Source organism: Amphiura filiformis, chromosome 11 (assembly GCF_039555335.1).
Source record: "Amphiura filiformis chromosome 11, Afil_fr2py, whole genome shotgun sequence".
NCBI classification, from domain to species: domain Eukaryota; kingdom Metazoa; phylum Echinodermata; class Ophiuroidea; order Amphilepidida; family Amphiuridae; genus Amphiura; species Amphiura filiformis.
In genome coordinates, this window is record NC_092638.1 from 58,754,616 (window position 1) to 58,868,760 (window position 114,145).

The 114,145-nt window shown below is 38.1% G+C and overlaps 5 protein-coding genes and 1 non-coding gene across 6 annotated transcripts; 3 read left to right on the forward strand and 3 right to left on the reverse strand.

Annotated features, from left to right (window-relative positions):
• Positions 1–1,800: 1,800 nt before the first annotated feature.
• LOC140165078 (alkaline phosphatase-like) lies at positions 1,801–13,215 on the reverse strand. Its single transcript, XM_072188501.1, is given in 10 exon segments — positions 1,801–2,158; positions 2,160–2,238; positions 3,131–3,268; positions 4,472–4,663; positions 5,253–5,393; positions 6,053–6,254; positions 7,160–7,335; positions 7,815–7,989; positions 9,047–9,270; positions 12,932–13,215. Coding segments are annotated over 10 exon segments (1,659 nt in total). The 5' UTR covers positions 13,074–13,215; the 3' UTR covers positions 1,801–1,968.
• An 8,582-nt stretch (positions 13,216–21,797) lies between these two features.
• On the reverse strand, positions 21,798–83,068 carry LOC140165081 (von Willebrand factor A domain-containing protein 3A-like). The gene is made up of 33 exons (XM_072188504.1): positions 82,972–83,068; positions 82,416–82,556; positions 81,483–81,648; positions 80,219–80,343; positions 79,064–79,150; positions 78,494–78,548; positions 76,837–76,938; positions 75,664–75,770; positions 74,972–75,097; positions 72,866–72,974; positions 71,813–71,878; positions 71,423–71,554; positions 70,421–70,559; positions 69,128–69,231; positions 67,415–67,590; positions 65,770–65,889; positions 64,226–64,300; positions 58,371–58,465; positions 56,197–56,513; positions 54,474–54,518; positions 53,059–53,178; positions 51,881–52,010; positions 50,651–50,767; positions 49,519–49,634; positions 47,328–47,446; positions 43,775–43,808; positions 29,802–29,948; positions 29,119–29,225; positions 28,657–28,801; positions 27,633–27,784; positions 24,957–25,083; positions 22,672–22,807; positions 21,798–21,920 (listed from the first exon to the last, which is right to left on the reverse strand). The coding sequence occupies exons 1-33, from the start codon at positions 83,064–83,066 to the stop codon at positions 21,847–21,849; spliced, it is 3,906 nt and encodes a 1,301-aa protein (XP_072044605.1). The 5' UTR covers positions 83,067–83,068; the 3' UTR covers positions 21,798–21,846.
• On the forward strand, positions 31,682–35,960 carry LOC140165079 (E3 ubiquitin-protein ligase TRIM33-like). Its single transcript, XM_072188502.1, has 2 exons — positions 31,682–31,821; positions 33,141–35,960. The coding sequence occupies exons 1-2, from the start codon at positions 31,813–31,815 to the stop codon at positions 34,296–34,298; spliced, it is 1,167 nt and encodes a 388-aa protein (XP_072044603.1). The 5' UTR covers positions 31,682–31,812; the 3' UTR covers positions 34,299–35,960.
• On the forward strand, positions 36,521–41,881 carry LOC140165080 (tripartite motif-containing protein 2-like). The gene is made up of 2 exons (XM_072188503.1): positions 36,521–37,444; positions 39,207–41,881. Exons 1-2 carry the CDS (start codon positions 37,172–37,174, stop codon positions 40,809–40,811), a joined length of 1,878 nt encoding a protein of 625 aa, XP_072044604.1. The 5' UTR covers positions 36,521–37,171; the 3' UTR covers positions 40,812–41,881.
• Positions 83,069–87,917: 4,849 nt separating the features above from the next.
• On the reverse strand, positions 87,918–87,989 carry Trnav-aac (transfer RNA valine (anticodon AAC)). Its single transcript has one exon. It is a non-coding gene; the product is annotated as a tRNA-Val (tRNA).
• A 4,183-nt stretch (positions 87,990–92,172) lies between these two features.
• LOC140164073 (actin-6-like) lies at positions 92,173–99,381 on the forward strand. The gene is made up of 4 exons (XM_072187329.1): positions 92,173–92,457; positions 95,501–95,665; positions 96,853–97,105; positions 98,754–99,381. Exons 1-4 carry the CDS (start codon positions 92,320–92,322, stop codon positions 99,272–99,274), a joined length of 1,077 nt encoding a protein of 358 aa, XP_072043430.1. The 5' UTR covers positions 92,173–92,319; the 3' UTR covers positions 99,275–99,381.
• The last annotated feature ends 14,764 nt before the right edge of the window (positions 99,382–114,145 follow it).

A 114,145-nucleotide genomic window follows, 5' to 3' on the forward strand; every position in this document is an offset into this window, starting at 1 on the left:
AGCATGTTTGCTATTCTATAACTATCATAATTCAAATAAATACACAAATCAAGAATTAATTTTGATAAAAAAAATTCTTTGGTTGGTGTTAAGTATATGGTAGTGGCGGGACCATTATTTTTTCGGGGGTAGTTTGGGGAAAGTGAATTTCAGGGTGGGGGGAATTCCAAGGATTTCTCCGAGTGGGGAGAAAGCTCAATGCCCCCACCCAGGTCTCTGGTATGCTTTTAAGAAATATTTTATTTGAGAAAAATGTTGAAATTAAAATTCCCAATACAAAATCATAGGGTTGTAACTAGTTACCAAAATAATAATGGCAGAGTCAGTTGGTTTAATTTTTAACTCGAGTTAGTCAAGTCAAGTCACTCTCGAGAGTCACTGTAAAATTAAAGCCTTAATGTACTATCTTATTTCAGAATATACCTTTATTTTTTTCAAAACTGATTTTTTGGCATATTTATATATTCGCAAATCTTAATCTTCATGAAGCCAGTTTGGTTACGCTCCTCCACACATGTGGAGGAGCACAACCAAACTGGCTGCGTAGGAGACTAACTCTGAGGCCGCACTCGGCGTCCTAATCCAATAAGTGCGAGATATTTCAGGTGGTGGTCGCCGTGCATTCTCTAAAATCAGTAAATTTTCATTGTCAACCGTGTAATTGAATGGGATTATTTTGAAATTTTAAAACGCTTGAAATATCACAAACAAATAGGCCTTTGTTAATAAATAATATAAATACAAGCTAAAACCGTTGGGGTTCGATAATGAACCCCACAAAACTAACCGAGTATATGGAAAATGCCATACGGCCGAGCGGTTTTGCCGGCTCTCTCCGACCATCATGCCACCCGCGGCCTGAGATATTTCGAGTGATAGAGGTGAAGTTTATGATGTTGTTTCTTTGCAAATTTTCAATGTTTTTCGCGTGCAAATGTATTGGGAACTTTCATAATGATTACATATAATCTATTTGGAAGAAAAAAAGAAAAATCTAAAAATTTAAAAAGATCGTACATTAAAGCTCATCACTGAACGTCACTGGAGTAACTCGCCTTATTTACGAGTCATGACTCGTTAAAAATCGTATCTTGTTTTGCTTTGCATGTTTACATAACAGTACTGTATAATATTATAATGGCATTACATTGGGATATTCCATTGGGCTATTCCATTTCAATTCCATACCCCTATGGAAGACATGACCTTAATCTTCCACACAGGGATAACTTGCATGAATGGGTGACGCCATTTAAAATCTACACCCCCTGTGTGGGAGGTTATAGTCATGTCTTCCATAGGGGTGCATGGATTTTAACGGAATAGCTCGTGGACATCTTACAACGATTTTAAGGACAAATAACCCAACAAATACATAAAATATCTTTTATATATAACGTTTTTTAAAACATTAATCTCATATCCCTGCATTAACATATCATTTAAATAATTTTCATTGTCGAGTTATTCACAGATTAGAAAAAGTTTTCAAGCACTAAACATTTTTTCTAGTAAGGCGACGAAAAAGAAAAGCCTGTTCTACGGGCCTGACCGATCCAGGTTTTGAACAAATTAGGAAAAAACTTTTCCTGTACAAATGAATGCCGACCCAAATTTCGGAAATTTCAGGAACAATTTTTTGTTTTTTGTATTTTCTCAAATTGCAAATTATTTACAGATTTTGGTTATTTTTTTTTCATTTTCAAAAAAAACAAAAAACAAAAAAAAACACCCAAAAAACAGGCCGACCGACCGACCCTACTTTCGTCGCCTAAACGTTTCAAATAAATCTTTTATCAACACTCTAGTAATATACTTTGTTAATAATTTAAAAAAGTGTTTTTTGGCAACTTTTAAAAATATTTTTGAAAAGGTTTTGTAACTTTCATTTCTAAAAGTGTTCTGTCAAAATGTTACAAAAACGTTTTGTATTTGCTAAGGTGATATAATGAGTTGATTAAATTATGCTCAAACAATAAATAATTTGCATATAACACCAACAACAGCAAGTACAAACATTCTAACATTCAAGTTATTCTTATTGGCGCTATTCCCTCGATCGCAGTCTCTGTACTCGTCCAAACATGCCGCATATCGTACAGCATGAGCTATATAGCTCTGTTCGTGTACGCTGTGGAAGAGGTGGGCCATGGGTCCAGGCAAATATCCCTACGTCCTGTCCGCCGTGATTCTCATATTCTGTAGGAACTAGGGCAGGTGCGAGGAAACCAGGTTTGCCTGTTGAAAAAGGAAAGATAATTATTAAAAATCATATTATTAAAGTGTGGCACAGCGACAACGCCTGGAAAATATTTATTTTGTACAGGCAGGGAAACTAAATCAATACCCGGGATCAATACACGTATATCGGCTACGCACGATTTGATATTCAGACGATAAATCTTTGGATACCGAGGTAGAAAATGACGAATATCTCCCGTAATTTTTGGTTTCTGAAGAAGCCAATTGTAAGGCTTGCACTTGAATATAGGTGTTCAAAGAACATGATAGTCGTTAGCGAGTGTATTGACAAACAACTGTGCGTTTTGAAATCAAAACCTGACAAAAATTCAGATTTTATATGTCCAGAACAAAAAAAAACAAGACAGCTGCACTCATTCGAAAACACTCGGGTCACGGAACGTATATAGTGCAGTGTAGACCACTGGTGGTGGCAGTCTAAATGAGATGACGTACCAGGCTCCGACATCTACAGAGGTCTGTCACCAGGCTATTGTCAAGCCTTAGTCGGATGTAATTTCGTTATGTGCCATTCATTTTATTTTGTAAAAATAGTTCTGTAACTGTATTTTAGTTTGTATTTGTATGTGATACTTAATGTACCGAATCAAATCAAATCAAATCAAATCAAAACAGAGAAACTCACAAACTTGAATTGCCGGATTAGCCAACACCGTCTGTCAATTTTAGCCTTCTTTGAAGATAATAAGATGAGCTCTCATGTCATTCATTTTATTTACGAAGCTTCATGATTCATTTTGGGGTGCTGACGTTATTATTTGAATTTATGACCCGATGAGCGCCTATTTGTTCTGAGTAAGTCCCAAAATTATAACCCCACATATTAGTTGGGACAACCCTTCCACAACAATGACAAAAAACGTCTTACTTGATTCTTGTTCCGTGACATTCCGTCTAAATCCCGTTTCATTAATGCTCCTTAGCTCTTCTAGCGCACCAGGTCCGTTTGCGTAGCCTAGTGTCGTGAATGGGATTCCATCAACATCTAACTCTTTGTCGTTGAGACCTGAAAGAGTGAATATATATACAGTATTATGCTTTAGCCTTTTACACACTAAAAATCACCTTCATCTTGGGCTAAAATAATCTATTAAAATCGAAACAAAATATGCTCGTCACCCTCTAAACCAAAATGTGGCCACTTAAATTCACATGCCTTCCTCACGGTGAGTTTGGGGGCCTCCAAAGTCTGACCTGGCCCAGGGCCCCCAAAAAGGTAAATCTGGCCCTGGATGAAATGGAGGTCGAAATGGGGTGACGAAGACGAGGGTTAAGCTGAATTTATACTCGATTACCGAGCGATTGCGATAAAACGCTTTTGAAAAGCGATGGACAATCGCCGAATTTTGCGATGCAATATAGCGATTGCAGACGACAATTAAAATATTCTAAATGCCTCAAAATACATTTTTAAAACATCACATGCTGTCAATAATTATTGCTTTGAATTAATTCATTATCAAAAGTTAATATTCGAGAGAGGTAAATTAATTAGCAAAATAATAGATCCAGTTGGTTGAAAATGATTGGTTGACGCATTCACGTGTCGAGCGATATCGCTGGGAAGTTGAGATTTCTTCAACTTGCCAAAAGCGACGTCGTTTTTGCTTCGGCGATTTGAATCGATTGATTGGCTTGACGCTCTGGAAATGTAAATAAACACTGAGCATACGTCAAAATCGCTTTTCTGCCAAAGCGATCGAGTATCAATTCAGCTTTAGTCTGGAACTGGCAGAGAGCATCACCATAGTTCAATGCCACATTGTAATGCATCGTTTATTTATGATTCTAAAATTATTTATTAGGCTATGTTTTGGTACTCTCGATGCAGAAATTACACAATGGTTTGCAGAAATATTCTGATTTTGAAGGTAATTGGGAGAGAGCCGCCCAGGATGTAGAAGGTTGTAAACCATGAAGTGTTCCATATGAAGACCTGAGCGTAAGAAGACCGTAAGTCCACTTGGCCCCTCAACATGTATACACTAAAGTTACGTATAGTTTCGTAGGGTTTTATAATGTTTAATACATGTTCCATGGTGAAAACATCATGAAAGGTTGTGAAAGATTTGTTTTGGCCCCTGAACATGGATAAAACATTACCAAACTATACGGAACTATACGCAACTTGAGTGTATATTTGTTGAGTGGCCAAGTGGACTTACGGTCTTCTTACGCTCAGTCAGGTCTTCATATGTAGGCTACATACCAAATATCGGATTTCCTCTGCTCGGGTATCCGGTAATCGTCATTGAATGCCCATGATCGGCCGTCACTATTACCAACGTCTCCTCCACGTCAATCAAACTGATCGCTTTTGTTACAGCCTTATCTAATGCAAGAGTGTCAGTTAAGGCTCTGTGTGCGATACCATCATGATGCCCATGATCTATTCTTCCTCCTGTTGACAAAATATGGCAAAGAATTATGGATCAATCAATCAATCAATCAATCAATCAATCAATCAATCAATCAATCAATCAATCAATCAATCCGTCGGTCGCAACACATAGTGGCGTACGTGAAGGACAAAATACGTCTCCGAGCAAAACGTTTTTGAAGGATATGCTACTACTAACGGAGTCGATACTCCTCCACTGTTATCTCTCAGTGGTCCGATTCCATTTAAAATTTAAGTTTAAGGTTCAAACTATTAAACTGTATCTTTAATAGTTAACAAGGAATAACTATTATAGCATATTAGCTAGCTCTAAACCTATACGCCACTATGTGAAACGGACAATTTGGAAAATGGCTATACGCCACTATGTGTTGCGACCGACGAATCAATCAATCAAACAATAAGTCAATCACATCACATCAATTAGGAGAGTTAAAATAAAGAATAGCAATAGGTAGTCATGCAGTGTTATGAAATAGTCCCGGGAAATAGTGACTGTAAGAGTACTGTAATTTCTGGCATGTAAGCTTTGGCTTTAATAGATATAGATAAATTGGACGATAATCAGTATCAGTGTCATGTGACTTACCCTCAACAACCAGAATAAATCCTTGTTCGTTTTTGCTTAATATTTGGATCGCCTTTTCAGTCATTTCTGCCAGTGACGGTTCTCCTGTCTCATCAGTGACCCGATCCTCGTCATACTGCATGTGACTTGGTTCAAATAGTCCTGTAAACATTGATAAATGTAAAGGTGAAATCATGATGAGGCTATGATGATCATGGGCTTGAATCCCGGGCTCGAATGCAAGGTCCTTTTATCAATTAAAATTTTAAAATTTGTAAAATCACTCAAAAGACATCAGAATACCATGTCTGATGTCTCTCTATTTAGTAAATGAGAACGTTCAAGTAGTGACTTTAAGATTATATCGCCGACATTATATCGTTATGAATACGGCAGACGGCCGAATCCGGATTCGGCTTTTGGTCAATTCATTTTACGCATGCATTACTTTTGAATTAGAGAACAAGGGGTCAATGCTATACCTATAGAGGGCAGCATATCGATTTTTTAACGGTTACCGTCAGTGACCGTACTGCGATGCACCGTCAGCTAACCCTGTATGCCGCCCTCTTTTGATTACTTATTACGCTGTTATCATCTGATCTCCGTTAAATAATTGATATGCTGCCCTCTATTATGTACAGCATCGGTCCCTTGTTCTCTAATTCAAAAGTAATGCATGCGTAAAATGAATTTACCAAAAGCCGTATCCGGATTCGGCCGTCTGCCGTATTCATAACAAATTATTATCTTCATGGGATTATGAGTTGAGATTTTACTGGGTTTGAAAAGACCCTTTCTCCTTTGAGACTAATTTTTACCTAACAAATAGTCCGTTTCCGCTGGATCTACATCATCAAATTCACCCTTATTCCATACATATTTGCTATCATACTCGCTGTGTAATTCCATCCATTCATCAATCAGATTCCGACCATCCTCACGCTTCCCAGTCTTATTCACATACTCGGGATCTTGGGTTGTGTTGCTCAGAAAATTCCGCCTTCCCCCTCCGAGGATAACCTGCAATGTGGAAATTTAATTATCATAGTGATATACGCAATTATACTCCCAATATAACACGTGAAGCGTCATACGCAATTCGCTGAGGGCGGGCAGCGATTATGCCATGATATATAAACAGTTGATTATGTCGCCCACTATAGTTATTATAATACAAAAGGGTCGCTTTATAGTTATTGAGGATTCATTAGTGTGCGGTGACTATCTCTCTTAAATTGGCCGATTAAATTTAATTTTAACGAGTTATGATAGGAATCAATCTAAATAGATTTAAAAATAGATTGAAAGGTTTTTTGTTTTCACTCTAACTCTCTTTGGAGACTGACTTCACTATCTGATCAAGTTTTACTCCGAATGTGATACTGCCAAATGAAATATGTTTGGAATGAGATTTCAAACTGTTTTAGAGTGAACATTTTCATTCTTTTTTCAACTGGAAAGGACTTGTCCCTTGAAAAAAATTGAAAAAACAATGCAAATCAATCCTTTCTACTGAAAATTCAATCGAAAAAGATTTGCTCCTAACTTTAATCGCTACTAAAAAGGGTGCTACCCTTAGGACTAGCGCATCTGCAACGTGGTCAATCCAAAAGAGTAAAACTTCACACTACTCGGTAAAAATGAATTTAGTTTTTTACTTTTCTGAGAAGGCCAATGGTATAATTAATCCTTTTCCACTTTATTGAAAATTTTAAAAAGTTGAATTCATGCCATTCTCAATCCCTCTCCCGGTGCCTACTATCACAACCGACAAGACTAATCACTGTATGCACTCTTTTTAAACTGCACTGGCTCGTAATTTACTCTATATCATTTTAGGGAGTTTTATAACTAATTCTACGAAGGGCGGGTTGTATCAATTTTTTTTAATTTATTATTATCTTGAGACGGTTTTCTTGTCCTACCTCTATATCTCGACCTTTCGTCAATAATTGGTCAGCAATATCTTTGCATCCTTTCATAGTCTCATTCTTTGGGATGTTACTGTCATCTTCCCAATAACGTGATGCAGAGTTGGCGTACAATGACGCTGGCGTCGCGTGAGTCACCCGAGCGGTACTGATGAATCCGGTTGATTTCCCTGATAAATGTTTGGAATAAAATTAGCATATATTAATTTTAAAAAAATGAATTTTTTTTTAATTTGTACATGGATGTGTTACGTGAACGCGTGATGCCACGCGATGTCGTTGCAACCAATCGAATCAGCTTTGCACTCTTAAATCACATCATATTGACGTCACACCTTCGCTAACGCGTCCACGCGCAAAAAAATAACACTCTGAAAATGTTTCATGGAACCTAATTTTTAAATGGTGTAGCGAGCATGAAATTGTGCATTAGTTAACGTTTCTTAATAAGCCTTGATACAAACATGATAAATGTGTGCTAACCTCCTCTTTCGACCCTTAAAAAATGTCATCCCTGATCCCTCCCCTCGTTTTGACTAAATTACCCTCCATCCCAGGGGCTGATAATTATTGCAAGCCCCGTAAGTCTATATGGAACTAGAATAATGGAAATAATTGGAAATATAAAAAACCGTCAATGCACACCTACCTATATCTCGTGCAGGTACGAAGAATGACGCAACATTAGAATTGTCGTTTCTAGGGCAAACCTCGTATTCTATCGTTTCATCGACACCAATCACTTCATACTTTGTCTTCACACCACTGAACATTGCTGTAGCCGTACCCGCAGAATCGGCAACCTGGCGATCTGTATTATACGTCTTTAATGAGAAAGCATTAGCGTAGCGTAGATTATGTAATTAAGACAGGGACGTTAATAAAAATAATTTACTGTGTGGGCAATTCGTCCGTGTGTTACGATCGAGCCGTAATGACTCGAGGCCAAAATCACATTTTACCCAAGTTCACTCCAATGCAGCACAATAATATACTGTTTGATTAAGTTAACAAAAGCTAAGTCTTTAATTGAAAGCAAAATACGATAGGTACATGACAACAAATGCACATACAATATAATCACACAATCACAATTTTAACTAATCGGTACTTAGTCAGCAGTCTGATCATAGAGTTCTATTGCAATGTTCTGGATAGCTGATGTATATCTCCTTGTTTGCTTATCCTGCAAAAATCAATATTCAGCGAAGTTCATTGTACACTTGCTTTTATACATCCTTTGCATATAAAATCCTCGCACAGAAATGGTGCTGCTTTCTCCAAACACTCAACTCCTTGCGCAGTTCTCCAAACACTTAAGTCCTTGCGCAGATGACAATCTCCAAAAAAATGGTACTTCTTTCACCAATCACTCTCTCTCTCTCTCTCTCTCTCTCTCTCTCTCCCTCCAGGAAACAAGCTTCTTTCTGCACTGCTCCACTTTATTGACAGAATAAAGTCTAACTCATCAATAAGTTATACAAAAGATACACCAGATCAAGGGAAAGTAATTTACGTTGTGGGCAGCTCTAATGCGAACAGTCAAATTAAGTGTCTCTCATGGCTTTTGGGTCGAAAGTTGCCTAGAAAAACCCAAACCCTGTATAGAATGAACAATTTAGGGGGTCGTCTTTTATGATAAAAATCAATCTTTAAGCGCTGTACTACGTACAATTCATATTTTTAGGATGGTCATTTGTGTTAAGTGCTCCTATAGGACCTCAGCCTTATACCTGCATATGTCATAATTAAGTTTAAAAAAATAAGCGCATTGATTTATATTGCGCTACGCACAGGCACAACGCCTAGCCCTAGACGTTGATCCACAAGCCTCAGCACACTTTACAAGTGTCCCCCCGTACCCTGGTTCATATAGCTTACCTTCGACAATGCCACGTGTGGGAATTCCTCCCACGCAATCTTAGCCTCTTCCCCAGTCTCTCCTCGTAATTGTCCCTTTAGTATCCGTGCTGCTGTTATAGTAGTGATATCCATGCCATCACCCACAAATAAGATCACATTCTTGGCAACATTGGTGTTGAGTGTAGCAACTTTTAAAGCTTCCTCTATCTCTGCCTTTCCTTGGTCATTCCAAAAACTTGCAGCTGTAAAAAATGTATTTATTATTCGTGTAAAACTGCACATAGTTAAATCAAGCGCGAGGAAGCGACAGCGACTAGGACGGAAACCTCCGACCAGGCTTGTGATTTAGGTCCACCTCGAACGCTTTCTTGATCTCTGCATTTCATTTGTAAAAATATGTAGATTTATGTTATACATGTAAATTCATATAATAGGCGTATGGATCCTAAGAGTGCACATTTTGAGCTCTTCGCGCGCTTATAAAGTTATTCCATTTTTGCCCCATTAATTCACTCTTTTTAGCTTCAATATAGCAATTTTTGCGTGCTTTGTCGCAATTTAGCATCGGGGCTACAAGAACATTGTGAATATTTGGCAATTTACACACAGTATATTGTACTCATCTACGCATGGCAGCTACACATGGCAGCTATTGCCCACTTCTGGCACTAGCAGTCGTCATGGCAGGAAGGTGAAAAAAGTATTCCAAACTTTTGTCCATGACCCCAGCAAACACAACGTTTCCGACATTATTGGCAAAATGTTAGAAAAGGTGGCCAGAAACTTTTAAATGTGGGGTTATACCAGGGACCATAATAGAACAGTCTCTTGTTATAAAAAGGATATATAAGGGTATAAAACGTTTTCATAATCGTTATGAATGCGGCAGAGTGACGAATCGAGAATTTTGAGCAAATTGAGTTATTGTATGCTTGTGATTATGTTTCAGGTTATCTTTTATTTCCACCAAAAATTAATGGTAAATCATACTCCCCGACGTAGTTATTGAAATTTTGATTTGGACGAATCGTGCCTAAGTGCGATAAATGAATTCGGCAAAAAGACGAATCGTATATTTAGCTGTACAAATCAGGTTGATCTATAGTATTGTAGGCTAATATAGCCCGGGCCTATAGCTGAAAATCCTGAATTTTCTATATTAAATGTCATTATACTGATATATTTGATACCAACGTATAGTTGTAAGGGGTGGTGCAATAATTATGTGTACCCCTGGGGTGAATGCTCAAAATGGTCTGCCAAAAACGCTTGCCCCCCCCCCCTCTTTGGCCATGCCAAAAATCTTTACCCCCCCCTTTCGACGTGCCAAAAACCTTTGCCCCCCTTTGACGTGCCAAAAATCTTTGCGCCCCCCTTACACATGCAAGATTTTGGGAACCCGAATTTAAAACCTTAAATTGTGTTATCATATAATGCGAGCGCAGCGAGCAGGAAATTTTGCATATTTGAATGTGTTCCTAACGTTTTCCTATGCCTTTTAGGGCGTAATGTAGAAACGGTACCCAAAATATCTGTGCCAAAATTGCTTGCCCCCCCCTTTCGACCTGCCAAAATCGCTTGACCCCCCCTTTGACCTGCCAAAAATGCTTGCCCCCCTTCTGGCCTGCCAAACAATCTTTGCCCCCCCCTATAATTCACCCCGGGGTACACATAATTATTGCACCACCCCTAAGTATCTTCTACCCAGTAATACCAAAATAAGTACAAACATTCCCCACATGATATCACAATGGCTTAATAATGTGAGTGCGCCCCCGTGAAATTGGAAAACCATACGTTATTGTTATTTCTGTTTTAAAATCCTCGAGTTTTTGCTAAATATTACAGGGATGACTGTTTGTAATTTATAATACAAGTTAAGTCTAAATAGCCTTAGGACAACCAGTAATTTCTACACAAAAGCCCCAAATCAAGGATGCGTGCTATGGTTTACACGTAGTTGAAAGCGTATTCGACCACGAACTGCGCAGTGGTAAGACATTTTGGCTACAGCATGAAGCCGAATAACTGTTAAAACGCGTTTTGAGGGATCGATCGATTGTTTCAGAACATGCAAGTATTGCAAATAATTCGTGTGCATTCACTTCTATAATATACATTTCAAATGAGTGCTCACGAATGTTCTAAATTTTTATTAGGACCAATGGAATGACACAAAGTTTTCAAACGCCGTTTACTATAAGAACCGCCATTTTGTGTATTCGGCACTCTGCCGTGTTCATTATAAATTATCATTCAAAAACATTTGTCTAACATAATGTTATTTATCTGTTGACAAAATATTTGGCAAAAAATGTTTGCAAAACATTTTGAAAATATTGTTTTAGTGTGCATGGAGTGTTTTTATACAAAACGTTTTAAAAGCGTTTTCATGATCTTTATATAACTCGACATTTAATGTTATAAGAACATTTTCCCCAAAACCAAAACATAAAAAATATAACCCATTTAAAACGTTTTAAATACATTTTATTTGCCTGGACTGTATCTGAATGCGATTGCTGAAATTCTTATACATATAGCATATACCATGTATGTAAAACACACATGGAGCAGTTAATCTCTCCTGACCCTTTTACATATTTCACCTTATCATCTCACAGCTCTAATCGTAAGTTCATGTTAACAGCTTAAGCAAGCCTGATTGTATTGCCATGAAAGTTCAACTTCGTTAAAGGGAAAACAGTCGGACTTCAACTGAGAAGATGACAATCATGCTTTCCTGCAACAATTTTACTAGAGTTAGTAATTTTTATTTTAACCAACTAAACCAAATTGCATGGAGGACGCAGTCCTATGATTGAGCGCATATCCGGAAAAAAACCTGACTTTCTTTCTGAAATTACTTACAATTGGTTTATAACTCGCGGAAATACTTTTCAGAAATATCGACAAAATATACAGACAGCTTGAGACAGACAGAGATTGAGTCTCCTAATGGAGTTTGCATCGAATTCATTATGCTTTGACATAAAAACGCACACTAAAAGTATTGATTAGTTACTGCATTATAAAAGTGGGGGAAATGTTTTTGTTTAATTGGGATTGATCAGCATCTATGAATGCCATTTAATGCAGGTTACATTAAGTATTGCAAATAATGTAACCAAAACACAAAAAACATCTAAAATGCAAAGACCAAATGTCTTTACACTGCATAGACTCAGTAGACTGCTGACCCTGGACATGAGAGGTAAATCTTATTATTAGTCAGCACAGTCTCAGCACCCAGGTCTCAGCATGTAAAAGGCTACGGAAGTGGGCTGGTATAAAAGTGACCCAAAGTTTAGTAGGCCCCAAAGTGCAAGTAAATGGGTAACCGGATAGTCCTATGACCCCCGGCTATGACCATGAAAACAATAGGCTCTCAGCCTGAAAACAAGTAGGTAGATGCGTATAAAGCGAGTGGCTTTCATGCCAGAGCAAGGGGTTCAGGGGCTAGGGGCAACGAGCAAAAGCGAAAATGAAAGCAGAGGATAAGGAGATGTTAAAGGGCCCCGCATTGCTCCTTGTCCATGGGGCCTATGAGGTTCTTGCTACGCCCCCCTGCAAGTAGGGTCCATTTAATGATATGACAGTGAATAATTATATACTTGAGAGGTGAAGGGGAGAAGGAGGAGGAGGAATAATGACATAATAAAAATGTGGTCCAATACATAGTAAGTATTGGTATTGTTTTACATTGAAAGAATTTTACAACTAGAGAAATCAGATTAAGTATAGAGAGTAGGCCTGGCTCTGTGTTTTTGAACTTATTGTCGCATAAACCACCTTCCCTTGTCGATGTCATCAACGGAATTACCTTCAAATGTTAATTAATTAATTGATTGCTTAATTAATAATGTTATAATTTAGTAGGCCTAAGTAGTCTATAATACGTACGTTGTGAGGCAGAAAGATATGGTCCCACTGTGAGCATAATAAGCACTGTCAAAGTGGAATACGTGATGGATGGCATATGTGATGCTGCAGGCATCCTCCCCATACATCTTCTTCCCGTAACCATTCGGAGTACATCCAACATCTTGCTAGAAATAGAGAGCAAATACGTTGCCAGAAATCTGTGAATGAAAATGACGGTAAAATACTGCTGTAGCTGTAGGCTTATTTGTATGTGTAGATGTAATTTAGTTTAAACTACTACAGGAAACCTGGTAGGAAGTTAAGATTTTATACACAGATTAACACATGCAACTATTGAACACAATGGCCTCATCCCAGTGGTATAGTTCAATAACCTTAATTAAACAATCATTGCGCAATATTTGGCATCAAGTTGCAGAGTATGAGATGTTGTACCCAAATTTTCAAAGGTAGTTATTCCATGAATGTACAATGTATTGGGTTAAAGAACTGTGTCCTTATCGATGAGAATATTGGGTCCACTATAATATAATAGCTATTATAATAGAACTATTGAGTTCATCGACCATACAGGGTTAAAACAATGACAATTAATTCATCGGCTTAGTGTGAAATTGTGGGTCCCAAATTATACGGTACGTGTAATTATATACTTTTTTTTATAGTTCGAAACTTCAAGTTGAGTAAAATTGGTCTATTCCAGTTGAAATCCATACACCCCCTATAGAAGACATGACCCTAATCTTTCACATAGCAGAAGAATTGCCCAAACAAACGACTGTCAAATAAAACAGCCAGTCTATAAAGAAAATGGTTCTTAAACTTAGCGAAGATAATTTATATAAACTAACTTACCTACAAGTTGTCTTTTGATGCTTGATGTTGAAAAAAGAAATCACTGTATTTTTTTTCTATCGCGTGACACGCCGTTTTCTCCTATCTTTGGCGAAATGCGATCTTTAGGCCACTCAGGTGGGATATATTTACTTCTTAAAACTAAAATCGGTATGACATTTGATAAATTCATACACCCCGTCGCTAAGCGACGAGCGATTGGTTTTGGACCAATGAGTTAGCGTGCGCTTTTCAAACGTAAGTAAAACGCTCTACCTCATTGATTAAAAACTAATCGCTCGTCGCTGAGCGATGGAGTATACATTCAGCTTATCCAATGGGAATGTTGTGCACGGATGATAAAGATACTGGTATTCCGACTCGTTATATCGTTATTCAATCTCGTTATATAGTTTCAATTTCACCCTCCCTCCTAACTCCTTTCGGCTTCCCGCGTTAAAACGAAGTATCAAGTATCTGGTATCAGGCGGGTAGGAGACGAGCATGCCCTAGCGGTGTTTGCAATCTTATATTAAGACAAATAAAGCTGACACACAAGAGGACTGGTAGCCTATAGGTTCTATTAAAGGAGGCTTGATATAAGGGGACGTTTTGCGTTTGATATATTACTGCATGGCCTTAACTCAAGAACCGTAAGACTTTTAGTTAAATGGCTAGAACTCGAAACATTTGTGTCCTGCCTTCACACTCGCCTTAAGTCATATAGCCTTTAACTTTGCTTAAATGTTCTAGATATAAGCGCGATATCTTCTGTGCTATTTACGGAATGGCTGCCTCCTGCTAGATTTTTAAATTGAATTTGTAGGCCTAGAGGAATCCAAAAACCTGAAAATAGATGCCTATTGATCATGTTGATCGTGATTTAATAGGCCTACTAGGTTTTATGTGATTACACGTAGGCCTACTCTTGGAAGCATCTCAAGTCCTGCGACCCTCAGACTGAACAGTTCTTCAAATGCTTTAATAATTATAATGACCAAAGGCAGCAATTGCACATACGACTATCTTGCAGTAGCTTGCAGTCACATGACGACCTGCCTCCCAAGAAACAAGGCTAGTATCTGTATTGTATCTTGTTTGGAGACACTTCGTTTTACCTGGAATGGAAACTGTAACCACCTTTTGTTGACCCTTGTCAAAAACCCTCTCTATACGGGTGTCGACTGCAGACGACAAGTTTCAAATTTTCTTTAAAAATTTAAAAATTGTATGTTTATGGCCATTATTTAGAATGCATGAAAAATGCATTAAAATAAGTACAAACAAGCCCGGTATTAGATCAGTAGTTTTTGAGATATCTCTCGATATTTTCAGGAAATTATCTCAAAATTTAAACTTTTTATGTTGAAGCCTATAGCCAGCACGTAAAGCATTAACTGTTTACGTTTCGGCACGTACGGAGAAGGGGACAAATAACTCGCATTTATTTTCATCGGACCACCATGTGCAGCAAATGAGTTTTACAAGCAATGCCATTGACCCCAAAATGCCCTATTCATTGGTTTTGTTTTGGTTTTAAATGTTTTTTTATTTCTGTTTAGTTTGGTTTTCCTTTGAAACATGTTGAAAATGTGTACATCGGAAAACCTCACGAAATCTTAATTTGTCAAAGTGATTCTAAAAAGACAATCGAAAATGCTCAGAATTTTAATAGGTTTCATCATTCAACAGTACCGAGTTTTGAGAAGCCTCAAAATATCGCTTCCTCGTCATCAGCCGATGTTGTTCATGTTGCACTGCGTCATCATCCCTATATCTTCGTGTCAAAAATTGCCGTGATAGTACCATGAATCCTCTCATTTTTCAAAAGCTACGCATGGCGATTTTGTTCGAGATAGGCCGAGCGACTCAGGCTAAGCGGACCATTTACATGATATGAGATACCATAGCCCTGCCATACAGCCTGCCGCTTAGTTTCTATTCTACGATTTGCGCATGATATCAGTACCACATGGTGTTACCATTATAGAAAATTCGATTTGTTTTCAGGTAAAACGCAGGTGTTGTTTCCAGTGCATTAACTCGAAAAGCAATACACTAATTAGTGTTTGCTGTGGATATCTTTAACTGCATTTTATAAGTAAAGATTTTGAAATCCAAAGTAAAAATTGTGATATTTTCAACTGTTTGAGAAATGAATTATACAAAGGAACCCGTGTAAAACCCAGGTGCTGTATCTATAATACAATGTACATTTATCGACTTTCTTTATCTGCGTCAATAATAGAATATCGATTCAATCGAATTGAATACATGTCTCCATTTTGAGTTTGTACTACACCTCTGAGCGACAAAGCGATCGATTTGTGAAATACCAATCGCCCGTCGTGTCGCTCACCAACGGAGTATTAAGTTTATATTTATAACACTGGCTGTTGAGTGTTGACATTGTGCGTTGTTAGCTCCGATATTTTCTTGGAAACGGCTAGAGACCACTGGCAACCTACCTGATCAAAAAGCGATGATATAAAATCGAGCAAAAATACGCATCAAATAGACGGGGCAACGTAAAAGTAGCCCCCCCCCCCTACTGCAGAAAGAAACTAAAATATTTCACCGGAGGGTCCTGGAAGCTATCCAGATCAAAAAGCAGGGACCTTCATTGAACTGAGACACCGTGACATGATTGGAACTGTGTGGGACAACCTGATCAAAACAAGCGGCAGGAAATTTCTGACTTCGGTGACTTCATCAAGTGTGATGTCACCTGATCAGATTTGTCTCTAATTAGTTATATGCACTTTCTCGTCATCAGCCGATATTGTTAGCTCTGATGGTTTCTTGGAAACGGCTAGAGACCAACCTGATCAGGTGACATCACACTTAATGACGTCACCGAAGTCAGAAATTTCCTGCCCCTGGTGCCGCTGGGTTTGATCAGGTTGTCCGACACAGGATCTAATTCCAATCCTGTGTCTCGGTTCAATGAAGGTCCCTGCTTCTTGATCTGTATAGTTCCAGGACCCTCCGGTAATCTCCAGTACTTTTACGTTGTCCCAGTCTATGCCTATTTGGTGCGTGTTTTTGCTCGCTTTTACATTTTTTATCAGGTAGGTTGGTCTCTAGCCGTTTCCAAGAAAATATCGGAGCTAACAACATCGGCTAATGACGAGGAAGTTCCTCGAAAGCGCTCCCGGTAAGCGAAATAAACAAGTAGGCCTAGTGTTGAAGTTTAAATAATTTTCATGTTCACGTATGAATCTGCAATTCTATAATACTAGGATTGTTTGTACTCGTTTAATGCATCTTTCATGCCCCGGGCTTTCTTGCTAATTCCAAATATGGACATAAAAATGAACCGTTTTGAAATGTTTCAATTTTTAAAGAACATTTGAACCTTGTCTGCATTCGATTTCAGTGTGAAGCGGGCGGGCTAACATGTTTAATATGTATCATACGAATGGATACCAATCAAAACTTTGTATATTATTTCCGTTTTTAGCTCCTGTTTTGTTAGCTAATTGTTTGTCATATTTGTTTGATTGATTTTTGAAGTAGACAATATGGATATTCGTTATAAATTCGACTGAGTGGCGAATGCGCAAAATCACTGTTCTGAGTAAACGGCGTTTGAAAATGTTGGTGCCATATACCATCGGTCCTTGTAAAAATTGAAAACATCGGTGTAGGCCTAAATTATTATGTGCAGCATTTATTTAGGCCTGCACTACTGCTGGATTTGTCATCAAACCGAAGTTTTTCAGAAATGAAAGTATTATAAAAAATGTCAAACTTATCAAAGTAATTGTGATTGTTTTACACAAGTAAATGAGAAACATGCAGTTGTGGACTTCACATGGTTTGTACTGCTAGCCAAAGGGAAATTCAAATAAAGTGACCTAAAGTACCCTGGTCAAATTAAGAAAAATTACATTCTATGAAAATGGTGAGTGATTTGTTATCAAATCATAAACAAAACCTATTTCAGGTCTATGAGTTGAAATTACCTTTGTGCTAGTTTTTAGACAATTTTGAGGCTTTTATTAGATACGACTTTGCTCAATAATAATGCAAATTCAGTTCAGGGTGGTTCATCATCATCATCATGGCATCCGTCTGTCTCGGGAGACAATGGAGTTTTGTGCCCTAAGTCACTCTGATGTTTGGCTGCATCGCCTGCTGTGGCTATGCAGTCCAATTCTTGAACGACAAATACTCTTGTATTTGCTGCAAGTGAAAACAACTTCTTGCGATGGCGGAGCTGACACTGAGCCCTGCCGTCTTCGCTCTCTTCTCACTTCCCACTGCTGGACCTTCTTCTGGTTTCCAACACATGCTCCAGTCTTGACAGCATCTTTCCAGCTATTGCGATCTGCAGCCATGCTTTCCCAGTTTGATGGGTTGATGTCACAATTTTTCATGTCTCGCTTGCAGACGTCCTTGAAGCGCAGGGCTGGTCTTCCAACAGGTCTGGAGCCGATTTCTAGCTGGCCATACAGCAGGTCTTTTGGGATTCTACCATCATCCATTCGGCTGACATGTCCAAGCCATCTCAAGCGTCTTTGTGACATGAGTGCAAACATGCTTAAGATGCCAGCTTTTTCCAAGACGGCTTTGTTGGTGGTGGTTGCAAAACATCAAATTCGACGGGTTGTATCTCAAATTTGTTAGCATCACCATTCACTTTGTTGTCTTTTAATAAGACTCCCTAGATCATGGTTTTTAAAGAATGTAAACAACCAGTCACTTCGTAGCTGAGAAAATTGCATTTGAATATACAGTAAGGTATGGGAATGTATTGGTGTAGACACATAATAATTATAACTCGACAAGCAAATTTATTCTTAAGAAATTTATTAATAATAATATTAATATTTAATAATTTCATCGAAACATGTCATACATACATATTTTTTTCAGTAATCTATTCAACAAAAATACAAAAACATCCTACAGAAATATACATATCAAGGTGTGTCTCAATAATACAAAAAGGCAAAAATGGACAAAAGGCATTCATGATTATAACAAAGGTGTCTTGATATTGGCCTATTCCAGTTGAAATCCATACCCCTATGGAAGACATGACTTTACTCTTCCACACAGGGAGTGTGAATTTCAAAGGGTTACCTGAATGGGTGACTCCATTTGAAATCTACACCCCTGTGTGGGAGATTAAGGTCATGTCTTCCATAGGGGGTTTATGGATCTATGCCGTTATGAGGCAATTCAACGTATTATGATCCATGAGCATTATTGTAGGTCAAATTAATGCTCACATTGCTACCTCCCTCCCTCCCCATAGTTAAAGCCATAATTTCTCTGTGTTACAAAACTTAAAATCTGTGTTACAAATTGTATGATTTCCATGATTTTCTGTTTTCCACAATAAAGCACTGAAAAGCAAAAACAAACATGTTTTAAAAGTGTACTTTGTCAGACATGTCCATTTTTACTGTGGTCTCCCTCAACATCGCCATTAAAATTGAGCATCATCAATGGTTGATTACTGCTAAATAATCACTTTTCTTTTTTAAATTTACAAATCAACACAAAAGTTAGACATTTTACAAATTTTTTCACTATTTTGTGGCCTTTTCAAATTTCCGTGACCAAACCCCGAATTCCATGAATTTTTCTGTTTTTCCGCATCACAGAGAAATCATGGCATTACCCATAGCTGCTGCCTTGAGGATGTTATAGGATGAGCTATTGCATAGAGACATTCAATTTCTTACATTTTAATTCAGAAAAGTGCTGTTTATTTCTGTAATCAGCAGCAATGGAGTAGCACCATAGGGGCATGTCCCCCCTCCCAACAGAGTCAAAAATTTGACAAATTCTATAGAAAAAAATACCAAAAAATGGCTGGTGCCCCCTCAATCAGACCCAGTGCCCCTCAATACGTACTGGTGCAACCTAATAGGCTGACTCATGCTATGGCAAACGGGGGGCAAACTGGGGGGCAAGAAAAATATTAGGGGGGCAAATGCCCCTTGCCCTCAGAGTGCCGCCACTGGCCACTGTCCAGTAGATTGCTATATGTTAAGTATAAACCTTGCTTCTTCTGTAATCAGTAATTAATAGCACACACATTATTTGCTTAATACAGAAATAACTGAATACATTTGTTGCTATTACTTTTTGGTATCTATATCTACAATACACAATATGAAATACATAATGAAAAAAAAAATATTGCTCTCATAATTCACTTTCAAATATTACTATGTATAATAACTAAATTGCACTGTGAAATATGGTCTTCTATATGAAACGTAAATAGCTTAATGGCATCACCCAAAACGTTGAGTCATTGCTCTCTTGTATACATTTGCAGTGCACATGTTTTTCTATGACCATATTCCAGTGGATGTACACTGCCCTATCATATTCAAAGACCTTCGTCCGACACAGCATTTATTTTATAGGCCTAATGGTTTAACAGCACATATCCGACACTTTACTTTTATCCTATCATGTAGATGCATTGGGCTATTCCAGTTGAAATCCATAAACCCTATGGAAGACATGCCCTTTATCTCCCACACAGGGGGTGTAGACTACAAAATTCATACTCCCTGTGTTGCACATTAAGGGTCAAGTCTTCTATAGGGGGTGTGGATTTCAACTGGAATAATCCACCAGCACAATCTACACTGCTTAATCAGTCACAATAATAACTGCAGAAACCAGGGTTGGCTATAAACGCCCTTTGCACTGGATTCTGCGTTTTCCATCACATATTCTCAGAAAACAACATATTGTTTTAACACCTTATTATTTAATCCTCTGAAGCATCTATAGTATTCAGCGGTGTCCGACTGATCATTGCGTAATCTAGGTCATGCAATGCTATGCAGCCTGTTTGGCGAATAATGTGCCAGATAAAAGAGGTTGGACTGTATTCCAGAAATATTACGCTTCCAATTTCCAGGTAAAATTGCCAGCTTTCAGACTGGTTTACATGTACAAACCACTCATTTTCATATCTACCAACAGACAGAAACAATGGAGAGTCGCTCCAAGGCCAATGAACTATTCCACTTAATATCTACACCCCCTGTAGAAGACGATTGGTCTATTCCACTTGAAATCCACACCCCCAGTGAAAGATGATTAGATTATTCCATTTGAAATCTACACACCCTGTGGAAAATAACACTGCTGTCTCAATTCCAGAAGAAATTTTGTGTATTTTATGTAAAAAGTCAGATCTAAGCAAAAACAATGACAATTTTGAAATCAACTTGGATTTCACACATTTTGATCCATTCTTGGAATTTTTTCTTTAATTTCCAAAATGTCCCCCTCTGTTTTGGGGTGGAAAAGGTTGGGTCTACAATGGCTAAAACTTGAATTTGGTTTGAATTCCAAAATCTTCCACAAGGGATGTGTTTTACAAATGGAACAGCCAATCACAGAGAAGATATCTTACTCTTCCCATAGAATCCTTTGCCAGAATGATGCATCACAGGTCCCATTACATCAAGTGACACACCGATTGCTTTGTACTGGTTCCCTTTGTTTTCATGTTGAGAATAGACTGGCTAAACATGGGTCAATAGTCATAGTAAAAACATATTTTGTAAGATCTGGATGTGTTCTGTTCATAGAGGTACATTAATCGTCACTATCAACCCATGTTGCACTATAGTTTTCAGCAGAGAACTTCAGCGTTCTGTAAATTTGGTGCAGTTTATGGCGTATATGGAAGTGGGATTCTGTTTGGCTAATTGAATCACATCATCATCATCATCACATCGGCACCCCATTCGCTGGTCAAGTTGCGTAGCAACCTGTGACTTTGTTCTTTTTACGTAATAATCAGGGTGTATCCTTTGTCTAAGAGAATATCAAACAAATCCCAACTCTAATCCTAACCCTACCCTTTACCCTAACCCTAAACCTAACCCTAACTCTAATCCTATTAGTATTTCGTGCTCTCTTACACTAAGGATAAACCATAATCAGACAGGGCAGATGGACACTGCTGAAGTAATTTGCTGAATTGTATAGATAGCAAATCAGTACAGAAAACTGAAATGGAAGAAATGCATTATGGGAAGTGTAAGATATCTTCTCTGGATGCATATCTGTGGTGTTGCTAACTAGAAATCAGTGGTGAGTAGTTCATTTCAGCTCCCTCCCACTGATACTGATGTTTTGTTGCTGTCAGGTTTTGAAGGAGTTGAACAATCAGATGACTTATCTGAAAATGGAATGGAAAAAGAATGGACAATTAATAGAAATCCAGTAATTCTGAACAGAACATGAGGCAACATGGTTCATTCGAAATTGGGAAAATGAATCACAAAAGTATATAGTCCTTTGAAGGGGTTGCTATGCCATTGGTCCCGTGTACTGAGAGCCATATCTGAAAATGTATCTCGCAGTCAGTTTCTATGAGTAGGGTGTTAATCCCTGAGTGGAGTGTTCCCAACCTGTACAGGTGTAGCAAATGAACCCCAACAGAAATAACAGTAGGTGGTTCCAGCGTGGTGTCAAAGAAGCAGTACACATCAAAGCCAACCAACCATCTCTCAACAAAGATGGGGGCCGGTTCAAACTTTCAGGAGTCTACGAGTCTGTTATCAGGTCAAAAGGTCAAAAAGATCATGACCTGATACAGTCACTCTGTGAGCAGAGTGAAAATTCCATCTGAAAATTTTGAGGTAGGAATTAATTCCCTGTGTTTGGATCAAAAGTTAAAATCAAAATAGAGGCTTTCTTGGTTATCCAGGGTTGTCAAAATTAAATTAAAGCAAATCATAAAAACTGCAATATGACATTTGTTCAAAAAACACAGGTTAGTGAAAAAAAAACACAGCTTTCGGTTATGTGATGAAAACAGAAACTCTGTTCTACTGACATTCTGCAAGCCATGTAATCTCTCTTGTTTGCAACATAATTATTCTTGGCTGTCCTATACATGACAGATAGATTAAGATGATGCAACTTACTTTTATCATGTGGTTTTGATGTTGCAGCAAACAGCTTACGGAACGATCTGGACTGAGATAAGAAGTGCCGTGCCTGCTCTATCTCATTCACCAGAAGACGAAGGTCATCACTCTCAAACTGTGGAAGAGTTGGGTACTGCAAGATGACAAAAAAGTTAACATTAATGCTAAATATAGCGACTCTTATGGACAATAAGCCATATTGAATTGATTGCAGACCAAAATAAGAAACCAGACAGAAGGTTTGAAACATTGAGACTCCAAAAATGTGATTACATGGATATCTCTTTAGAAAACACTTACTGTAGTTTTCGCTGTTTGATTTTTTTACACAGCCGTGACGTTAGTTTTCTTACAGGTTCTTTCTTTCTTTCTTCTTTCTTTCTTCTTTCTTCTGTCAACCATTACATTTGCTCTAGCACTCACATGCTTACACCGATTTTGACCTAACTTGGTCACAATGATCATTGACCGTGCCCCTACATGTCACATGAAACTTGTGGGGTCAAAGGTCACGCAGGGGTCACAGGGGTCAAAAACGTGATTTCAACTCAAAATGCATCTTCTCCTACAAATTACGTAGGACAGTGATGCCACTTGCACACATGCATTGTAATTATCCAGTGTCTATGTTGTGTACACAGATTTGGGGTCAAAGGTCATTAAGGGGTCACTTCCGGTATAAAACGAAAAACCTTCAAATTTTTTATTAGCTAAGTAAAACATAGCACAGTAACGGTATGTTCACATATGATCTGCAGTCACCCAATGTATATGTGGTATTTTTTTTTATTTGGGGTCAAAGCTCATTAAGGGGTCACTTCCGGTATAAAACAAAATACCTTTAAAATGCATCTTCTTCCACAGATTCTGTAGGACAGTGACGCCACTTGCACACATGCATTGTCATTACCCAGTGTCTATGGGGTGTACACAGATTTGGGGTCAAAGGTCATTAAGGGGTCACTTCCGGTATAAAACGAAATAACCTTTAAAATGCATCTTCTCCCACAAATTACGTAGGACAGTGACGCCACTTGCCCACATGTATTATAATTACCTAGTGTCTATGGGGTGTGCACAAATTTGGGGTCAAAGGTCATTAAGGGGTCACTTCCGGTATAAAACGAAATATCTTCAAAAAATTTTATTAGCTAAGAAAAACGTAGGACAGTAGCGGTATATGCACACATAAATTGTGGTTGCCCAGTGTATATGTGGTATTTTTTAATTCGGGGTCAAAGGTCATTAAGGGGTCACTTCCGGTATAAAACAAAATACTTATAAAATGCATCTTCTGCCACAAATTACGTAGGACAGTGACGCCACTTGCACACATGCATTGGTGTTACCCAGTGTGTATGGGGTGTACACAGATTTGGGGTCAAAGGTCATTAAGGGGTCACTTCCGGTATAAAACGAAATACCTTCAAAAATTTTTATTAGCTAAGAACAACAAAGGACAGTAACGGTATGTTCATATATGAATTGTGGTTACCCAGTGTATATGTGGTATTTTTTTTATTTTGGGTCAATGGTCATCAAGGGGTCACTTCCGGTCTGAGACGAAAAACCTTCAAAATGCCCCTTCTGCCAGAAATAACATGGCATAGTGATGCCACGTGCAAATGTGCATTGACATTAGCCAATGTCTATGGGGCTATCATATATTTTGGGGTCAAAGGTCATTAAGGGGTCACAACACGGCTGTGTTCGTGGTCTTAGACCACAGCTAAGTCTAGTTTATTTTGTTGTCTGTCCCTGAAGAAAAGCAGTTTGTCTGCTCGAAATGCCGTTTTTTGGTTTTGTTTGTTTGCTTATCAGTGTGCACAGTGATTTTCATCAATTTGGCAATTTTTGGCCAACAAACTTTGCCTGCTTTTGTGCCTACATTGGTTGTTTGGTTTATTATGTCTGCTTATGTGCACAGTGATTTTTATCACTTGCTCTTGTGCACATTTGGAATTTCCATTGATCACTGTTGTTTTTGCAGGTTTTTAAACCTGTTAAAACACTTCTGTGGGCCTTGGAATTGGTCATTTTTGGCTAGCGAACTTTACCAATACTTTTATGCCTATGATACATTTGCTGTTTTTCTCTCCCCCGCCCCCACATACCGTCTAGACTGTATTTTACTTGTTTCTCCGTGTCAAGTTGGTGTACCTTGCCCTTTTTCTTTTCTACTAAATGAACATTGAAGTATCCAAATGAGCCTCTTCCAGAATAACTGACACTTTTCTGCAATTCATTTACAAAATACCACAAAAGATCTGCCTTCAACTTACGCTGCAATCTTTGAATCCTTCATCCAAAAGTTTATGGACCATCAGATCACCATCCATACCAGCAAAGCAGCGATGATAGCGCCCTCTACACATGGCTGCTAATTGACGCAGGAATGTATTGGCAGTCCTAAGAACAAAAGCATGTCAAAATTATTTTCAGATTAAGCCTTGCATTTTTTTTTTATTAAATAAGTTAAATACTTAAAGGGGCATCGCCCGATTTAACTATATAAAGTTTTCTTCTTGATTGAATGACCTTTACCACCAATTCCCATCTGTGAAGTTTCACGCCGGTGTTTCAATTCATTTTGATATGAGAGCTAAAAATGTAATTTTTAACCCCATAGGAATACTGTGTATTAATAATTGGTGGACCAAAAGGTGCACCTTTTCATTCATAACATTCAAACTAAATATCTTGGAGCCCTGAAATTTTACAGGTATCTTTCTTCTGATATCAAAATTTATACCACTTCCAGTAAAATCTGGGGTTCTGGGGATGAGGCTATTAGCGATCAGGCTATGCCCCTTTAATAAAGTGCTGAATTAATAAGCAACTCCCTTTGCTACATTGCTAGTACTACCAAATTTCATCAGACACAGCCACCCATCTCTTTTTCAGAAATAGGGACAGAAGAAATCCATATACCCCCTATGGAACACATAACCTTAATCTTTCACACAAAGAGTGTGAATTTCAAATGGGGTTACTTAAATGGGTGACTCCATTTTGAAATCTACATCCTGTGTGAGAGATTAAGTTTATGTGTTCCATAGCGGGTGTATGTATTTCAACTGGAATAAGCCTATATAAAAATATCAAGCAAAGCAATGTGTACTGTACTGTATTGTTTATCAAAAAACTTCATAACTTTAGAGCCAAGTATGCTAGACCTTGGGTGTTTTCAGTAAATGAGAGCCTATTGTATGTGTAATGTAATAAACTCCTTTGGCTCCCATGGACCAGATCGTGTCGCATATAACCTTTTCATTTTGACTCATCTTGACAGTTGAATGATATAGCATGTATCTTAACTCCTCTGATGGTGTTCATATTGGCTACTTCTCTCAGTACCCTAGCACAGCTACTATCTGGTTTACCATCAGTCAACAGATATATGGCTGATACATGTACATTCTTATAAGTAGGGATAACCATCAAAATTTCATGTTGCCCCTATTGCTACAAAAGATTGTTTTCTGGATAGAAGTATTTTAGTGGTTAAATGGTCAAAATCGGTCAAAAACTTTTCGAATTATGAATTTTCAAAGTTTCCCATTCTAACCGGTCATTGGAACGAAATAAAATGACAAGGTCCAAAAATATCAATTGGGAGCAAAATTGGCATAAGCATATATTTACCTTTATATATTTCTTTATTTTAACATATATGCAAACATGAAACAAGCATATTGTGAAAGTATCAAAGGGTTTCTTATGAAATGGCACTTTACTAGTCAATGGCATAAATTATTTTTTCAAACCGAGGCATTGAAATCATGCATTTAGCTTAACATTTGCCAAAAATCATCCAAGATGGCCGATATGGCACAAAATCAAAATTGCACTAAGTCCAGGTAAACTTTTTTTTTCACAACCAAAAATTTCGATGTTATTGGGTTTAATATGACCAATTAGTAGGTGTATGCAAATTAAATCTTAAGTGTGATTGAAGGTCATTGACTCATTCACAACAATAGAGGTTATCCACTTCACTCATCATGCTCATGTGTGACTTCTAACAAAAGGTGCTGGTTCCCGTAGTATTCCTCATTCAAAACAATTCAATACATGACCTCTGAGTGTTCCCTGCATGACTTTCGCGGGCTATTTTGAAACAGTTGCACATTCAGGTACTTCTTTTGAAAGTTCTAAACAAGGTATAGCCAGCAGCAAGCTGTAGATGGTATGGGCCTAAATATAAGAAAACGTTTAGGGTTGAAATCAGGTGAAAAATACATCAAATGAGCACGAAACTTCAAATTTATGTTCAGAAAGGTGTCTGCTTAGCATGATTCGAAAGGAGTATGGAAATTCCAAACTCGAGATCTACTTTTTCAATATTTTAACCTTTTTACAGAGGGTATGATAGAGGTATTACTGGCAACTCTGCCAAATTTCAGCTCAGTAGGCCACGTTTTTCACCTGAAATTATTGACATGAATATTTTGTGCCATTCTTGAGCAGTGCTTAACTCAGCCACTGGCAATTAAGCGCACTGTGGCGATGGACCAATTTTGACTCGCACTTACAGGAAAATGAAATAAGTTATGTTGCTGTAATTTGCAAGATAGTTATAAAATATAATTGGCATTAACTTCCCCAATTTTTACAGAAAAATATTGAAAAATAAAAGAATGAGATCAATTTAGAAATGTCTGTGCAAGCAGTGCACAGATGAGCTCCCTGCATGTCTATGGGAGTGTTCTAATCAAGTTGATGGTTCATTGGTCATCCCTATTATAAGTATGTACATATCTTCTCTATTTCTTCATGCATACCCCTACCCTTCCCCCCTCCCAAAAAAAACAAAACAAGCCACACACACATGCTATATTCTGCAACATATCATCTTTCAAGCGCCTATCTTGGAGGCACACCAGGATTGGCAGGTGGCTGTGTAAGGCACTGGTTATCATGCAGTGGGAATTAATATGACCTCTCTATTGACTTACTCATCTTGACAGTTGAATGATATAGCATGTATCTTAACCCCTCTGATGGTGTTCATATTGGCTACTTCTCTCAGTACCCTGGCACAGCTGCTGTCTGGCTTACCATCAGTCAGCAGATATATGGCTGATACATTCTTATCTTGGAAAGCTCTCTGTGGATTGCGAACAAAATGGGAAAACATGAGTAAAGTGATTTTCTTATTTCTGCACATGTATGCCAAGCACAACACGCCCCACCCACACACACCCCTACACGTTTTCACCGACAACCGTGGACCACCACACACATACATATCATAATCCAAACGTGGATTCTGTGAATTATGAAAGTTAATCGACTAACCCTGGTATTACACCTACGATAGAGGACCCTACCCCACATGCAAAGATATGCTGTATAGCACTCTCTGCCGCTGTCTTACGACCATGGACATCCACGGTTCACAATGTGTGATTTTTCACTACATACATTGTAAGTGTGGACTCAAAGTCCATGTTTGTAAGTGAAAACAAACGCACCCCTACAGTGGTGTGGCCAGTGGAGGGGGGAGTGCCCCCGGCTCATCTAACTAACATTGGTACATCTTAGGCTGTTGCTAAATGATAGGCCTTGGTAAGAAAATATCTAGGGTTAACAATTGACAATTTTTCTCTGCACCCCAGACCCCTCTCCTGAACCACTTTTTAGATTCTTGAGCACACTGAGCAAACAAAATTAGGGTCAACAATTCACAACTTCTATTGGCAAAAAATATTTCTGTCGGTACATTTGTACCCCCCCCCCAGTTCCAAAAACCAAATCCATAACCCCCTGCCTATATCTTCCACAACTGGAGTTAGTATTTCAAATGGAAGTTATCCAATTGTCTATTCTATTTGAAAACTATGCTCCATCTGTGGAAGACCTTTCTTAAATATTCAACAGGGGAGTGAGTATATCAAATGGAATAGCTGAATAACTTCACCAGTTTCTAGACCTATGACCTACTGTGTATAGTTTGGTTTGTCATTATTCACATCTTACCGATAGCGCTTCCAATGTACATGTGTTCCCAGCAGGTACAAATGTTGACACCCAGCGCACTGCATCGTGACAGTTCTCTTCTGTCGGCTCTACCACTTGAGGGCGCCATGGCTCTATGTCTCCAGAAAACCGAATCAGGTTGAAACTAAAATATATGAATGAAATGGCAGAAAGACTTTTGTAAGTATTCTTTTTATCATAATAAAATAGGATGAGAATATTGTTTACAACCTTATCAAAAGATCAAAAGGATGCACTTGTTGGCTGCTACACATGTCTCTTTTTACATAACTACAAATAAATACCAGACTCATCTCAAGTGGAGGTCACTTCAAGTCACCCAAAGTCAAATGACTTAGGAATACAGAGAGCATTCCTAAATCATGTGACTTAGGAATCCCAAGTCACATGATTTAGGCAGGGAATTGACATATTTCTTGATAGATATATACAAGCCCTTACCTGATCTTTTCTCTCTTGAATTGGTCCCATATCAACGCTACCATTTCTCTCTTCAGTTCATCCATATGTGTTACCATCGACCCTGATGTATCAACTAGAATTATCACCTAAATAGAAAATGGGATATGCTTATTATGTAAAATTTCTCAGACTCATACAAATGTGTATGTGACCAGGGGTAAGCGATGTGTGGGCATGGAAAGAATTGTAAAGATCAATTTAAACTATATTCTTGTAAAATGTTTACCCAATGTTGCAAAGTTTTCAAACTTTTCAAGTACAAAGCCTTAACCTTTAGCACTTTTTCACCCAAAGACCACTAATGTATACCTCATGATTGTCACCAAATGTCCCAGAGGAGTTAAGTATAACACCTGGGAGTAACCCCCATCCCCATTGGGCTATTTCAATTCAACCCAATACACACCACCCTATGGAAAACATGACCTCAGTCTTCCACAGGGGTGTAGAATTCAATTGGAGTCACCCATTAAGGTAAAACCATTTGAAATTCACACTCCTTGTGTGGAAGATTAGGTCATGTCTTTCATAGGGGATGACTGGATTTCAACCAGAATAGCCCATATTTTGATGAATGCCCCTAATTACATTGTAGTCCTGGGCAATACAAATAAAAAGTTTACCCCCACCAAACAAAACTCGACAGGGAAATGACCACTTACCTGTTTTTCTACCACAGTCCCAAATGTCCTTCTGCTAGCTCCCAGCAGCCATTGCAGTCTGCGTAGGTACCTGGTAAGAACCAGTTCCATCTGGTTTTCATAGTCTTGTAGCTCCCTTGGCTGTAGCTGAAGATGCTTCACAGCTCCCTGAAACATGGATGAGAAAATACTGTCATCATCAGTATAAGAGCTTATAAGTGTCAAGAAATATTGGGCTACTAAAGTTGAATTCCATACATCCCCTATGGTAGACATGATTTTGCTTCTCCAAACAGGGGTGCATAGATGTATATAGTCATCCATTTAGGTAATTCCATTTGAAATTCACACTCCCTGTATTGTGTGGAAAATAAGGTCATGTTTTCCATGGGGGGGGGGGTACAGATCAAAATGTTCCTCTACATATTTTGATATGGTAACTACTAACTACAGTTACTAACAACCCCCAATCTGTACCCTCCCCTTTTGCCTTTTGGCAACATTCAAAATAATCATTTGAACATTTTTATTTCTGCGCACACATTTTCAAGATTTGAATTTGAAGGGGTACGGCAAGTGTGTTAGCACAAATATATGCGCTATGAGTTCATTGAAGAAAACTCTAGCTGTGACTGGATACAAAATGGTTAACTACTCCAAGCATTCAATATGAGAAGAGTATGGTGAAGATGATATACAAGTTCAAATACACATGCCCCCCCCCCCAAATGGCTTTATAAAAGCTGAGGACTTTACAACCATACTAGGGATAAATCTAAGGTTTTCAGCAATAAAGGGACTTTGGAGTAAAGCGCTATAAAAGAATCGTCATGTTATTATTATTAATTGCGCATATTGATGATGATAATTTACTAACAGTACTAAATTGGCAAAACATGCCCTCTTGGGCCAGATTGGGTCAGATTGTGATTGTGCACTTACAAACTATTCCTATACCTACCCTATTTTCTTTGTTATGTTAAAGCCAAACAATTTTTTTTTTGGCCTATGCCCCAATTTAATTCAGGCCTTGTCTGATGTCAACTTTTATGTCTCATAAAAAGAGATGTCCATGCTGGCCATATTGATGACTTGATATTGTCTTATGATTTGATATTGTCTTATTTTTTCTTTTTATTGTTATAAAAATAAAGGTGTGAATTAAAAATTGAAATATATTATGCCCATAGACCCTGATATAAATTTTATGACAAAGTTATTCTCAACACTGCCTGCTTCTTTCCTGTTCATGTCATACTGCCACCAACATCCATGCATGACAACAACTTGCATTATGAACTTGACCTCAAAGTTTGATCAACTTGTATATTGCATGAATTGTGTGGGCGGTGGGGCTTAGTGTGCAAGCATGCAGGCAACTGTGGGTTTCTTTTTGTCTTTTGAAAGACATGTATTTACTCAGTGTTGTAATGCAGCTACCAACAATACAAACCACTGTTTAATTGAACAATTTTTGGAAAGACTTAATTCTACTTTGTCTGGTGCCTAATGTACAAATAATGTGTTGGGTTGTATAGGCCAACATTCTTCTGCTTGTTTATACTGTGAAAACACCTGATCCTGGAAGTTAAGGTTATCTCACACAGGTTGGAGTGGCTATGGAGTAAAGACCAAATTTTTAAGTGTGCGTTGTTGACAAAATGGACCTGTTTCTCATACTGACAGCAAGTGCACCATGACCGTGTCAGTATATTTATAGTGCAAGAACTTACATTGCTATACTAGTGAGATTTATAGGATGTTATGGCTAGTTCATTAGTAGAGAAAATAGACCAGGACTTTCTTCAGTGCGGCATCTGTCTTGAGCCTTTCAAGAACCCACGTGCATTACCATGTCTCCATTCGTTTTGCGAAGAATGTTTAACAAGATGGGCAAAGACAAATAAGAAGGACGATTCCAAAGTATTGACTTGTCCAAACTGTATGAGACCAACTCCAATACCAGCAGAGCTAGGGAATTGAAGGGTTTCCAGCTCACTTCCTGGTTAACAGTTTGCAGGACACACTCAACATGGAAAAGGTACGTAAAGTTACGTAACACATTTACATTTACTGACAACAAATTAGGCCCTAAATGCAAGGTTCAAAATTTTTTTTGGTAACTATACTATTTTGAGAAGTTTCTACGAAAATAGCCCTTGTTTATTCATGGGGGTGCATGAGGATTTTTCAAATGCAAACCTCTTCAACAGAAGTCTTCCTTCTGGTCAAGACAAGAGCAGCTAGACCTTTACCTGGGGAAGGGGGGGGGCACTTAACACAAATGACCATATGGGTATGCTACCCCGGCAAGATCCCCCTTTTTGGATTTCGCAGCTCCCTATATTTGACTAAAATAGAGCTCTGAAAGACCCTTGATTTTGATAACTTAAGCTCTAAAAGGTTTTTTCAGGCAATTTTCAACCAGAAAGCCAAGAAAGACCCTTGATTTTGACTATTCGTAGCTCCAAAAGTCCACATTTTAATTGTTCACAGCTCCAAAAGACCCCCTTTAACCGGTACGCCAGCTCCCAAAGACCCACCACCTAAAAATTCCAGTGGAACGTTTTTTGATGTGCCCCTCCCCCACCTTTATCCCCTCTACAATTGATTTTTGAAGCCTATTTAAATTTCACAGGAAGTTTTGGGGTATTATTTATCTAGAATTTTGACATTTTGGCCCATGCAATTTGCTATTTTTTACAGACAAAGCAGACTTTTTAGTGATTTATGCAGGGTGTGTTGCGGTTATGATTGAATCATGTTTAATGCACACTTTTAACCAGATATTTTGCTTCAGTGCACCAATCGGGTTCTTAAAACATGCGCATGTGTACACCTGTCACCAGCGCATCGAGCCCATTCTCATATAGCGTAATTGTCACTGAAAAAAAGCCCAGTAAATGATTATGTCCCCCTTTAGACTTATCAGTTTGGCATAACCTCGGGATGGGAGGGGGGGTGGTCATCAATTTTGGTAGTATGCTCCCCAGAATTATAGAGACTTGGGAGCTGATAACGTACCGGTAAAAGGGAGTCTATCGGAGCTGTGAACGGTCAAAATCAAAGGTCTTTCTTGGCTGTCTAATTAAAAAATGCCTAGAAAAAACAGAAATGTGAGGAATGCATCTTAGGGGTCTTTTAGAGATGAAAATCAGCGCTCTATTTTGGTCAAATTCAGGGGTCTTTCGGAGCTGCTTGGTGATGTGGTCCCAAGACAATGGCCTTTCAGGGGGAGCATACCTGTATGGCTGTATGGTCATTTGCGTTAAGTCCCCCCCTGCATAACTTCAATAGGCTTATACATGTGGTAGATATAAAAAATACCTGTACCGCAACTTTCATTTTGTTTTTCCACAGGAGAAAGAAAATCTCTCATCAAAATCATGTGACCAATGTGAGGAATTAGACAAACCAGCTGTTGTGTACTGCCAGGACTGCATGCATTACTTGTGTGAGTCTTGTCATAATATTCATACAGCATGGAAGGCTATGAAGCACCATACAGTGTTAACAGTAGCAGACATACTATCTGAAGAAGCAAGTTGTGTTGACGAACACACGTATTGTAGTGAGCACGATAACGAAGAAACAAAATTCTATTGCGAAACTTGCGACAAACTAGTCTGCGAAGACTGTATTGACTCAAAACAGTGCTGTCGTGATCATGATACGGTTACTCTGCAGCAGGTAGCAGATAAAAAGCTGACTGGATTAAAGGACCAAATGAAAAAATGTAATCAGAAGAAACAAGAAATTCAAGATGCTATAGATAAGGTCGAGAATATCGAAAAGGAGATATCTAGTTCTTCTGATAAGATCAGATGTGAACTTAACACAAAGAAAGCAACTTGCATGAAAGTGGTAGAAAATGTATTTAATAAAGTTGTAACTGATGTTGATAAGTTAAACAAAGAACACATAAAGAAGCTTACTGATATAAAATACTGTCTAAATGGAAAAAAGACCGAAATCGATAGCATCAAAGAGCGAGGTGAACATTTGGTAGCGACAGGATCCAATTCTGAAATTGTGTTAAACTGCACATCTGACCTGTCAGCCTCCTTTCAAAAGGTCATTGACCTTGAGGTCAATGAGGTAGATGACAACCTGTATCAATTCACACACAATATTCCAATGCCAGCGTTTAAATGTGTGGATGGTTACCAATGGAAGCAAATAGGACAGGTATATGTATCTGAATTGGAAACTCCAGAGGGAATTGCAGTAACTTCAGATGGAAAGATGGTGATACCATCAGATGTGGAAACTGGTTACATGCTACTGACAATAGAATCAAAAGCTCGAGTGTATTCTTTGTCTGGCAACTTACTACATACATTTAAGCCATCTTCTCATTGTGTAGTAAGCATTACTTCTGGTGATGTTTATGTGTTCCCCACTTCCAAAACATGTAAGCTTTACAGTAACAAGTACAAGTTCCTTAATGAATTTGAAACAAGTATAAATGTACCAAATGTCTTTAGGGATTGCAATCAACACGTGCAGTCACTGTAGATAAGAATGGGAGCATTATATTAGGGATGAGTTATTTTGGTCAAGTAAATCCTCCATGTAGTGATCGGAAAGTGCAACAGTGTTATGCAATATCAATCTATTCTCCTGATGGGAAAGTCCGAGGCTGCTTTGCAACATCCATTGCACCATGGAGTCTTGCTGTAACATCTAAAGAAGAGATTGTTATTGCAGATGGTGAGGACACACTTCAATTGGTAGACTATACAGGCAAACATCTTCACACCATTAAGCCTCCTCCTGAAGTCACTTTGTGGAAACCCAAGCATGTCTGCTGTAGTACAAAGGATGATGTGTTTGTGGTGAATGAGGGTGATCCAAATGCCATATATAAGTATGCAGCAGGAAGAGTGTACAAGGGATGTGTGACCACAGAAGTCAGTTACACATGGGGTATTGCTCTCTCTCATGATGATCAGAAACTATTTGTTGGAGTTCATCTTGACAAAGGCAGAAATGGAGTACAAATATTCAAAGCACTAGAGTAAAAAGATATTCCTAGATATTAAAATATCGACAGAGGGAGTATGGGTTTCAAATAGAACAGATAATTGGGAAACTTTCATTTGAAATACTATACCCAGTCCAGTTGTGGAAGCTATAGGTAATTAGTGATATCGAACCTTAGAAGTAAAGAACCAATTAGTAATGTTGAACCTTTGGAATAAAGGACTTTTTTTTGTAATTTAATGAACCTTAGAGATGGTGAATTTTTGGTATAGGGGTTCTTAGAGATAACAGGATGGGCTTGCTGTTAGGTTGCCACCAAGTGATAGGAACCATTATTATCTTTTTTATTGATATAAATATGGCAAAAAAGGCATGAAGAAACACAATGTGGAAGTCAAAATTGCTACAAAATTCGCATTTTGACATGAAAATGTATTTGTTTCTTTTTACACAACAAAATATATGTGACCAGTTTTGTTTAAATCTGAGCATTTTTCAGTTTTGGGCTTCTGTGGAGCCTAAAATTGACCAGATTCCCTTCCACCGTGCACAGAACACTGCAGCTATTGCAGAGATATGGCCTTTTGGCACTAGTCCCTAATGTATACTCTATATTATCATATATAATACATACCAGTATGTTATTACAGGGTTCCCATATCATGGGAGATATACCAGTACATTTATGCTGATGAGACTGTGGGTGTAAATTAAATGTTAATAAATAAATATCAACAAAGTCTCTCAAGTCTTTACTAGAGTCAAAAGTTTTCATAGGGTGTAAGTGTATACACTATGTGGGCAAATGTCTGGCCCAAATGTGCTATTCCAGTTAAAATCCATACACCCTCTATGGAAGACATGACCTTATTAATCTTCCACACAGGGAGTGTGAATTTAGAATTGGGCCTTCCTGAATGGGTGATTCCATGCTCCCTGTGTGGGCGATTAAGATCATGTCCTCTATAGGGGGTGTGGATTTCAACTGGAATGGCCCAATGCAGTGGGCTCAAAACCTAGGCCCATGTTCTTACTTTGCAACCAAGCAGTGGGGTAGCTCAGGGGGGACAACTTCCCCCCGTGGGATGCCATCTTGATATTTAAAATTTTTAGGCCCTTTTTGTACTTTTTAGCTCATTTTTGTCGCAAACAAGCAATTGTGGTTGTTTGCAGACCTCCAGAAACCGAGGACAGTTCCCCATTGCAGTGAAGTGCGAGTGTGTGCCTGTGTTTGCTAGCATGAAACACCTATACGCACAGCCACATAGGCAGTGGCATAGCCAAGGGGGCAAAGGGGGAAGCTGCCCCCCTGTGATAAGTCTTGCCCCCTGTGGGATGCCGGTCGCCCTGATATGTAAGATATTTAGCATTTTTTGTACTTTTTAGCCCATTTTTGTCAAAGTTTGCCCCCTTAAAAGTTGGCTCCCCCCCCCCCTTTGCCCACCCTCTGAAAAAGTGCTGGCTACGCCACTGCACATAGGAAATGGGACTCATCCCTTCAGGTTCGTATGAAGGATATATTTTTAGATGCAGGACTTACATTAAGTAGAACTTTTTTTTAAATGAAAACTGTGATTTTGTTGTTGTTGTACAAAGTGTGGATCTAAAACACTGCCCTAAATAAGAAATAAGTTATGCCAAAATAAAATATTCTATGTGACACTGCTTGCTTCTTTCCCGATCATGTCATATACCACCAATATCCATACATAATATATGCAACATTTTGACCTCAATCTAGGCACTCATATATTGCATGAATTGTGTGAGAGGTGGGACTTTCCTTGAGTTTCCTGTGTGTGCTGTGGTAAGAAATCTATTGCATGAACTATCTGGCAGGCGGGATGACTTATGTGTGTAGTTGGTACATACTCTGGCAAAATAGAATGATCGAGTCATGTATTATGACACGAAAAACACCCATCTCATGCATGTCTATTTCTGTCTTTTGAGAAATGTTTGCAGTACACTCAGCATCATTATGCAAGTAACCACAAATTGTGTAGCACAATTGGACTATTTTTACAAAGACTTCAACTAAATATTTACGGGTGCAAGTAAATGTGTTAGTTTTCGAGTGGACACTTTTGAAAACAATTTCCAGGTGCAGAATTGCGGTGTAAGTGTACGGCCGAACTGCCACATTAGTGAGAGTATAACATCATCACAGCAGTATAAACGCAACATGTGGTGTTTCCCTGGCAGCTTCCCATTATAGCTGTCAGAGAAGTGAGGCAAATTAAGTAAATTTCCGGGTAAATTTCTTGCCTACAAAGATAATACTGCATTGCAAGGACTAAACTCATATTAAATTCTCTGCATTCCATAATTTGTGATGTGATCATGATTAGCACTGTCTCAATTACGTCATAAACAGCGGTTGCATTATCCTATATGTTAATGTTATGGCTAGCTCTTTAGCACAGAAAATAGACCAGGACTTTCTTCACTGCGGCATCTGTCTTGAGCCTTTTAAGAACCCGCGTGCATTACCATGTCTCCATTCGTTTTGCGAAGAATGTTTAACAAGATGGGCAAAGACAAATAAGAAGGACGATTCCACAGTATTGACTTGTCCAAACTGTATGAGACCAACTCCAATACCAGCAGAGGGAATTGAAGGATTTCCAGCTCACTTTGTGGTTAACAGTTTACAGGCAACACTCAACATGGAAGAGGTAAGGCCAAGTAAAAATAAAAATATGTTTCTCGTCCGGTTTTTAAAAATTAGGAGGATGAGGGCTTTTTATTTTCTATTTTTATTGGAAAATGACGCTAAAATACCTGTATTTGGCGCCATATTTGGGGTATTCGACATACAAATTGATATCTGAAAAAAAGGAGGAGGCCCTTTTTATTTTATTGTTTTGAGAGGTAGGCCCCTCAGTGATCACAAAACTCTTCTTAAATGATGTATTATGCATTTACAAAGCCGTAAAATAAGTTTCAACTTCTGAAACATCTTTTTCAACAAGTTATAACTGAAAGTTTACAAAATAAAAAGAAATTTGAAAAATCTTCAAAAAAGGAGGAGTTAAGGCGCAGGCGAGAAACATGTATTTTTTTTACTCAGCCTAATGTAAAATAATTATGTAATTAAATAAGCACCAGTTTTTCTATCAATTCCCATGCACATTTAGGGGCTGTGTAATGGGTGAAGGTAACATTCAGGGGGCAGGGCAACAATTTTGTGGCAAGCAAAGAGGGGGGGGGCTCATTTTTGGCAGGTTTTATAAAGGGTACAAGCAATTTGGCACACATTTATGGGCCTCCGAATCATTAGCGCCAATCCGGCTTGAGTGTGGGGGGGGGGGCAATCGGCCTGAATTGTCAAAAGTGGCTGAAAAGAACAAAAAATTAGTCATTTTGCCAAAAGTTGGGGACACATCCCCCCCCCCCCGGATTGATGCCCATGCTCCTAATTAAGATACTCTAAAGTCTTAAGCCCGAGAGGGGGTACAAAGATTTTTTGACAGGCCCAGAGGGGATGGGAAAGATTGTTGGCAGGCCAAGACAGAGGGGGAGGCAATTTTGGCACCCCATTTGGAAATATTACCCCCTCCCTCATATAATTATTACACAGCCTTATTCAGACTGGTTACCTTGTCCTTATGATCTGAGCTCAGTACTGATCCAATGAATGTTATCAATATATAACTATTAAAGTATGATTACGAGGGTGGGGAGGGGTACACATCATATCATGTCAACTGTGATAACATGAGATGTTCATGCTATATACAGCTCTATGGTTTTGTTGTTCTCTATTGCTTGATTTCATAAATCATTATCACTGACACTGTGTCATTTATCATACTGTGTCAGCTAATGAAAATTAATTCATTTTCTGTCTTTTATTCAGAAAAAAAAATAGGAAAGAGAAAAAACAGTCCAAAAATGATTCATTTCAGCATCACGCTAATATCAAATTCTGGCACTCAAACATTTTAATAACCTCTTCCCACAGGAGCTTCATGATTAGGCTGGTTGAAATTCGAACCTATAAGCAGTCACTTTAACTTATCGCCTCCCTGCAAATAGCCTATAGTAGCTACAGCCTACAGTCTGTTAAGGCTGAACCAGTGTATGTAAACAGGGAAGTAAAAGTAGACTCTCACTTTCCCCAGATGCATTAACTGATTTATTTCCGGCTGACTGGATGCACTGTTAAACTTCCTACAAAACATTCTAACATAAAAGTTAACAAAATATTTTCTAAAAATGATAGCCAACAAATATTTTACAATAACATTTTGACATTTTTCAATTGTAGCTGCATGCAGTAATTATAATTCCTCTTATAAAAAATGTCTAAAAACATGTTTGCTGGTGTACAATTGATCAAATTAATATTCATTGATACTAAAATACAGCAAATGTGACTTGTAGGTTTATATGGTTAGCATGTAAGTATGAAACTTTCATTTTGTTTTTCTACAGGACAAAGAAGATCCTTCATCAAAGTCATGTGACCAATGCGAAGAACCTGACAACATGGCCATTGTGTACTGCCAGGACTGCAAGCATTACTTGTGTGAGTCTTGTCATGATATTCATACAGCATGGAAGGCTATGAAACACCATACAGTGTTAACAGTAGAAGAGAAATTATCTGAAAAAGCAAGTCCCTCTTGCGTTGACGAACAGACGTATTGTAATGAGCACGATAACGAAGAAACACAATTCTATTGCGAAACTTGCGACAAACTAGTCTGCGAAGACTGTATTGACTCAAAACAGTGCTGTCATGATCATGATACGGTTACTCTGCAGCAAGCAGCTGATTACAAGCTGACTGGATTAAAGGACCAGATGAAGAAATGTAATGAGAAGAAAGAAGAAATTCAAGATGCTATAGATAAGATTGAGAATATTGAAGAGGAGATTTCATGTTCTGCCGATAAAATCAGAAGTAAACTGAACATGAGGAAAGCACTTTACATGCAAAAGGTAGAAAACGTATTTCAAACTGTTCTGAGCGACGTTGACAGGTTGAATACAGCGCATATCAAGAAGCTTACTGATATAAAATACTGTCTGAATGGGAAAAAGACGGAAATCGATAGCATCAAAGAGCTAGGTGAACATTTGGTAGAGACAGGTTCCAATTCTGACATTGTGTCCAACTGCACACCTGACCTGTCATGCTCCTTTCAAAAGGTCATTGACCTCGAGGTCAATGAGGTAGAAGAAAACCTGCACCAATTCGCACCCAATATTCCAATGCCAGTGGTTACATGTGTGGTTGGTCACCAATGGAAGCAGAGAGGACAGGTCCTTTTGTATAATTCTCCAAAGGGAATTGCAGTAACTTCAGATGAAAAAATTGTTGTATCTAATAATAACAACTTTGGGGCTTATAGTAGGCCTAAGTCAGATGTTATAGTGTATTCTTTGACAGGCAATGTACTACACCATTTTGAGCTACCAAAATTTCAGTGTGTTAGCATTACTCCTAGTGATGTATATGTGTTCCCTTCTTTCTGTTCATGCCAGCTTTACAATAACAAGTATCAATTACTTAATAAATTTGAAACAAGGAATAAGGATAAAGAATTTGGGAGTACAGTGGAGGCAGTGACTGTAGATAAATATGGGTGCATTGTATTAGGAAAGACTTATAAATATACTCAACTAAAACAGGCAATATCAATCTATTCTAGTGATGGGAGAGACCAAGCCCATTTTACAACATCCATTGTACCAATGAGTCTTGCTGTAACATCTAAAGAAGAGATTGTTATTGCAAATGGCAAAGACAAACTTCAATTATTAAACTATGCAGGCAAATGTCTCCACACTATTGAGCCTCCTGCTGAAGTCACTAAATGGAAGCCTAGGTATGTGTGCTGTAGTACAAAGGATGATGTGTTTGTGGTGAATCAGGGTGATCCAAAGGCTATATATAAGTATGCAGCAGGAAGAGTGTACAAGGGATGTGTGACCACAGAGGTTAATTACCCTTGGGGTATTGCTCTCTCTCATAATGATCAATACCTTTTTGTAGGAGAAGGCAGTGGAGTACAGATATTCCAAGCACCATAAATACAAGTTTACTTAAGTTTGTAGAACTATAGTGGCTTGATAAATAAATGTTAATTGCAATATATTCAATATACAATGAAATGTATCCAATACATTTGCTATGTAACCTACATGTGATATTGTGAAAATTGTTTAATGACTTTTAGATGTTCCTACTGGTTATAAAAAAATGTATAATATTGTATGCAACTCTATGCTTTTGTTGAATCTCTCAATCATAAATCTTTTCATTTCTACTTGCAAGGCTTGTTCTCCTTAATGTATTAACTTATACATGTCTTTTGCTTCCTTAACCCTAACACCCTAGCTGCTTTTTGGAGAGGAGGAAGGAAAGGAAAAAGGAAGAAAGAAAGAAGAAGAGAAACTTTTTTTCTTGGTTGCCGTTTTGAACCACTGACCCCTCGGGTGCCATGTGTGATACCTGCCCGTGCCTATGCTTTGTGAACTGTGGTTTTGTGTTGTTTAGTATGGTTAGGGTTAAGATACACATAAAAGAGTAAAATTAAGGCATTCTTAACCCTAACATAAGCAGAAGAGAAATTCTCAGGTGCGGTTTTGAACCAACAACCCCTCGGGTGCCAGACACGTGCACAGGCCTACCTTGCCACAGGGGTGTAGCTTGCGCGGCCAAGCTTTCCGCGACCATATAACTTTTCACATGATGACACAATCGCATCACGTGTGATACCTGCCCATGCCTATGCTTTGTGAACAGTGGTTTTGTACAGTTAGGGTTAATTTAATATTATTGTATTATTTTAAAACTATATTCAAAGGGTATCACAACATCACGCTGTGTGTTTAGTGGCATCCTCATCCACTCTTCCTCCCTACTGTGTATCACCATTCACTTGTAAATTGGAAGAAATAAACTGAACTGAACAGAAAGTAAATAGTGAATACTATGAAATTTTACATAACCATATAGCTGCAACAATGTTTCTTGAATCATATACTCCAGAAGAAGCTTGAAACTTATCCAAGGAGTTTTGCTGTGCTGACATGCTAATCATGATCGACAAGATGGCACATGTCTTTGAATAAGTTCATCAGGATTGTTAGATATCAATTATTGGTAAATTATGCTTTACAAATCCACTTGATTACTCACGTTTTTAAACATTTCATCTTCCTACGGAAGACTTCATCAGTAATGTGATGAACCAGCAACACTCCTACTGTAGGAGTAGGGCACTACGCAAGAACTGACAGATCACCTCAACAAAGCGGATCCAACCAACAACATTAAGTTCACGCACGAGGAAGAAGCAGAAGGAAAAATACCTTTCCTCGATACGCTGATCAATCGGAAAGAAGACGGTTCGGTAAAGACAACAGTGTACAGAAAGAAAACTCACACCGACCAGTATTTAAACTTTGCTTCGCAACATCCCTTACACCAAAAATTGGGTGTAGTCAGAACATTGCTTGATCGGAAAGACGCGATTGTAACGGAAGAGGAGGATAAACAACAGGAGGAAGAACACATCAAACATGCGCTAAATCAATGTGGATATCCTAACTGGACGATTGAAAAAGTAAAACATCAGATCAGAGATAAAACCAAAGCGAAGAAGAAAGTAAAGGACAAGAACACAGAAAGAAGTAAGGGCATGGTAGTGATACCATATGTCCAAGGTGTATCGGAAAGACTGCAACGTGTGTTTAAAAAGCATAACATCCAGACAGCGATGAGACCACACAATACGCTGAAACAAAACCTTGTACACCCCAAAGACAAAATAGAAGCCACCAAAACTTGCGATTGTGTTTACGAAATACCATGCAAAAGTTGCAAGAAGTCGTACATTGGGGAAACCGCAGACCTTTCGGGTAAGACTGAAAGAACATTTAAAAGAATCGGAAAAGATAACAGAGAGGAAATTCACACGCGCTGTTCGAAAGGAGTCGGTCGATGAAATTAACAAGTCCGCCATCACAGACCATGTTTCGCAACAAAACCATGTCATTGATTGGGATGGAGCCAAAGTAATCGACAAAGACTCATGTAAGCAAACCAGATGGATTAGAGAAGCAATGTGGATCAGAAAACGGGGGGCCAACGTCAACCGCGATGAAGGGACATACTCACTCAATCATGTATATGACCAGCTATTACAAAGAACTACACCCTCTGGAGATGAGAGTAGGAGTGTTGCTGGTTCATCACATTACTGATGAAGTCTTCCGTAGGAAGATGAAACGTCTAAAAACGTGAGTAATCAAGTGGATTTGTAAAGCATAATTTACCAATAAAAGATGGCACATGATTTTGTTTATATTTTCACACTGCTCTTTGTGGGGCACCCATATATATCGATACTCACCTTTACAGTACAATGTATAGATCTTTATAAAAAAAATCCATATTCATGTCATTATTTACTACATTCCCTTCCACTATCGGCACTTGCTGCCTCTAAGAAGTATTTTGATTGGTTACAAAGAGGACTATATCATGTATTGAGCCAATCAGATATATGGTAAGATTAGTCAGTAGCCAATTGGAGATTAAGTTTAAAATTGCTAAGAGTTCTAAAAGCTCTATTTGATAGGCTACTCAGATGATTATATCATGTAATTTCAATCAGGGGTACTGTTAGAAATATAGCAGTGCCCATGGGGTGAATGACATGGGTCCTGTCAGCCCAGATGTGGCAAAACAACATTACTTATTTTACCCTCCCCCGGGCAGATAATAATTGCACAGCCCCTTAGTAGCGCGTAAAAGGAAGATTGGTTCATTTGGTGCCAATCGGAGAAAAGATTTCTCTGAATATGGCGAAAAATTGTGGTACTTTCAAAAGGCAAAAATTGAACTTTTCTAGGCAAAGACATACTGCCTTCAGGAAAGGAATGAAGTTAATTATTACTAAAATGTAGTTTTTAAGACAGTTTGCATATTTTCAATTCTGTCTCTGATTGTAGATCGAGATTTATTTTGAAATAATTTGACATCTTACCTTGACATTGACACTTGGAAATATTGTACAGTATCTGTAAAAAAATGTCAACAAAATTGTAATCAAAATACTGTTGCTGATTCATATTATTAAGTAAATATATCATAATTATCATTGTATGATCATGCTTTACGGTGTATATTGTTGTGTAAATAGGTGATATGTGACGTACATACGAATGAGCGTAAATGTCCTCAATTGTATTCTGAGTTACAGTGTAAAATGGGCATGAAGGTCGTATTCATAGGTACCTCAATTTGGTGCTACGTGTACCTCATTTAATGAGCTACACGTAGCACCAAATTGAAATACCTATGAATATGACCTTCATGCCCATTTTACACTGTAACTCAGAATACAATTGAGGACATTTACGGCTCATTCGGCTGTACGGTCACATATGACCACTTTTTGAGCAGTGAAAGCCAGTTTTTGCCTTGATCGTTACTTATGCTCGGCATATTGCGCACGTAAAGTTTATGTAAAGAAAATGTATCATAATTATCCTTGTAAGATATAACAGCAAAAATATAATTACAAAGCATATTGTTATGTAATCAGAGGGTGACATGACTGATTTTTGAACAGTGAAAAGTTGCTTTTGCCTTGATCGCTACTCATGCTTAGCATCGTCTATCATGTAAAATTTAAAGTAAATGTATTATAATTATCGTTGTAAGTTCGCAGAAAGTATTTATACAATGTATAATGTATGTAAACAGAGGGCAACATGACCGATTTTGAACGGCGATTTTGCCTTAATGTCTAGATGTACAGCACTTCATGTGTTACATAGGACAGTTAACTGTTGTTCGTCATTCTGCAAATATTATAATATTTACACATAGCGTTGACACCATTGGATGTTTATAAATACTTGTAGTACGACTTTCATTTTAAAAAGAATTTGAATCGGGCTTCTGCATTAGATTATTATTGAATCACTAACATTGGGCTATTCCAGTTGAAATCCATATATGCCTATGACCATAATCTTCCACACTGGGAGTGTGAATTTCATATGGGATTACCTGAATGGGTGACTCCGTTTTAAATCGACACCCCTGTGTGGGAGATTAAGGTCATGTTGTCAATGTATGAATAAAGACAAACTATCAAACAAACAGAACATACTATAATTTGATATTTTTTTCCTTTTTAGGGGACGCCATTCGATAGTGCCAAAAAATTAATGAAATGCCTGAAAAATTCTGAACATATATGTGACATGATCAAGGGGAATGAGTCACATGTCAGCCCTGGTTGAAAATGAGTTTTACACATTTTTCTAAAGAGGACATTTAGAGCTTTCAGAAACTGAAAACCCCATGTTGATATCTGACTTTTCTTTGTGAAGTTATGTCAATTTATCAATCGCTGAAAACAATATAAAACAAAAGAATTTAAACACTTTCTTTGCCAATATCTCAAAATCAATATTAGCGACATCCGACTCATTTCCCTTGATCGTGTCACATATACTTTGTACAGGATAAACTGACAAAACTTTCCTGTCATCAGGCAGAATCAAAAAGGCCATCTTTGTTAATTTTACTCTTTAACATTTTGAAATATTTGTCAATCTAAAAAATTTTAACAAAGGAAATAGTTTAATGGAAATAATAGTAATGAAAGAATGAATGAATTAATGAAATATGACCATGTAAATGTATGAAAACTAGACATTTTCTTTAATCATTGTAATATTCATTTATTTAATACATGTAGCTGCATGTAGCAATAGTAATAAACAGTGTATAGATTATATAAGAATTAAAGATGTTTTCTTCAGTGTCTCCTCACATCCTCTATTATTGCATGATTTAATTTTTCACTCCCTACAAACTCTCCCAGGAATGCATTCTGTTCCACACAAGTTTGGGATGTCTTTGATCAGAGTGACACAATAAAACAGAGGTATTAAACTAAGAGATCATTCAACATTTTCACATACGTTCAAAGCGTATGTATTAGCGTGTTTCTATTGGGACCATTTACCGGTAAAAAGACGGTAAAGGGATTAATTCTGCTCAATAGAAACTGACCTTCCCCGCTATTTACCGGTAAACAGAGGTGAGTTTTTACCGGTAACGTTTTCCTTCTTGAGGAAGGAAAATAGCGGGGATGCTTACCGCTGAACGTCAATAGAAACTCACTCCGTTCCGATTGAATGCGCATACAGGGAAGAAAACGGAAGTTGAGTCACGAAATTGACCTCTGCATCATCAATGAGCTAGCTTGTTTCTGTATTATACCATTCCGTTCGCAAAAATTCTTAGGCCTAATCACATACAAATATTTGACTCACTTGCTATAAATAAAGTAAATGGAAGAAATATTCATAATGCATTATCCCTGCATTATACATATTATGCTAAATATTTAACATGAGTTATGATTTATGACCCTAGTAAAAGCCATGAAATAAAGCGACAACAACAGCGGATGAATCCAGCTGTGCATGCGAAATAAATAGAAATCAACTCGGATCCGCGGCGGTGTGTGCTTCAGAAGATTAGAAAGATTTCATGAATTTAATATTATGGTGTTGATGTTAAATTACTATTCACTAAAAAGAAATTGAAATTAAACTGTGAAAGATTAAATTCTAAGACCTATTTTTTTTGCGCGCAACAATACTGAGTACTCACGTCGATATCACTGAGGGGGATTTCCCAATGGCGTAATTTGATGTACGAGAACGAATGAAAACGCTAATAAAAAAACATTATTCTTCAGTCTTCTTTTCTCGTGTTTGCTACCTCATTTTTAGCCAAACAATTAAGAAAATACTACAATATTAAAATCCACAATGCTTTGCAATTGACCCGGGGATTGACCCCAGTGCACGACCTTTCGCCGGCAAACTTTTAAGGTGTGTCAATTGACGCTGTTCATCGAGTGTTTACCGGTAAACAACGTGCAATGGAAACTGACCATTATCCGCCTTTCGCCGCTATTTGACGGCGAACAGTTTTACCGGTAAAATGCAGGGGACTCAATAGAAACACGCTATATGTGGGAAGGATGGAAAGACCAAATATATACAAGCCGGATTCGGCTTTTGGTAAATTCATGTTAAGCATGTATTATTTTTGAATTAGAGAACAAGGGATCAATGTTTTACCTATAGAGGGCAGCATATCAAACATGTATTATTTTTGAATTAGAGAACAAGGGATCAATGCTTTACCTTTAGAGGACAGCATATCAATTTTTTAACAGTTACCATCGCAATGCACCGTTAGCTAACCCTGTAAGCCACCCTCTTTTAATTACTTATTATGCTGTTATCATCTCATCTCTGTTAAAAAGTTGATATGCTGACCCTCTATTATTTAAAGCATTGATCCCTTGTTCGATCCAATTCAAAAATAATGCATGCGTAACATGAATTAACCAAAATCCGAATCCGGATTTGGCTGTCGACCAAATTCATAATGATATGTAATAATGCTATGGTAAATCTGCCATCTTGGTTTCTCTTGGTTGGACAACTACCTTACGTATAATCTGAGTTTCACAAGATTTGACAAAAGATGCCCATACTTACTTTGCAGAGACTGATTTGTGTAGAGTACTGATATGTTTCTTCATGTGGGTACAGTCTGGACCGGAGACGAGCTTGGTTAAGTCTAACCTGAGTTTTACAAGATTATATCTCTTCAACCACTGAAAAAATTAACACAAAACATGATAAATGAAAATGGGCTCTCTTTGATCTAGGGAGAGTGGATAAATAGAAAATGACCAGGGGACTATGCTTCTTAACTACATCTGATTCAAAAAACCTTTGTGAACACACAGCTACAATCCTCAAAAAAGTACTTGGAACACTTGGCACACATTGTCGTAATTCAGTGCAGAATTTAAAATGATCATGGAAATGATGTGTATTTTGTTTATGGACAAACATGACACCACAACAATGATTTACTCTTCCCCTCTCCCCATCAATCAATGTTGGAAAACTTTGTAAACCTGCTGAAGACATTGGCATTTCCCAACATTGCACAGGGGAGAGGGGTGTCGTTTTCCGCTCTTGACACAAAAGTGTTCCAAGACTTTTTTCGAGGAATGTAGATCATATTATGTAATTGCTTCTACAAAAACTCAAAATTACAAAATGTGACATGACCTGAAATCAATAAGGCCAAATTATTGTCATCAACTTGCCCAATTAGGTACAATTACCGAATAGGGTGCAACTTGCTAGACTTGAGTCCAGTCCTCTTTTACGGAGTTTAGGGTTAGGGTTTAGGGTTGGGGTAGGGCAGTCTTGTAATAAGACTAGTAGAGTTGCACCCTATTCGGCAATCGATCCCCCAATTATAAACCAGCATGTTATTGTTGAATCCCTAGCATTCATGGTTGCAATGTTATGAGCCTTTACAATGTCAATTTCTTACGTATTCTTGTTATTTCTTTCCAATTTGAGCCTTTATCTCAAGTTTGAAATCCATTCACCCCCTTTAATCTCCCAAACGGGGATGTATCAAGGCATCATCTACTCAAGTAATCCCATTTGAAATTCACACTCCCTGTGTGGAAGATAAAGGTATGTCCTCAACAGGGGGTGTACAGATTTCAACTGGAATAACCCATACTTGATACTTTTGTTACCGATGACAGTATTTTCTTGTCCATGTTTGTATAAGTTCCATATCTGGAATTTAATTCCCCAAAACAATTTAACTGCGATAATCTCAATGAGTAACTCACAAAATGGCTTTCATTTTCCTTTTTACAGACTTTTTTCTGCAAATTACCACTGGGTGGGTTTCTATAGATCCAATATATCAAAACAAAGTGACATTTCCTCATTTAATTTGTATGTGAAATCTCTCAAGAGTCCCTTTAAGGGTGGGGTATGAACGTTTGGACAGTATTTATTGTGGGACATTAGAGCACATCAGACATATTCAATTGCATTCTGAATACGAAGAATGTCCTTCTGATATCAAATAATTTTGATTTTTGAAATTAGCAATGTAATACACATTTTATGGCAAATGATTAAAAATTGATATTTTTGATATTTAATAGTATTTTGAAGTAAACTTTATAAATCTGATGATTTATACTTAAGGTGTATGTAGGTGGGATGAAAAGCCGACGATCAATTGAAAATTTTGTCCTTTCGTATTGAAGATAAGGATTTTTTTCCCAAAACACCAAACCAAATTAGGTCTTTTTTGGGAGAAAATACATATCTTCAATATGAAAGGTCAAAATTTTCAATTGATCGTCAGCTTTTCCTCCCAGCTACATAAACTTTAAGAATATGTCATTAGATTTATAAAATTTACTTTGAGGACTGTTATATATCAAAAATGTGAAAAATATCAAATTTTAATAATTTGTTATAAAATTTGTATTATATCGTGAATTAAAAAAAATGTAAATTATTTCATATCAGAAAGACATTCTTCATATTCAGAATGCATATCGATATGTCTGATGTGCTCTCATGTCCCACAAAAAATACTGTCTAAACGCTCAAAACGCTCATTCCAGATCCCTTAAGATAAGCATTGTAAATGTAATTAAAAGTTGTGGTCAGTGGCAGCACCACAGGAGGTGTGGGAGGCAAATGGTCCCCAGTCAGAACTCTTGCCTCCAGTTAAACCAAAAAATTACGAAAATCTCCACTTTTTGCTGCAATTTTGAGCAAAATATGTTGATTTTGCTTCCCCATTCATCTCCCCAGCAACAGCTCTAAGTACAAGTAATACTGTGCTCACCTCTTTTGTTGTGATAAGTTCTTCTTTATCCGGTATAACAGGATGATGTAAAGGTTTCCTTGGACTAGTTTTTTTACTCTTCTGTAGAATGTCAGGATATTGCTTGAATACAGTTCCTGGTGAGAACAAAATGAGAAATACGCTGGTTATTAATAGTAGACCTTAAAATCACTAGTCACTGTCCTAGCTTACTGTGTGATGCTATAGTGGGAATTCCAATTGAATGAACGCAGCTTTCAATAGCGTGACGACTTTTTGCGTTTGTAAATGGTTCTAACTGTGGAGGTGTGTGTGTTTTGTCACATTCACACTGTGGAGTCTGATAACAACCGTGGAGCTCCACAGTTGAAAATAACCTCCACAGTATGGCAGTTGCTGTGAGATTTGTGTAAAACAATCTCCTCAGTTTGAATATGGGTGTGTGAATCTCCCCAGTTGGAAAACACACACACCTCCACACTTGGCAGCATTTACAAGACGGGGTGCTTACACTGCGCGATGTACGCCAGCGTGTGCGACTGTGCGTGATTAACGCGGAAGTGATTCCAACGATGCCAACACACTTGTGATTGGTTAGCATTGTATCCAAGGTCGTGCGTTCGGGTTGCAGTTTGAAATACACAATATACGATCGCGGTTGGATCATGTAAAGCTGTTGAAAGTTGCGTTCATTCAATTGGAATTCCTACTATAGTGACAACTGAAAAACAAGCATTTCAAAACCTGCATCCTTGTGTGTAATGCGTTGTGGTGATAATGCGCAACAAGTGCCACGAGCGCAAACCTTTGTTACACGAAAGCTTAAATATGCAAATTATTGTTTGATGTCAAGCTTTCGCAGATTACCAACTACCAAATGTGCAACTTTATTGTGCGATGCCTGTTAGGTACGACTGAAAATGAGCATTCCAAAAGGAGCATCTTTCTATGCAATGCGTTGAGGTAATAACACATACTAAGTGCTGCAAGTGTAAACCTTTGCCACAAAGTTTTGAATTAAATCTTTTACTGGAACTTACGTTTACAACTTGCTACGCTGCGTCTGATACCATCAGACTTCATCATCTTAACACTTTGTAAAAGTTCCAGTACAGATTTAATTTGAAACTATTTATCCTATTGTTCCACTTACCAACTTCATTTCTATGTTCTGTATAAAACACCTGTTTGCTAGCTTTGTTCTTGGCACTACTCGGTCTCTTGGGTTTCTTATCTTTCTCTTGTCCTTCCTTAGTTATAGAATCTGGTGCTGTATGACATAAAATAAAAATATTACTTAGGCCACATAAAATTGAAAATATTACTTAGGCCTCATAAAATGAGAAATATTCCTTAGGCTAATGTCGATTTCATACTATCAGTTATACCTCTTACCACAGAGCAGCGTGATGCACATGACTGCACACAACAGGCATGAGAATACATTTCAATGGAAAAAAAAAATTCTGGCAAAAAGGAAAAAGTGTGTAAAATATGGCAAAAATGCTCAAAGCAGCCTAACAGGAAATAAAAACATTGAAATTTAGGCCAAAAAGGGATTCCTTTTTTAAAAAAAAAAAGGAAAATTCTCAAGCCTGAGACAAACAAACACAATCAAGACTTTGCATTGGCTGATACGTCATGCCACTTGCTACTGGCAGAATGAAAGTCTGAGAGTGAAATGAGACAAATTTATTCATACATGCTGGGTTGTTGATGCTTGTGACATACCCTGTCACTACCAAGGTGAAACATAGTGGCAGATTTGTGATACTAAACACCCAACATATTGTAATATTGGCATCTGAATCGTGTACCAGAAATGGTGGAACAGGGGTGTGATTCAAAGCTTGTGAAATATCCTGATAGTAGTAGAAAATCCTGCAAAACAGCGTAAAATTGGAATGAGATACCTCCCTCAACCCTCAAAAATGGGCTGAAAATCAATACAATTGCAGAAACTTTGGCCACAAAATATCCTGAAATCAGGAAAAATCCTGAAAAATCATACCGTTTTATGAATGTAATTTCTATAGTGGTTATGTGAAAGAGTCACCAATTACAGTTGTGGGCATTGCTTCTAAAATAAATATATTGTAGATATTTTTAATTCTGGTGATTTATGAATAAATGTATATAAAATTAAGCAAAAGAAAAGGAAAGAAAAGGAAGCCTTGTTGAATGGAACAGTCTGTATTTCACCTAATGAAAATATCTGTACCATGATAGTACTCATATAAACATTCAATATCTGTACTCAACAGTGCGAGTGATGGACTGAGCAAGTTTTGGGAAAACACTGTTAAATTAAACTGCAATGTGAGTTTTCAAAGGTTTCAATATAGACTGTTTGTTTAGGAGAGACACACAAAACTATACTCACGTGCAAGGAAAGAGTCTTTCACAGCACTTGTTGGTCTTTTGGCACTGGTAGGTCGCTTGGCGCTGGTTGGCCGCCGTCCATTAGGTGATTTCTGTAAGATTTCTTCCGTTTCTTTGTTCTCAAGGATTTGCTGGGGGGAAGAGGCAAATGTTAGAAACACATACATGAACTAAAATAACATAAAAAAAAAGGAAAAACAAGCCCATAATAATTTATAGTGCGCCACATAAAGGCACAACGCCTAAACGTTGATCCACAAGCCTCAGCACCCTAAAACAATGTGACTTGCTGACCAACATTTCTTAATTTTTTCAAATGCTTCAATCTGATGTGCATGAATGTGATTGAGAGAACTTGCAACAAACCCAATGGATCTTCCTTTGCATGCACTCATCTTCGCCATGCTCATGATAATTTTTTTTGCAAAAACTTATTTTTTTGTATATCTTCATCTAACTCTTTTGTGTAGTTGAGCTTTTGATAAATTTGGATGGCGGTGGCTGTGTATGTGTTTATCACTTTTGCCTACAGTGGTGGCTTACGTCTTGTGGAATTGCATGTTTACGTCTCATCTTTACTAAGCTTGTTTCAGTGCTCTTTCAAGAGGAGGAATTTGCTTTCTAACATTACTAATGGCAAAAGCAAATTTACAAAATTTGGTCCAATTTTGGACTGTGTGGAACATTAATGTCAGAATTTCTGAATCAAACAATTTTTGGAATCAGTATGAAAAATGCATTCCAATGAGTACAAACAAGTCTAGTATTGGTTCAGTAGTTTATTTAGGCAGCTCTTGATAATTTGAGAAAATATCAAAGGGACATGGCCCGATCTGTAATAGCATCATCCCAAGGACCCCAAATTTTATTGGAAGTAGGATAAATTTTGAAAAAGAAGAAAGTTCATATTTTTCTCATTGACCCTGTGAAATTTGAGGGCTGAAAGGTGTTTAGTTTGGATTTTACGAACAAAAAGGTGACCCACTTGGTCAACCAATATTAGGATTACACAGTATTCTATAGGGATTCAAAAATCATACTTTCAGCTCTAATATCAAAACGGATTGAAATTCTAGCGTAAAATTTCGCAGATGGGGTATTTGGGTCAATGTGATTCATTCAAGATAAAAACTGCAAATAATGAAATTGGCTTTAAGCATAATTCACAGACATCCTTACCAGTCTAGCAAAGCTTAGTTCTGTATGTTTAGGGGCTGGTGCTGGAGTTGGTTTCTTCTTCCCTGATGATGGTCTCATTGGCAGCATCTTCATTTCACTTGGTGGTCTCGATTCATAATCCTGTTAGGAAAGACACAAAAATGTTACACAGGTGGGAAGGGTACTCTATCTTTTTCATGGCCATTTATAATACAAGCAACTGAAAAAAAAAACATACTTCTGGGGTCCGTTTCGCTAAACTTTTAAAACTCTTTGTAACTCAAGTAACTAATACTAGATGTAACTTTATAAAGGATCTCTGTAGTAAATCCCTATTACTTACAAACGGTACCGTTCGTAAGTTAAGTGAAATGGAACTTACAACTCCTACTAAGTTATGAATGATTTTGAGACTTACAAAGCTTCGTAAAGTTTAGTGAAATGGACCCCTGAACCCATTTGACAGGTCCATTATATGAGTGGGTGTTTTTAAGGTGTAGATTATTATTCATCAAGTAATTATGGCACGATCTGCTCCATGGGGGCCAAAGGAGGCATTTTTGAAAATCGAGTTACTATAATTATTACCTTGTATTAACATTAGGCTATCATATCGAGGTTTTGTGATGTGTATTTTCTTATGTATTTTATTGTTTTTTACTCCATATTTTTGCCTTTATCTCAGTGTATCAGATTAATTAAAAAAATGGTGTGTGTTTTTGCAAATGCTGGATGATCTGTCCTAATGTACCATACAGTCAGTGTTGCAAGTTTGCAACACCAGAATTGTTTCTTTTTCCATGGGAGCAATGCAATTTTCAGGAAGAAAGACTTTCAGATTTTTGGTTCCCTGGGATGAAAAATGGAATTTTCCATGTCTTGTTTTGAAGGGGTGGGTGCGTGTATGTGTGGGAGGGGGTAACACCCTAAACAGGGAGCAAATTCTGCTTCCTCTCCCTAATGCCACCATTCAGACTATGTGTACAATCATCCATATCAAAAGGATGCACTTGTCGAATGCAACATGTAATTGCTAGGAATAAATGCCAGACTCATCTCAAGTGGAGCACACTACAAATAATCCTCAAGTCACATGGTTTATATAATGTTCTCTGTATTCATAAACCATGCAACTTGTGAATAATTTGAAGTGACCTCCACTTGAGATGAGTCTGGTATTTGTTCTTAGCTATTATGTAAAAGAGACACATGTAGTTGTAGCAGACAACAAGTGCCTCATTTTGATATGGATGTACATATTTTAGCTTCTCAATACTTCCTCATAATCATTTGTATTTTCAGATGCTCTAATCAACAACAGTCAATAAAAATATTACCAATGCAAAAATACAACAACAACAACAACAACAACAACAACAACAACAACAACAACAACAACAACAACAACAACAACAACAACCAGATGAAGCACTTACTTCTCTAGGTGCTTTCTTTTTAACAGAGTCCACCAGGATTGCACACTGCAAAGAAGAAAAAGGAAAAAATAACAACAGGTTAAGTATGCAGATGGGTATCATCAGGTACTACCAGGTTTATGCTAAGTCTATAAAAATTTTGTATTGCCCTTAAAGCTCTAAAGTTGGGATTGGTCCATCTGTAATTTTTTTTGGGTTTTTGCCACATACATTGTTAAAAAATGCAAAATATGATGATAAACAATGATTTATAAGGTTTGTCAGATTAGTTTTTTTAATGTATCAGAGTTGAGCGGTAGGAATTACAAACAGGCAAAGCATTTAGCAAATGTTATACCACATATATGCAACTTATGAACAATAACAAAATGTGACCCTATTTTCTTCATATTTTTGGATAAAAAAAAAAAAAAGGGCAAAACAAACTTATTGTTTTAGGCCAACCTACCACATTTGTCAACCTACCTAAATAAGTTCTGATACGATTCAGCTCTATTTTGACATTGGACATTCAGCAATATTAGTGAAGTAATCAGTCACTCATCACCAATTGAAACGTAAGATAGCACTAGGTGATATGTGATGTCATTTTGATGTCATTTTGATTACGTGATACTGTCTGCCAGGCAAAAACAATGGAAATTGTGATGATGCATTGACGTCACAAGTCAACGCATCTTACTATAAATAGGGGAATGTTGTATCTATGTATGTATCTATGTATGTATGTATCGCTATAAAGGCTCCGTCAGTTTCGATCCAAATGTCGCCAAATTCATACGGAGATCGAGGAATATACGGGAACGTGTTTAAACTTTATTTGGTTGAAAAACGGTCAAGAATTGGCCTCAAAATCAGTGAAAATGTGGTACGTTGCTATGCTGGCCTGGGTAAACAAAAAGGGAGTCAGTTGTCAAGCTAGCCCGTGCTGCGTCGCACGGGCGTATCTAATGCCAAGCCGCTTTCGCGTAAGCTGCAGCGATAGCTTGCTGCTGGTAACGCAAAGCACTACGCCATGTCGCTAGCGTAAACGACGCAGAGTCGTGCAATGAATGATAATACGGGTGAACGACCGACCGTAGGCGTAATAAATACGGGGAAAAGATGTGTGTTAAAAAGTACAAACAACATGAAGAGGTAGGCCTACTGTAATTAAAAAAGAAAACAAAATGAGGACAAACAGGTAGGCCTACGAGTATGTGGGTTAGCCTATAGTTAGTCACAGTAAGAAAATGAAAACGGGAATAAAATAGGCTAAAGAAGGAAAGAATAATAAAATCTAATAAAATTAGAAGATTTGAATAAAAAAAGCTATTAAACTGAGGACAGAACTAAATAAATAACATGAAAACGGGAAATCACAAGCTAAGCAGCAAATAAAAAATGAAGTCAACAGGGAAATGTAAGAAAGGACAGATTTAGAAAATAATGGGAGCGGGATTGAGTAAATAAAAAACATGGTAACGGAAATTTGCAAGCTTAGCAGCAAAATGTTTTTAAAAATGGAACAAAATTGGCCCATGTAGAAGAAACTAAAAAGAAAGAAAGAAGCTAAAATGGAAACGTAGGCTTAAAGAGTGTCAGGTTCAGATAAATGAAATTTACCTTTTCAATGATTCTACCTGTTCAGTAATTCCTCCCGCTTTAGTGAACGCCCCATTTACTCACCTAGCGGGGACCCGCGCGTAGCGCGGGTGTCCCGCTAGTCTATATAAACCATTACCTTTTGTGAGTAGTTAACAGCCTTGTCCATCTCACTCAATATAGCCTTTATATCATCACTTTCAATAATCCCTGTCTCCCGGAACCAATGAAACCTCCCATTGGTCACATGAGCTAATGTACGCAGACACTCTGCTGTCTGGGTAATGTTTGCGTATCTACCAGGGATGGCGCCGTTTGCATCGTAGTCATCCACATTGAAGAGCACAGTGTGTATCTTGGTTGGTTGTCCTGCTGTGAGTTCCTCCATATATGAGCAGATAACATCTGGGTCTTGGTCTGGGATGCCACTGGTGAATAAGTAGATCCCATCCACAGCTGAAATTAAATAATAATGCACATATTAGTGGGTTGTCCAGCTGTGAGTTCCTCCATATATGAGCAGATTACATCAGGGTCTTGGTCTGGGATGCCACTGGTGAATAGGTAGATCCCATCCACAGCTGAAATCAAATCATGCATAGTTAATGAGCCGGGAATAAATTGAAGCATAATACCCCCATACTATATGACACATTGTATGTGATAAGCAAAAGAAAGAGGGGAGCATATGTGACATGATCAAGGGAAATGAGTCGGATGTCGTTAATATTGATTTTGAGATATTGACAAAGAAAGTGTTAAAATTCTTTTGTTTTATATTGTTTTCAGTAATTGATAAATTGATGTAACTTTGCAAAGAAAAGTTGTATTAACATGGGGTTTTCAGTTTCTGAAAGCTCTCAATGTCCTCTTTAGAAACTTGTGTAAAACTCATTTTCGACCAGGGCCGACATGTGACTCATTCCCCTTGATCATGTCACATAGGATTTGCTAACAGTTGACGCTGATCACTGTTAAAAAACTGATTTGCTGCCCTCTAGAGCTAAAGCGCTGATACCTTGTTCCCTATTTCAAAATAGTTTATGAGTAATACAAATTTAACCAAAGACGAAACAGGATTCGGCAGTCTGTCAATTCATAACAATATATATCCCAGGGGATGCTAGCCGCTATGATATAAACGCATCCCAAAAAGAAAGTATCCAGTTTGATTTTGGTCCATAAGTCAAAGATGTGGTCATAAATCGATATCTATCAAAAGTATGTTACAGATAAAGTTATTCCGCAGAGTTTGATACCTCATTAGTCCAAATCGATGCAGAATGGATGACACAAAGACCTTTTGAATGCAATCATCTCAATTTCAAAAGTTGCAGTAAATTCCTATTGATTTGGTTGTGCTACTCAATAAGGGCAGCGATATCTCAAGGCCAGGGCGCATCAGAATCTCGCTGAGAGCATGGGCCGCAGATGTCTGACAATCATTGATGCAGCAGGAGGACATATCCCATATGGACTTTGAAGAATAAACAGTAAAACATTGAGGAAGAAAGAGTATGTATTGAATAAAACACATGAAGTGGAGTCAAACAGCCTTAGACCGCCTCTGTTATTGTGTACCTTTATGAAGCAGGAGAACAACATCGATAGGAATTACTGCAACTTTAAAAATTGAAGTGACTGCATTTAAAAGATCACTGTGTCGTTAATTCTGCATCAATTTGGACAAATTAGGTATCAAACTGTGCGGAATAAATTCATCTGTAACATACTTTAAGTAGGTCTTGATTTAAGACACCCTTCTTTGATTTGTGGACAAAAATCAAACTGGATACTTTCTTTTTGGGATGAGTTTATATGTATACTGTATACGCTGAAATTGTTTTATTTTCGCGAATTTCACGGATTAATATATGCCCGCGAAAATAACCCGCGAATATGTTAAAATGAAGACATTTCTTATGTATTTTATTATATAAGTTGCCAACAACTGTGAATTTAACATCTCGCGAAATTGTCACTGATACTTGAAACCGTGAAAATATCTGTACGCGAAAATATTGGCGTATACAGTAGCTTCAAAAATAAAATTGTATTTTTAAAGTAGGGTGGCAATTAAAAGCTAGCATCAAATTAGGGCAGATGTTGGTGGTATTAATGCAAAAAGTTTGAAATTTGTGTTTGCCAGCTTTTGCATCTGAACATTTCATTTATACTCCACTGTTTCTTGTTACTATAAGTGTAATGAAATGTTTCACTTTTTATATATCTGAGTTATGGTCTCCCCACCCAAAAAAAATAGAAGTTACATGTGTTTCTATTCATCTACCACCACGCCTAAATCTTACTCACCAGAATTTTTCTTCCTGTCTTCCTCGTTCTCCAAAGCCATTCTTAGACCTGATAGGAAATTACGACTACCGCTACACTCCAAGCCAAGAACCCATCTGAAATGCAGAGATAACAGATCAGTATATAAATGGTGTTTATGTTGCTGCTGGTATCTTATCAGTTTTTTTATACAAGATAGTGATGTTCCACATTATTAAGGAGTACTACACCCCTCGATAAATTTTTGTCTATTTTTGCATTTTTCTCAAAAACTAATAAAACAGTGGTAACAAAAGTTATGTATAGTATAGGGGCAAGGAATCTTATTACTACATTGGAATTTCAATGACCCATGACAAGTGGTTCGTTATTTATGATAAGAAAAGAGGTACCGCTAGAATGTACCTCATTTTTTCTGAAATTTCAGTGTATTAAGTGGATTCCTTGCCCCAATAATATACATAAATTTTGTTACCAGTCTGTTATTATTTTTTGAGATAAATGCAAAAATAGTCACAAATTTACCACAGGGGTGTAGTGCCCCCTTAAAGGCATCATACAATTTCAAACTTATTTATTATAATGATAATTATATATTAATAAGAAGTGGTAAAATAAAATTAAGAGCTTTTAATACTGTTATACTACTGGTCCTGCGCCATATACTGGGATACCCAAAAAGGTGGTTTTGTTACATTTTGACGTGCATGGACTTCAAAACATTGTCTCCGGAGTATTTCTTCACCTAGAGGCTCATTAAGGTTTTAAATTAAAGCTAATTTATTCTTTATTACTCATGTAAAGTGCTGTTTTAAAATCATCTTTCATTATATTTTCATGCTGTTTTAAATGAAATGTGCCAAGGGTGGTTGAGGATTAGGGGGAGGAGGATTAGGGGGATGGACTGTATAAAGTCTATGGAGAATCATACTTTTTCACTATATCATTTTGAATTTTGTTAATTTTTGTTAGCAAACCTTAATAGAAATATTAATATTTGGTCTCATTTCAAAGGGAAAATGTTGCAGTTAAATATTATTAAATTTATTTTATTATAACAATACCCTAACAAAATGCCAGTCACATGACCATCCTGTTTGTTGGTATGCATGACTCAGTAATTTGAAGTGTGAAGTTGAGCGATTTCATTGCATAAGCCCAGACATTTTATTTTATCTTTTGAGCCATTCACCTTAGCAAAGCACAATACATTTTTGGAAAGCTGCTGACTCTAGTAATCTAGAATTACATGAATGAATAGTATAATGTATCACTAAGGCCCTAATCTTTTCAAAATGTCCTTTTCATTTTTCAAATAGGCCCACAATGTATATAGGGGCCTTGCATGTGACGTATGAGCCCGTAAGTGTGGCGGACTACTCAAATGCATTCAACAAAAGCATGATTGCAATCTACCGTGACAGTTCGTCTCACACACATAACCCTGCACTTCGATCAAATAGGTTGATGACAACATTTGATTGAATGGACTGCACTCCGCCATAACTACGGTGAAGGACACCGGCTCAAATCCTTTGTTTGGAGCCAATCGATAATTTCATGCAGGGCCTCTGTTGGGTCAGAAAAGAGTCTATTCTCATCTTCTCTGATGGGGCAAATTGTACAGATTTTAATTATCATGCCTTGTTATTGACATTATTGATTATTGTTCAACCAATTACACTAGAAACTTGCACTTATTCAGAATCGCACAAGCTTAACCACTTGAAGATGATTATGTCTTCATGGTCAAACAATGACTAATACACAAATCCCTTTTGAGACACTGACCAATTAAACAGCCCTCTTGGCATAGAAGGCAAGTGACCAGTGAGATGGAGATTAGTAACATTTCATTTACACAAGCATGTGATTGGGATTCTACCCAGCTGTGAGTCTGGTCAGGAGGAGTTATTATCAATTAGTTAGCAACTAGTGGTTTTAGTTTAGATGGACTGACTGGAGTCACAGTGGACTGGAGTATACTTTCAGTGTAAAACAGTCAAATATTGTGTCTTGATACTCTGGACATTGGCTTGTTGTCTCACGTAAAATGCTGAGCATGATTACATGTGCCCATAGACATCTTCTCTTGTCTGACCAATCTTAATTACAATGGCATTTAAATGCTCAGTATGTTCTAGAGAGTTCTTAGGCTGCGATCACATAGAAGTATACTATTCGGCTATACGGTGCACGTTTTGCAGGTGCACGCGTATAGCTTAAATCGATCAAGGTAATTTCATAGTACCGGGTCACATAAAAGGGCACTATTCGAAAAGGCCGTATACCTGCGTATAGTAGAGTATAGTGGGAATCGTGTGTGTTCGATTTTAAAACTAAACCATATGTGGGTAAATTCATTTTTTTTAAATAGATGCACTATCCAATTCTGCACATTATTATGTTTTGATGGATCACCTAGGTTTCATTATCATTGAGGTATAGGACTTTTTATTTTTTTGGAGGAGAGCAGATAGGGCAACTACTTGATTATATTTCTACATGTTCATACTACATACTCTGAAAATTTTAGAAAATTCATGACGAGTCCGTTTTTTTAAATCACATTTTGTTCCTAAAATGGGGTTATAAGCGCCCTCAACGGGCACTCTCTCCATAGGGCTACATGTAAAGACTTGTTATAGACAAATGGCCCTAAAATAAAACGGACTCGTGCGAATTTCCTCAAATTTTGCATATGATGTAGATTTAACATCTGGAATGTAATGCAAGTGATGCCGTTGCTGCTCTCCTAAATTCATTTTTAAAATGTCCGCCCCAGACCAAGGTGGGATCCAAGTGTGTGAAAATATTAGCTCCAAAACATAGTAATGATAAAATTGGATGCTTTACGCCCAATATTTATTGGTCTCGCTATGAGTTGTAAAATATTGGACTCGACTACGTCTCGTCCAATATTTTAAAACTCATAGCTCGACCAATAAATATGGGCTCAACCGATCCAATTTTATATCATTATGATACCTCATTGAATGCAATGTGACCTCAAGAAGTAAAGTTACAAGCATTTGATTAGACAAAGAAAATTGGTAAACTTGCCTATCATGCCTATGTACTCGCTATTCGCTATACGAAATACACTCATTCGATCAGGTTGAGTTCACATAGTATACTCCTATATGAACTCAGCCTGATCGAATGAGCGTATTTCGTATAGCGAATACCGTATACTTCTATGTGATCGCAGCCTTAAGGAAAGATAACCTTCAGAGACATTACAGAATTCATTTGGATGACGAACAACCAATGTTGTTGTGTAACAAAACATTCTCAACACAAGCTAATTTGAAGCGACATAAACTTACTGTGCATGAAAAGCAGGACCATGCAGTGTGTGAAATGTGTGGAATAGTTGTTCTTCGTAAAGACAACTTAAAAGTACACTTGGAGAGCCACAAAGTTGCAGGCTACAAGTGAATATCTGTGTAAAAAAGCTTTGCTCACAAAACTAACTTGAATAGACATGTCAACCAACATTATGGAAAGGAAACCTGTAAATGTGGGAAAGAATTTACCAGAAGAGACAACCTAGGCAGACTTTGAAAGAAATGTTCCTCTATGCTGACTCGTTCTCAAAAAACATCAAGGCTAACAAGACTTGGCTGCACAAAAGAACACAAATGCTATATTTGTGGTATTATGTTCAGCAGTAAAAATGCTGTGGATCGTCATATACTGTCTTTGCACAGCCAGAAAAAGTTCAGTTGCAGAAAGTCTTGGACTAGACAAACAAAACTCAAAAATCACAGTTGCATATCAGACCAGTCTCAAGAAGAGCTTTGCTAAACACCGACCTCTATAAAGGGAGCATATTGCCAAGTACAGTAGAAGTCCAAGCAAGAAAGCAGGGTTAACACAAACATTAATTGATTCACCCAGGACCAGAAAGCAGTTACAAAGGAAAGGAATCATACAAAGTAAAGCGCAACAAACTGAAAATATATTGAATAAAGCAATAATAAGTGATGTTACTGAGGTTATGTCAGCCAGCAAACACAAAAGAAGTACAAATGTAACCAGAATAAGAAGTAAAGCAACTGCAATGATGATTGGGGAAAAAGTCCACAAAACTCGTAAGGTTAAGAAAGCCTCAAAGGTACTCTGTATAAAGAAAATAGTGTAAAGTAAAAAAGGAAAAGGTCAGAAAAAATGATAGAGGGAGATGATGCTGCATACTATGATGTCAATAGGAAGTCACGAGGACAGCGCTTACCAATGAATGGCATGGAAAGAAAGAATGAGTAACTTCTGGGTAATGAAGTAAGCCACCCGACTACGGATACCCGCAAAAACAAGATCAAAAAACGAATTGGTAAAAATAGTTACTTATCACACATACGCCATATTATGACCAAGACTTCCAGAGAAGCCTATGTTGAATTCACCTCTAAGAATGCCCATGTGAAAGTAAGTGAAGCCACCTTTCGACGCCGTAAGCCCTTTTTTGTCAGACCAGCCAAACGGAGGGATTTAGAGCAATGCTGTTGTCATTGTTGTGTAGCGGTGAGGAAGGGCTTCAGAGCCCTTATGAATTACAGACAAAAGAGAAATGACAGTGCCCAGTGTATGAAAATGTGTATGATTTTGTACGCTCAACAATGTGTGAAAAGTTTTGATAGTCCAGTCTACACAGCTTTGCTTAAGACATTCAAGTTTGTGGAATTTTTGTGTGACAAGTAACTATTTTTGCCAATTCGTTTTGCATCATAAATTAGTGTTTGTACAAAACAAATCTATTTAGATGTGGGGCTGATGTGCACTTACAAAGAATGCATAATTGTATGTGGTCCCTATCAAGTAAAACAAAATAATAATGCAATTGTTTGTGCAGTAATGGTAAGCATGGTCTCCAGGCACTGGTAGTGCTACCAGACCTGTCAGATACACCATAATGGGATGTCCCCGACATGACTTACCTCCATGCACTCTCTAGGTTCTCTTGTGTTGGGTTCTGTAAGCAAGGTCTCCAGGCACTGGTAGTGCTACCAAACCTGTCAGATCCACCATAATGGGATGTCCCCTACTTGACTTACCTCCATGCACTCTCTAGGTTCTCTCGTGTTGGGTTCTGTAAGCATGGTCTCCAGGCACTGGTAGTACTACCAAACCTGTCAGATACACCATAATGGGATGTCCCCTACTTGACTTACCTCCATGCACTCTCTAGGTTCTCTCGTGTTGGGTTCTGTAAGCAAGGTCTCCAGGCACTGGTAGTGCTACCAAACCTGTCAGATACACCATAATGGGATGTCTCCGACTTGACTTACCTCCATGCACTCTCTAGGTTCTCTCGTGTTGGGTTCTGTAAGCATGGTCTCCAGGCACTGGTAGTGCTACCAAACCTGTCAGATACACCATAATGGGATGTCCCCGACTTGACTTACCTCCATGCACTCTCTAGGTTCTCTCGTGTTGGGTTCTGTAAGCAAGGTCTCCAGGCACTGGTAGTGCTACCAAACCTGTCAGATACACTATAATGGGATGTCCCCTACTTGACTTACCTCCATGCACTCTCTAGGTTCTCTTGTGTTGGGTTCTGTAAGCATGGTCTCCAGGCACTGGTAGTACTACCAAACCTGTCAGATACACCATAATGGGATGTCCCCTACTTGACTTACCTCCATGCACTCTCTAGGTTCTCTCGTGTTGGGTTCTGTAAGCAAGGTCTCAAGGCACTGGTAGTACTACCAAACCTGTCAGATACACCATAATGGGATGTCCCCGACTTGACTTACCTCCATGCACTCTCTAGGTTCTCTCGTGTTGGGTTCTGTAAGCATGGTCTCCAGGCACTGGTAGTGCTACCAAACCTGTCAGATACACTATAATGGGATGTCCCCTACTTGACTTACCTCCATGCACTCTCTAGGTTCTCTCGTGTTGGGTTCTGTAAGCATGGTCTCCAGGCACTGGTTGTGCTACCAAACCTGTCAGATACACCATAATGGGATAAAGAAGAACAACATCTTTTAATGTATTATAATAATGATGAGATTAAGGAGGTACTACACCACTGTGGTAAATTTGACTATTTTTGCATTTTTCTCAAAATTTGGTTACAAAAGTTATGTATATTATTGGGGCAAGGAATCCAATTACTACACTGAAATTTCAGTGGTTCAGTATATATGATAGGAAATGAGGTACACCGTAGCGGTACCTGATTTCTTGTCATAAATAACAAACTGTTTGTCTTGGGTCACTGAAATTCCAGTGTAGTAATTGGATTCCTTGCCCCTATAATATATGTAACTTTTGTTACCACTGTGTTATTAGTTTTTGAGAAAAATGCAAAAATAGACACAAATTTATCAAGGGGTGTAGTACCCCCTTAAGCAAAGTCTAAAGTATCTGCTGACCATGCTAACCATAAACAACATACAGCCTGGGTGCATTTCTTTAGCAAGGTAGGTGCAGCAACATAGGGCACCTGTGACTGAACCACCCCAAGAACATTACGATTAAACATATAACATCATTACTCTTTCTTCAAAGTTATTTACATTGTCAGGAATGTACAGTTAGGGCTGGTAAATAATGTGTGTCTAATAATAACCTCATTGAGTGTTGTACATGTCATCATCATCATCAGTCAGCTGCGGAGCAGGCGACTACAAGCTTTCTCCAACTATTGCGATCTTGGGCAAGCGAAACAATTTTGTTTGGCTGCAGCATCCCTTCAGTATCTCCCAGGAGGTGCTGGACATACTGTAAGTACAGTATGCGCGGCTGTCCCGGTTTCCTCTTCCCGTGTGGTGGAATATAAAGGGCATATTCTTTCACAGGCTAAATCATCTTCAAGACGCAGTATATGGCGAGAAATTTGAGTTGATGAATCTTGACTCTGGCAACCAGTGGAGTGGTGTTGGTAAGATTGTAGATGGTTTCATTTGGAATCCGATCCACACACTTGATGTTTAACATGACTCTGTAGCAAAATGTTGCAAAGGCATTGATCTTGTTTCCCATGTCCTTGGTGATTACCCATGACTCATGTACATGTACCAGGATAATTTACATTAGATAGTAGTTAAACATCAAGCGTGTGGATCGGATTCCAAATGAAACCATCTACAATCTGACCAACACCACTCCACTGGTTGCCAGAGTCAAGATTCATCAACTCAAATTTCTCGCCATATACTGCGCCTTGAAGACGACAGCCTGTGAAAGAATATGCCCTTTATATTCTACCGCATGGGAAGAGGAAACCGGGATGGCCGCGCACACTGTACTTACAGTATGTCCAGCACTTCCTGGGAGATACTGAAGGGATGTTGCAGCCAAACAAAATTGTTTCGCTTGCCCAAGATCGCAATAGTTGGAGAAAGCTTGTAGTCGCCTGCTCCGCAGCCAACTGATGATGAAGATGAGTAGCCAATTAGATTAAACTTACCCTACAATATTGAATGCTTGTTTATTCATCAGTTGCTGTTCTAGTAATAACCTCATTGAGTGTTGTACATGCACCAGGTAATTCACATTGGATAAGGACAAATCTATCAATATCACCACCCTGAAGAAGAAAAACAAAACAAAACAAAAAATACAAGTGAATGATATAATCAACTTCAAAGACCTGTGATGGAGACTAACAAATCATGTGTGGTAGAACACAATGGAATACAAAATGGTAAGGGCTATAGACAAATAGACAAATCCGATTCCACACATTCCTACACCTGATCAATGACAGCCACTGAAGTGGGCCACCCCACCTGAAATGTGAAATGATGCAGGCTTTGCGGGAATTTTAAACTGTGTTCCATCACCCGTGTGACAAAAGGATGCTGAAAGTCTACAATGCAATAAGATTGATTTTGAAGCAGCGCTTTTCCACCCGATTGGGCAGTTACAACACCAGTTTGGTGCGGATGGCCCCAGTAATGGCGGAATGAATTTTGACCAATACTTGGCATGTCGGATTAGTGTATAGGCAAAATATCTATTTCTCGATCATAAGAGCCAACTTGATACGCACAGATATTTTTGCGTCGGCGTATTCACGCGAAAGACCACATGCTTACGGAGCAAGCATAGCTTTTGAGAATTGGCCAATCACGCTTCTAATACCATCGCCGCTAGGCAAGGTCGAGGTTTGGTCGTATGCGATTGTGTTATTCCACAAAAAGTGAATTAAATATTTTGCCTGGGAAAAGCGCATGGATTCTGCCTGAAAACTCCCCTTATTAGGTCAAGTCAGCATGCTCAGTCTAGCTGTACTATCACCTACTTTTCACCATTTATCAGATATTTCAGAGATACAATGATATCAACAACAATCCTACCAAATGAATCTCTTTACTGATACAACGGTATTGTTAACGTTACAGAGAGATGATATTATTTGCTCATTCTGTTCTTGTACATTTAGATTGTCTTGCAGCTTTACCTGGAACTTTATTAACAGTTTAAATTTACTTAGAGTCTGACTTTTAACTTTGTGCCGTCATTGCAATCAGGCCTCGAAATAAGCAAAAAAATACAAGAGTCCTCGCCAATTTTCAAGGGTCCGACCCAGGACCCTTGCCTTTAAAATTTCAAGAGAGAGAGAATTAGTTACAGCGATCACGATATGTAGATTGCAGAAAATTGACAACCCGGGTTGAAAACTTGATGGGAAACTAAAATTAAAGTGTACTCAGGCAGCTGGACATATTATGTGAACAAGATTTACCAGTGGAACAACAAAACTAGGATTTTCTGCTCTTTGCTTGGTTCAATTTTTACAGGTCACGCGGAGCCGTACCATAGGAATTTTGCGGGTCCGCGCCTACTTTCACAGGTATTTGATGCAAGGATGCGCCTTATTTCGAACACTGATTGCAATATCTCAACTTCAACAAAGCTAAAAAAGTTACTGACCTTGTTTCACAGATGGTGCCAAAGAGTCTCCTGCTGTCCTTTGACAGCCAGTCTATGCGTCTCTCATATAGCCTCACCATAGCTCCTAGTTGCTTCTGATTGTCATATAGGAAGGCTGGGTCTACATGCACATTCATCATAGTCCCATAGGCCATTCATATTGAATCATTACTTACCTTGTTTCACAGATGGTTCCAAAGAGTCTCCTGCTATCTTTTGACAGCCAGTCTATGCGTCTCTCATATAGCTTCACCATAGCTCCTAGTTGCTTCTGATAGTCATACAGGAATGCTGGGTCTACATGCACATTCATCATAGTCCCATCGTGCCATTCAAATTGGGTCATTGCTTTCTGTAAGGTCAATGAAGAAAATGTTATGTTTTTGGGAAAATTGATTTCCTGCCAAAAATAGGCCATGTTTGAGTTACGGCAAAAAGGAAGGACAAGATTCGTGCTTTTTTAAACTGATATCTTACAAAATGAAAGATCAAATTCTATTGCATTTTCATCCACATAATGTCATTGGGCAGGAAAAACCTCCAATCTGTCTTTGGCCCCTGAACATGTTTAAAGCAAAACTGACAACAGGTTACATAGGAGGTTTTGCTTTAAACATGTTCAGGGGCCAAAGACACATCGGAGGTTTTTCTTGCCAAACGACAATAAGAGTCAAAGACCACAACTACTATTGGGGTATTTCAGTTGACATCCATACACCCCCAAAGGAAGACATAACCTTAATCTTCACTTCCACAAGGGGATTGTGAATTTCAAGTGGGGATACCTTAATTGGTGACCCCATTTGAAATTCACACTCCCTATGTGGGAGATTTCGAAACTCGGGGAGCGGATCCTGGTTGCGATGGTTATTTGTGGAATGTCTAGGGTGTGCGCTCTTGTAGCAGCAAAGTCCCTGATTTGTTGTTGAATGGTTTATAGAATGATGTGGGGCCGTAGTGGTCAGCGACAACCTGTAAAGTGTGCTGATGCTTGTGGATCAACGTCTATGCGTTGTGCCTGTGCGTAGTGCACTATAAATCACTGCGCTTCTTTTTTTTTATAGTCTCACATGATATTTATTATGTAGTACAAAAGCAGAGGGTCTCTATGCACAATAAAAACTACCTGACTCAACTTAACTCTTTATTTTGTTCACAGGCAGAGCTGGGATTTGGGGTGGCAGGGGCAAGGATAGGGAATGACGGCCCCTTCTCGAAGTGGGGAAATGGCTGATCAGCTGTCATATTGACTCTTATGAACAAATTTGCACAAATATTACTAATTTGATCATAATCAAGGTGAAATTTTACCTTAAAAAACGGTCTCTAAAAATGAAATGCAAATTTGTTTGACTTTTATCGATTAGGCACCCCACCAACACAGCGCCTGGGGTACGTGCCACCTCCAGCACTACCTCCCAGAGAAACAACTGTTTTGCTCTGATCGACTCGCACATCCTATTAATGAGCGACACTTCATATCAGATTACTGGCCTGTTATTATGATTGTGTGACGATTATCATCCGAATAAACCAGCCAATTAGAATTCTACTTTGTGTTTACCCTACGTATGCTCACCTTGAGCAAGACAATGCCATTCTCTGGAAGCCATGTGTAGTTATACCATTTTTCACCCTGATGAAGCAGTGACGTTAGTGCGTATTTTGTTGGACGCAGCTTCAAATCGCTAGTGTTTGCTCAAAACGCTGGCGTACACACGCACATGCTTAAAGATCCCACATAGATGCACGCGCACAACAGCTGCCTCAACATGTTGATGGTACTGCCACATCAGGGTGACAAATGGGTTATATTACCCTCATTTATAATCTGTAAATAAAACAAACAAACACAAAAACATACAAACAAACAAACAAACAAGTCTTACCTCATGTGTTTGTGATCTGACAGATTTGCGTATGATTGGAATAAACTCCTCGATAGGTGCGAAGGCATTGGGAGCTAGCACTTGATACAGACTCAGCTTCTTGGCTAGTGAAGGTGGCACAAGTTACAAAAGGAAAGATAATAATATTGTAAGTTAATTGTAAGGATTGTTACTCAGCATAGTAGTATAGAAAATGACAAATAATTTTCAAGGATATTTCTTAAATTTGAAAACAATGCATATTTGAGACATGTTCCTACAATGACAAATGAGAGGAAAGTTGCAAATCTTTATTTCTCTGGATCAATCTCTGGCTCATAAGCTTTAAAATGATATACAATGTACAGCTTGCCAGGGTTGCCCCTCAATTGGTGGTTCTGAAGTTAAAATTCTTTCCTTTTCTATTGTTTTCTGACATGTACAATGAACCATATCTCCTTTTCTTCCCTGGCGACTTTCCTCTAATATTGTGAGAACAAGTCTCATTTAACGTCAAGTCTGATGCAATTTCTAATTTTCTAACTGTTGTTGTTCAAAGCAAACATTTGTGAGAAATGCTCCTTTGCACAGAGTTTGGCTTATTTTTTTCCGAGAAATGATCCATTTTCACAGCAATGATCATAATATAATTCTACTGACAATCAAATTCTAACTGTGTTGAAACCATCACAGATTTTTGTAGGTCTATATAATTTAATCAAGTGCATGAGATTCGACCAATTCAGCATTTTCCCATCACTTTACAAAAATTGGCTACCCAGTTGAAATCCATGCACACCTTATGGAAGAAATAACCTTAATTTCCTACACAAGTGGTGTAGACTTCAAATGGAATAACTTATTCAGGTAACCCCATTTGAAAGTCTTACTCCCTGCATGAGATTAAGGCCACATCATCTTCCACAGAGGGCGTATGTATTTCAACTGGAATATCCCATTTTGGAGCAGATGACCCTGAATGGGTAACTCCATTTGAAATCTACACTCCCTGTGTGGAAGATTAAGGTCATATCTTCCATGGGGGGTGTGTGGATTTCAAATGGAATAGCCCATTTTGGAGCAGACGACCCTGAATGGGTGGCTCCATTTGAAATTCACACTCCCTGTGTGAAGATTAAGGCCATGTCATCCATATAGGAGTGTATGTATTTCAACTGGAATAGGCCATTTTGGAGCAGACGACCCTGAACGGGCAACTTCATTTGAAATTCACACTCTTTTTGTGGAAGATTAAGGTCACATCTTCCACAGAGGGTGTATGTATTTCAACTGGAATTGCCCATTTCCTATTACCTTTCAATCCATTTTGCTTGAGCCAATCCATTGATGTCTTAGGCTGGAATGACGGGTCCTCTATATTGAGACGAGCTGTATGGTTAGGAGGTCTAGGCAAGAAGCGAGATTGTGGCAACTTCTGCACTTCTAAAGATATCTGTAAAATGTAGAAGAAGATAAATATTTTATCTGGGTACAATAAAATTATATCCATGATGGCAGCTTATATTTACTTTTGTATTTAAACAAAATTGTTTTACAGTGCTACTTCTGCGTATGACTGGATCACAAGAATTGTTCAGTTCTGAAACATGAAGTACCATGTATTAACTGATAGACTATCTCCATAGACTATCTCAGCGGAAGGTAGGCCTGTTGCCCATGAGGGCATGGGCAACAGGCCTACCTTCCGCTAAGTGCTGGATGCATTTGCAAACTCAAAAATAGTGTAAACATAGCACAAGTGTGCACAAAAGGGGAGTTTATGTGTAAGCGTTGAAAAGTTGAAGGGTCCATGTATGTTCAATTGAACAATGCCGCCAGGTCTGAACATTGTACCGGCATCAGTTAAATTCAAGCACACACAGAGGACACAGGCAAGCAACTTTCCAATCTATGTATTTCATAATCTATACTTATCCCATTCAAGATGCTAACTAGTGCATCTCCCATCATAGCTTGCCTCTTTTGAGAGTCATACCTCCATAGATTAGATGTACAGATAGCAAACCAACAGGCAAAGTCCACATGTTTTGTATGCAATGAGAATTCTTGCATATTTATGAGGGCCGATCATTCTATCACCTGTGTCTATCAACTTAAGCAAGACAATGAGTGCCTTTGCATATAAGTGAAGGATGTCATGACAGCACTTTTGGAAAATTTGAGATAACACACACATACTGCGGCATAACATTTTTGTCTCTCGCGCCTTCATGGAACAATTGACCCTCCATTAACAGATGATGCTGGACTTTGCCATTTAGTCACCATCTGTTTATATTATTAATCTATTCTTACCTCATTCAAGATGCTAACTAGTGCATCTCCCATCATACCCTGCCTCATTTCTGCAATCTTATTGATAACATCTTGAGCTGTTTTGATCTCATGTAGTAACATGGCTATATCTGTACCTGTGTAGATTTGTTCCTAAAATAAAAACAACATACATGTATACAGGATGTATCAAAATAAAGTATAGGCCTACAATTTGAAAAATACTACTAGATTAAAAAGTATGAGGTATTTGGTCAAAATGTTATAATTGACAACTGAATCAACATCTTGTTCTCCCATAACTGTAAAATCACTGCCATGTGACCATTATTAAGAACTCAGTGGCTATTTTTGCTAGCCAAGTAATAATTATTATTATGATTATTATTACTATTAAATTTTCCTGCATACCTCACTGTTTGAAGCATATACATGATATCGTCCTCCCGTTGCATCCGCTATTTTACGCAAGGTGAGCTGTAAGAAACAGATGATATATGATATTAATTACTGCATTACTGATCTGAAGCAATTAAGTCTATCAGTTTTACTTCAACAATAAGAGACCTTGCACATAATTTGTTTTTCCCTCAAGGAGGCAAAGGAAGTAAAAAAATTCACCCTTGGATCAGGATTTGAACCTGAGACCACTGGGTATATAGACCAGCACTCTTACCAACTGAGCTATCAAGGAGCAAATGGCACCAAAGAGCACTTACATCCTGCAGACGTATGTTAAGCACTGGTATTGTGTACTCCACTCAAATAAGGCAGATATTTGGGAAACAATAACTCAAGCATATTTTTCCGCTTCTAAATCAAAACCTCCCCTACTATCTTGTGAGTCAATCTGTCAAAAATTACAATCAAAATCTATTCTATCATTATTTCCATCAAACAGCTTCTGCAATCTTGGGTGAAATTTGTTGCAACACATGACAAATTTAAGGTCCCATGAATACTGCTTACGTGCAAAGTGGGAAATTATAGCCTACTTAGTTTTACTTTTGAAGACCGTGTGCTTCCTCCCTGTCCCTCCAAGCAATGCAGACAGACATATACCACAATCAATAGTCACTCAACATTATTAAAAGGGAGCATGACTACATAAAATGCATCAAGTGTCCCATGTCCCATCAATGGTGCTTATGGATCAACATACAGATGTTAGAATAGACTTAATAACTGTTTAACAACTACCCAGTTACCAATTGGGCTACTCCAGTTGAAATCCATACACCCCCATGGAAATAACGGGCTATTCCTGTTGAAATCCATACACCACCCCCTATGAAAAATAAAACCATAATCTTCCACACAGCAGGTACAGATTTCAAATGGAGTTACCCATTCAGGTAACCCCATTTAAAATTCACACTCTGTGTGGAAGATTAACTTGATTAAGGTTTAATTTTTCATGGGGGGGTGTATGGATTTCAAATTGAATAGTCCATTCATACTTACATTAGTGAGATGATTATTGCAATCAAATGCTACAGCATGAAAAGGCACATCTCTGCCAGCGACAATTTGTTCTACATACTCCACAAGGGCATCAGAATTTTGATCTGGGCTGTAACAGTGATAAATAAGTAAATAATAAAATTGTATTTCTAATAACTTGTTACAGAAATATAAATATTACTAGGCGGTTACCCGTATTTGGCGGTTCTCGGCTGTCGCGATTACCTGGCTGATGGTGACTGTACTCACCAAGTTTTATGCCCATAGGACAGTTTTTACTAATTTGACCTCAGATGACCCCTTGTGACCTCGAAATAACCTTCCAAAATTTGGCTATAAATGTTGACTGTACCCACCATGTTTCATGCAAATATGACAGTTTTTAGTAATTTGACCTTGGATGACCCCAAAATGACCGTCCAAAAATTTGACTCTAAAAGTTGACTGTACCCACCAAGTTTCATACCCATACTACATTTTTTACTAATTTGACCTCAGATGACCCTGGGTAACCCCGGATGACCCCAAAATGACCTTCTAAAAATTTGACTCTAAAAGTTGACTGTACCCACCAAGTTTCATGCCCATATGACAGTTTTTACTAATTTGACCTCAGATGACCCCTGGATGACCTTGGGTGATCTTGGCCCTTTAACCGAAACAAACTTGTTCTGTCTGAGGTCCAGATGCACCCACCCACCAAGTTTGAGGAACGTGCGACCCCTAGTCTCCGAGAAAATAGGCAGAAAACATTTTTACTAATTTGACCTCAGATGACCCCTGGGTGACCTTGACTCACTAACCAATACAAACTTGTTCCATCTTAGGTCAAGATGCACCTACCCACCAAGTTGCATGCCCATATGACAGTTTTACTAATTTGACCCCTAGATGACCTCTGGTGACCTTGACCCACTAACCAATGCTAACTTGTTCTGTCCCGGGTCAAGACGCACCCACCCGTCAAGTTTGAGGAACGTGCGACCCCCAGTCTCTGAGAAAAACAGTTTTGACTGATTTGACCCCTGGATGACCTCGGGTGACCTTGACCCACTAACCAATACAAACTTGATCTGTGTGGGGTCAACATGCACCCACCCACCAAGTTTGAGGAACGTGCGACCCCTAGTCTCCGAGAAAATAGACGGACAGACACACAGACAGATAGACAGACAGACAGATAGATAGACAGATAGACGATGCGTATTATTATATAGATATCAATTCAAACAAAACATAGTAAATAAACATAATTTTTAATAATAAAGGAGACAAGTAGAAAAAGTGATCCCGCCTGGGAATGGAACCCAGGACCTCAGGTTTAGGAGACTTGTGTACAAAGTACAAATGTTAAGTTTATTTGGGTAAGTAGGTGTTGCTGAGAATCAAAGAAATTACTCATCACTACACCAAATTTCCAAGAAAATTTGACCCATCAGTACACCATAATCCCATCTTCTGTCAAATTCAATAACATTTGCACAGTTTTTACCAAATTTCCAAGTAAAAAATTTGGCTAGAATGAGTAAGTTGTATAAGTAGTCATTGATATACCAAATGGTCAAAAAAGCAACTACATCTTTGTGGCAGATCCCTGTATGGTCACTTGTACATGTTCTGTTCAGTTCAGTTATATTTCATCAAATTCCAGCCATACAAACAATTACAGATACCAGTCAACATGGTGAAAATGATGAGGATGCCACTGAAATGCATGGCATGTTTTTGTGGCAAAATTATAAAAATAATGGCTCTCTCAAAATCCCTGAATTTTCCCTGATGTGGGCTGTTTTTTCTCAAAGTCCTTGTCTAAATTTTAATAATTCGTCAGGAAATTTGTATTATATCGCAAATTTAAAAAATCAAAATGATCTGATATCAGACATTCCTTGTATTCAGAATTCAATTTGATATGTCTGATGTGCTCTCATGTCCCACAAAAGATACTATCGAAATATTCATACCAGAACCCTTAAAGCAGACAATAAATTACAACACCCCCAAACCCAATAGTTGTTAACCTACCCTCCCTCCAAGCTACCATTCATACTAAAACCATATGGAGATACATATTAAACCACCCATGGGATATCAGTGAAAACTTACCATGTTCCTAAGACGAGGACAACAGCATCAACATCTTTCATCGTTAGCATCTTCTTCAAGGCAGACAATAAATTACAGCCTCCCAAACCCATAAGTCTGTTCACCCAACCTCTGGCTTCATCAACACTGCAATAGAATAAAATAATGAATTTAAAATAATATCTCAGCTAAATTCTGTAAATCCTATAAATCAGGCATGAGAATATGCTTCAGTATCAAACCACACTAAGTTAATCACATGGTTGGTTTGTTGACATGCTTGCGGCGCAACCAAGAAAAAGCATTGACGTCACTACCGAACTTCAGATGAACCAAAGTAATGGGACTCATAATGCCCCTGTCATATTTCCATGCCGCTTGTCATTCGTATCAGCCAAACCTTGATTGTGTCTGTTTATCTGCAATGGGCGTGAGTCACGCCACTCAGTGGCATGACAGGCCTGATCTAGCCTAACCTGACCAAAGACAGCAATTGTGAAATGGAGATACAGGCAACAATAAGGAGGAGGAGCAAAATAAAAGCAAAAAAGAGTAAATTGGAGAAATAAAAACTCGTAACTTTGTAACCAAGGATTTCAACAAAAGCTTGCTTGGTTACTGGGCACGTTAATGATAAAAAAATTTAAAATTTGCTCCATTGACCTGGTTTGAGAGATGAAAATAAACTAAAATCCAAATTCATAATTACTTACACTCTGATATTGACAAATCTTGGGGTGTCCCATAGGGTGTCAATCTCGGTTCCAAATGACATGAAGTACAATTTCTCCTTATTGTGAAGCTGCTCATCAATAAGTTCCTGAAATAAAATTTGGAACAGGTTTAGGTTTAACTGTAAAGCCATTTATGCAATGTACATTTCAGTGTAAAATGCCTGTTTCATTATTATTGGCCTATTCCAGTTGAAATTCACACAGCCACTATTGAAGACATGGCCTTAATCTTCCACACAAGGAGTGTGAATTTCATATGAGGTTACCTGGATGAGTGACTCCATCTGAAATCTTCACCCCCTGTACAAGATTAAGGTCATGTTTTCCATAAGGGGTGTGTGAATTTCAAATGTAATCCATTTTCAATGTTTTTATCACTAGCTACGAATACACTATCATACTGGTAAGTCCCGGCAACATTGAGTATGGCCAACCCCACAAGAGCACAGCTGGCCGTCATGTATTATATAATATTTCGCTCCATAACATTGCAATGATAATGATCTGCATTTCATGACCTTTCATGCATTGTTAGGCACCAGAGACAAATTTGTTCGATATTTGGATCGACCGTTGATGCTGCTTTGATGCTTGTTATTAATGATTTATCAACTAATTAATCAGAATTGACACTAAATTTATATTGGTCAATATAACTACAGGTGCAAATTACTATAGAAAAATTATTAAATTCGTGTACATCGTGGAACATTCAACTACGCTTGTTACTCCGCGACTAATCATGCTAATACACGAGCGTACAGCGCTACTCTACGCGTCCATATTGCGAGGTTATCTGCGTACAACAGCTTACTACGCACAGCCACGCAAAGAGTATGTTCAACGATGTACACGAATTAAGTAATTTTTCTATAGTTTATCCCAATTAACAATAATCAATTAATTGATTTCATAAATAATAAGGATCGACCAAGCATCGAAGGTCGATCGAAAGATCAAACTAATTTGTTTCTATCGCCTTAATCTCATTTCCAAGTTGCTTCAAAAAGTTCTGCGACTAGAATTTTTTTAATTTTTGTTGTTTTTTTCATTTTCTTTTAATTTTCTCACTTTCTGTCCTCTTTTTTCCAGCCAGCAAGAATTTAAATAAAATCCTGAAATCTGAAAAATTACACCCATTTCAATACTTACAGTGAGTGCATGTCTGAAGTTGGTTATTCTTCCAAATCCACAATTAGAGTCAGAACTATCTATTACCACGGCAACACGCATGCCTTTAATCAAACCAAACGTCTGCAGGGAAAAATGAAAAAAGTGTAAGTTCAATGGTAACTGGGCAACTAAAGATCAAGCAAAATCAGTCAGAAGTTGCAAATATGGAGGAAAATGTGCAAGTATTTCTTATTGATTCCTTTGATATGTGAGGACTAAATTTTGAATACCTTTCTAACAACAGATATATAATAGAAGACACATGGGATTTTCAGTGAAATCAAGCACACAAATTTGATGAGATCAAACTTAAGATTGATTTTACTTGATCACATATGATGACATACAGGCTGAGTCAAAAAGAAGTAAACTCATATTTGAAGGGCTGTAACTCGAGATCTGCAATGAATCTGTTAAAAATAAAAATATCACTGGAAAGAGCAAATTCTACACGTTCAAATAAAAGAAAGAATTGTTGCAATTGCTCACAGCAAACTCAAGTTATACTTATTTGAATACAACCACCCATTTTTGTAGCTGCACACGGTTTCACTTCCCAAGTAGGGGCCTACATGTTATATTGATTGGTAAGGCGCGATATTCAAATGCAAATAAAGTTCTGTGGCAGGTGTGGTTTCGATTAATAATTCCTACATGTTAAAGGGGTCTTTTCAATATGAATTTTATCTCATTACGCTACATTATAATAAAAACGGGCCAAATGACAACATGGCACCACAATTTACCGCACGGGAGCGAACCTTTCTATCATGAAGCTAAGAGTCCCACTGACGTTCAGTGTCTTTTTCGTCTCCAATTTCCTACAGCTAACCGGGTTTTATGTAAGGGAGCAGCATATAAGAACTTGTGAACAAGCTCAATGTGCATGGGGCACTAAGGAACAGACAGTAGGAAGCTTCAGGCAGACCATGAACTGCTAGATCACAAGTGAACATTGCTAGAGTTAGACATGCGTTACAGCAAGACCAAAGATCAGCTCAATCCTTTACCCAATATTCCCCAATCAAGCTTCTACCGGAGCGTTCGTAAAGACTTGAATTGGTATCCCTACAAACTATAGTACCGTCATGGACTTTGTTGAATATTAATTAAAAGCAAAAGGTGTCTTTTCAACAATAAATCCTGTTAGCACTTTGCTGATTGGTCGAAATTGAAATGGATGAAAATCAATCAGCCACGTGCAGCTACAAAAATGGGTGGTTGTATTCAAATGAGTATAACTTTAGTTTGCTGTGAGCAATTGCAACAATTCTTTCTTTTATTTGAACGTGTAGACTTTGCTCTTTCCAGTGATATTTTTATTTTTAACAGATTCCTTGCAGATCTCGAGTTACAGCCCTTCAAATATGAGTTTACTTCTTTTTGACTCAGCCTGTATGTGATGTGATTAAGCAAAATGAGTAGGATGTCAGGAATATCTTACTAATTTGACTTCATGACCATTGATTTTGCTAATTTTACACTACCAAGATATTTGGGGAAAATCCTACAATTTAAAAAGAGTTACAAACACAGATTAACAAAACTCAACAGAACGTCTGTGAATTTATTTTTGTAATAAACATCATTGAACAACATTTCATTCTCTTCATACTTTTTTATTCAATTTTCTTACCTTTCTGCTTCCTTCTAGTAACCATTTGATTCTGTTGTGATAAGTCTCAATAGATCTGTAGAATAAGTTAAAAATGTTGTAAACAGTATCTTCACTACAGATTCAGCTTTACCTACATGTATCATTTGAATAAAGTTTCCTGTCCTAAATTTCACCTTCAAAACATGTTTTGCACTTCCACAGAGTTCAATGCATGTTTTTCGCCCTTAATTCATAAACTGGGCCAAATAGTGAAATTACTTTTATTGTCAGAACGAAAGGTCAAAATTTCCAATTCATCTTCGTCTCTTCATCCCAGCTACATACACTTTAAGTACATATCACTCGATTTATAAAGTTAACTTCAAGGACTGTTAAATATCAAAAATATAAATTTTTAATCATTTGCCATAAAATGTGCATTATATCGCAAATTTCAAAAAATCAAAATTATTTGATATCTGAAGGACATTCTTCGTATTCAGAATGCAATTCGATATGTCTGATGTGCTCTCATGTCCCACAAAATAGTGTCCAAATGTTCATACCTCACCCCTTAAGTGATCACATTACAAAACATTGTCAACTTACTCATACAGCTTATATTCAAACTCATTGACTACACTAGCCTCAAACTGCAGCTCTCTTGAAGGACCAGCATTCTTGTTGCTGCTTTGTCTAGGAAAACAAACAGAGTGAGATAGGAGGAGGATTAGAAACATTGATACCTGAAGAACAATAAGTCAAATTTACCGTCGCTAATATATTTTTTCGCTCTTTGCCAAATTTTTAACAGTTTCCCTTGTTTTTATATTTGTGATTCTAAGCCTAAACATTTTTGTATGTGTTTTTTGCAAACAAAATAAATAAAAATAGAATTTAAAAAAGTTACATGGCCTTTATCAAAAGCAATTTACAGCTTCAAAAAGTAAAAAAAAAAATACCGACCTACCTACCCTATTATGCCAATCAAACATTTTGTTTAGGCCTTACATCTATACACTGAAGGAATATCTTTGAAATTATTATTTTGCAGTTTTGTAGCTGGTAGAGTGGATTACTTATTTCTTTAATAAAAGGCAACTCTTTCATCCATATAATCTACACGATAACATAAGCTCTAACATGCCTTGAAATAACTCTTGTAACTAATTATGCCGCCAACATGGGCGTCAATCCCGGATGGATGTGCCCCCCCCCCCCCCCACCTTTTGGCAAAATGACCCCTTTTTTGTTCTTTTCAGCCACTTTCTTATCATTTGGCCTCTGCCCCCCCCCCCCATTTCAAGCCAGATTGGCGCTAATGGTTGAGGTGCAATATGTTGAAAATAGGAGTAGAAAGCTCAATAGAATAATTATTGTTTGTAATCTACTTTTGAAAGTTGTATTACAACAGGCAAATTTGGGTGCACAAACGTGCCATCCACCTCAAAAGGGGCCGTACTGTCGGCAGAACAAGTGAACTCTGAGATATGGTCCATCTTAAAAAACAATAGAAAACAAAGAATTTCCCAATGTATTTACTGATTTTGTTGTTACTCTCTTTTAATCAACCAATATACGGACATGTAAATAATAAATCATTGTAAAGCTAATTTTAAAGAGAATTTTCCTGCTCAATATCTCGAGAGTGAAAACGCTGACATTACAGCACATTTGTGACGGACTGCCACAAGTGACGATGCCCTACACTTAATTCGAGGACTAAGGCCCAGAGAAAACAGTTATAAGGCCCACTAGCTTTACCTAATGACATTGCCTCTATTCAGTAGATCTTTGAGAGTGAGTTTATAGTATGCCACACTATGGTTTGACAGCCAATCTGCTGATGTTTGCCCTTCGTTGAACATTGCAGCCATGTCTCTTGCTCGCTGTAAAATGAACAAACAAAAAACAACATTTGTCTTACAGAGAATCATGAGTGAAGAATATGTGTAGGGAAAGAAAATTTTCCACCTTAAGTGACTATGGTACATGGGTAGAGCGTAATTGCAGTAGCTGACTAAACTCACAATTTTGTATAGCAGAACCAGAATGCAGTGGTAGCGCCAGGAATTTTTTTTTCGGGGGCATTGGGGGGCAAAGTGAATTTCAGGGGGGGCAAAATTGCTGCAAAAAGTGGAAATTTATGTGATTTGGGGGTTTTGCCTCAAAAGTGGGGGGGGCAAACTGGGGGGCAGAAAAATATTTGGGGAGAAAATGCCCCCCCAGAAGCGCCGCCACTGCCAGAATGGCAATTAAAAGCGGGAGGGACACATCCCCTCAAATTTTCAAGGTGGGATGTCCCCCCTAAAAATCCATAATAGAAGAAAAAATACTGAACAATAATTGCCCTGTGCATCTTCTTTTTAGCACGAAAAACTTTTGATCGCTAAGTGTTGCACGCTTTGCATGCACTGGCCCATCAAATAGCAAAACACACCTTTATTTGTGTTAAAGTAGTCTGAAATTGGACATTGACAAAAAAGTGCCAGTAAAACAATACACAATATGCTCGTCCCAGACTCCCTAAATTTTAATACTACCGCCGCCACCGTGATTAAACCAAGGTATCGGTCTCAGAACTTAGAGATCTTGGTCTCGGAAGGGGTGGTCTTGGTCTCGGAAGGTTTGGTCTCGGTCTCGATCATGGATGTGCAGGTCTTGGTCTCGGACATAGAGGTCTTGACTACAACGCTGGTCTCTGACATAAATAATGCACTACACTGTTTCTGTACTTTCTGCAAGTTTGTAACAATTAGTGAGTAAAAACTGAATCTGACAATTTGTGTCAGAAGTTCATAGACCTGCCATATACTGAGGTATTGACAAAAAGAGACGGTCTGGTCTAGAAAAAACTTACGGGTCGAGGTATATCAGGTTTGCCTTAAAATGTTTGTGTTGGGTTGCGTTCAAAGGTAAATGGGACGGAGAAATCCAGGATCGGGGTGAAGAAAATCTTACCCGACAGGGCTATACTACTACTAGCTACCAACACACAGTAGACTGGGAACTCTCAGTTCAAACCTACCACTTTATCATGTGTCTGATTGACATGTGTTACCATCAGGTCTGGTGTGCGAGTAGCACCCCTCGTATCCATCCTCTCCCACGCAGGTCTATCTGCTAAGCTGTTCCCTCCTTTGCGCCTCCTCCCCCTATTTTGCATATGAGATTGTGTTAAAAAAGTGCGAGATCTGAGTAGAACAGAACAGAACAATAAACATGATTATATATTTGAATTAACTTCTTTAAATTTAAAACATTTTAAAACTATATACTACCAGGAAAGTTCAGCATTGGCCAACACCCATGCCCTGCTTATTGCGTTGAAGTATAGGTCATGTCCGGATAACGCAAAAGTTACACAGCAAATTATAATTATAAACAGTAATATTACTTTCTGAAATGTGAACAAGTTTATGCACAATCTTTAACAAACAAAATGTTTGCACGCTGTGTGTGTTTTCTTTTCACTTACTATCAAAATTTTTGTGCATGCTAATCACACCATTATTATGACAAGAGAATGCTTTTCTTCACCTTTTCATGATAATTTGTTTTGGGCCTATGTGCATGGAAAGTGGGGTCATATAATTTCCAACCCAAGATAGGGGGCTCATAAACATTTTTCAGTCCATTCTCCAATGATAAGGGGTCATAAAAAATTGACTCCACTCATCGCCATATTCACGACACCACCCCCCCTTCTGAAAGAAATGGGAGCCCATGAAAGACATCAAAACATCATCAATATTAGGCTATTCCATTTAAAATCCACACTCCTATGAAACACATGACCTTAATCTCCCACACAGGGGGTACATAGATTTCACATGGAGTCGCCCATTAAGGTAACTCCATTTGACATTCACACTCCCTGTGTGGAAGATTAAGATGTCTTCCATAGGGGGTGTATGCATTTCAAATGGAATAGCCCATTTGGTTTGTTCCCATAACTTACTTTGGTTTTGGTCTTGTCCTGTTTTTATGCCTTACATCACCACCTCCTTCATCTTCTTCTTCCCCATCCTCCTCCTCATCATCATCTACCGGTATATGGTCCTCATCTGCATCAATGGTATAGGTGGCTGATGTTCCTGGTCTAAATATTAAAAGGTTTGAAAGAAAATAAGAAGAAAATTAAATGTCATGTTGCAAAAAAATTCACATATATTATTAACACTTTTACACAAAAAGAAACTCCTCACTTACATAACTGGACATAAATCTAAACCCCCTCATGTTATGATTGCCACGGTCGTGTGCAACATCTAATTAGTTCCAATTTGATACCGCATTTGCTACCAAAACAATCATGCGTGATCATCCCCCAACCCCACCTAAATTTTAATGCTTCCACCACCACTGGATTAAAAACATGTCTTCCATAGGGGCATATAGATTTCAACTAGAATAGCCACATGTATCAAAAGCAGCTTCAAAGCAATTTAGATTAATAGACTTTTAACCTTTGAACTAAAAATTGACATCTATTTAGTCAAATCACAGACACTTACCTCTCCCCAGGCCTTCCTCCTCCCCAGTGAGATGTCCGATTCCCTTTTGTTAGCTCCACTCTAATCTTCCTGCAGTCAACCAACCCTTCCTCCATTCCCTACACAGAAACCTTCCTCACTCAACTAACACTTACCTCTCCCCAGGCCTTCCTCCTCCCCAGTGAGATGTCCGATTCCCTTTTGTTAGCTCCACTCTAATCTTCCTGCCGTCAACCCTTCCTCCATTCCCTACACAGAAACCTTCCTCACTCAACTAACACTTACCTCTCCCCTGGCCTTCCACCTCCCCAGTGAGATTTCCGATTCCCTTTTGTTAGCACCACTCTAATCTTCCTGCCGTCAACCAGCCCTTCCTCCATTCCCTACACAGAAACCTTCCTCACTCAACTAACACTTACCTCTCCCCAGGCCTTCCACCTCCCCAGTGAGATGTCCCATTCCCTTTTGTTAGCTCCACTCTAATCTTCCTGCCGTCAACCCTTCCTCCATTCCCTACACAGAAACCTTCCTCACTCAACTAACACTTACCTCTCCCCAGGCCTTCCTCCTCCCCAGTGAGATGTCCGATTCCCTTTTGTTAGCTCCACTCTAATCTTCCTGCAGTCAACCCTTCATCCATTCCCAACACAGAAACCTTCCTCACTCAACTAACACTTACCTCTCCCCAGGCCTTCCTCCTCCCCAGTGAGATGTCCGATTCCCTTTGTTAGCTCCACTCTTATCTTCCTGCCGTCAACCCTTCCTCCATTCCCAACACAGAAACCTTCCTCACTCAACTAACACTTACCTTTCCCCTGGCCTTCCTCCTCCCCAGTGAGATGTCCGATTCCCTTTTGTTAGCTCCACTCTAATCTTCCTGCCGTCAACCCTTCATCCATTCCTACACAGAAACCTTCCTCACTCAACTAACACTTACCTCTCCCCAGGCCTTCCACCTCCCCAGTGAGATGTCCGATTCCCTTTTGTTAGCTCCACTCTAATCTTCCTGCCGTCAACCCTTCATCCATTCCTACACAGAAACCTTCCTCACTCAACTAACACTTACCTCTCCCCAGGCCTTCCACCTCCCCAGTGAGATGTCCGATTCCCTTTTGTTAGCTCCACTCTAATCTTCCTGCCGTCAACCCTTCCTCCATTCCCAACACAGAAACCTTCCTCACTCAACTAACACTTACCTCTCCCCAGGTCTTCCTCCACCCCAGTGAGATGTCCGATTCCCTTTTGTTAGCTCCACTCTAATCTTCCTGCCATCAACCCTTCCGCCATTCCCTACACAGAAACCTTCCTCACTCAACTAACACTTACCTCTCCCCAGGCCTTCCTCCTCCCCAGTGAGATGTCCCATTCCCTTTTGTTAGCTCCACTCTAATCTTCCTGCCGTCAACCCTTCCTCCATTCCCTACACAGAAACCTTCCTCACTCAACTAACACTTACCTCTCCCCAGGCCTTCCTCCTCCCCAGTGAGATGTCCGATTCCCTTTTGTTAGCTCCACTCTAATCTTCCTACCATCAACCAGCCCTTCCTCCATTCCCTACACAGAAACCTTCCTCACTCAACTAACACTTACCTCTCCCCAGGTCTTCCTCCTCCCCAGTGAGATGTCCGATTCCCTTTTGTTAGCTCCACTCTAATCTTCCTACCATCAACCAGCCCTTCCTCCATTCCCTACACAGAAACCTTCCTCACTCAACTAACACTTACCTCTCCCCAGGCCTTCCTCCTCCCCAGTGAGATGTCCGATTCCCTTTTGTTAGCTCCACTCTAATCTTCCTGCCGTCAACCAGCCCTTCATCCATTCCCTGTACAGCATCTCTAGCACACGTCGGATCCTCGTACTCCACAAAGGCAAATCCTGGTGGGTTTTTGGATACCCATACGCTGTTGATGCTACCGTAGTGACTGAATAATTCTTGTAATGTTTCTTGTGTCACATTGGAGGTGAGATTCCCGATGTACAGCCTTGTGTCCGCCATGGCTGGTTGCTGATGAGGTGTTAACGGTGCTGATCTATAATTTATGGGATTGATCATACACAGATTCACGTAAGGTCAAATAACATACCGCCCAGACTTTCTCAAAATTTGGTGAGGTAGGCCCTTCTTATTTGTTAATTTCTTACAAATTTTACTATCCATTTCTGTGTAAAATTGCAATTGCTAAGGCTTTGTCAACACATACAAATGGGGAGGCCCCTAATATTTTTTGTTATTTCCCCAAAGCCCTACCCCTACCTTGAGTAAAGTGTTTGCGATGTGTTTATAAATGATAACCAAGAACCAAGTGTACTGAGGCTTGTGGATCAACGTCTCTAGAGGTGGTGTGCCTGTGCATAGCACACTATAAATCACTGCACTTTTTTCAACTTCTTAACATGTCTTTTCATCAGATGTAAGGGAGCAAATAAGAAAAATAAGAAAAATATTTAAAAATACATATTATTTATTTTACCTTGCTTTAAAAATGCTTTGTCCTTTTGACATGAGATGCACATTTCTAAACTGTGTTTATTTCATATAAGGCCAAATAAAAAATAAAGCATGTTTCACGTCCCCTCCCGCTTCCTTTTTTGAGGTTTCTTCAATTTTATTTTTATTTTTTGAAATTCAGTTATAACTTTTCAAAAAATATGTCTAGGAAGTAGAGATGCTTTCTATAGCCTTGCTAACAGGGTTCGCAGGTTTTTGCCGCAGGTGGAAAAAACCGCGGTTTTAACCACTTGGCAAAAACAGTTTTTGCCAGTTTTTGCCGACAAAAATGACAAAAACTAAAAAAGTGATTTATATAGTTCAGTTTTTTCATCTCAAAACAAATTATTACGTTACAAACGTAAGTTCCCGAGTGTAACAAGGCCAGATTTTGTAATTATAAGCACTATATTAAGTAATTCAAGGCATGTGTTTTCATTGCTCAAGTGCATTTATTCGAAATTTGGTATGTTTCAAATTCAAAACTTTTTTATTTTAAGGACTTGATGAGACAAAAAATATGTTGAATGGTTCGTTAAAAGTTGTGTGTCACTGTTTATGAGCTTTCTGTGTCACTTTTTAATATTTGAGTGACTATATGTGAGTTTTGCCAGTTTTGCGGTTTAAACCAGGCAAAAACTGGCAAAAAATTTTTTGCCAGGTTTTTGCCACTTTGCGGCAAAAACAGGTTTTTGCCGGCAAAAACCGAACCCTGCTTGCTAATATACAAGAAACACTTTTATAAGGTTTTGTGATAGTTAGAGGGGGCCTATCTCTCAGAATAAATATAAACAAATAAAAAGAGGCCTCCTCCTTTTTCCAGGCATTATTATATACGCTAACAGCTCTAATTATGGGTATTTACACCAATTTTGCGATAAAAAATAGAAAATAAAAAGCCCCCTCTTCCTCCTATTTTTCAAAAACCCGGACGTGAAACATGTTTTTTATTTTATTTGGCCTAATGTGTGCACCACTCAGGGCTATTCACTTTTCCAAAGTTTATTGCCTATTGCAGTTGAAATTCCTACAACCCCTATGGAAGACACAATTGATCTTAATTTCAAATGGGGTTACCTGAATGGGCGACTCCATTTGAAATGGAGCCTAAGGGTTCAGAATTCGAATCGGGAATAAAAATATCTGATCTTTGCGATCAAAAACACAAAATTACAACTTTAAACATACTATTGGTAAAAGACATTATTGCCAAACAACATAGAATAGAAAATTCGACGTCAACTTCTCCAAATATTGGAGAAATATGCTCACCAAACATTCATTGGGAAAGTACGCAATCCAAATCCAATTCCCGTTCAATCAAACGCGTGGGAAACTGAAACTTGTGAAAGTGCATAATCCCCTAATACTAGCATTGACCAGTACAGATTTAAGTACTAATAATGCATGAGTTTGATCCACAAAGTCATGTAATTGTAAAGCCATGGCCATATGGGTGCATGGTCATGATGGTGACTTTGCCATGGATGCCGAATTTTGCACTACTGTCACTACACATTCCAATGGATACATGAGTGCAAAAAAAATTGCCAATGAAATCTATTGAAACAGCTCATATCATATGTTTCTCATCAATACCATAATTCATAAATGCCTTAAATTTACACTTACAGTTAATTTTCTTCCAAAAGAAAACCTTTCTCATGTGCATTTTCACGGGGAAAAAATCTAGATTTCGCCGACAACGAGCTGTTGTTTACGGGTTGCCAATAGTATTGGATTGAGCATGCGCAGAAGGAAGCAATCAATTACGTAGACAAATGCTTGTAATCGATGACGATAGTTGCAAGTGCGGTTACGCCGTGTGAATGACACATGCAAGTTTTGGATTCAGCCGCCACTTGACAGAACCTGTCGAGGGAGGGGAACCAGGCATGGGCACACTGCGGCCCGTTCATTGCTTTATACAATTTACTTCGAAGACTGATCAATTTCAAAAATATAAATTTTTAATCATTTTAGCATAAAATTTGTATTATCACGAATTTTTAAAAAATCTGAATTATTTGATATTGAGGATAGGCCTAATCCTCTTATTCAAAATGCAATTCGATATGTCTGATGTGCTCTCATGTCCCACAAAAAAATAATAGGCCTACGTGAAAACGTCGCTATCCGAACCCTTAACGTAAGCCCGGGTTGTAATAATGGTGACATAATTACACAAAAATGTCATAATAAAAAACTTTTTGGCAATAGATATTGGATAAAAATTATTGACATAGGCCTATAGGCCTAGGGGCCTACATTATTTAGATTAGCTGTTACTTTTTTAGGAAACCAATCGAAGATGTTGTTTACAGATAGGACCCCGGGGATAGGACGAGCCCCACATTTCTTTATTGAAAATTTAGTTACATAAGATTTCTAATGCTGTACCCTCCTGGCAATAACATCGTTCAATCACGTTACGTCACATTTAAGCAACCGCAAAAATATAAAGTGTGTCCAAAATGAGTGATTCCGCCGGGATCGAACCGGGGACCTTTCGCGTGTTAGGCGAATGTGATAACCGCTACACCACGGAATCGCTCTGGAGACGCGAAGAGATAATAGCACTAATATTACTGAGAATCCACAATATGTTTACAGTGCTTCTGTTACTTTTATTATGTTGATTATCAGTTGTGTTATTCCTTATTTTAATCTAATGAACCTTTGAACTTTTCAAAACAAACAATAATGAAAACGTGAATAAACACTGTCGTGGCTGTGACTCATTATGAATGGCCTGTATATAAAAATACGTATAATTATGTTGCAGTAGGGGAGAGCGGGGAGTGTTCGCCCTAGGGGCAGGTTCGCCCACCCCTTGTTTCTCAGCACTACGGCTTTCGGGGAATTTGGTGATGGCAAAATTAGGTGACATAGGTCATTATAAACTTCTCATATTAGCTACGCGACATATAGGGACGTGTTCATCGAACTACAGCCAAAACAAAAAAATTACATCAAAACGTAATTTTTTCTTGCATTAATAATGTTGTATTATCATTGATACATAAATACAAATGGTTTTAATGGAAATCTGTATTGGGAACATAATGGGATTTGTCAAAGATTTAATGCAGTTATAAACTCCTTATTCGATCTGTATTTTGCATACCCTGAAGAAAATACAAAAATGTGCACAAGGGGCACGTTCGCCCTTTTGAGGATGGGGCATGTTCGCCCTATATCTTCCCCGGGCGGACTTACCCCAAACTGGAGGGCGAACCTGCCCCATCAGCGTATTATGCAAATAATTTATAATTATACCAAAAACAAGGTAAAACTACTGAAAAGCATGTTTTTAAAGGTATGTGGTATCAGTATTACTCATACCACCGTTTATGTCCTAATCCATAATCTCCCCGAAGTTGTAAACATGATACGTTTAAGCTCACTTTGGACCCCTACATTTTACCCTGACCCGACCCCTGCAACAAATTTAGTGACTCCCCAGAAGAGAATGAATGTCCTGTATACTCTTGCTAAATGTTTGCATTTAATATGTTATTGTTATGCAATGTTTAAACCTTTTTTGTGATTAGGGTGCACTTACCCCACCATATGGGCGAACCTGCCCCAATATGGGGCAAGTTCGCCACTTTGCAAAACTTTTTTGTTTGCTCTATCCTGTTGCTATTGTAAGGCCTATAGTTCTGGGATTGTGGCCGTATATAGCTAAGACATAGGGCTTTCACATGGGCTAATCACGTCATCCCTAACCTTAAAATTTACATCGCTAGGCTGGTCAGAAAAATATAGGGCGAACACTCCCCGCTCTCCCCTAGGCCTAAACAGCAAATTTGTTCCAAAAAGTTCCAAACTATGTGGGCCCTACACAGTGTCGACTTCCTATACGATAAATATAAATTTAATACTCCGTTGGTGAGCGACGGGCGAGTGGTATTTCACCGAATGCAAGAAAAGGAGTTCTATCTGATTGGCTAGCAATCGATCGCTTAGGTCGCTTAGTAGTCAACTACAAACTCAAAACTGAGCAAGGCATTCAATTCGATTGAAATCGATATTCTATTATTGACGTATATAAAGAGAGTGATAGTGTGTCAATAATGTACATTGTATTGCACCTTGATTCTACATTCATTCCTTTATATAAATATTTTCTCAAAGAGTTGAAATGATCACAATTTTTACCCAGGATTTCAAAAGTTTACCGCCAAATTGCAGTTAAACATATCCACAGCAAAATACCGGTCCTCACTAATTAGTGCATTTAATTTCCAGTTAGTGTAATTAAGATAAAACCTGTGATTTATCTGACAACAAATAAAATTTTCTTGCAATAGAAATATCATATGGGATACTGATATGGTAGGCCGCAACCGCCACAACGTGGAGCTGCTACGCGTAGCTGACTTTTTGCTCCGTGGAGCCAAATTAGCTCAAATTGACCAATCAATGATCATGTTAGAGTTTTTCATTACTCGGAGGTAAAACTGACCAATCAAGTACGACTGAAGCGACATTACGTGAAGCGAATTTATTCATTAAGAATTTGCCAGACGAGCGTCACGTAGTTGCAAGATATCCTCGGTCACGAAAGTTATGATTCAAAAAGTAGTTTATGAAAAGTACGAACCGACTTATTATTAAGATGGACATGCACTCATAAGAAACTCATACTGGGACTCATACAGTATTGTACATAACTATATAGCTAGGCAGAGTGGTGGTAAACCATGCACACAGTTCTGCGATCTGCAGTGTATCGCCGGGAGCTAATTTGTATAACTTGCGCGGTGTGGCCTGCGGAATTCGACCTTCAGCAAACTGCAAACCAGTTCGGATTTACTTTATATACTAGTAGTAGGCCATACATACTGTAGTTACTGTCCGTTTTCCTATACACAATACTCAGTGCGCTCACCATTGACGCGTGACCTCTACAAATAGTGTATGTTAGAAGTATAGGCCATTGCCTAGTTGACGTCACTGTGTAAAAAAATAACCGGCCAATATTTAAAGTATTCTCTGAAATTCTAGAAAATATAGTTTTGTAACATGTCCTAAATTTTTAGCTAATTTAGGTGTTTGGAAATATTGGTACTTTTGTACCAAAAAATATGAAGAAATTATTTCTAAACCGTGTTAAGTCATCTCATTTTCAAGAACGCTGGTTAGCAATAAGCAGACTATTGTCTCATTTCGTAAACAAAAGCCCACAGTATTGTTACCTTGCGTTCGCTTTAAAATCGTTCACCCAACTGAAACTATAATACCAGCTCATTGCTCATTGCACAGGTAAAACAGACACAAGTGCAGTGTGTATTTAACCAGAGAAGATCTGATGTAACATAGTTGAGCTGTTTTCATTGAATGTTATCTTGGTTTAATAGCTTTTAATAGGGTTTAAGTCCTTCAAAGGTCGTGGTGAGTTCTACTGTAGACATGACTGCATCATGATTATTTTAAAGTCAACAACATTCAACAATATGATCACCGTGATAGTATTCGCTACTTGCACGGTTCCGCCATTATGCACTATGTGCGGGGAGAGCCTCGAACTGGCAGCATACATGAAAGGAAGAATTATGTAACCTTACACAGAACGTTATGACTAGTTCAATTCCCATTCATGTATGCTGCCAGTTCGAGGCTCTCCCCGCACATAGTGCATAATGGCGGAACCATGCAAGTAGCGAATGAACTCTTGTATGAGAGTATCAGTACCGTGGGTGTCAGTGATCCTGGCCTGACACAGTAGACAAACAAACAAACAAACTCGCCACACACATGACACATGCATGCAAGGTAACATTGACTATACACTAATCAAACAATGGTATTGATCCTGTACAACTGGTCGTGGTTTATTTACAATCGATTCATTTAAAATCCCCATAGTAAACATTAATTTTGGCAAGAGTTTTCTCTCTCTGGAACGAGGATGCATCCACTGGCTCCGCGTAATGAAAAGATCTAACATGATTGGTCAATTTAGCTCCGCGAAGCGAAAAGTAAGCTACGCGTAGCAGCTCCACGTTGTGGCGGTTACGGCCAGCCATATTTTGATCATGCGAAAATCGTAAAACATAGAATAGAAACAGTGTGGCCGGCTCTCAAAATCTCAAATTGTATGCATAGCCTGAGTCGCACGGCCTATCTCGAACAAAATCACCATGCGTAGTTGTTGAAAAACGTGAGGATTCATCGTACTACCACGGCAATTTTTAACACGAAGATATAGGGATGATGACGGTGTGCCCTAGTCTTACATGTTTAGCATGTTGGATGTCAAAGATCTATTATAGGCCCTATAGTTGATAGTATTAACACAGTTTGTCTTTGTTCGTATATAAAACATCTTGAAGTATATATTCTTAAAGGGACGCACCTTTAACCTAAAAATAATTGTGTTTTTCGTGGCGCGCAAAAAGATACAAAACCGTCAACGGTAAAAATATGGACTTATAACCAAAATTCGTTTAACAAATCTAAAAACAAATTGTTGAAAATAGGGAATTTTATGATTGAAAAAAATGTCCCACCGAGGAGTATTTTTTTACTTCACCAAGGTGTTAACAAAAATTGCTTCACCGAGATGCGAAGAAAATGGTCATGTCCCCAACTACCCAGCTGGGCCCCCCCTTTGATATAATTAAAATGATGCGTCCCTACGGGAAATCCGGTTGTGAATTGTGGTCGATGTATTAAATAATCACTGATATATTAACACGTACATCTAGTCGGTTATAAATTGCTGAATGAAGTTGTGGAAAAATTATTAAGGTATGATACAATGCTGACTGATATGATGAAACCGGGGATGAAACGGCTTCCAATATTGGAAAGTTAATTTGGAAAGTGACTTTTCTCTGTTATATTCATAGGCCTATGTTGTTTGAAGACCAATGGCTTCGAAAAGGACTGAAACTGATGTGGTGCCAGTTGTTATTGACAATGGGTCTCACACGATGAAAGTAGGGTTTGCTGGCGAAGATAAGCCGCGAGATGTATTCCAAACTGCTAGTATAGGAAACCAAATGAAGGTAAAGACCATCAGTAAACACAATGCCTTTAAAACGTTTCGCGTTTATAAAGTAAAACTTGTTATAAAGCGTTTTGGTTTTGGTCAGAACTTGTTAATAACATCTGAATGTCGGGTTATAAGGTCTTGAAAACATTTTAAAAACGTTACATCATTTTATACATGTTCCAAAATGTGATTTCAAAATAGGCCTATTTGTTTGTAAAATATCTTTGCAAAATATTTTATCAACAGTTCAAATGTTATGAATATTTTACATGAAGTTTTCAGAAATGTTATCAAAACTGTTATACTTTTTACATAACCCGAGAGGGTTCCAAATAGAACGGGACACGCAGGGTCACCCCGGATGATCACTAAAAATGGAAAATTGTAGACACTATACATTGTGTTGTAATTTAGCATTAAAAATAAAGTATAAAAGTAAAGATTTTCAGTCTATTTCAGAAATATGATGCAAGTAATCCAAATAGTACGGCAGATTTCTGCAAATATGAGGAGTTTTTGAGAAATGCGTTAAAATTTATTTTCCGATTTCATTTTTTTCGTCACCATAACACCTTAATTTCCAAATCGATGAAAATCACATATTTATGTTCTAAAAGCTTCTATAAGACACACAACTTAACTAGAAAGGGAAAGGTGATGTTGACATATGGTCGCATGTCATAAGTTGGGTATGCTAAAAGGGTGGAGGGATTACACTTTTCTGAAAATTGCGATACAAATTTGACTGGCTTTCCGTAACCCCATATCCTACAGCAGTGGTTGATACCTCATTTTAATCCTAATATTATACTCTTTCAGTCTACTGAAGCATATAATTATACATTATTCAGTAAAAAAATCACATCAGTTGAAATGAAAAATGCCAGGGGTGGAGGAGCACGCGGATGTGGAGCAGGCGGATGCGGGAGTGTACAATAGGGCCTATGTGAAAATTCACATGTCAGCATGTCAAAACTACTGGTTACTTTTTTCAAATCTAGGGAGGGTATGATGTATTGACAGCTTAGAATGTTGAATTTATACAATTAAAACAATTACTGACTACTTAAGGTGGTACTACACCCCCTGATAAATTTGTGACTAATTTTGCATTTTTCTCAAAAAGTAACTACACACTGGTAACAAAAGTTATATGTATATTATAGGGGCAAGGAATCCAATTACTTCACTGAAATTTCAGTGATTCAAGACAAGGGGTCATTATATATGTTAAGAAATGAGGTATGTTCTAGCGGTACCTCTTTTCTTATCATAAATAATGTACCGCTTGTCTTGAGTCACTGAAATTCCAGTGTAGTAACTGGATTCTTTACCCCTCTAATATTCATGACTTTTGTTACCAGTGTGATATTATTTTTGAGAAAAATGCAAAAATAGTCACAAATTTATTAAGGTGTGTAGTACCACCTTAAGGGTTATATGTTCCATTTTTTTTTCATTTTTAATGAAATCCTAGTTGAATTTCAGTAATTTTAGCAATATGGTAATTTCTCTTCTTGATATTCATTTCCTCAATAATCAGTCCAAGAGAACGCCAAATATGGATCAGGAGTATTACATAATAATACCCTGCTATGACAATAACTGCACTAGGTTAATCGTATAATCTCCTTATGTGGTTAGCATGGTTGGGCCAGGAAATCCACAAGGTCAGCCAATGTATGTACATGTATTCGGTACATGTGTCATATCTTTTACAATGGGTGATAAATTTCTGGTCTGTTTTATTTCAAAACGCAACATTCGATATTCTAAAGCTTGGTCCAAATCCAAGAGAAGAACCAACTCTAGTAATTTATGTGGTTTCAAATTATATCAGACGTTGCCTTTTTGATAGAAATGGTGTTTGTTGATGTGCACAGTTCCCCATTAGATCATAACATGCTGTTGTACATCCAAGGTCAAAGGTCTTTTAATCCATATTTGGCGTTGTTCTGGGACTGATAATAGAATAACCATCTTGCTAATTACGCGTAAATAGGTCATTGACCTTCACAATGTAATTAACTTACGTACAATTATTTTAAAAAGTTCATTTGCAGTCCCAGAACAACGCCAAATATGGATTAAAAGACCTTTGACCTTGGATGTACAACAGCATGTTATGATCTAATGGGAAACTGTGCACATCAACAAACACCATTTCTATCAAAAAGGCAACGGCCGATATAATTTGAAACCACATAAATTACTAGAGTTGGTTCTTCTCTTGGATTTGGACCAAGCTTTAGAATATCGACTGTTGCGTTTTGAAATAAAACAAACCAGAAATTTATCACCCATTGTAAAGATATGGCACATGTACCGAATACATGTACATACATTGGCTGACCTTGTGGATTTCCTGGCCCAGCCATGCTAACCACATAAGGAGATTATACGATTAACCTAGTGCAGCTATTGTCATAGCAGGGTATTATTATGTAATACTCCTGATCCATATTTGGCACTCTCTTGGACTGATTTGAAGCATTAATGTATTCAAAACATATCCTCCAAATCTGATGACATTCTTGCATAAAATAAAAAATTTACAGTCATTTTTGTAATTGAGGTCCGATTTGAGAAAAACGCATTTGAAAATTGAGATTTACATAGACACCTGTGTATTAATTAATTACTAATTAAGCATTATCTCAAAAATTAAGCATGTGTTAAGGTTAAAAATGGTGTTAATTATTAGAGATTGTCAATATATACAACATATCCAAAAAGACATTTTTTGTCATTTTTGACCATGTAATGGAAATTGTACCCAACTTATGACATGCGACCATATACCTACCGGGCATAGGCCTATACCTAATGACGGTGCTGGATAACATAATAGCACTTTCTCAATGACCAGCTCAATTTGAGAAAGTGCATGCTGACGTCATTGAGGTATGTTTTATAAGAACATTTTAAATAATTTTAATGAACCATTCCGATGAATCTATTAATTTTGCGAATTTGAGTTACGGTCACTTCCCCATGTATGTGCTAACATAAAATAAAAGCCTCGATCACCGAATTTAATCAATGTTTTCAAACAGATGATATCTCCCATTGATCGAGGCGTAATAACTAATTGGGAAGTCATGGAAGAGACATGGCGACGAGCTTATGACGACAAGCTGCATGTAGCATCAGAAAACCATCCAGTATTGCTGACAGAAAGACCATATAATCCAAAAGTGATGAAGGAAAAGACATATGAGGTAAACGCGCACCTACCCCCCCCCCCCCCGACACCCACCTCATGATTGACCTGGCCTGACATATACACGCAAGTGCACCCCGCCCCCCCTGCACCACACCCATCTCTATCAAAAATGTAAATGTCGATGCTGTGTAGTAGTCCAGCTATCAAGGGCTGTTGACTAGAATGGTGAGATAAATTTGAATTGAATATTGCAAGGTGTATCGGTGAACGGAAAGATCACCTTGCTAATGACATTGAAAATACAATGTAACATATTATATTGTTTGAATGTACACTACCGTATTTTTTGTAAAGAAGTGTATCTCTGATCTTTTGATGTAGGCCTATGGGAACGTCTATGGAAGGCCCATGTCCAATAATTTAGGTTTCAAAATGGAAAATACAAATTTTTCACTGAAAAACCTAGTTTTCAATCGAAAATCCAAGGTTTTCATTGATAAATTTGGGTTTTCAATCGGAAATCCCAAGTTTGTCAAACTGGCAAACTTGGGTTTTCAGTTGCAAATTCACGTGGTTTTTTTTTGTTTGTTTTTGTTTTGTTTTGTTTTGTTTTTTAAACTTTTGGTTTATCGTCAAAAACTTGTTTTATCGAACAGAATCTATAGAAAAATTTGGATCAATTGAAAAACTTGGATTATCGATGCTCAATGTCTATAGTAATTCGAAAAACCAACTAAAAAGTTAGGATTTTCAAGGGAAAAACTTGGGATTTTCGAATTATTGGATATTTAGCCTTCCATAAACGTCCGAGGAATCCGCTTGTTTTAAACAGAAAATAACCCGGGCGGGAAATAAACACAAACTTGCAGCTCCGAAAGACCCCCTAAATTTGACCAAAATAAAGCTCAGAAAGACCCTTGATTTTGATAATTCTGCTCTAAATTTCTTTTTTTTTTCAGGCGATTTTCAACCAGAAAGCCAAGAAAACCCCTTGATCTGTTCGCAGTTCCAAAAGACCCTCATTTTACTTGTTCGCAGCTCCAAAAGACCCCCTTATGACGTCAGCACTCAAAGACCCACCACCTCAAAGTTCCGGGGGAACATACCCACAAAAAATTTATGATATAGCAGTTAGCAACGGAGTCTACGATGACCTATATACGGTATGAGCTATAGAAAATAAGCCTTCCATACCCGTAGTTTATGATGGCTGTCAGTGTAACTATTTCCATCAAATTTCAGATGATGTTTGAGACCTTCCAGGTGCCATCGTTGTATCTAGCAATTCAAGGTGTCCTGAGTCTGTATACATCTGGTCGTACAACAGGTTTGATTGTAGACTCTGGGGACGGAGTCACCCAGTTTGTGCCTATACACGAGGGCAATTTGGTGCAGAATGCCGTGCTGATAGATACTTCACTAGCTGGGTTGGATATCACAGAGTATTTGGAAAAGCTTCTTAAGGATCGTGGCATTCATATTGATTTGGGTAATGGTGAGTAGGCCTAATGGCTCCAAATTTTCTTTCAAAATTCAAAAAATTCAGAATTGTACAAAATGTACATTGCCATGACCATATTTGGAGTCAGCATGAAAAATGCATTAAAATGAGTAAAAACAAGCCTATATTATTTTGTTCAGTTGTTCTTGAGATATCGGTAGCTCTCAATAAAATATCTCAAAAACGTGGACCTTTTAATGTTAACGCTTATGAACGGCTAATCAAGCTTGCAGGAAAATAGCCACAATAGCAAATAGGAATTGTGTATTAATTTAAAACTTAGAGCAAACTAAAGATAAGTCTTCACTCCACCTATTTTTAGAGTTTCGTAAAAATGTTACCATTTCTTATGTATTTCTTTATTTTTTGAAAATTACCTAAATTTTTCCACATTACAATTTTTGTTACCAACATGGAGTGTGATATGGTTTCCAAACTTTCAGGGATGGTGTATAAGCTTAATATCTAAATTCTCTCGCCAGCTTTTTTGGATAAAGTGTTTAATTTTTTAGAAATTAATTTTTAAATTTTTGATTTTAGGGAAATTTAGAAACAGCTATAACTTAAAATAGAAATACTTAATTAAAAAAAGCTGGCGAGAGAATTTTCTAAATTTAATTACCTTTCATATGACACCTTGTTTGTTGAAATTGGACCTATAGGTTAAAGACCACTAATAGGCCTGGGCGATACATTGAAATACGATGAGGAACTATTTGAACGAAAAGACTGCATTAAAATCGCTGAAATTGATCAAGTTATATAGCCAAAAAGTACTTTTTAGAGTTTGATGCTTCAAAATGGTACATTTTCTCTCATTATATGACATTTTTGATGTAATAGTACCAAAATTCATACGCACAGCTTCGGTTTTAGTAAATAGTCGCCTTATCATATTGTAACTTTCAGCTTCGAGGGCGCACTGTCATTTTAAGGTGTTTACGGTTCAGTGCGTTAAAACAAGAAAAGTCTCAGGTCAACCTATGTTGAATTTTTGATCATTTGGCATCTAAATCATATAGTTTCACCTGATATTGGTGGCATTGAACTGTGAGAGTTCTGAATATGAGAAAATTCCACCCGAAATTAGGCATTTTCCCATTGAAACCCGTGTAATACATAATTAGTGGTATTTAACCTATAGTTAGCTCCACAAATTTTTTTCTAGAATTTAGGTAATTTAGTGTTTCTAGAAAAAGTCAAGAAAATTGACTCCATTCGTGGAAACTGAACAACCTGCCCCCCCCCCTTCACTTTCAATGTGCTGCACAGCCACTGTATAATAAATCCAGCAATCACCATGATCACAACTGGTCAAAAAGTCCGGAAATCTGAATTCCTCTAATATAGGCCTAGGGGGTGTGCATCTACTTTCTGGAATAGCCCAATAGGCTATACAAGCAATACAGTAGGCCTATAAGTGAACATTTCAGTGGATCTGAAAAGAGCTGTTTTCTAGTATGCACCTGATAACTGTAATTTATACTAAACATAACCTGAAGCTTTGATAAAATTAATTGCTTTAAACAGTTCTCTCATCAAAATATAGTGACTTACGTTTAATATTTCATCACCACATCCGTGGGACTTCATAATCTGAAGCTATGTTCTAACTTGGATAGGTTGTCTTTTACCCACACAGGCACGGCAAAGGAAGACATACTTCGTGACATCAAAGAAAAACTTTGTTACGTATGTACTGATGACTTCGTCACGCATAGTAAACTAACGAAGAAAGAGATAGAAAAGGCATATCGTCTCCCAGATGGCAGTACTATAACACTTGACCGTGAAAGAACTCAATGTCCAGAATCACTCTTCAAACCTACTCTTCTTGGAACGGATGCTTTTGGTATGAGTGACTCGTGTTATAACACCATCGACAGGTGCATAAACACCGATTTACACCCCATTCTGTATAGAAACATCATCTTAGCGGGGGGTAACACAGCATTCCGTGGATTCCAGGAACGTTTGCAGGCTGAACTTTTAGAGTTCGCACCTTTAGCGCTAGCGATTAAAGATGTTTCAGTTGATGGCTCGTTAGATCGCGTGCATGCGGCGTGGTGTGGCGGTGCTATCTTAGGATCGTCTTCAGTCTTCAGTGAGTGGTTGATAACCAAGGAAGAGTATGAAGAGAAAGGGGCATCATATTTGTGTTAAAGGCCCATTCAGCGATTTGCTCATTCGGAAAATCGTAAATATCATCCAAAATCAGGTTTTTTCACGGCAGTGAAATGATGCCACTTGCCCCCACATCTCATATGCACAGTTTAGGGGAGAGCGGGGAGTGTTCGCCCTAGGGGTAGGTTCGCCCACCCCTTGTTTCTCAGCACTACGGCTTTCGGGGAATTTGATGATGGCAAAATTAGGTGACATAGGTCATTATAAACTTCTCATATTAGTTACGCGACATAAAGGGACGTGTTCGTCGAACTGCAGCCAAAACAAAAAAATTACACCAAAACGTAATTTTTTCTTGCATTAATAATGTTGTATCATCATTGATACATAAATACAGATGGTTTTAATGGAAATCTGTATTTGGAACATATGGGATTTGTAAAAGATTTAATGCAGTTATACACTCCTTATTTGATTTGTATTTTGCATACCCTGAAGAAAATACAAAAATGTGCACAAGGGCACGTTCGCCCTTTGAGGATGGGGCATGTTCGCCCCATATCTTCCCAGGCGGACTTACCCCAAACTGGAGGGCGGACATGCCCCATTAGCGTATTATGCAAAATATTGATAATTATACCATTAAACAAGGTAAAACTACTGAAAAGCATGTTTTTTAAAGTTATGTGGTATCAGTATTACTCATACCACCGTTTATGTCCTAATCCATAATCCCCCCGAAGTTGTAAACATGATACGTTTAAACTCACTTTGGACCCCTACATTTGACCCTGACCCGACCCCTGCAACAAATTTAGTGATTCCCCAGAAGAGAATAAATGCCCTGTATACTCTTGCTAAATGTTTGCATTGGATATGTTATTGTTACACAATGTTTAAACCCTTTTTGTGATTAGGGTGAACTTACCCCACCATATGGGCGAACCTGCCCCAATATGGGGCAAGTTCGCCACTTTGAAAAACTTTTTTGTTTGCTCTATCCTGTTGCTATTGTAAGGCCTATAGTTCTGGGATTGTGGTCGTATATAGCTAAGACATAGGGCTTTCACATGGGCTAATCAGGTCATCCCTAACCTTAAAATTGACATCGCTAGGCGGGTCAGAAAAAAATAGGGCGAACACTCCCCGCTCTCCCCTATCCCTTACATATCCTGTGTCATGAATAGGTATTGTAGCCCACCAACCTGTGGTTAAGAGGCTAGGAAATAATTCCTAATATCTCATACCCTAGTTTGTATGAAAATAATAATAAAGACGGATGTAGAATCACAGTCAAAAGGTGTAAAAAGATGATAATGTATAATAACATGCATTCTTTCAACATTTAAAATTTAGATTGATTTCAGTAAATTTTCATAATGCTATTATAGGCCTACCTATTTGTGCATGCTCAAAGACTTGAAATGAACAATGAACGGTATATCTGGATCTAAGTTTCAAATAATTATAATGTTCCAAGTCTATTAAAAACACACCTTATTCAAGAATATTCAAATTTGTGTGTCTTGCAGGCACACTCCTCTGTAATCAAACCAGGTTCCTGCCCATTACACATCCCTTAAGGCAGCTTTGTACATTTGTAATAGGTTTGTTCATTAAGGGCTCTGGTATGAACGTTTCGACAGTATTTTGTGGGACACGAGAGCACATCAGACATGGAATTGAATTCTGAAAACAAGGAATGTCCTTCTGATATCAAATAATTTTGATTTGTTGAAATTCGCGATAAGACAAATTATTAAAATTTGATATTTGTCACATTTGTTGATATTTAACAGTCCTTGAAGTAAACTTTCTAAATCGTACTTAAAGTGTATGTAGCTGGGATGAAAAGCCGACGATCAATTGAAAAATTTGACCTTTCATATTGAAGATACATTTTTCCCAAAATTCCCGAATTTTTTTGGTGTTTTGGGCAGTGGCATAACTAGGGGGGAGAAGGGGCAACGTGCCCCGTGCGCCACCCTTTGACCAATTCAGCATCGATTCTGCGACCCTCCAAGCGATAAGAGTCAAATTTTCGCGTTTTTAGGCACAAAATCAATTGAAAGAAAATTTGTCAATTGTTTCAAGAAGGGGGGCATTAGGTATCCTTAGCCCTGGGCGCCACAACCCCTAGCTACGCCACTTCCCGCGTCTAAGATATTCTTGGGGGGGGGGGGGGTAGGGACGCCAATTTTGTTTCTTGCCCCGGGCGCTGGGGCGCTACTAGACTGGATCCTTCAGTCTTTCAACAACTACGCACGGTCATCGTAGGATTGTGGGTAAAAAAAGGCGCCGCCATTAGAGGCCAGAAGGATTCAGGCTAGGGCGCTATACCAACCCTAGTTACGCCACTGGTTTTGGGGGAAGATCCATATCTTCTATATGGAAGGTCAAAATGTTCAATTGATCGTCGGCTTATCATCCCAGCTACATACACTTTAAGTACATATCATCAGATTTATAAAGTTTACTTCGAGGACTGTTATATCGCGAAATTCAAACAATCAAATTATTTGATATCAGAAGGACGTTCTTCGTATTCAGAAAGGAATTCGATATAATCTGATGTGCTCTCATCTCCCACAAAAATACTGTTCAAACGTTCATACCCCACCCCTTAAAATAAATAGTTCCATTTTTCTTGACAAAACTATTCTGACGAATAGGACCTTTTTTTCTTAGTTACCAGACTATGCTCTGCTCAGACCAGTATGTATACACCTATCCGACTTCGCCATTACTGCGGTGTCCCCGATGTAAAACTGCGGTGTCCCGAGGTCGGGGGTTCCATCCATTATTTATTGTGTGCTATACAGAATTGTACCCGGGAATTGTACACAACAGTGATATTCAATACACAATCATGCGTATTGAATTACGAATTAAATCTCCCGCTCTGGTACATATGTGTTGCCGTCAATAGAGGGCCAAATACAGTAAACGCTTCTCGGATTGGTGTATATGATCACTATTTCACTTGGCGCGGAATCGCGGAAGTACGTCCAGTTCGGGTGGGGCGGTTAGTGGATTTTCGCAGTTAATCTTTATTGAGCGATCAGAGTCTTGTATATAGTTGCTAACTAAGAAACAAGAAATGTCTTTAAAAAAGACAATGCCTCCAAGATACCAGTGGGCACCTTTTGTTATTAGTTAACGCGGCTGTGTACTCTAGCCATTGTTTCTTTCTCAAAATTGAGTTTTTATGATATGTTTGTACCTTGTTATGTTTTTTATAAATACAAGGAATGAAAATCCAGATTTGTAACTCCAACTGCAATATTTTAAGGATTTTATTTCACTATTCCACTCGTGTTTGAAATTGAAAAGGAAAGAAAATCTTTGTTGTACCAGCAAGGTACACGCGCGCAACAACTCATCGCGTTGCGTATCGCGCAATTTGTTAACGCACAAATACGCGACGCATACGCGACGCTTATCTGCATGCGCGGCGCATCTTATGGAAACACCACGGAAGCACTGATTTCACAAAACCTAGTGGTCAAATGGCTCCGTTTTAGCTGATAAAATGTGGGTTTTTTTTTGTTTTTTCCCCCGATTTAAATATCAAGTTATGAATGGATTTCGCTCAAACTTCTCAAGGGGCTGTGGATTTACCCGATGTTCACGTAATATAAGTTTCAAAAACGAAAACTGTCGCATTCTCCTGTGAGATTCGATGAAAGTGCAAAATGTGACCACTTTAAACTTCAACGGCCATTATTTCAATGTTCATTTTCTCGGTAAAATGACGATTTAGGTACACGATAACTCAATAAATACAGCATCTATAGGTAAGCAAATATAATCATCGTAAAAAGCATGATCGACTCAAGAAACGGTTTTCTCATTTTTTATATTTTGGTCTATTTCCGATTTTGGGCATCATTTTGTGCAAATAGGCGTTTTTGAATTTTAAAAAGTTCATTTTGATGCCTTATATGGTCAATATCTCAAAAAATAAGGCCAATATCAACAAAATAAAAAACCGTTTTTGGAATGGAGCCTCAAGATTGAGCTAAAAACAAAATAAAATATTTTGGAAAGAGTGTTTTTTGTTATGATGTACCTAACAAATATTGCCAAAAATCACTTTTTTGTGATTTTCTTCAAAATTGTTGTTTTTACCCCAAATCTGTATATATATTAAGATTTATTGATGTCTTGCCTTCATAAAAATGTATACTTTTATATGTTTTGCGCGAATAATTACAAAGTTATTGCACTTTTACTACATGCATGTCTGAGAGTACACAGCCACCTTAAGGAGACACTTATAATGCTAGCTTTAAGGTAACGCTATTGGATATAGATTTTTGTCTGATTGAAATATGTGAGTCCATTCTCTCCTGATTACAAGACTGAAAATTTTATTTTAATCGGATATTCGGTTACCAAAATATATGGCCTGTCAAAATGGCGCGAAACCAAGAAGTTGGCAACAAATTTCTTTTATTTTTGATATGCAATGATGTCAGGTAGGCCTTATTTTCTAATTATATATGCAAGAATTGTACAAAGTAGAATGTTCAGATCGGCTACAAAATAAGATATAAAACCCATGAATGCCTTTTTCCATGCAAATTTCCATTTGCATAATTAATTAGGGCCCTAATCAACTTTTCTAATAAGTGGCCCAAATTAATTATGCAAATTGAAATTTGCCAAAACGCAACCGTAATTTTGTAGTAGGTCTACAGTGTGTGTTCTACCCATGTACCATGCCTCAGTAGGCCTACTATAGCTCTTTTAATTGTATCTGAAATCTTTACTTTGCATAATTCATACATGTAATTAGAAAATCATCTGGCAACTGGACTTAATATAGAAAATAAAAAGAAAGTTGTTGCCAATTTTTTGTTTTGGGTTCGCACCATTTTGACAGGCCATATCTCAAGAACCGAATGTAATCTACAGGGCATAAGCTTTAACATATTATTTAAATAGAAAGAAAATCTAAATTTGTGCATTAGCCAATAGGGCCACGGTCACCTAAAGCCATCTTGCAATCTTGCAGATAATTCTGATGTATGAAATAAGACCTTCAAACTTTCAGATATGAAGAGTTCCAGATGCAGGCAGCCGTTTCTGTTTTTTAAATGCATATATGCCTAAGTTGTATCAAGAGTCATTTCTCGTGGATTTTTTGACTGAAAATTACGATTGTAACGTTTCAGATTTTTTTAATGCTTGTTTATTATATTTTGTATTCAGGACTAAAATAATATTAATAGGATATTAGGGGGGTCTTTTTATAGGTCATTACTCTTTTGTATGTGTAATTGAATAAAAAATCAAAAACATTATTGTTTTGTTTTGTTTCCTTCATTTGTGCTTTGTCTTGCATCGAAAGGGCCAATATCAACACCTTGTTTGTAAGAAGTATTGTGTGGGGAAAGATGATTCTTGCATTTTATTTTTATTTTTATCTTAACAAACAAAAAGCAAATTTCTCAGTCAAAGTCTTGAAACGGTCATGGGTATGCATGCAAAAATATTGCAACAGTACTCAGTAGAACATAAAACACAACCACGCATGGGAATTGGGGAAGCAAATACTTTAAAACGAATTATTCCGAATTATATCAACGCAATACAATTGCAATACTTTAGTACATGTATTTGAACAGCAATGCCCGGGCAGCAATGAAGCCGGCCATAGGCGCGGCTAGGCGTATCATACCATACATTGCAGTTCAAATGCATCGGATCATGATTGTGGCCTAGTCGAGCCTAGCATGCATGCCAGTCGGTCTGCTGACTCGCCGTGGCACAAAAATACCTCCAATTTTGCACAAAACAATCCATGATGTCAAATTATCACATCCAAAGTGTCGCCATGAACGTCAGCTTCAACTTCTCCAGCCAAAGTTTTTGCATTAATAATCAGGTTTCATGTAATCATGAAATTAAACCTTGTTTGAGGTGTATTCCCATTGCCACAGCATAACGGTTTTCCAACTTGTCTTCAACGATAAAGCTGCTGATCACACCGAAGGCATTGAGGTGGTGTGGCTGCTGATGAGCGCTGAGGCTGCAACCTATAATTAAAGACCGAATTAAAAAAGACTAGTTTGCGTCTGACGTCATGACAAAGGCGCGCCGTGATTGGTTGCTGACCTGCGCAGTATGGCATTTTGGTCTGGTTTACAGGACGGCATACGCAAGCTAGTCTTTTTAATTCGGTCTTCAATTATACAACATATGAGTTTGAAAATATTCTAATGCATAATTCATTAACTTGATAGACCCACGCCATTGGCGCCACGTGCTAGGCGTTTCTAGAATCCCTATAGAATAAGATTAATTTTAATGCTAATTTATTGCACATGCTGAGGAAGCGTGATTACCTTTTTGAACATTCGGAAATGGCGATAGGCGAATTTATGTATGGCGCAAAGAGGTGGGGGATATATATTGGGCTCTCGATATTGGGCGGAAATTAGAGTACTTGTCAGAATATAAATTTGTACAATCGGCCTACATGCCGCGCAATGTGCGGCATTTTAGGTGTAAATTTCAAAGCATACTACCTCCTGCGGAGGCAGAAAAACAGGTCCTACTCGTCGTACTAGTCAAAACCAAATGAATTTTTACTCACTACAAATTATATAAGCTTATATACTTCGTCCTTCACATCGGTGGACTTCGTCATCTGATCCACTTTGACCGGGAAACTGGTTTCTGGTAGACGTGGCTTAGGAAATACACCCCTCCTCTGTATTCATCGTCTTACTCCACTTCTCCTTATTTTCTAATGTGAAATGTCATCACTCTGGACCACAATGGCCTCATCCCAATGGTATAGTTCAATAACTCGATTAAACAATCATACGGTGCAGTGTGTTAGCTCATGGAGTTTCGCGCCGTTCTTGTTGAAGAAGGATAAGAATACACCAGCATGTGCCAAAGGGTATCGCTCATTCTACAAAATCCGGTGCCAATCCACTATAAAAATTGAAAAAATAAAAGTTGTTTAAAAAGACCTGCTTTTTGTGTTTTTTAAGAGTAAATGTATCACTACTTTCAGATGTAAAAAATTGCCAACACCACTTGCATATTTTTCTTTCAGGAAGTCATGATGTTTTTTAACACTAAAACTCAATGTACTGTGAGCTACGTTACCGACTACAAAATGGGCTGGTTTTACTCAATCCAAGGTCATAAAAAGCAAACTAAAGATCACTTGAGTGAAATGTAAAACAGATTTCACCATTTCATAGAAGTTTTGAAGATGCGTAAATGAGTGTGTAACGTAGTTCACTGGTTTTTAATGTTTTTAATGTGATTTGGGAACGTTAGAACGTTATGTCGGTTAATTCTAATATAGGCTAAATGGGGTTCGACCACTGGTAGCTTTCACATATTATTAGGAAGTACATGTAATACAAGTGCATACTATAGAATTCTGGTAACGTAGCTCACCAATCTTAACATGGTCGGTCGAAATTTCAATGTTTACAACATTTCTATGCCAAAAATGCTACAGCATCACGATTTTTACTGTGATTTTTAAAAACTTATGAGTGTTTCCTTTCAAAAACCGCAAAATTCGCAAATTACATTGATACCTCTGTTTTACTTCTTTCCAATAACGTGTGTTAAAAAGGGGTAACGTAGCTCACAGCGTTTTGGTGGAAAGTGCAATTTATTTTAGAATTACACAAAGACGTTTTAATCACTAAAAAATAATGTTGATAAACAATATGATGGTGCATTATCTAATTAAAAAATAACAAATATGTAAAGAAATCGCATTTATTCAAAGAAAATATTCAGGGTTAGATGTGACACTTGAGCAGTGGAAACGCATTTTTAGCGATTTTTGAGCCTTTGCAAGGGTTAATCAGGCTGAAGAAAGCATTTAAAGTATGGAAAACTATATATGTCTGTGTAGATCTCGTTGAGTTCTACCAGAAAAACAACATATTTGATGCCCTAAATGCTCGACAAAGTGTTTGTGGACCAAAGAATGGAAAAAAGGCTATTGGCACCGGATTTTATAGAATGAGCGGTATATGGAAGTCAGCATCAGGAAAAGTATGAATAAAGCTAAGGATCATTGGATCAAGAAACAATGTACTGAGCTGGAAGAAAGACTGGAGAAAAATAACAGCAGAAGAGCATTTCAGATTGTCACTGACCTCACAAAACCTAGACAGCAACGAATCAACACCATCCAAGGAATCAGGAGTAGCCATATTACCATTTGTTTACAGGTTAATGTTGGTTATCATCAGTTATTTTTCGGGTATTGGGAAATACATTGTTGTATCTAAACATTCCGAGGTCCAAAGCACAATGTTTGAGTAATGATTTTCACAATACACGAAAAATAACTGATAAAAGTCATTAACCTCATTCATTCATACCCGTCACTTTTCACTTTTTTAAAAATTCAATTCAATTCACATTATTTCCACATCCGATCTTCAGCATGTTCAATGACCGAAGTGGGTTTTTACTCAGGGTTTCGTGGTCAATTATTAAATGGTAGGCTAGATACCAAATTAGAATTGTTCAAAGTGAACTCTCATTATAATCATGCTGCATTCGATAACATATTTTTATTGCGACTAATAATTTCGAGTTCAACTCAATGTATTCATCATGAATATTTTTTTATTTCTCAAAAATAGACAATTAGGTCAATCAAATTAAGGGAAATCATGGCCATTTTGGATTTATGGACAGACTTGAACTTTTGGACTTCAGGAGAAGGTCCTCGTGGCTGTGATTCCAGGACGACTGCAAGATAGCCCAGGCGGCGAAACGCTGACAAACCGGCTGGTCAGGGTAGTGTTAAAGGAGTGGAGCCATTTGGCAGTATTCCAGGATTGGGCGAACAATCGCAAGAAAAAGGATGCGGCGGGTGCAGATGGGAGCACTGGAGAATATGACAACCCTTTTCCATTTTGTTTGTACCCAATGACCCCTCTTTTTTAAAACAACGTTTTGTACTGATAGGCCCCTACTTCGCCATAGGTGTAGATCCCGCGGGGGGATAAATCCCCCAATATTTTGCCAAGGAGTGGTCCATACAATCATCCCCCGATGTTGACACCTGTATGTGGGTTTCTGACCCAATTTATTCCACTTTTGCCCCATATTTCACAAGTTTAGCTTCAAAATGGCAAAAAAAAATTCTAACTCCACCCCCTCATGTCAAAAAGAAATCCACGCCACTGTACTTCGCGACGCCGGTAGGCACATAGGCCTATCCGTCACTTCTTAAGTTGAGTGCCCCCCCCCCCACCCCATTAGTTTCAGCCACAATTTAGTCTACCTTGCCCTCTGCCATGCACTTGACTTGTTGGCGTGACATTGGAGACTTCCTATTATCTTTTGTGTCAGTTAAATAACTTCCATAAGGAAGCAATTCACAGTGGAAGTGGTCCAAAGTACATAGCACAATGTACGTTTGTTATTTCATTATTATTTATTATCGTCATTAATATAAATCATTCTTTTTTGATCAAATATTATATTGAATAAAAATACCTTTAAAAAGGGATGCGTCTGGTCCAGAGAAGAGATGGATGCGTTGTGGACATGGAAACAGACTTGAAGAATAAGGAATCAAATACTAGTATTATATATATGTATTCTCATGGCGTTTTATTAGTCGACATATAAAAATAATGTAGCTAAAAACGTTTTTAAAAATAATAAATATGCAAATGAGGTAGCTAATTTGCATATTTTGCGACAAAAATCACATGGGATCTTAAGACTGCCCCCTTACCACCATCCAACCAAGTTAAATCTCTATGCGCCTCACCAGTTCCAAAAAATGGCAAAAAGCCTTTTTAAAATAAACAAATATGCAAATGAGGTGGCTAATTTGAATATTTTGCGACAAAAATCACGTGGGATCTGTTCCGAAAAATGGCCAAAAGCATTTCGACAAATGAAAAAAATGGGCAAATGTGGTGACTAATTTGCATATCTTGCGACAAAAATTGCATCGGATCTTACGACTGCCGCTTAACCTAATCAAGTTACATCCCTATACGCTTCATCAGTTCTTCGAAATGGCAAAAAAAAACCACCCAAAAACAATTTTTAAGTTAAATATGCAAATTAGCTACCTAATTTGCGCCAAAAATTGCATCAAGTCTTAGGGCAGCCACTTACCACCATCCACCAAGTTACACCCCAATACACCTCACCAGCTTCTAGAAACTGCCGCTTACCACAACATCATCAAGTTACATCCCTATACGCCTCACCAGTTCTTCGAAATGGCAAAAAAAAAAAAAATAATAAGTTAAATGTGCAAATTAGCTACCTAATTTGCATATTTTGCGCCAAAAATTGCGTCAAGTCTTAGGGGCAGCCACTTACCACCACCCTACCAAGTTACACCCCAATACACCTCACCAGCTCTGAGAAACTAACCTGGAAGCCAAAGGCATTTATTTACTAATTCGGTACCCTCAAACGTAAATAAAATATTTTCTATACCGCCCTCCCCCGTATTTGCCCCTCCCCTTTTAACTAAAAGTAACATAAAAAATATTAAGAATAGGGGAACACCGTTCTTCGAGGAGACAATGGACATCTCCATGTTCCCTAATGTCTCTAGGAAAACAGTCAATGACTGGCCAACGCCCTAGCGCCTACCTTCGTATAACCCGCCTAACTCTTACGTAACATTCACCAATGTTATGCAAATAGGGTTCCTGGCTCATAACAGAAAATTCATTTAAAAACAAAGTTCACACAATACAAATGTTTAAGACCGGTTTATAGCATAAGGCAATTCATAAGTCATTTTAAATGTGACGTATAAAATTTATCTATAACACAGGGAGATATAAAATGTAGGGATTTGGGTACTTTTTGTTCATTTTTCACAGAAATTGAAGGATTTTGACCCATGTTTTTGTTTGTCTGTTTACCCCAGGGTCGCTGAAACAAAGAATTATATTAATTAAATCACCTAATTTATAATTAATATAGGACAAAGAAAGATAAAAGCAAAAGTATGCTTCATTTAGTTAAACAATAGTAACATCCCTGTTGTGTACAAAAATAACTCTATACGACAATGCAAATCAGGATCAATTCATGGACTATTAAAGTGCACAGGAAAATGTTGAGTATGTAAATTAAGGGAGGTCTAATGAGCGTGAACCTGGTTTGGATGCAGAGGGAGTGTGCCTGTAACAGACACAGCCACCAGAAAAGGACCAGCTCAGATCGCGCGCCAAATAAGTTTGCAGTCCAGAAATTTCATTTTTCTCAGCCTTGCAAAAAATAGGCAGAGGTGGGAATCGAACCCGGGACCTCGGTGTTGTAAAACCTACTGCGTTACCACTGAGCCAACTGACAATCAGCTATGAGAAGTTTGATAGTAATCCTTGATATTGCTGAATAGAATAAATCAATACTGATAGGTCTATTTATCTAATGTACGATGTTATTCAAATTGGCCTATAAACTAGGAATATAATGTGAAATGACTATCAATCGATCAATCAATCAAGTTGTCAAGTTATCAACAATCAATAATAAACCGACGTAGGCCTATCATGGAATAGGCCTATTACTAACTAGGCCTACTAACTAATATACCAAATAAATAAAATAAATAAATAAGTCAGTAAATAAATAAATAGGCATAGGCCTAAATAAATAAATAAATACATAATGCAGAATGCAGTTAGTATTTTAGTTGCAAAATTCCAAACATTCTATTCACACATTCTATTATAATTTTCTGCTATACACGCAAAGGACCTGTGCCTTTAATATGTCCGCGCCTAATCAATAATGAGTCTTTCACCATGCTCACACATCATGTTAAAATATTGTATCCCTGCAAGTATTATACTGACCAAGTCCTAACACCTCAATGAAATGGATGCTATAACGTACCCAATCAAGCGAACATATCAAGGTCATATCAGGGCGTTATACAAAGAATGGTCAAAGGTCAACGTTTCCAAAGAAGTATAGTAATAGATGTAGACACAAGCTTTCGTGCGGGAAACATAAACACATAGTCGTCAGTCGTGTGGTTTTTATGAGATTTGATACGGCGCTGAAGTCTATTGGCTGTCCCAAAATCAGTACCAGACCCGGTTTCCAGACGGCAATGTGTGTGTTGTTACAAGGAATGCAAACTCATTTTATCAATGAGTGAACCACATAGAGGAATACGACATCTATCGTGAGCCAATCTGCATTCTGTTGCCTGCAAAAGCCGACGATCAGGTAAAAATTCTAAAAGCAGCGTGACTAGATATTTGCGTTAATTTCATGATACGTGTAAAACGCATTGAAAACGCCAAATTGCAGTCATAAAATATATAATATTAGTAAATCACCCAATCGAATGTTAACGTAGGTATGTGGAAAAGAACTGCAATTACAATAACAAACTATGTGCCCAAAGAGTTGTCTTTGGCATGTCGCTTTTTTGAAATATGACCAAAAATATCAAATTTTGGAAAAACGCCCCAAAATTTAAAACAAACACGAACCTTCCAAAATAAATATATATTAGCACTCGGCGGCCCAGTCACTACCTGCCGCTGTGATTTGAGGTAACTCATTGCTTCCCCTCTCCAGATACCGGAACTTCAAGGTCGCTCATACCCCAGCCCTTAAATGGAACGGCCAAAATGCCAATGGGTATGTAATTTAACTAGAATAGCCTTAAATTGATATCGGTATTAATATTGACGTCACAGATTCGATTTGTCACGTGATCGTCAAACCTGTAGGAGAAGGTGCAGTTCTGCAGGAACTGACACAAAGACGGGCTATTGTTTTACAAATCTGTAAAATGCGTTGGAAGCAGAATTCATTTTTTGCGCATTTTGACACCTCGATACAATAGCCCAGAAAACAATGGTCAATTTAATGTAGTGAGGTCCAGATTTGAAAGTTGCACTTACATAGTATACAAAAACACTCAGATATCATTATACAGATTTCTTCCATTATCGGAATACAAAATCAATACAATTTACTGTAACTTTCCAGTCAATTGCTACAAATGAGGTGTCAAAATGTGCAGAAATAAATTCTGCTTCTTCCAACGCATTTTACAGAGTTGCAATACAATAGCACGTTTTTGAATAATGGTCATTATTTAAGGGGGTTAGTTACTTTTTTGAGGTGTTTATTTTGCATGCACAAAAACCCAATTTTTCTGAATTTTCACGGTGAATTTTTCCAATAGGTCACAGGGCAAAGTGTCCCAAAACTGCAAAAGCTGTCCGACAATGCATTGCAAACTGCCAATTGGGCGTATTGACCTCGGATGACCTTCCCAAAATTTGGCTCTAAATGTTGACTGTACCCACCGAGTTTCATGCCCATACGATAGTTTTTAGAATGTGACCATAGATAACCCCTGGGTGACCCCGAAATGAACGTCCAAACATTTGGCTCTAAATGTTGACTGTACCCACCAAGTTCAATGCCCATATGACAGTATTTACTAATTTGACCTCAGCTGACCCCGAAATGCCATTCCAAAAAATTGGCTCTAAATGTTGACTGTACCCACCAAGTTTCATGCCCATACGACAGTTTTTAGTAATTAGAACTCAGATGACCCCTGGGTGACCCCGGATAACCCCAAAATAACCTTCCAAAAATTTGACTCTAAATGTTGACTGTACCCACCAAGTTTCATGCCCATACAACAGTTTTTGAGTTATTTGACCTCAGATGACCCCAGTTATTTGACCTCAGATGACCCCAGTTATTTGACCTCAGATGATCCCAGGGTGACCCAGATGACCCCAAAATGACATGGCTCTAAATGTTTACTGTACCCACCAAGTTTTTGCTAATTTGAACTCAGATGACTTTGGGTGACATTGACCCACTAAGTAATACAAAAGGAATGTGCGACCCCTAGTCTCCGAGAAAATAGGCGGACAGACAGACACACACACACACAGACGATGCGTATTATTATATAGACTAGCGGTTACCCGTATTTGCCGGTTCTCGGCTGGGCGCGAATACCTGGCTGATGGTGACTGTACCCACCAAGTTTCATGCCCATCTAACAATTTTTACTTATTTTACCTCATATGACCCCTGGTGACCCCCAAATGACCTTCCCAAAATTTGGCTCGAAATGGTGACTGTACCCACCAAGTTTCATCCCCATTCGACAGTTTTTACTAAATTGACCACAGATGACCCATGGTGACCCCAAAATGACCTTCCAAAAATTTAGCTCTAAATGTTGACTGTACCCACCAAGTTCCATGCCCATACGACAGTTTTTAGTAATTTGACCTCAGATGACCCCTGGGTGACCCCGGATGACCCCAAATGACCTTCCAAAAATACGATAGTTGCAATTTATTTGACCTCAAATGACCCCGGATGATTCCAAAATGACCTTCAAAAACTTTGGTTCTAAATGTTAACTGTACCCACCAAGTTTCGTGCCCATACGACATTTTTAAGTTATTTGACCTCAAATGACCCCTGGGTGACCCCGGATGACCTTCAAAAAAATTTGGCTCTAAATGTTCACTGTACCCACCATGTCTCATGCCCATACGACAGTTTTTGCTAATTTGACATCAGATGACCCCTAGATGACCTTGGGTGACTTTGAGCCACTAACCAATACAAACTTGTTCTGTATATGGGGTCAAGCTGCACCACCCACCAAGTTTGTGGAACGTGCGACCCCAGTGTCCGAGAAAATAGGCGGACAGACAAATTTGACCTCAGATGACCCCTAGATGACCTTGGGTGATCTTGAGCCACTAACCAATACAAACTTGTTCTGTATATGGGGTCAAGCTGCACCACCCACCAAGTTTGAGGAACGTGCGACCCCCAGTCTCCGCGAAAATAGGCGGACAGACAAATTTGACCTCAGACGACCCCTAGATGACCTTGGGTGACCTTGAGCCACTA

Excerpts from the sequence above, each read along its gene's own strand:
- LOC140165081 (XM_072188504.1), bottom strand. The coding sequence starts at position 83,066 with ATGGAGGAAGGGTTGGTTGACTGCAGGAAGATTAGAGTGGAGCTAACA. Across the intron at positions 56,514-58,370 it reads AGACAGGAAGAAAAATTCTG|CTGTGGATGGGATCTACTTA; the intron begins GTGAGTAAGATT and ends ATTTAATTTCAG. Across the intron at positions 47,447-49,518 it reads AACTTATCACAACAAAAGAG|TGGTTGAAGAGATATAATCT; the intron begins GTGAGCACAGTA and ends TAATTTTTTCAG.
- LOC140165080 (XM_072188503.1), top strand. The coding sequence starts at position 37,172 with ATGGCTAGCTCTTTAGCACAGAAAATAGACCAGGACTTTCTTCACTGC. Across the intron at positions 37,445-39,206 it reads CAACACTCAACATGGAAGAG|GACAAAGAAGATCCTTCATC; the intron begins GTAAGGCCAAGT and ends GTTTTTCTACAG.
- LOC140164073 (XM_072187329.1), top strand. The coding sequence starts at position 92,320 with ATGGCTTCGAAAAGGACTGAAACTGATGTGGTGCCAGTTGTTATTGAC. Across the intron at positions 92,458-95,500 it reads GTATAGGAAACCAAATGAAG|ATGATATCTCCCATTGATCG; the intron begins GTAAAGACCATC and ends GTTTTCAAACAG. Across the intron at positions 95,666-96,852 it reads TGAAGGAAAAGACATATGAG|ATGATGTTTGAGACCTTCCA; the intron begins GTAAACGCGCAC and ends ATCAAATTTCAG.